The 121896-nt window shown below is 38.3% G+C and overlaps 1 protein-coding gene and 1 long non-coding RNA gene across 6 annotated transcripts; one reads left to right on the top strand and one right to left on the bottom strand.

Annotated features, from left to right (window-relative positions):
* Positions 1-681: 681 nt before the first annotated feature.
* On the bottom strand, positions 682-13853 carry LOC133254130 (uncharacterized). 2 transcript variants are annotated; one of them, XR_009738579.1, is made up of 3 exons: positions 12708-13853; positions 9108-9281; positions 682-782 (listed from the first exon to the last, which is right to left on the bottom strand). It is a non-coding gene; the product is annotated as an uncharacterized LOC133254130 (long non-coding RNA). The 2 variants fall into 2 exon arrangements; XR_009738580.1 differs by having other exon boundaries at positions 13702-13853.
* Positions 13854-13933: 80 nt separating this feature from the next.
* SHPRH (SNF2 histone linker PHD RING helicase) lies at positions 13934-105288 on the top strand. 4 transcript variants are annotated; one of them, XM_061428233.1, is made up of 31 exons: positions 13934-14196; positions 21971-22637; positions 25398-25527; positions 27366-27584; positions 30353-30431; positions 31083-31233; positions 33685-33793; positions 34236-34492; positions 36502-37161; positions 38385-38636; positions 39410-39488; positions 44243-44406; positions 44521-44777; positions 46258-46379; positions 50225-50313; positions 51983-52075; positions 57800-57907; positions 60527-60669; positions 68593-68766; positions 69091-69153; positions 70163-70388; positions 72517-72660; positions 74037-74138; positions 77442-77513; positions 79205-79393; positions 92598-92690; positions 93599-93685; positions 94456-94634; positions 101587-101667; positions 103060-103157; positions 103395-105288. In XM_061428233.1, exons 2-30 carry the CDS (start codon positions 21999-22001, stop codon positions 103154-103156), a joined length of 5058 nt encoding a protein of 1685 aa, XP_061284217.1. In that variant the 5' UTR covers positions 13934-14196; positions 21971-21998; the 3' UTR covers position 103157; positions 103395-105288. The 4 variants fall into 4 exon arrangements, with proteins under 4 accessions (XP_061284217.1, XP_061284215.1, XP_061284216.1 ...); XM_061428231.1 differs by having other exon boundaries at positions 103060-105288; XM_061428232.1 differs by lacking the exon at positions 13934-14196 and adding an exon at positions 14222-14603 and having other exon boundaries at positions 103060-105288.
* Positions 105289-121896: the final 16608 nt, after the last annotated feature.

Genomic DNA, 121896 nt, shown 5'->3' with positions numbered 1-121896 from the left:
AATATATATGTACACTGTGACACGATTACTACAATCAAGTTAATCAGCATATCCATAACCACACATTGCTATCACAGTTTTTGTAGTGAGAACACTCAAGATCAACTCTTGCAGCAAATTGCAGGTATACCATACAATATTATTAAGTATAGTCACAGAGAACTGTTGTAGCTCAATCATAAAGAGTCTGTCAGTGGTATAGGAGACCTAGATTCAATCCCTGGGTTGGGAAGATCCCCTGGAGAAGGAAACAGCAACCCACTCCAGTATTCTTCCTGGAAAATTCCATGAACAGAGGCACCTGGTGGGCTACAGTCCATGAGGTCGCAAGAGTCAGACATGACTTAGTGACTAAACCACCACTGTCACACGCTGTTCATTAAATCTCCAGAAGTGATTCATCCTGCATAACTGAATGTGTATACTCTTTGAACAACATCTCCCCGTTTCTCCCATCCCCAAGTCCCTGGAAAACACCTTTTTATTTTCTGCTTTTATGAGTTCAAATGCTTTAGAATCCATATATAAATTACATCATGTAGTAATTTGTTTTTCTGTGTCTGGCTTATTTCACTTGTCCTCCAGGTTTGTCCATTGATGCTTTCGAATTGTGGTGCTGGCAAAGACTCTTGAGAGTCTCTTGGACAGCCAGGAGATCAAACCAGTCAATCCTAAACAAAATCAAGTCTTAACATTTATTGGAAGTATTGATGCTGAAGTTGAAGCTCCAATATTTTGGCCACCTGATGTGAAGAGCTGGCTCATTGGAAAAGATCTTGATGCTGGAAAAGATTGAAGGCAAAAGGAGAAGGGGAAAACAGAGGATGGTTAAATAGCATCACCAACTCAATGGACATGAGTTTGAGCAAACCCCAGGAGATAGTGAAAGACAGGGAAGCCTGGCAGGCTTCAGTCCATGGAGTCGCATAGTGTCAAACATGACTTAGTGACTGAACAACAATAACATATATGTACTCACATCGTCTTTATCCATTAATCCATTGATGAACACTTTAGATTGTTTCTATATATTGAATATTGTGCATAGTGCTTCAGTGAACACAGGGGTACGGATTTCTTCAAGATATTGATTTTATTTCCTTTGGTTACCTACCTAGATATGAGATTGCTAAATCATATGGCAGCTGTATTTTTCATTTTTTGAGGAAAACCTATGCCGTTTTCCATAATGGTTGTACTAGTTTACATTCTCATCAACAGTGTACCGGAGTTTATTTTTCCCTATAGCCTTGTCAGCATCTCTTTTGCCTTTTTGTAATAGCTATTCTAACAAGTTTAAAGTAATAGCTCATTGTAGGTTTGATTTCCACTTCTCTGATGATTAGGGATGTTGTGCACCCTTACCTTCATATACCTGTTGGCCATTTGAATGTGCTCTTTTGACAAGTGTGTATTCAGGCCCTTAGTCCATTTTTTAATCAGGTTTGTTTTGTTTTTATTGTTTGTTTTTGCTGTTTGACTGGCCCAATTATCTATATATTTCATATTAAACCACATACCAATTATATGGTTTGCAAATATTTTATCCCATTCTGTAGGTTGCTTTTCCTTGCAATCTCATTGAAAAATAGACAAAATTCATTGTCTGTTTTTGCTTTTGCTCCTGTGATTTTGGCATCATATCCAACAAATTATTGCCCAGATTAATGTCAAGAAGCTTTTCCCCTATATTTTAGTCTAGTAGTTTTACAGTTTCAGGAATTATGTTTATTCCTTTAATCTGCTTTGAGGTGATTTTTGTAGATGATGGAAGAGAAGGGTCAAATTTCATTCTTCTCCATGGGGATATCCAGTTTTCCCAATATTGAGAAGAGATTAACTTTTCCTTATTATGGGTAATTAGCATTCTTGTCAAAGATCAGTTGACTACAGTTGTGTGGATTTATTTCTGGGCTCTCTATTCTGTTACACTGGCCTATATGTCTTTTTTTGCAAGGATACTCTTTTGATATAGCTTCGTAATATAATTTGAAATCAGGAAGTATGATACCTCCAACTTTGTTTTCCTTTCTCAAGATTCTTTTGGGGTTCCATATGAATACTAGAATTGTTATACTACTTCTGTAAAGAATGTCATTGGGACTTTGATAGGGCTTACATTGAACCTATGCACTGAATCTATGCAATCTTCCATTGAATCTTTGGGTAATATGGATATTTTATGAATTCTTCCAATCCACAAACAAAAGATGTCTTTCCGTTTATCTGTGTCTCTTGATCTCTTTTACCAATGCTTTGTAATTTTCAGTGTATGTCTTTTGTGTATTATGTCAAATTACATCTAATATTTTATTCTTTTTGTTGCTACTGTGAACTAAATTGTTTCCTTAATTTCCTTTTCAGCCAGTTTCTGTATTTTGTGTTGTTTGTGTATAGAAACATGACTGATTTTTGTATGTTGATTTTGTACCCTTCAACTTTACTGAATTCATTTATTAATTCTAACAGGTTTTGTTACTTGAGTCTTTAGAGTTTTCTACATATATAATTATGTCATCTGCAAATAGAGAAAAATTTACTTCTCCCTTTCCAATTTGGATCCTTTTTATTTCTCTTTTCTTAACTCATTGCCTTGGCTAAGACTTCCAGTACCATACTGAATAGAAGTGGTAAGAGTGAGCATTACTGCCTTGCACCAGTTATTGAAGGGAATGTTTTCATTTTTTCCTCACTGAATATGATGTTAGCTGTGAGCTTTTCATAAATGTCCTTTGTTGTGAACTTTGGAAGAATGTATTCTGTTGCTTTTGGATGGAATGTTCTGTGTATATTTGTTACATAAAACATATGATCTGATGTTTCCTTAATGATATTCTGTCTAGACGATCTACCCATTGATATAAATTATTACATTTCTATTTCTCACTTTTGTCTGTTAATACATGCTTTATGTATTTAGGTGCCCCTATGTTGGGTGTATAAAAATTTACAAATGTTAGATCCCTGATGTTGGATTGACCCCTTTATGATTATAGAATGTCCGTTTTTGTCTCTTATTATAGTCTTTGTTTTAAAGTCTATTTTGTCTGATATGAGTATAGCTACCCCATCTTTCTTTTGGTTTCCATTTGCATAGAACAGCTTTTTCCATCCTTTCATTTTCAGTCTGTGCATTTCTGAAGTGAGTCTCTGGTAGAAGCGTAAAGATGAGTCTTATTTTTTACCCATTAAGCCACTCTATGTCTTTCGATTGAGGAATTTAGTACATTTACATTTAAAGTAATTATTGATATGTATTTATTTACAGCTATGTTGTTAATTATTTTCTAGTTGTTTCACAGCTCCTCTCTGTTTCTTTCTTTTCTTTCTCTCCTCCTTTGTAATTTGCTAACTTTGCTTATTGGTATTTTTTAATTCCTTTCTCTTTAACTTTTGTACATCTGCTTTTTGCTTTGCAGTTACCATTAGGCTTACATATAACAACTTATAAGAACTTAAGTTTGATAACATTCTAAGGCTCTATATTTCTGCTCTCTACCTCCACCAGGTTTTATATTTTAGAAGCTGCATCTTATATCTTTTTATCTTGTATGAAAGTATTAGTCCTTCAGTCGTGTCCAACTCTCTGTGATCTCATGGACCAAAGCCTCTGTCCATGGAATTCTCCAGGCAAGAATACTGGAGTGGGTAGCCATTCTGTTATCCACAGGATCTTCCCAGACCAGTGATTGAATGTGGGTCTCCCGCATTGCAGGCAGATTCTTTACCATCTGAGCCACCAGGGAAGTCTTATGTATCCCTTAACTAATGATTGCAGTTATAGTCCTTTATCATATGATTCTTTTGCATTATTCTCTAGTACTCTGTATCTCATCTTCTAATTCTCGTGAGATTGTCTTTGTACAGCAGATTATTTCAATTTTAAAGAACTAAATCTAATAAATTTAATAAATAATTTATTGTTTTATTGAAAAAAATTAATAAAATAATAACTGCCCAGCTTATCAGTTATTTTTCTTCACAGATTATGCTTTTGGTATACTATCTAAAAGTACCCCCATCATCACCATACCCAAAGTCTTCTAGGTTTTCTTCCATGCTATCTTTTAAGAGTTTTATACTTTTACATTTTATATTTATAGGGTTGACCAAAAAGTTTGTTCTGGTTTTTTCATAAGACGTTATTGAAAGACCCAAACAAACTTTTTGGCTAACCCAATATCTGTCATCTATTTTTGGTTAATTCTTGTGAAGGTGATTTTGGCATTTTTGAAGTACGAAAAGATTTCCAGGATTGGTACCCCAGTTTATAACATTATAGCTATGTAAAATGAGGATTTGGTTTACATGAGCTTGTTTTTTAACCATCAAAGAATCAATTAGTTTTTAAGTTGGAAATCACTTGCTCTAGTGGTTTCTAAATATCTGTGTTTACGTTGGTTTCACTAGAGTTACCTGGATGGTTGGATGGATTTGGTTTATTTTTTTTAAAGTTAATTCTTAGGATCTAATAATCAAGAAGGGACTTTAATGCATATGAACATAATTGACGATTATATGCTACTACTGTGTGTAAGTGCCCAATATGCTACTGGAGATCAGTGGAGAAGTAACTCCAGAAAGAATGAAGGGATGGAGCCAAAGCAAAAACAATACCCAGCTGTGGATGTGACTGGTGATAGAAGCAAGGTCCGATGTTGTAAAGAGCAATATTGCATAGGAACCTGGAATGTCAGGTCCATGAATCAAGGCAAATTGAAAGCAGTCAAACAGGAGATAGCAAGAGTGAATGTCGACATTCTAGGAATGAGCGAACTAAAATGGACTGGAATGGGTGAATTTAACTCAGATGACCATTATATCTACTACTGTGGGCACGAATCCCTTAGAAGAAATGGAGTAGCCATCATGGTCAACAAAAGAGCCCAAAATGCAGTACTTGGATGCAATCTCAAAAACGACAGAATGATCTCCGTTCGTTTCCAAGGAAACCATTCAATATCCTGGTAATCCAAGCCTAGGCCTCAACCAGTAATGCTGAAGAAGCTGAAGTTGAACGGTTCTATGAAGATCTATAACACCTTTTAGAACTAACACCCCCCCCATCCCCGCAAAAACAACACACAAAAAAATGTCCTTTTCGTTATAGGGGACTGGAATGCAAAAGTAGGAAGTCAAGAAACACCTGGAGTAACAGGCAAATTTGGCCTTAGAGTACGGAATGAAGCAGAGCAAAGGCTAATAGAGTTTTGCCAAGAGAACGCACTGGTCATAGCAAATACCCTCTTCCAACAACACTAGAGAGGACTCTAAACATGGACATCACCAGATGGTGAACACTGAAATCAGACTGATTATATTCTTTGCAGCCAAAGATGGAGAAGCTCTATACAGTCAGCAAAAACAAGACCGGGAGCTGACTGTGGCTCAGATAATGAACTCCTTATTGCCAAATTTAGACTGAAATTGAAGAAAGTGGGGAAAACCACTAGACCATTCAGGTATGACCTAAATCAAATCCCTTATGATTATGCAGTGGAAGTGAGAAATAGATTTAAGGGAATAGATCTTATAGAGTGCCTGATGAACTATGGACGGAGGTCCATGACATTGTACAGGAGACAGGGATCAAGACCACCCCCATGGAAAAGAAATGCAAGTAAGCAAAATGGCTGCCTGAGGAGGCCTTACAAATAACTGTGAAAAGAAGAGAAGTGAAAAGCAAAGGAGAAAAGGAAAGATATAAGCATCTGAATGTAGAGTTCCAAAGAATAGCAAGGAGAAAGTGCTGCACTCAATATGCCAGCAAATTTGGAAGACTCAGCAGTGGCCACAGGACTAGAAAAGGTCAGTTTTCATTTCAATCCCAAAGAAAGGCAATGCCAAAGAACGCTCAAACTACTGCACAATTGCACTCATCTCACATGCTAGTAAAGTAATGCTCAAAATTCTCCAAGCCAGGCTTCAGCAATATGTGAACCGTGAACTTCCTGATGTTCAAGCTGATTTTAGAAAAGGCAGAGGAACCAGAAATCAAATTGCCAACATCCACTGAATCATGGAAAAAGCAAGAGAGTTCCAGAAAAACATCTATTTCTGCTTTATTGACTGTGCCAAAGCCTTTGACTGTGTGGATCACAATAAACTGTGGAAAATTCTGAAAGAGATGGGAATACCAGACCACCTGACCTGCCTCTTGAGAAACCTATATGCAGGTCAGGAAGCAACAGTTAGAACTGGACACGGAACAACAGACTGGTTCCAAACAGGAGAAGGAGTACGTCAAGGCTGTATATCGTCACCCTGCTTATTTAACATATATGCAGAATACACCATGAGAAATGCTGGGCTGGAAGAAGCACAAGCTGGAATCAAGATTGCCGAGAGAAATATCAATAACCTCAGATATGCAGATGACACCACCCTTATGGCAGAAAGTGGAGAGGAACTCAAAAGCCTCTTGATGAAAGTGAAAGTGGAGAGTGAAAAAGTTGGCTTAAAGCTCAACATTCAGAAAATAAAGATCATGGCATCCGGTCCCATCACTTCATGGGAAATAGATGGGGAAACAGTGGAAACAGTGTCAGACTTTATTTTGGGGGGCTCCAAAATCACTGCAGATGGTTATTGCAGCCATGAAATTAAAAAACATTTACTCCTTGGAAGGAAAGTTACAACCAACCTAGATAGCATATTAGAAAGCAGAGACATTACTTTGCCAACAAAGGTCCATCTAGTGAAGGCTATGGTTTTTCCAGTGGTCATGTATGGATGTGAGAGTTGGACTGTGAAGACAGCTGAGCGCTGAGGAATTGATGCTTTTGAACTGTGGTGTTGGGAGAAGACTCTTGAGAGTCCCTTGGACTGCAAGGAGATCCAACCAGTCCATCCTAAAGGAGATCAGTCCTGGGTGTTCATTGGAAGGACTGGTGCTGAAGCTGAAACTCCAATACTTTGGCCACCTCATGCAAAGAGTTGACTCATTGGAAAAGACCCTGATGCTGGGAGGGATTTGGTGCAGGAGGAGAAGGGGACGACAGAGGATGAGATGGCTGCATGGCATCATTCACTTGATGCACATGAGTTTGGGTGAACTCCGGGAGTTGGTAATGGACAGGGAGGACTGGCGTGCTGTGATTCATGGGGTCGCAAAGAGTCGGACACAACTAAGCAACTTAACTGAACTGAATGCTACCACTGTGCAGTAGGTAAGGTATTTAAGTTTATTTAAGGAGGATGGCTCAGCTGGTAGAGAATCCACCTGCAATGTGGGATATCTGGGTTTGATCCCTGGGTTGGGAAGATCCCCTGGAGAAGGAAATTGCTTACCATTTCAGTATTCTGGCCTGGAGAATTCCTTGGACTGTATAGTCCATGGGTCACAAACGGTCAGACACAGCTGACTGAATTTCACTTCACATAGGGCCCAGAGGGCCAAAGAATGTTCAAACAACTGTACAAGTGCACTCATTTCACCTGCTGGCAAAGTAATGCTCAAAATCCTTCGAGCTAGGCTTTAGCAGAACCTAAACTAAGAACCTTCAGATTACAAGCTGGGTTTAGAAAAGGCAGAGGTCCCAGAGTACATTGTCACCCTGCTTATTTAATTTATATGCAGAATACCTCATGCAAAATACTGGGCTGGATAGATCACAAGCTAGAATCAAGATTGCTGGGAGAAATATCCGCAACCTCAGATATGCAGATGATACCACCCTAATGGCAGAAAGTGAAGAGGAACTAAAGAGACTCTTGATGACCGTGAAAGAGGAAAGGGAAAAAGCTGGCTTAAAATTCAATATTCAAAAAACTAAGGTCATAGCATCCAATCCCACCACTTCATGGAAAATAGAAAGGAAAAATGTGCAGACAGTGAAAGATTTTTATTTTCTTGGTGATTTTTTTCCAAAATCACTGCAGATGGTGACTACAGCCATGAAGTTAAAAGACATTTGCTCCTTGGAAAAGCTATGAAAAATCAAAAAAAAAAGAAAAGCTATGAAAAATCTAGACAGCATATTAAAAGGCAGAAACTTTGCTGACAAAGGTTCATATATTCAAAGCTATGGTTTTTCCAGTTGTCTTGTACAGATATGAGAGTTGGACCATAAAGAAGACTGAGTGCCAGTGAATTTATGCTTTTGAATTACAGTGCTGAAGAAGACTCTTGAGAGTTTCTTGGACTGAAGAAAATCAAAAACAGTCAATCCTAAAGGAAATCAACCCTGAATATTCATTGGAAGGACTGATGCTGAAGCTCCAATCCTTTGGCCACCTGATGCGAAGAGCTGACCCATTGGAGAAGACCCTAAAGCTTGGAAAGATTGAGGGCTGGAGGAGAAGAGGACAACAGAGGATCAGATGGTTGGATAGTATCACTGACTCAATGGAGATAAGTCTGAGGAAATTCCAGTTGATAGTGAAGGACAAAGAAGCCTGGCATGGTGGAAAAGAAGCCATAGCAGGCCACGGAGTCACAAAGGGTCGGACATGACTTAGTGACTAAACAACAACAATAAAGCAAAAGGGGAATTTAATACGATTTAAAGAAAGTGGAAACTCAAACCTAATTTTACCATTGTCACCAATATTCACCTAAACAATACACCAGTGGTCAAACCTGAGCACAGTGCTGACCTTCTAGTGGATGGAAGCTTTAGAAAGGTACTTTATCCTTTGACAAGCATCATTTTATGCTAACACTACTATGACTAAGTTTCCATGAGAATGTAGACTCTTTCTGAAAGTGCCACATCATGTGTATATTTTAAAATGACACATGATAGTGGCTCTTGAAATATTCAAAAATATTTCAGTTCTGTATTTCTCAAAATTGCATAGTAAATACTATTTAAGTCTAAGCATCAAGAGATTTATCTACAATGTCCCTATTCCTTAATGCTGAGAGGCCATATAGACAGAACCAGTTGGGGGAAACAATATGCCACTGGAAAAAGTAACAACAGGGAATGGAGGTGAGGAGTGACTGAGAAGGGTATCAAGGATACAGGTTATCTTATCTTCATTGATAAAAACTGTATATAATCTCACATCTTTCCTTACCCATAAGACCCAACTTCAGCTTTCTCCTTGAGTTTACCTAATTTACAAGCATTGCTTTATTAACATCCAAAATAAGTACTTACAAAGAAATGGTGAATTCCATTCTCCTTATGTCATAAATCCATGTCCTGTGCAGCATTTGGGGTATAGATTACACGTTTTGCTTTATAAATTATGAGAGGTACAGTTTGCAGTTTACAGGTTGAGCTTGCAGCAGTGGAGACAGAACAAACCTTGGACTTTGAAATAAATTTGACCTGCAAATTATCAAGGAAAAATTAAATTGACAGTTAACAGTTAAACCTATCCATGGTTAGCCAAACAAAATCTTTGAAGTTCTAAATAGGAAGATTTGTGTTCAAGTCACATACTCCTGTCTCCTAATGTATCAGTCATGCTACAGCAAAGCATGCCCAATCTGATACTGTTTCTTATTTGTTTGACCTGGTACACACTCATTTCAACACAGCTGATCACCTCAACCAGCACCAGTTTCCCAAAACAATGCTTCTTCCCTCCACTGTCTGTTAATAATGCTGCTAAGTCACTTCAGTTGTGTCCGACTCTGTGCGACCCCATAGATGGCAGCCCACCAGGCTCCCCTATCCCTGGGATTCTCCAGGCAAGAACACTGGAGTGGGTTGCCATTTCCTTCTCCAATGCATTAAAGTGAAAAGTGAAAGTGAAGTCGCTCAGTTGTGTCCAACTCTTAGCGACCCCATGGACTGCAGCCTACCAGGCTCCTCCATCCATGGGATTTTCCAGGCAAGAGTACTGGAGTGGGGTGCCATCACCTTCTCCCTGTTAATACTAGACACATTTTAACAATAGTTTTGGACATTGTAATTCATTCTGAAATAGTGATTTTGACCCAGATATTTTCACTTTGTCAGAAAGAGGAAAAACAGTCCTAAGGCAGATAGCTAGCCAAGAAAATGGAAACAAAGAGTCCTCTTTGCCTAGCCTTAATAACACTGAGTGGCCATTGGCTTCACTTCCACAGAGTAGGCAAATCTAAGTAGAATATGGAATAAACTTCTCAAGGAATTTTATTAATGATCTTTCTATAAAGGAGAGCTGGGTCTGAATGATCCTCACTGTTGATACACTGTGTCATCACACCTCCTGTCTTTTTTTTTTTTTTTTTGACAATCTATAAAGTTTGGTGAAAAATTATTTCTTTTTATTTGATAGGCAACACAATTAGTAATAAAGAGGAAACAGCCTAGACAGAGGAGTCAAGAGTTCTAGATCCTCTTATTCCGTTAGAGCTAACCTTGGGCACGTCACTTTTCTAAGTCTCAGGTTCCTCTTCTGTAAGATGAAAAATTAAAATATCTCATATTATCATTACAAGAATCAAAATGGGAAAATGTACATGAATGGGCTTTGCAAAAATAAGGTTCTACTCATAAAGCATCAGTTATGCTGTTTCTGCCTGCAAAGGGATTTAAATTTGCATTTACTCATTTACTCCCTCTCAATCAGTCCTCCTTGAGAAAAACTTATAACAATCTTTCTAAAACAGAAGACCAGAGTTAGGGGCAAGATTAGAATAAATCTAGTCCCCAAAAGGAATTGTAACTATAAATTTGGCCTAGTGAGACCACACAGGGAAGCAAGTAGTCTTTGACCACATTTACAGTTTCAAGAAGAGGCAGTTGAACTCTATGAACACTGAGTGATACCCTGATCGGCTGATGTCCAATCAATTGATTTCCACTTGAGAATGCTATTACATCTTTAGCATCTAGATGGGTGGATGAATTGAATTCTGCCAGGAGTGAACTGCACAAATGCACTCATCTCACACGCTAGCAAAGTAATGCTCAAAATTCGCCAAGCCAGGCTTCAATAGTACGTGAACCATGAATTTCCAGATGTTCAAGCTGGATTTAGAAAAGGCAGAGGAACCAGAGATCAAAATGCCAATATCCACTGGATCATTGTAAAAGCAAGAGAGTTCTGGAACATCATCTACTTCTGCTTTATTGACTACGCCAAAGTCTTTGTGTGGATCACAATAAACTTTGGAAAATTCTTCAAGAGATGGGAATACCAGATCACCTTACCTGCCTCTTGAGAAATCTGTACGCAGGTCAAGAAGCAACAATTCGAACTGGACATGGAACAACAGACTGGTTCTAAATCAGGAAAGGAGTACGTCAAGGCTGTATATTGTCACCCTGCTTATTTAATTTATATGCAGAGTACATCGTGCAAAATGCTGGGCTGGATGAAGCACAAGCTGGAATCAAAACTGTAGGGAGAAATATCAATAACCTCAGATATGCAGATGACACCACCCTTACGGCAGAAAGTGAAGAGGAACTAAAAAGCCTCTTGATGAAAGTGAAAGAGGAGAGTGAAAAAGTTGGCTTAAAGCTCAATATTCAGAAAACGAAGACCATGGCATCTGGTCCCATCAGTTCATGGCAAATAGATGGGGGAACAGTGGAAACAGTGTCAGACTTTATTCTGGGGGGCTCCAAAATCACTGCAGATGGTGATTGCAGCCATTAAACTAAAAGACACTTGCTCCTTGGAAGAAAAGCTATGACCAACCTAGACAGCATATTAAAAATCAGAGACATTACTTTACCAACAAAGGTCCATCTAGCCAAGGCTATGGTCGTTCCACTAGTCATCTATGGATGTGAGAGTTAGACTATAAAGAGGGCTGAGCACCAAAGAATTGATGTTTTTGAACTGTGGTGTTGGAGAAGACATTTGAGAGTCTCTTGGACTGCAAGGAGATCCAACCAGTCAATCCTAAAGGAGATGAGTCCTGAGTTTTCATTGGAAGGACTGTTGTTGAAGTTGAAACTCCAATACTTTGGCCACCTGATGTGAAGAACTGACTCATTTGAAAGGACCCCGATGCTGGGAAAGATTGAAGGCAGGAGGAGAAGGGGATGGCAGAGGATGAAATGGTTGGATGGCATCACTGACTCAATGGACATGAGTTTGGGTAAACTCCTGGAGTTGGTAATGGACAGGAAGGCCTGGTGTGCTGTAGTCCATGAGGTCGCAAAGAGTTGGACACGACTGAGGGACTAAACTGAACTGAACTGATGTGAAGAACTGACTCACTGGGAAAGATCCTGATGCTGGGAAAGATTGAAGGCAGGAGGAGAAGGGGATGAGATAGAATGAAATGGTTGGATGACATCACTGACTTGATGGACATGAGTTCGAGTTGGTCCGGGAGTTGGTGATGATGGACAGGGAAGCCTGGCATGCTACAGTCCATGCGGTAGCAAAGAGCCGGACATGACTGAGCAACTGAACTTAACTGAGGCGTGAACAGCTGCTTCACAGCTGGGAGCTTCCAGAATGCTAAGGTGCAAAAATGAGTCACGTTTTCTGAAATTAGCTCTGGTGATTCTATATTGAAAAACACGTTACTCCATAGAGAACTATTCAAAGGCTATACTTTGAAAATACAGGACTGAACATATATACCATTGTAAAAACTGTTAAAATCTTGATTGTAAGCATATGCTACTGTATTAGAATGCTCTGTATTACATAAGAGAGTTGAAATAACATCTCTAGATATATAACTGGATCCCTAGTTTACTATTTTTGTACAGGTTAACAATAATGTCTGTAGAGACTAATTACTCGATAACATTGAACAAAAATGAAATGAGGCTGGGCTTATTTTAAAATATCTCTACCTGGCACCAGCAGGACTTGGTAAAATTATGAGCTTGATTTTCTGTTCCATTGGTGAAGTGTGACATAAAACTATCAAAGACCACCTGTCGTAGCGCCATATACATTTAAGTATGGAGTTTCAAATTACACTTCCAAAAGAAAAACTCCATTATATCCTGCACTTAATAAAAGGCTTAGTTCTCCAATGAAGGGGGATTCTGCTTGCCTACTCTTCCAGCACTAGGACTACTTTTTTAGCTTGCCTCCGGAAACTCTGGATAAGGTCACTGATTTCCACTGTATTCTAAGTGGTTTTGTTTACAGAAATAGCTTCTCTTAGATTTAGAGGTTTGTCATGAAGTTCGGTACTAAGAATATCGACCACTCTGGACTGTCTCCAAAGCTAACGGATCCTCCTATAAGCAAGAACTTATTTTTGTGCTTCTGTGATCACACAGGCCAAGACGCCCTTCCGCAGCATAATTCAAAGTCCTCATTAGGTACTCAGTCATCGAGTGCCCCATGTCTGGAAGTGTTAGTCGCTTAGCCGAGTCCGACTCTTTGAGATTCCATGGACTGTAGCCCACCAGGCTCCTCCGTCCGTGGGATTCTCCAGGAAAGAATACTGGAGTGGGTTACCATTTCCTTCTCCTGGGGATCTTCCCGACCCAGGGATCGAACTGGGGTCTCCCGTATTGCAGGCAGATTCTTTACTCTCTGAGCCGTTATTTTCCATGCTCTTGGTTCTGAAGCTGCTCAGTGATTTCGGAGTTTACCTAGGCATAAGCCTACCTCCAAGAGAAAAGGCTGCCACCCAGTGAAGAAAAGGGAAAAAAAAAAAAAAAATAGCTTAAGATATTGGAAGTCCAGCTTCGTCACAATACGTGTAGTTTTTTCCTCATCTTAAAATATTTACTCACATCTCCCTGGAGAGTCTTTTAAAATAACTTCTGAGACAAACTTCAACCGTAACTAATTAGTGGCTGCTTTCTAGAAACAATTTACAAAGTGTACCTGCAGAATTCTCGTCTTTTTATTAAAGACACAGCTCTTAATATCTGTTTCTAGTAGGACCCATAACCTTCAGCCAGCAGCCCCGCCCACTTCTAAATCCGCTTAGAGTGCCACCTCCTCCTTTGACGTTCAGCCTATCACATATTCTCTACTGGCTCAGGGTAGCTATCGCGAGACTCTAACGGTATCTTTCGAGAGTCTCTAACCGTGTGGACTTGCGCAGAAGAGACTCATGAAGCTAGGGTTGGAGAAAAGGGGCGGGGCGTCCCGACGTGCGCGTTCACCTTGACCCCACGCTCCAGCGCGCGCCCGGCATCTAGGCGCTGTGGTTTCTGGGCCCCCCGGGAACCCCAACACAAACCAGCATAAAGCGCGCGTGCACACCTCAGGCCGATGTTCAGTGGATAGCGAATGCGTGCCCGGGACCTGCAGGGGCATCAGAGGGCCCTGGGCCTTGGTGCAGAGAGGCTCTAGGGGCTTGGAGAAACAGTCTAGGTAGGCGCTTGGGTGATAGAGGGTCAGGGGTCAGAGGTCGGGGGCGGAAGGCGTTTATGGACGCATACAGAGGTCTGAGAGAGGGACGACTCCGTTGTTTTGAAGCCTGGGAAACTAAGAGGCTGAGGGGGAGCCGCAGCGCGAGTCTCCCCGACCCTTCCCCATCCCAGACGTGCGGGCCTGGGGACCGCCGCGGCTTGCCCGGGACGAAGAGGAGCCGCGGAAGGGAGGCTTGCTTTCCCCCCGCGGACTGGGGCCTACGGAGTCTCGTTCGAGCGTCCTAGGGCCCTTGGTCTCGCTCCTCTGCCTCCAGGGAGCTTGTTTGCCCGGCCTGCTGGGAGCGATCGGCGCTGACAGCCTTGCTCAGACTCCTCAAACCGCTTTTGAGTCTTTGGGAAGAAAACTGAGTGGGTATCACCATTCTCCTCAGATATGCCCCTGGAGAGTGGAACTGGGCAGCTGCCTAGCTTATTGGTGTGCGGGATTGTAAATGTAGTAAAGGGGAGGCCGGGGCCTCTGAGTTAAAGTTCTCAGGTACCTCAGGAATCAGGTTAATTACATTGGCATTCAAAACCAGCCTTGCATTTTGTGCCTTTTGACTCCGTGATAGTTTCTACTTTTCTGAACCAAGATATTTTTCTGATGGTTGACGGTCACTATCAGATAAACAGGATTAGTAAACAGTGATTTTGTGCCTTTTTTCTAAGAGATTTGACCTTAGCAATGAAGTAAAAACCCTAGATGTTTGGTGTTTTCCTTTTTCCGCCTGCAATGTGGAAGACCTGGTTCGATCCCTGGGTTGGGAAGATCCTCTGGAGAAGGGAACGGCTACCCACTCCAGTATTCTGGCTTGGAGGATTCCATGGACTGTGTATATAGTCCATGCTCGCAAAGAGTCGTACATGACTGAGCGAGTTTCACTACTTTTGTTTGAATTAACTTGTGACTTTAATAAACAAAAATACTTGTATTAGAGCTATTTTCAATTATTCTTTTGGGTGATAGCAAGAAGGATGAAACTCCCATGAATCGAAATGATCCATGATACCGGTACCGTCACCAGAAAGGCTAGTTGGTTTATGATGAGAAATCATGCTGGAAGCAAGATACAAGTGAGCAGTAGTGGGATAAATGTTCTGTATTGCAAAACATGGCACTTCCTAGAGTTTACAGAATCCACTTAGCCAATTAGCTGGCAGTTGAGAATAAAATGGTTTGAAGGATGCTAGTTATATATATCCTCTTCTTGTCCGGCCTAAAGAACTGTACTTACAGGATTATTAAATCTGTTATTAAGAGTTCAGGCTAGAAAGATTTGGGGGAATAGAATCTGCTGGTGAAAAGGCCTTTTATAAGTATCTGTGACTAACTATATTTTAGAGTTCTGCAGAGGAAAATACTGTCAACCTGCTGGGGTTATCACTAAGAAAAAGGTTGTGGTAATGCTAGGTCATTGAGAACTTCTCAGTCATCAGTAATGATTGAGTTTCACTTGCATAAGACTTACCTTGCAGTGCGATATCTCAAGTGTATATACTCTCTATTTTCCTGGATAGCCTAAATCAGGACCTACCACGGGTTTGTTCTATATCATTCAGTATTGGCAATTATCTTTTAATGAAGAGATAGTAATTTGGAGGGGGGGAAATCTGAATAAGTTTAATTGATATCCATTTGTTGTATTGTCCTAGTAACTTAACATTTTATGTTTGTTTTTCCAGCAGTCTATCTTTGTTTTCTGTTAAAGACACGGATCAGTCAGTTTTCTCTGTTTCACTCTGGGCCAGAAATTGTAAGGAGTAGTTTCACACTACCTGTAGTCTGTTTGAATGTGTTTGAGTGAGATTCGTCCAAAAAGAAATTTGAGTAAAAGTACTTCTGAGTCCTTGAGAAGAGAGAGAATATTCACAGAGTTAGAGATCTTTATTTCACATTACTTTGTATATCATTTCCATTCTGGCCCTGACCCGGCATTGGGAGTACAGTGCTGAATAGGGTACTGTTCCTGCCCAGCTTTCAAGTAGTTCAGAGTCGAACAGCTGAGAACACTGCAGCAGTTGGAATCAAGAAGGAGAGGCCCTTAACTCGGCATACCTGGTCGTGGAACGTTTTGTGGGAGATTAGGATATTGATAGGCCGAAAAGCATGAAAGGGCATTTCAAGCAAAAGGTATTTAAAGGAATGAGAGTGAAAGTGTGGTTCATGTAGGAAACTGTGATATATAATCATGTTACACCCAAACACTGGTATTTAAGGAGGGGAAGAAGAAGATTCATCTGGTATGAGGAAAATAAGGAGAAGGATTTAGAATTGGAATATGATTAGAGATACATGGAATTTTACTGGGACTTGACATTAGCTGCCAGTTAACATTATGGTTTTGAGTAGCTTTGATCAAATAATTTAATCTTCTTTGGTTCAAGAATTATCCCTAGATAAAAGTCTCCTAAAAAAAAAAAAAAAAGCGTTAACCAAAACAGGGTAGTGGGGCAGAGAGAAGGCAGATCATGAATGTTGGCTCAGTAGAGAACTGACTGCAAGAAGAGCCTGCTAGAAACTGTGGTATTTATTTTTCTTGAACTTATCATTGTAATTGATAAATACTTTGATAATACTGTGACATTGGAAGAATCAAGTTGGAAGCAAACATCGAGTGAATGTGCAGATTATAGTGGTATATATAATTTAGAAGATACTGCATGAGGATGAGTGTTACCAGAGAAAAGAACAAAGAGTAAAAGGAAAGTGTTCTGGTTCAACAATATGTCTATTACAAGACTGTCGTAATAGAAAGGGCACATATTAACCTCTGTTTGCAATTGATGGCCTCAGACTGGTCGTGGGACTACTACTGATGCACCACCAGATGAGCAGACATTTCCCATCTATGCTGTACTTTGCCAGGAAAGAAATGGATTTCTGTAGGCAGCTAGCTATCCATAACAAGGTTTCTCAAACTTGGCTGGATGCTAGAATCACCAAGTGAGAGTGAAAGTGTTAGTCGCTCAGCTGTGTCCAGCTCTTTGTGACCCCTTGGACTGTAGCCTGCCAGTCTCTTCTGTCCATGGAATTCTCCAGGCAAGAATACTGGAGTGGGTGGCCATCCCCTTCTCCAGGGGATCTTCCCAGCTCAGGGATTGAACCCAGGTCCCCTGCATTGCAGGCAGACTCTACTGTCTGAGCCACCAGGGAAGAATCACCAAGGGAACCTAAAAAAATAATGGAGGTAGTGCCTGGGCCCTGCCCCAGAGATGATAATTTAATTGGCTGGGCTAGCACCAGGGCATCAGGATTTTGAAAATTTCCCCCAGGTGGTTCTAGTGTTCAGTCAAGTTTGAAACACACTGATCTATAGTTCCCCATCCTGCCACTTTAAAGTTTGGTTATTGTAAAGTGTAGTTTATAGTGTTCTCGGGGTGATGATAATAGCAACTACCACTTACTGAATATATGCTAAATTTCAGTTGCTGTGCTCTTGTACATACACAGAGAAGCTAGATAATTTCTAAGTGCCAAAGCTAGAATTAGAATTTAGGACCCCCAAACTCACATTCTCTCATATAAGCCACATTGCTTTGCCAGATGTGAGATTCTATAGTTGCTTTGGGGGCCATTAGAGTTAATGATTCCATCATCACCATGTTACTAATATGATGGTGGTTAGTGAGCTAGATTGTGTAACTGGCCCAGTTCCCTCCCCATGTCCCCATCTCTTGACTGAGTCCATCTGTGTGAACTTGCTTTGGCCCATGGAACCTTAGTGTTTTTTTTACCCTGACCAAATGCCAAAAAGTACTTGTGTGATTGGATTTGCACTCTTACTCCTCAGTCACTGTCATAATATCATTCTTGGGTTTTCTTGCTGGTACGAGGAGAAGGATGATTATACTTAGGAGAGCCAAGTGGCTTTTCCTGAGACCTAGCCTATATCAGCCAATCCTAAGCTAATCTGCAGATCTGTGAAAATAAATGATTGCTGTCCCCAGGCAGAGCTTTGGGTGATATGTTATACACCATATTTATGATGGTGGCTGACTGATAAACTGGTGTAGACTGACTCAATTCTCATATTCCAACCTGTGCTCTGAGGAGAACTGGACACAGGCAAGCACTTAGGTTATTAGGGACTTTCTATATCATTCTGATCTCTTATCCAAGGTAATAGAGGAGATAAGATGCTTGAAAAGTAGTTAACTATAGTCAGAGGTTGATTGTAGACCGCCATCTCCATATTCATAAACCAAGCACTGATTAAGGGAATGGAATTCTCGTGATTAACTTAGAACAGCAGTTTTTGATAGACATTTTGCAGTTATGAAAATGTTCGATTATTGTCAGTCCATTACGGTAGCTTCTGGTCACAGTGCTTTTGAGCACTTGAACTATGGCTAGGGAGAATGAAGAGCTGAGTTTAAATCTTTTTGTTTTTAACATAAATACTACCTCTTAAAGTTAAATGCAGCTGTCAGCATCCTTATGGGACTACACAAACAACTTCTTTGGGGCTGTTGAGGAAACCACTCTCCTTTTAAGTCACAAAGCTAACATGTTCCTCAGTAAGAGAAAGGTTCTGTCAACAGGAAATGAGGTAGATCTTAGGTAGATAAATAATACTATTTGTTTGTTTCATGGTTATTGTCCTGTTCAGATTTTTCTATTTATTGGGCCAACTTTACTCATTACAATTTGTTAGTAAATTATGTATTGTATCAATACATTTCAAGTTTATTAAAATAAAGCTATTAAGAGTTTTTAATTCCCTTCTATACGTGCTTTTTGTTTTTACCTTTTAAATCAGTTTTATTAAGATAAATTACGTACAATAAAATTCAACAACTTTATATAAACAATTTGATGAATTTTGACAAATGTATAAAAGCATGTGATCACCTGTGGAACATTTCTGTTACCCCAAAGGTTTCCTTTCTGCTTCTTTGCTGTCAGTCACACCTCTTACCACTTCCTGACCCCTGGAAACCATAATCTGCTTTCTAACGCTAGATTCTTACTTTCTTTAGAATTTCATATAAATGGAATCAGGCACTATATAGTCTTTGACATCTGGCTTCCTTCACTTAGTATAATGTGTTAAAAATTCATCCATGTTATATGTAACAATAGTTAAGTTTATTATGAGTAACATTCTGTTTGTTTATCCATTCATCAGGTGATGAACATTTGGGTTGTTTCCAGGTTTAGGCATTTATTAACAAAATTGGTATTAAATTCAAGTTTAGGTTTTTTATGATTCTGTGTTCTTTATTTCTCTTAGGTAAACACCTGGGAGTGGGATTAATAGGCTGTGCAGAAAATATATATTTAATTTGTAAGAAGTTGACAAACTTTTCCTATTGGAATGTTTGAGAATTCAGTTCTAGTTATTCTGTGTCCTCGGTCTTTAACGTTTTAACTATTCTACTAGATATGTAGTTTCTCACTGTGGTTTATGAGTTGAATTTGCAATGCCTGAATGACTGACATGGGACTTCCCTGGTGGCTCAGATGGTAAGGCATCTGCCTACAACGCAGGAGACCCAGGTTCGATCCCTGGATCAGGAAGATCCCCTGGAGAAGGAAATGGCAACCCACTCCAGTACTCTTGCCTGAAAATCCCATGGATGGAGGAGCCTGGTGGGCTATAGTCCATGGGGTTGCAAAGAGTCAGACACGACTGAGCAACTTCACTAAATGACTGACAATGGTAAGGATATTTTCATGTGTTTATTTGGCACTTAGAGATCATCTTCTGTGAAATGACAGCAATTTTGTCCATTTTTTAAATAAGGTGTTTCTTAAATACTGGTTTGCAAGAGTTATTTATATATTTCACATATAAATCTTTCATCAGATCTCTGCTATTTTCTCTTTTTATGAAGACTTGACAGTTTTAAGAATAAGAAGTTTGCAACTTTGTTTAAAGTTAATTATCTTTTAAAGGAGTGTAAAAACAAGAGAAAAAGAATATTTTTATGTGGATATTTTTCATTCATCATGCTTTTTTTCTTTGTGTAGGTCCAAATTTCCATCTAATATCATTTTCCTCTGCCTTGAGTACTTCATTTAACATTTCTTGTGCTGTGGGTCTCCACTTTAGGTTCCACTACCAGGTCCCACCACTACCAGCCCCACCACTAAACATGGCAGCCCCCTTGGTGATGCTGTCATGTCTTGTGCTAACACATTCACGCTGTCACTTAGCTTTCCATTCTGATCCCTTCTGTGTCATTCTTTACAAAGACCTAAAAGTTTCTGGACAGCTGAAATGTCCCATCATTTTATATTATCTTAGACAGGGGTAGATTCAGGGCAGAATAATTTAGAATGGGTTGTTAGCAGGGGTAGAGGAGCGTAGACTGCTCTGTGTGCTGATTTTGTCTCCACAAAACCAAACGCAGCTTGATGTTTGTACTGAATTAAATACCATGGTTTGATCTATACTACTTTTATATCCTCTCCTCAAATACAGGATGGTATTGAATACTTACTGGGGACTCATCCAGTACCTGGCTGGATTTTATTTAAAAAGTGAGATTACTGAGAATATTAAACTGCACTTGAAGCCAAATTTTATTTATACATTCCTTTCTCTTTTTTTTCAGCTACATGCTTGGAATACATTGAATTAGGCACCAACCATCATTGTGACTGTATGATTTAACTTCTCTGAGTTCTGTGTTACATATAGAAATTGGCTATTCTTTTGGGAAAAGGGAAAGGCTACCCACTCCAGTATTCTTGGCTGGAGAATTCCATGGACTGTATAGTCTATGGGGTCACAAAGAGTCGGACATAAGTGTCTTAAAAAAAAAAAAAATATATATATATATATAGTTTAGGGCCTGCCTTATATAGGCTACTTTCAACTTAATTGAAAAGCTTTCTTTTCTTTTTTCCTGTATTTTTAAATTCTTTTCTTTTATTGTCTCTGCCTTATTTCCCCTCATTACTATCTTGCACCATCTTATTTCTTGCCTACTACTACTACTATTAAGTCACTTCAGTCATGTCTGACTCTGTGCGACCCCATAGACGGCAGCCCACCAGGCTCCCCGTCCCTGGGATTCTCCAGGCAAGAACACTGGAGTGGGTTGCCATTTCCTTCTCCAATACATGAAAGTGAAAAGTGAAAGTGAAGTCGCTCAGTTGTGTCCGACTCTTAGCGACCCCATGGACTGCAGCGCACCAGGCTCCTCTGTCCATGGGATTTTCCAGGCAAGAGTACTGGAGTGGGGTGCCATTGCCTTCTCCGTCTAGCTATCCTCTTATTCTTTTTATCGGCTAATTCACGAAAAGAAATACATTTCCATATTTTCATCTTCCTCTTTTGAAAAAGAATATATGTTTAGAGAAGTGAAGTTTTGTTAACTCTTTGGAATTATAAAACAAAATTAAATCCTGTAGTGATTATATGGGTTTAAGTGTTACTAAAAGTTTTCAAATAAGCATTTCCAGAATATTTGAGAGATTTACCTATATGTATTTAAAACTCATTAAATGTATTTTTAGAATTTATTATAAACAAAAATTTGTCTATATTAAATTTCTCTAAAAAGACCGTTAAAATCATTAGGATTTGTGTCATACAAGAGATTATAGTCAATGTGTTCCATAACTGTATTTGACTTATTATAAACAATTATCCATTGCTTTATGTATCTCTTTAAAGATTTCATGTTATGTGTGGGATTATTATTCTATGTTGAATTGCTCATCTGGGACTATTTTAATACTAAAATCCTCTCTTGGAATGTCTGCTGTTGTGTTTATCTTCTAGGGTTCACATTTACCAAGAGAACTTGAGAATGAGCAGCCGACGGAAACGTGCTCCCCCAGTGAGGGTAGATGAGGAAACGCAACAGCAGCTTTGCTGGAATATGCATGAGGACAGGAGGAATGAACCTCTAACCTTAACTGATGACGAGCAATCCTACCCAGGTCTGGACCCCTCTCCTGCTCACCGCATCATCCTAGATGACAGTCTAAAGGAAGAAGTGGCTCACAGAGAAAAGAAGAGATGTTCCAAAGCCGTGAGCATCTCAAAATCAATTGATAAAGAAGAGACTGGTGGCATTTTTTCCCCTTTGTCTGTAAAGCTGAATATTGTAATTTCTCCCTATAACTTTGATAATTCCTGGAAAGCATTTCTAGGAGAATTCACTCTTCAGCTTCTTCCTGAACAGTGTTTAATTGAAAATTTTTCTGAAAAGAGTTTTACACTGATGAGTCCCAAGTTGAGCAATCAGTTCCTCATCTATGTTCATTCAGGATGTGAAAATATAGAGAAAAAAGAAAGAGGACTCAATGAGCCAGTCAGTATCTGTGACAAGGGAATTCAAGTGGAGTCGTCCTTCAGCAGTGAAATGTTAGAAGATTTGGAATGGCTGCAAAAGAAGAAAAGAATAAAACTTTACCAAAAACCAGAAGAAAATAACATTATCAAGGTATCAATTTATGTGGTGTCCTTTAAGTCTCTTCTGCATTGGATACCCCATTTTGAAATTAACTTAGAAGGAAGCCCTATAAAGCCAGCGATAAGCATTTCATTATTAAGTGTCAAAGTACACTTCACTGGGGGCATTCAATAACTATAAAAATATATATACATATATATTTTATATATCATAGCCAGTGATTTCCAGGCTGTACTTCTTTGGGATCTTCCTGATTCATCCTTTCCAGCTCTACTCTCATCGACTTGTTTGGATCTTCATTATCTCTTTCTTTTCCAGTAGCAATCCTTTAGTCACTGCCTTTTCAGTTCTTTCATTTCCTTTGTCTCTGGGCTGGTATGATACGAATGCAAATGGAATTCTAGTCTATTTATGCCTACAGAATTAACTATAATCTGGAGAAGGCAGTGGCAACCCACTCCAGTACTCTTGCCTGGAAAATCCCCTGGATGGAGGAGCCTGGTGGGCTGCAGTCCATGGGGTCGCTAACAGTCGGACACGACTGAGCGACTTCACTTACTTTTCACTTTCATGCATTGGAGAAGGAAATGGCAACCCACTCCAGTATTCTTGCCTGGAGAATCCCAGGGATGGGGGAGCCTGGTGGACTGCCATCTATGGGGTCGCACAGAGTCGGACACAACTGAAATGACTTAGCAGGCATATAAGTCTCTCCTTTGATAGGCCTTTATCTCCTCCAGCTTTATCTGTCTCCTTCTCAACTCTTTATCACTCTGCTTTTTATTCTGTCCCAGAAGCTACAAATTGATTTGTTTCCTGCATACACCCTGATGTCTTTCTGCATCTGTGCTTTCGCTCTCATACGTCCCTCTGCCTGGGTTGTTGCTTCCTCATCCCTCAGAACTCCTGGTCATTCCTCAATGTGCAGCTCAGGGTTTACTTCATCTGGGGAGATCTTTTCTTAAACTCCATGGATGGTGTTACGTGCTCTTCCCCCATAATACCTGATGCACATGCTTATTTTTGCCTTGATCGCTTGTGGTATACTTCCATTTTAGACCTTCCCCCCCGTCACTCAACTATGAAGTTTTTTTAATCTTCACAGCCCAGTAGAATACCAAATACTAAACAGATTTCTAGCAAATGGATGAATAAATTTATGATTCATTTCAGGCTCTGCTATTCACTAGCCAAGTAACTTTTTGTGACTTGTTTAAAGACTCTAATTTCAGCTTCTTTCCATATGAAATGTAAATAATACTCATTCCTTTTACCTCATACAATTGTGCTGAAAATCAGGGGAGGTAATGTAAATGTACTTCAAAAACTATAAAGCAAGTTAATATGTCTTCATGCTAATACTTGAAATATACTTGAATATACTTGATTCAATACTTGAATTCTAAAATGTTAAATTCACTTTTGTTCAGTTGAAAACATCATACATGTGTGTTATACATTTCTCACACTAAAAAGCAGTTATATCAATAGCCCTACTTATAGCTTCAGAATTGACTGAAGGAAAGGAGAAAATTTAGAAGCATTAGATTGTAATTAATTCTTCCCTGTACAGTTAAACTCTGCAACCTAGCATCCCCTCTCTGGTGATTGTGAGTGCCACAAATTGTGGCTCAAGTTAAAAATAGATTTAAGAATTTGTGGTTTGTATGCTGTGTTCTATCCACTTCTCACCCACATCAAGTCTTGATCTCTTCTGTCTTCCCTAATCCCTACTTTTATAAATATTTAAACACTTACTGCTGCAATAGCAAGGCATCTCTAAGCAAACACAGAGCAGAATATAAATAATAATGAAAAGTACTCTTTGCCACTTATTCCAGTGTAATGCTGATTGAATTTTGTTCTTTACTGAAAGAATATGAGACTCTCAGTGATCATGGATCAGGCCCAGCATAATACAGGGAAATGAAGGAAACTGTGTTTGTTGATTATCTACCATTAGGAACTTTTAAAATTATACTAGGTGGGCTATCTCATATAGTTGTCTCTCCATTTTGCAAATGACAACATTTGGGTTAAAATCAATCATTTCGTTTGTTGTTTTAGCTCTTAAATATCAATGCCAGTATTAAAATTCAAGTATTTTGACTGGAAAGCTTCATACTACATTGTTTCACCAAAGTCAAGCTGTACAACCTTAATCAGGGCCTATTTTCCTGAACATTTTAGTGTTTGATCTAGTAGTGAAGTGAAATCACTCAGTCGTGTCCGACTCTTTGCGACCCCATGGACTGTAGCCTACCAGGCTCCTCCGTCCCTGGGATTCTCCAGGCAGGAATACTAGAATGGGTTGCCGTTTCCTTCTCCAAGGGATCTTCCCATCCCAGGAATCAAACCTGGGTCTCCCGTATTGCAGGCAGATGCTTTACCATCTAGTAAAACCTATCTATGCTTAAGAATCTTCTTGGGGAATCTGTATTTTTAACCAGCGTCACTGATTATTCTGATGATCATCTAGCTGGGAAATCATTGACTTGGTAGGTAGAATTGGTGTTCTCATCACAAGCTTGCAGGTTTGGTTCCAGTAGGGAAATATTTTTTTCTAGCTACTTAAATGGTGCATCATACATAGTAAGCACTCAAATTGCAAAATAAATTTGTTATTGAAAGCGGAAATATCTGAGATTTGGTAGGTATATATTTAGAGTTTGTGGGGTAAATACTCTGAATACCTTTAAAACTGATGGTGTTAAAAATGTGTTTCTTACATGGTCATAAAAAATGGTGTAGTACAGTCAAAACTGTTTAATGTTGATTAATTATTTGTAGGTTGGAATTTATCTTTTGGAAGCTGGCCTAGCAAAACCAGATTTTCTGAGTGATGCAAGTTCAAGAATGAAAAAGTTCAATCAACTCATGAAGAGAGTGATGGAAAAACTATACAATTTTATTATTCCAGGTAATTTTTAAAGTAAACTTTAAAACTGCTGCTACTGAAGAGCTGTGGATTTCTCCCAAATCCTGTATATGACAACCAGAAAAACAGCTGATAAAACCATAATAAAATTGAACAACCAACATAAAATTGCTATATGACAAAATTATACTTATCTTAAATGCCCCCACTACTATACTTTTGGTCTTTTTTTTTTTGCTTAATAATATGCTTAGCTTATAGTGTGTACTCAAGAAATGTTGATGGCATCAATAGGCAGAATATAAAGGGATCTGAGCTGATTGGAATTTTTGCATTATTGCTGTGTTTTTTTGTTTTTTTTGTTTTTTTATTTTGTCATGGCCAGAGATTCTTGGCCGGCCTTTACTCCACCTCTCCTTTGCAGTCTGACAAATAATCTCAAGAGCCTGCTTCCCATAAAGACCAGTTAACTTTGCTACTGTTTCTTGGCAAGAAGTTGCATCCTTGGTCAGGACTGCAGTTTCAGAGTTGTCTGCCATTGGTTCCCAAGGGAGAGTGTGGATGGCTTGCTGCAGCCCATCAGCACGACTGGAAAAACGGCTCAGATTCTCCAAGTCCTGCTCATGGTGGGTCAGCCTTATTTCTGGTGCAAATCAGAACAGTTTTATACTGGGATATCTGGGAAATCAGTTTCTAAGCTTGGTTATTGAGTTGTTTTTCTGCAGTACATTCTTTGCAAAGCTTCATAATACTAATAACAGTAAATCATTTGCATGGTAAAGACATAAAAAAAGGAAAATCACTGGTTTCAGAATTGGAAGGAATGCTTTGAAGTACATCTAGAACTTTTTCAGAGTTATGATAAGAGTCCATTATTCTGCCTTTTAAAAATAATAAAATTGGAACTTTTCAAAGGAAAACTTCAAATTTAATTACTAATAATATGCACCTGCACTAACAGAAATAGCCAAGCGTGTAAAGTTTATTGTAAACTTTTGAAAATCTTAAAAGGACATAATTTTTATTGAAAAAAGTTAATTGTGTATTTTGTGGTACAGTCTCTATTTTAAGGCATGTGAGGTACGTCCTACAAATGTGTGTAGGCCTGTTTGAAACCATTCAGTAATAAATCATTGGCAGTAGGGGCCTTTTAAATTTTTCAAGAGTTTGAGGGTTTTGTTTTTTTTTTTTCACATTGTAGGCATGAATCTTTTTCCACAGGGCAATTGTGCCCAACAAATGAATCTGAAATTCTTATGAATTTGTATTGGTGGCGTAAGCCCTTGGTCTCCTAATTGGCTGCTGCTGCTGTTACCAAATACCTATCCTTTTTTAGCATAAGAAATAGAATGGGAAACTTTGTCTTATTAGATGTAGGAAAATTGTCTGCCTGTGGATTTTTTTAATGTTGTAAAAGTAAAATAAATTATTTTTTACAAATTGCAATAGATATTCACATTCAGTTCCTCAGAGGTTTAAACATCTGCGATGTGCATAGCACATGCTGGCTGCTCTGAGGAGCTATAAAAACAAAAGATAGCCTTTGCTTTCAAAGAGCATTACAGTTCAGTGGGGAAGGGATGAATGAGCACAAACGATTATACTACGAGAAAGATTGCGATGTATTGTTATATCCAATGTATAAGAGTGTTGCATAATACAGAGGAGAGTATTCTGATCAGGGAAAACAAAATGTCATGAAAAAAGTATCAATTATATTATCTTGAAGGGTGGAAGCATAGATTTTTGATCAGTCAAAAGGCACACTAAGCAAAGCCCCAAAGTCAGGAGAGTACATGGTATGTTCTGGGAATAAGAATTGCCTATAGTTATAAATGTAGATCTTGTTGTTCTGAGTACACTTGTTCTTGGATATACAGATGTGTTGGAAGAGGATGAGGAAGGTTCCGATAGTGAGCCAGAGGGACAGGACATTGATGAACTCTATCACTTTGTGAAGCAGACACATCAGCAAGAAACTCGGTCCATCCAAGTGGATGTCCAGCATCCTGCGCTGACGCCTGTGTTGAGACCATACCAAAGAGAGGCTGTCAACTGGATGCTACAACAGGAGCATTTCAAAAGCACCCCTGCTAGTGGCAAGTATAAGATACTTAAAGAAAGGCAAATTGATCAGAGGGATTAGATGAGAGAGTTAGGGTGGAGGAAATCGGTCAGTAAACAAATCATATTGAAAGCATGGGATAGAATGAGTGTGTTACTGTGAACAAAATTATTTTCTAAGACATCCTTCAAAATTGACACCTAGAGAAATTCATTTATGAGTTCCCTCATCCATAAAAGTTTGAACTGGTTTTTCCAACTAGAGTAAAGGCTGCCTTGATGGAATTTTTAAAAACCAAGAAATTTTTTTTACATGCCTTTCCAACTAAGAATTGCTTTTGTAACCTGATCAGATGGGAATTGTGCTAATATATGAAAGAAACTATACAATTTAATCATGAATGTTAGGGACAGAAAGCAAGTTTATAAAAGTGGGAGACTAATGTGTGACTAATCTCAGCTTCCTAGTTATACTTATTTTCTTTACTCCACAAAATAATAAAATGAAATGTCATCTAGTGTTTTTGTAAAAGTAATCGATTTATGAGAATCATTTGTGTCACTGCTTTATCATTGTCTTTAAAGGGATGGGCACTAGATGAGATTTTTACAGGACCCTAGGAAGTGAAGTGCTAACCATTTCTCCTTTTTCCTATATAGATTTATTTTAATTAGTGATGAATAGCTCTTCCGTATTTCTCCCACTTTTTTATCCAACAAACTTTTTTAAACTTTTTATTTTGGAAATATCAGTTCATAGCCAATATTATTTCTTACTCTTGCTTCGCCCATATTCTGAATTATTTTGAAGTAGTAACCCCTCATGGAGAAGGAAATGGCAACCTACTCCAGTATTCTTGCCTGGAAAACCCCATGGACATAGGAGCCTGGTGGGTACAGTCCATAGGGTCGCAAAGAATCGGACACAACTGAGTGACTGAACAGCAGCAATAACCCCACATATTATATCATTTCATCTGTTAATATTTCAGTTTATTTCATTAAAAGATACAGGTTCTTTTAAACAAATATATATATATATATATATATATATATAAAAGGAATTTTGAAAATTAACCTTCCAAATTTTTGAAAATTTTGGGTTAATTTTGAAAATTAACCCCAAAATTAACCTCCTTTCTGTTTCTCTCTCTTTAGTTTGTTCAAATATGAAACCAAATCACATCCATATAGTATTGGAATTACTTGGTATCTCCTAAGTTTCTTTTAGTCCATAGGTTTTATTTCCTCTCCTATTTTTTTCTTACATTTGTTGAAGAAATCTTATAGCTCTATAGAATTTCCTACGGGTTATTTTTTTCTCTAAAATAAAATAATTTTTTTTAACTAAGGAATTTGATTAAGGTGTAACATATACAGTAAATGCATAGATCTTAAGGGCACAGTTTGATAAGTTTTGATAAATCTCTGCATCTATGTAACTAGCAATTCAGTTAAGACATAGAACCAGACTTTCCCAAAAGTAGACACTGGCCCATGCCTCTTTGAGACTTGAAATGTGACTGTCCAAATTATGTGGTGTAAGTTTAAAATACACACTGATTTCCAATAGTGCAAAAAGAAAAGAATGTGAAATATCTCACTACTACTTTTTATATTGATTACATATTGAAATGATAATATTATATTTGATTAAATTAGACAAAAAGATTAAAATTAATTTTACCTGTTATATATATATTTATATATAAATATATATATATATATATTTGTATCACACAGTGCTGACATAAAATATTTCCCAGCACTTTCCATCATTGCCTAGTCAGTTTTCCTACTTCAGTCCCTTCAGGAGGCAACCACTATCATCATAAATTAGTTTTGCCTGTTTTTGAAACAGACAATGATAAAATATGTCCACTCAGGTGGAGGGAGTTGCCTTCTTTCAACATAATGTTTTTGAGGTTCATCCATGCTGCATGTATCAGTAATCCATTGTTTTTTGTCCCCAGGCTAGATTTTGTTGATTAAATCACATGCGTCATATAGTGGTTTTTCAGTTCTCTGTGGTTCCCATAAATTAAAACTTTCTATCTTTTAATTTTTTTCATTTTATAAAACCTATATGTCTGTATTCCTACTTCATCTATTAATCACTGAAGAAGGTAAAAAATGACTAACCGTTTCACTGGAAGTAGAGACATATTTACAACTTGTTGTTTACAACTAAGTTGTTCAAACAGCTTAAAATATTGAGAAGGGATAGTGGAAGATGCTGGTTGACACATACTCAGTACTTCATTGCTGTAGTTTTAGATATTTTTTTTTCCTCAGTTAACCCTTTCCTCTCCTCAGACCCATATGAAAAGTTAGATCTAAATTAATGCATTAGCCCAGTTTCATTTATCTGTGAAGTTATTTAACGATATAAGGTAACTTCTTTAAGCATGTATAAAAGACAGGCTGCTTTCATTTATTTGGTAAGCCTTGATATGTGTTGGTTTTCTTTTCCTGTTAATCCTCTATACTAGTATAATTTGTACATTTTGCTATACTTTGCATAATTAAAATACAATTAATAAGTTAAATTATAAAGTATCCAATAAAATATAATTGCAAGTACAATTTGCTTTAGTTTTTCTGTCTTATCACTTGCTTCTATGGAAAATATTTGTGTGCTAAACACGCAAAAGAATAATATCTGAAGAATGAGAGCGGGGTCCTGGCCTTTTACCCACATGTATGTGTCTTCCCAGGGTATCCTGATTGTGACTGACTTTTATTTTAATGTGATTATCTGGCAGAATGGAAAATAAACAGAAAATGGTTTATTTTTCTTTAGAAAATGCCTTACACTTTCTGTGGCGAGAAATTGTTACATCTGAGGGTTTGAAACTCTACTACAATCCATACACAGGCTGGTAAGGCAAAACTTTGCTTATGTGCTTGATATTGAAAACAAATATTATGAAAACCTGTATGAGATTGATGGCCTATATCTTCAGCCTCGGCAGTACCTCAAAAAGGCATACTAAATTAAAGTCTCATTAGACAGTTTTATAGATAGGATAGACATGGAACTAATAGCACTTGTAAATTTTTGGTAGATAAATGCAGTAGGATAGACTTAAGATGTGTAATTATTGATATTTAAAGAGATTATAATTTTAAGTAAAAATATCACCTTATTATGGGCCAGTTCATTAAATTTGTTAATTTTATTATAAAAGAGTTTTAGGAATCATTAAATATGATTAGTGAATCAGTAGTTACTGCCATTTTTATTTACAGATTCATAAAGGTCACAGAAGGTAGACATGCTTCCCTTTATTTATGGGAGAAAAACAAATGATGATAGTACCAGTTCTGTTTCTGCACGCTTAAGTTGTCAGCTCAGGCAGCTTTTTATTCTCACAGTTCTTATATTCATGATCTAGGGACTATAATTGTTGCAACTGAAAGTAGAGTTTTAAAAAGCATAAGACTTTTCTGCATTTCTCCCAGTTCTCTTTAGGAACAGTGTGATTTATATTTGCATTCCTATGATGTGTTTTTCTTGTATTTTCCTTTAGCATCATTCGTGAGTACCCAAATGCTGGACCACAGTTGCTTGGTGGGATCTTAGCAGATGAGATGGGTCTTGGAAAGACAGTGGAGGTTTTGGCTCTGATTCTGACACATACTCGACAAGATGTCAAACAAGATGCTCTCACTCTTCCTGAGGTAGGAGGAGTACTACAGGGCTTGGGAAAGCAGAGCATATGTTCTCCAGAAAGCATCGTATGTTGAACATTTGGTTGGCACTTAAGTCAACACTTTCAATTTATTCTGTGGCTTGTGATTTGTATTAGTTGTTAACTTCACATAGGCACAGAAAATGGGATATTTGTGACCTAGCGAAGTTTTTTAAAGTGATATTGGCCAACCAGGAAGGGGATAGATACGCTGTTAATTTATCAAGCTTCCTTCTAGTTGGCAGAGAAATTCTCTTAGGAAAGTTTGATTACTTCCTCAAATGTTTTGTCACTTCTTCAGATCTCCATATTAATGCTACATATTTTTGAGAGCTATTTTTCAAAAATTGTGCAAATCTCAGATACATAAATCTTGGGGTCAAATAATTAGAACTTTATTAAAGGGTAAATAGCTTAGTAAGTCGGAGAAGGCAATGGCACCCCACTCCAGTACTCTTGCCTGGGAAATCCCATGGATGGAGGAGCCTGGTAGGCTGCAGTCCATGGGATCACGAAGACTTGGACATGACTTCACTTTCACTTTTCACTTTCATGCATTGGAGAAGGAAATGGCAGCCCACTCCAGTGTTCTTGTCTGGAGAATCCCAGGGATGGCGGAGCCTGGTAGGCTGCCTTCTATGGGGTCACAGAGAGTCAGACACGACTGAAGTAACTTAGCAGCAGCAGCAGCTTAGTAAGTAGATTTCTCAATGAAATGAACAAATGAAACAAACAAAATTTCTCAATAAACAAAGTCTTTATTCTAAAATGTATGTGTGTTAGTCGCTCAGTCATGTCTAACTCTTTGCAGCCTTAGGGATTGTAGCCTCCCAGGCTTCTCTGTCCATGAGATTCTCCAGGCAAGAATAGTGGAGTGGGTAGCCATTCTCTTCTCCAGAGGATCTTCCCAACCCAGGGATTGAACCTGGGTGTCCTGCGTTGCAGGTGGATTTCTTTACCATCTGAACCCCTGGGGAAACCCTCTAAAATGTATAGTTGTGTTTAAAAATATAGAGTTTATAAGAAAAAAAAACTTCACTGAGACTCATAGCTTATAGCTTATATTTTCAGATAATGAAATTGTCAATTAGCACATTAAATCCTGCCGAAATGAGGCCACTAGTTAAAGACATTACGCTAATTACCTGGAGGGTCCATCATGCTCGAAACCTTAGTGGTTATATGATCTTTTGATAGGATAAAGTTTGCAAAATTACCCTTTCAGATTTTTTTTTTTTTTTACTGTTTCAGAAATAAATTTTAATTAACTGTGGTACAAAAATGGAGTTAAACAGATTTATGTTTATTTTATCAGAAAATGAATATAAAATATTGACCATATATTTATATCTAAAAAAGACTATTTTTCTGTGTGATTTGTGTACATGTGTATAAATACTCTTTTTGCATTTGTAAATATTTTAATATGTACACATTTTCAGCATAACATTATTTGAATTTGTCATTATTTTCCAGTGTGACTGAAAAGTCACTTTAAAAGAAAAATGCTATTGACCTTTGTTTTTCTACTTTAGATTTTTAATTTTTCCTTGCATGATATTCAGACTTCATAAGTGATAAAGTTAAAGAATTATTAGTTTCAAACTTCCTGTATTCAATGAATTTTAAATCTAAAATATCTATTACAAAAACTCAGTCTTTAACAATGCTATGTACAAACAAAATTGTAAGATTTCTAAAAAGTAACTTTACCAACTCTCAGAGTTTTCTTGCTGCTGCTGCTGCTGGTAAGTCGCTTCAGTCGTGTCCGACTCTGTGCGACCCCAGAGATGGCAGCCCACGAGGCTCCCCCGTCCCTGGGATTCTCCAGGCAAGAACACTGGAGTGGGTTGCCATTTCCTTCTCCAGTACATGAAAGGGAAAAGTGAAAGTGAAGTCGTTTAGTCATGTCCGACTCCTAGTGACCCCATGGACTGCAGCCTACCAAGCTCCTCCGTCCATGGGATTTGCCAGGCAAAAGTACTGGAGTGGGTTGCCATTGCCTTCTCCCTTTTCAGATTTGAGTACGGGATAGAGTAGGGAATGTCTGTTTCCTTTGTAGAAAAATGAGTTGGCGTGTACAGTTTTAACTATCAGTAACTTCCTTTTGAGGGTTTTCTTCTCATTAGCTGTGTTAATTTTAACTTATTTTGATTGCTATTACAAATTCAGTGGGCTAATACAATTTTAAACAAGCCTTAACATGTTAATTTCAGAAGTTTCACACTTTAATATGCATAATTTTTTAAAATGATGGCTAGCTTTTAACTCTGAAATAAAAAATAAGGTTTATATGTGTGAATAACTTACTTAGCCCTTTCTTTCATAATTTGTTACAACTCTTTTGTATCTTCTTAATAGAAGGAGGGCTAATTTTGTGAAGCAACTCAGAATACTGAAAGCAAAACACTGTGTAACTGCTAAACGTTGTTTATATCAGGGAGAAGTGGTAAATTATTTCATTCCATCACATTATTCTGGCGGAAATGTAAAAAAGACAGAAACCCAGAATATGGAATTTGAACCAAAAGAAAAAGTTCAGTGCCCCCGTAAGTATGAAATCTCTTAAAGATAACACCTTTTGCAGTGATATTTGTTCTAGTTCTTATAATCCTTAATAACAACATCTTATAATTGTTATAAATAATTGTTTTTACAGTTGTTTATACTTTGCATAAAAGTTTGGTTACAAGGCATATTATCTTAACAAAAATAAAGATTTATTCTTTGGTTTGACTTGATCCAGATAATTTGTTGCTTAATTTGTAGATTAGCAAATTAATGTAATTCTTCTTAAATAATTTTCATTGCTGTAATTTATTTCTTAATTGAGATAAGCTATTACATATTTTTCAAAATGATATACAGACAGCATGTCTTTAATAAATCTTTATTTTTTACTTAACATGGTTCTTAATGCACATTAACTGAGTTTTATTTTCTTTTCACTTTAATTGTTTTGACTGAGTTAGCATATCCTTTTGCATTTAGCTACACGTGTGATGATCCTGACAGCTGTTAAAGAAATGAATGGAAAAAAAGGAGTTTCTATTCTTTCCATCTACAAATATGTCAGTTCTATATATAGATATGATGTTCAGCGGAACAGGAGTCTTCTGAAACGGATGCTCAAATGTTTAATTTTTGAAGGCCTTGTGAAACAGATCAAAGGCCATGGTTTTTCTGGTACTTTTACACTGGGAAAGAATTACAAAGAAGAGGATATATATGATAAAACGAGAAAGCAGGTAACAGCATTTATCGAGTAGTTGTATGTGATGCTTTACAAAGTAAGTTGACAGATCCCACCTGTCTAAAGCTCTTAGAGCCAGATGATAAAAAAGAAGCATTAGGAAAAGCACTAATGGTTATGACTTCTGTCTTCTACTTTCTGAATAAAAGTTCCAGCAGAGTAGAAACTAAAAATAAGTATTAATTGAGTGGATTATACAGTTAGTTTGTAAAGCATAATATAGGTTAAAATAAGTTTTCTTCACCCTCATGCTATTGTCAGCACTCAAAAAGCATGTTCCATACTTTAAAAATGTTAATACATTACATCTGCATAACTCTTTACATACAATTTGAATCTTTTATGTAAGTTCTCATTTTCCCTCGTCATCACCTTTTAAAATATTTACATTTTGTTATAAAACTTCTTCTGGGCCAATACTACAATTTGCTTTTAAGAAAATAGTAAAAAATTTGTGAATATAAATCAAGAAAAAACTGATGACAACAATTCAAAATGTGGAGTTACTAGCTTAGCTACTGTGAAAGAAATGGCAGACCAAGAAATTCTCTTCCAAGAGTAGTGAGTCTCCAGCATTTTCTCCCCAGCCAGGTTAGAAGACTGCAATGAACTTCTGTGCTTTTAATAATCCTTCTGCTACCAAAAAAGGAAAATCTTCTTCAGTTAATGCCAATCATTCCATGTTAATATCATTCATTCCTCTGTTCGCCCTTGACTGTGACATCACTTCTAGGAAGGTGCAGCTGGCATCTGCCTCCCCAACACAGCCCTTGTCTGTTATATAACCCCCTTATGCAGTCCTGTAGCATCATTTTAAAGGGTCGTGCTCAGTTGTGTCCTACTCTTTTGCAACACCATGAATTGTAGCCCACCAGGCTTTTCTGTCCATAGGATTCCCCAGGCAAGAATACTGGAGTGGGTTGCCTTTTACTGTTCTCTCTTTTCCAACAGACTCCTTTGAGACCAGGAGCTAAATATACTTCATACTTATATCCCCAGCATCTGACATGTTGCCTGGCAACATTTATTGGCATTCAATAAATAATTGCAAGAGGGTACACCAGTAGAAGGCAATGGCACCCCACTCCAGTACTCTTGCCTGGAAAATCCCATGGATGGAGGAGCCTGGTAGGCTGCAGTCCATGGGGTCACTAAGAGTCGGACACGACTGAGCGACTTCACTTTCACTTTTCACTTTCATGCATTGGAAAAGGAAACGGCAACCCACTCCAGTGTTCTTGCCTGGAGAATCCCAGGGACGGGAGCCTGGTGGGCTGCTGTCTGTGGGGTCACACAGAGTCGGACACGACTGAAGTGAATTAGCAGCAGCACCACCACCAATAGAAAGGAGAAAGAAAGAAGGAATTTATCTGTTTATTGCAGTAACTAGTAGATTAATTTTTACTTTGGTTAAAAGCTATATTTTAATACTTGATGTTTTTATAATTGCCCCTGTTGTTGTTTAGTCAGTAAGTCATGTCCAACTCTTTTGTGACCCCATGAACTGTAGCCCATGGACAGGCCCCTGTGTCCGTGGGATTTCCCAGGCAAGAATACTGGAGTGGGTTGCCATTTCCTTCTCCAGGGTATCTTTATAGCCCTGGGATTCAACCCACATCTCCTGCACTACCGGTGGATTCTTTACCGCTGAGCCACTAGGGAAGCCCATAATTGCCCTAGTTTGTATTATAAACTACCAGTCTTTTATTGATTTAGACAGACTGTGAATTATAAGAGGTTGATAGCAAAATTAGTAGCTCCCTTTATTTCTAGATTTTGTTCCTTCCAAATATTAATTAAACAACAGTAGAGTTTTCTTTTCCTTTTGGGCCTGTGGGGGGAGGAGTTCATAGAGCAATTTGAAAACCACTGATCAGGAGTGATTCTCCTCAGGGAAAGAGTGACAAAGACTGCCTATGAGATTTTTATGTAAAGCACATGAAGTTGGGTGTTTAATTTTAGCTATGTCACTCCATTAAGATAAATAAATAATGTTTTTCATAGGCAGTGGGGAGTCCAAGGAAAACTCAGAAAGAATCCAGAAAATCAGGAAACAAGGACACAGACTCTGAATATTTGCCATCAAACACCTCTGATGATGATGATGATCCTTACTATTATTACTGCAAGCCCAGGAGAAATCGTAGTAAATGGAGGAAGAAACCTGTTCCGTCCACAAAAAGGGAAAAAAGCCAGCTGAACATCAGTCTCAACCCACAGGATCACTGTCCACCTACTGGTAACTCTGAAATTACTGATGTTACTACATCTGAAAGTACATGTGTCTTTGAAGTCAATCAAGAACATTCAGCAAAGGACCAAGCTGAATCTCTAAATCCTGTTGGTGATGACATGCCACATTCTAATATCATGGGTTCCTATAATTCTTCCAGTTATCGCTTTGAGTGCATATGTGGTGAACTTGACCAGGTAGACTGTAAGCCTCGTGTTCAGTGCCTGAAATGCCACTTGTGGCAACATGCAAAATGTGTGAATTATGAAGAGAAGAATCTGAAGATTAAACCTTTCTACTGCCCCCACTGCCTTGTTGCAATGGAGCCAGTATCCACAAGAGCAACCCTGATCATCTCCCCCAGTTCCATCTGTCATCAGTGGGTGGATGAAATCAACAGGCATGTGAGGTCATCATCTCTTCGAGTCTTGGTAAGACAGTTTGCACTCTTTAAAGGGATAGGAAAATGTAAGTGTTTGCTTATGATAATTTTTATAATCTTTGTCACCTTGTTTTTATCCTGAAAATTAACTTAATGAGATAATGATATTAAGTCAGAACTCAAAGAGGAAATTGAGAATAAGAAAAAGTACAGTAGACTGTTTATTCTTTTCTGACATCAGAAGTTAAAGCATTTTGAGTGGAAAGTTATGAAAGTTTTTGAAGAAGTCCTTAATCATATAAGGGAAAAACATCTTTGTATTCAGAAAGAAATGCAGTTCAAAGGCAGCATTGTTTAATAGTTATCTGCTTGTATGATCCTACATCTTCTAGCTCCAGAATCTTCCTCTGAAGCCTCAGTTACCCCTTCTGTAAAATAAGAATTTACTCATTCAACAAATATTTAGTGAACACCTATTGTGTGCCAGGAATTGTGCTAAGTTCTAAAAATTGTACCCCCACACACTTTTTGTGAAGATTGAATGATTTGATAAACTGCTGGCACATGGTGAGTGTTCATTTAATGTTATTGTTCACTACTGTTAGTATTTTTTACCCTTTGTGTTCTTCTTTTCTTCTTTCCACACAAATGTTACTGGAGATTTTCTGTATTTCGGCCACTATGATAGGCATGTATAATACAGTAGTTTATAAAACACCAACTTTGCCACTGAGGAGCTCTGTTCTGTAGAGGAGGCAAACCTTGGTTTGTATCTTGACTCTACTAGTTTTGAGTAAGTCCCTTCATGTTTTCTATGTGTGACATAGGAATAATAACAACTAACAGAATTGTTGTTAAAGGTGGGAGATAAAACTCTGCAGTGCTAAAACATAAAAGGCATTCAGTAAATAATAGCTCTTGTTTTACTTTCTCATACCATTGTGCTTTCGCACAAACTATTGATTCCATCTACCCACCTAGCTTTTCCCCTTTCTTGCACCCATGAAAACTCTTGAATGTACTTCAAGATCTACTGCAAATTTGAATTCCTCTCTGAATTTACCTTCTTAGCCATAAAATTGGTCTCCATTGTGATGCTTTCGCATTTACTTCTATTCCAGTGCCTTTCACATTGCTTATGTTTTTAGTCTTCCACAGTAAAATGCTTCTTTCTCTAAATAGGTCTGGGATGTATCTTATAGGATGTTTGGTTATAAACAAATAGAAAGTGCTTGGTAAGGGTATAAATGAATGTCTGTGATTATATCCTAGGTATATCAAGGAGTGAAGAAAGATGGTTTTTTACAGCCTCATTTTTTGGCAGAACAGGATATAGTCATCATTACTTACGATGTCCTCCGTTCAGAACTAAACTATGTAGACATCCCACACAGCAACAGTGAGGATGGGCGTCGCTTAAGGAACCAGAAGCGCTACATGGCTATTCCCAGTCCTCTTGTAGCTGTGGAGTGGTGGAGGATCTGCCTTGATGAAGCTCAGATGGTCGAATGTCCTGCTGTAAAAGTGAGAATTTCTGCAGAATTGCTTGAGGGCTGGGGAAGAGCTGGAGGAAACTGTTCATAGGAAATTTAATAGTTTACATGTAGTTTAACCCACAGTATTGACATTCGCCAAAAGTTTGCCTTTGGACACTTTGCATTTGCTTTCTCTTGTGCATGAGCTGTATAATCCTTAAAAATTATTTGGTACTTGGAATCATTGTTCTGTATGAAAAGTTCATGTATATTTGAACAAGATGGTAGTTTTTATGTGATGTAGATCTAAGTAAACTCTACTTAGGTACTTTAATCAGAATTTCTGCCACATGGAGTGCTCACCATACAAGCTCTGGTAACTGACAGCTTTTTATCAGAGACCAAATGGTAATGGGAAAATGCTAGAGGAAAAACTTTTATTCAGACTTCATTGTATGTCTTTATTCTGTCTTCTTTGCCCAGTCTGTGACCTGAACTGAATTAATAAGTCATGCCTGTTAGCACAGTGGTTCTCATCTGGAGGATGGGGTGGTCTAGGGAATGTATCAGTCAGCTGGGGCATTTTCATTCTACCCATACATGAATTTCCTTTCCTCTTTGAAAGGACACATTGCAGCCTCCTGCTAATAAGAGCCCCATACTAGAAGACAGCCCATTGAATATGATGTTCAGTATCTAGTGTGATAACTATTCTGTAAGGGCAAATGCATCTGACCTGAAGCCTGGGCTTGAGAGCTGTTTTCATAAGTAAACGCAATCCTGCATTTTTCTTGTGTCTCTCTTCTCATTCTCTCCCATCAGGCTGCAGAAATGGCTCAGCGCTTGAGTGGGATTAACCGCTGGTGCATCAGTGGCACTCCAGTACAGAGAGGACTGGAAGGTAATGGATGGTTTCCTCACATATCGCATTTATTTGAAAAACTTAAAATTTTTGAGCAAAAAATATTGCTTAACTTTTGCTGAAATCCTTAGGTGATTATGCATATATTAAAATATATTTATATTTGATCCTAATAGTTTCAGACATCTACCTTTTTAAAAGGAATCAAGTGCTTTTTGTTTATATATATGTGAAGACAGATATGTAGTTGAGTAGTCCTACTGTCCTGACTTGAGCAGGTGTTGTGCCTGCCTGAACACTGTAGACACAGGTCTGAATTGGACTCAAAGATCCAAAATGGTGAGTAGAAAACAGGGAGAACCTGACAAGAAAGAAAGAGGGAAACAGAGAAGAAAAAGGAATTAGTTTCACTTGGCTGTGTCTATAAAGATAAGGACTTCCCCTCACACATTTTAACTGATGCTTCTACATCAGTCTCATTCATATAACTAATTTTTTCCATAGAACATAGACAACATTTTTAAAACTTTTGTCAAAGTTGCAAATATTTGAGACTAAAAGTTTAAATAAGTAAATGTTGGTTTACATAATAAATTTCTGCAAAAACTGTCACTAAAATGTTTAATTATAAAAATATAAATATCCTTAGTCCTATGGCAGATGTTTATCTTCAAAACCTATCATTCTTGAAAAGTCAGGTTTTCGTGTATCAATTGTTCTTAGCAGGATAACTTACTATTCTGCTAAAGTAAAAATATCAACATCTATTACACTGAACTGAGAAACACTATTTTTTGATGACTATTTTTAGGGGAAAAGAGTTTTTTAGGAAGATGTTTAAGTATATATTTAAATATCTCTGTAATTTTAGTAAGTTACATTAAGCTACATATTTGTAGAATGCTGCTGCTGCCGCTGCTAAGTCACTTCAGTTGTGTCCGACCATGTGCGACCCCATAGATGGCAGCCCACCAGAATCCCCTGTCCCTGGGGTTCTCCAACAGTGGAGTGGATTGCCATTTCCTTCTCCAGTCCATGAAAGTGAAACATCAAAGTGAAGTTGATCAGTCGTCTCCGACGCTTAGTGACCCCATGGACTGCAGCCGACCAGGCTCCTCCATTCATGGGATTTTGCACACAAGAGTACTGGAGTGGGGTGCCATTCCCTTCTCCAATTTGTAGAATAATATCAGGCTAATTAAAAGGCCAAATTTAGTAGTCTGCTGTTACATTGGAAACTGTCCAATACGTTAATATTTAGGTGTTAATAACATAATCACGATGGTGTGATCACTCACTGAGAGCCAGACATCCTGGAATGCGAAGTCAAGTAGGCCTTAGAAAGCATCACTACGAACAAAGCTAGTGGAGGTGATGGAATCCCAGTTGAGCTATTTCAAATCCTAAAAGATGATGCTGTGAAAGTGCTGCACTCAATATGCCAGCAAATTTGGAAAACTCAGCATTGGCCAGAGGACTGGAAAAGGTCAGTTTTCATTTCAATCCCAAAGAAAGGCAATGCCAAAGAATGCTCAAACTACTGCACAATTGCACTCATCTCACATTATAGTAAAGTAATGCTCAAAATTCTCCAAGCCAGGCTTCAGCAATACATGAATCGTCAACTTCCAGATGTTCAAGCTGGTTTTAGAAAAGGCAGAAGAACCAGAGATCAAATTGCCAACATCCACTGGATCATGGAAAAAGCAAGAGAGTTCCAAAAAAACATCTATTTCTGCTTTATTGACTATGCCAAAGCCTTTGACTGTGTGGATCACAATCAACTGTGGAAAATTCTGAAAGAGATGGGAATACCAGACCACCTGACCTGCCTCTTGAGAAACCTGTATGCAGGTCAGGAAGCAACAGTTAGAACTGGACATGGAACAACAGACTGGTTCCAAATAGGAAAAGGAATATGTCAAGGCTGTATATTGTCACCCTGTTTACTTAACTTATATGCAGAGTACATCATGAGAAACACTGCGCTGGAGGAAGCACAAGCTGGAATCTAGATTGCTGGGAGAAATATCAATAACCTCAGATATGCAGATGACACCACTCTTAACGGCAGAAAGTGAAGAGTAACTAAAAAGCCTCTTGTTGAAAGTGAAAGAGGAGAGTCAAAAAGTTGGCTTAAAGCTCAACACTCAGAAAACGAAGATCATGGCATCTGGTCCCATCACTTCATGGGAAATAGATGGGGAAACAGTGGAAACAGTGTCAGACTTTATTTTTCGGGGCTCCAAAATCACTGCAGATGGTGATTGCAGCCATGAAATTAAAAGACGCTTACTCCTTGGAAGGAAAGTTATGACCAACCTAGATAGCATATTGAAAAGCAGAGACATTACTTTGCCAACAAAGGTCCATCTAGTCAAGGCTATGGTTTTTCCAGTAGTCATGTATGGATGTGAGAGTTGGACTGTGAAGAAAGCTGAGCGCCGAAGAATTGATGCTTTTGAACTGTGGTGTTGGAGAAGACTCTTGAGAGTCCCTTGGACTGCAAGGAGATCGAACCAGTCCATCTGGAGGAGATCAGTCCTGGGTGTTCATTGGAAGAAATGAAGCTGAAGCTGAAACTCCAGTACTTTGGCCACCTCATGTGAAGAGTTGACTCATTGGAAAAGACCCTGATGCTGGGAGGGATTGGGGGCAGGAAGAGAAGGGGACGACAGAGGATGAGACATCTGGATGGCATCATCAACTCGATGGACATGAGTTTGAGTAAACTCCGAGAGTTGGTGATGGACAGGGAGGCCTGGCGTGCTGCGATTCATGGGGTTGCAAAGAGTCGAACGTGACTGAGCAACTGAACTGAACTGAACTGAAGATCTCATTGAACTCCAGAGTTAGCTAAGAAGGTGTAGAGAAAATGCCTATCACAGTTACTTTATTCTCATTTTAATGTTAAAGGAATATGAGCAGTAATTCTGCAGTTCCCTGGGTACTTAATTTGGGATAAATAAGATGTTGGCAGGTGTTTTGAGCATCTGGCACCCTTTAACAAATTTTTGATTAATTTTTTAAACAGCTTTATTGAGGTATGAATGACATATAATGAAACTATAAATATTTAAAATACAAAATTTGTAAACTTTTGACATATATATTTACCAGGGAGTTTATTTCCACAATCAACATAATGACGCCAAAAGTTTTCTCATGTCCAAGTTACCATAAAAAATAGCATTTCCCAAATGTCTGGAAATTTAGTTTATTTTTCGTCTTTGCTTCCGTGATTCTCTGATATCTTAAATGCTATCACGCTTACAATGTATCAGGGTTTGGGGGGGAGGTTTGTGTTAATAGTAACTACGGTGGGAATGTTAGCCTGATGTGACTTCAGTTCAGTCAGTGTCACGAATCTCGGTCCATACTTCTTCAGGCACTCTGTCTATCAGATCTAGTCCCTTATACCTATTTCTCACTTCCACTGTATAATCATAAGGGATTTGATTTAGGTCATACCATTCATGGTCTAGTGGTTTTCCCCACTTTCTTCAATTTAAGTCTGAATTTGGCAATAAGGAGTTCATGATCTGAGCCACAGTCAGCTCCCGGTCTTGTTTTTGCTGACCATATAGAGCTTCTCCATCTTTGGCTGCAAAGAATATAATCAGTCTGATTTTAGTGTTGACTATCTGGTGTGTAGAGTCTTCTCTTGTGTTGTTGGAAGAGGGTGTTTGCTATTCCCCGAAAAAAGAATATGAGGGATGGCCGGATGGGCCTCCTAGGAAATGCTTATCATGCGTTGCATAAGACCCCTAAAGGCCACAGGCCTACTGCTGGGCACCGGGTGGACAGGTACCACTGGGTCAACACACACTGATATGCAGCAGCTGGGCCCTCATGGGCGAGAGCTCAGTGGAGCCACTTTTATTTTCTCTGAAATGAAAATGAGTCTAAGCTGGAGAGGCCCAGGAAACAGAAAAAATAACTGCATTAGGGACTAGGGTACATGATGGTGAATCCTCTCATGCAGATCAACTATGTTCTTAACTGTACTTTTAATTGTTTAATTTTACTTGAAATTTTATGTAACACTAATGAATGTACCCTATAAGGTAATAGAATGAAGATACTGACCTGTCATAAGAGTCAATGAATTATCAAAAGTAACAGTTTAAATAAATGTGCTGTGTTTTTAATAAAAAAAAAAAAAAAATGCTATGACCAGTGTGTTTCCTTGGCAAAACTCTGTTAGCCTTTGCCTTGCTTCATTCAGTACTCCAAGGCCAAATTTGCCTGTTATTCCAGGTGCTTTTTGACTTCCTACTTTTGCATTCCAGTCCTCTATAATGAAAAGGACATCTTTTGGGGGTGTTAGTTCTAAAAGGTCTTATAGGTCTTCATAGAACCATTCAACTTCTTCAACTAACTTAGTATGTTGTATTTGGAAGTAGAAGTCTCATTTGTTTTCTTTTTGTGTTAGACCAGGGTTTCTCTACCTTAGCCCCATTAACATTTTGAGTCAGATAATTCATTTTCATTAGGGGTGTTCTGGTTATTTTGTATATTGAGCTTTTACACTCCTTATACTGGTAGTGTTCTTGCAGTTGTGACACCCATAATTGTCTCCAGTCATTGCCAAATGTCCCCAGTGGGCAAAATCACACCCTTCCACCCCAGTTAATAGTCACTCTGCTAGAGTGATAGAGATAAATCAGGTTTGATGATTTATTAATTAATAACATTTGTTTTTGCTCCATGGTAAAGTCAAAAATTTTAAGTCAAACCATCCTAAGTCAGACTATCTGTATTCTCAACATGCTTTTTTTCTTTCTTTTCAGATCTATTCGGGTTAGTGGTATTTCTCGGTGTTGAACCTTACTGTGTCAGACACTGGTGGGTTCGACTTCTCTATCGTCCTTATTGCAAGAAGAATCCTCATTTCCTCTACAGCTTTATTGCCAAGATAATGTGGAGGTCTGCAAAGAAAGATGTGATTGACCAAGTCAGTAGCATAAGTATTTATTGATTAAGGGTATTAGGAAAAAATTTAAGAAGAAGCAGAGTTGGGGTGAAAAGTTAAATTTCCAGGTGACTTTTTTTTTTCTCCTCTGTTTAGATCCAGATACCCCCTCAGACAGAAGAAACCCACTGGCTTCACTTTTCTCCAGTGGAAAGGCATTTCTATCACCGTCAACATGAGGTGTGCTGCCAGGATGCAGTGGTAAAACTCAGGAAGATTTCTGACTGGGCTTTGAAGCTCAGCAGCCTGGACAGAAGGACCGTCACCTCCATCCTATATCCATTGCTGAGGCTCCGACAGGCCTGCTGCCACCCACAGGCTGTTCGTGGCGAGTTCTTGCCACTCCAAAAAAGGTTTTATTATCAGTTTTCTTATACTGTAAGAGATAATAGAGCAGTGATCGACAGTATTGGGGGAAGGAAATGGCAACCCACTCCTGTATTCTTGCCTAGAGAATCCCGTGGACAGAGGAGCCTGGTGGGCTGCTGTCCATAGGGTCGCACAGAGTCGGTCACAACTGAAGAGACTTAGCATGCATTCATGCATAGACAGTATTAAAGCAATTAGCTTCCTAGCCCACAGTTTCATTCAGGGTCTTAGAACTGAGTTGTCATCTGTTTTTAGCAGTGTGGTGATTTCTCTTCAATATGGAGCCCCATTTGTGAAAGAGAACCACATCAAAATTATTTTCATGGTTTTGAACATTTTTTTAGGACTGTTGAAGGGTTTTGTTGTTTTTTTGGGTTTCTGTTTGTCTTCTGCTGCACTCCAGATATGAAACGCTTTTGTTCATTTTGCGTTATATTTTTTGGTTCTGACATCAGGAAATTAGGTAAATTAGATTCCTATTAAATATTTTCTTTATAATTATACTAGCTATATTCTTTGATTATTCCTTTCAATACTCTGTTGTCCCCAAAAATTTGTTGGTTCATCAACTGTGATAGGAACTAGCCTCTTTTTTTTTTTTTTTAGCACTTGATATTAAAAAGATATCCTTTCAGGCGCTATAAGAAATATAAAGAGGAATTTGACTCTTATCCTTGCCTTTGAGCAGTTTGTAGATAACTAAAGGCAAAGACAAAGATTAGTGAAAGTGTTAGTTGCAAAGTCGAGTCTGACTCTGCAACCCCATGGACTGTAGCCTGATAGGCTCCTCTGTCCATGGGATCCTCCAGGCAAGAATACTAGAGTGGGTTGCCATTCTCTTCTCCAGGGGATCTTCCTGTCACAGGGATCAAACCCAGGTCTTCTGCACTGTAGGCAGATTCTTTACCATCCGAGCCATCAGACAAAGTTTATCGATCTCTATAATGTAAAGAAAACATTGTGTATTTCACAGGAGGTATATATGAATTGCTGTGGGGCTCCCCTGGTAGCTCAGACAGTAAAGAATTTGCCTGCAATGCAGGAGACCTGCCTTCAATCCCTGGGTTGGAAAGATAATCCTGGAGAATGGAACGAATGCCCACTCCAGTATTCTTGCCTGGAGAAGTCCATGGACAGAGGAGCCTGGCAGGCTACAGTCCTTGGGGTCGCAAGAGTCAGACATGACTGAGCGACTTAACCACCACAACCACCACTTTGCACTTTAGGAAGATTTTTCTAGGTCTGCTTTTCACTGACTGAAATGAGAAAAAGTTAAAGAATGAGAGGATCGAAAGAAAGCTTGCTAGAATAGTAAACTAATAATGATAGTGATGAAAATGGAGGAAAACAGATATCAAAGATCACAAAGACTCTATAAGAGACTGGTACTCTTGATCTTATGTAATATTATTCTCTCACTTGGAATCTTCTTTCTAGTTCTGAACAACCTGCCTTTTCTTTTAGCACCATGACAATGGAGGAACTGCTGACATCCCTGCAGAAGAAGTGTGGCACTGAATGTGAAGAGGCGCATCGGCAGCTAGTCTGTGCCCTCAATGGCTTAGCAGGCATCCACATCATTAAAGGTAGAAGGTGATGCTTTGTTATCTTTGATTCTTCTAAATACTTATAATGTAAATCAAAATTATAATTATAGTTATAATGTAAATCAAAGTCTCCCCAGAAAGACACTTTAACACAGTATTAATCATAATTTAAATAGGTCCAACTTAATGGAGAGCAGTTATACAGAACATTTCCAAGAAAAAAGTTTCAATATGCTTTCACCAAACATTTCCACTTCTAAAAGTTTTTCATGTGAACAATTGAAACAACCAAAATAGTGAACAACTGAAACAACCAAAATGCCTAGAAATAGAATGGTTAAATTGTGACACATTCAAGTGGATGTTGGTCATTGACTTACAGAGTAGTATCACTTGTAAGTTCAGTCTCCCAACAAATATTGGAGTATTTGCTATGTGCTGGTTATGATTTAGGTACTAAAAATAATGTAGTAAATAAGTGTCAATCTAGCCTCATATCTGAAAAATTCATTTTTCTATAAGCATTTTATAGTATATATAATACTATTATATATATATATATATTGTTTTATCCTCATGATTACCCAATAGTTTAGCCATTACCATCCCTATTTTATTTGAGAAAATGGGTTCAAAGGGCTTAGTTGCTTTCTCAAGATTACAGCTAGAAAGTGACAAAGAATTGCCCTGGATCTCTTGATTTCACATCAGATATTTAATTTTTTTATAATCCTGTGTCCTCTTTATCAAATAGGCATTTGTAAACCTCAGTATTATACTATATAGTAGGTTGCAACTCACCATTAAAAATTTCTGATGTTGAGTGATATGTTACTTGTAAATGATCACAATAATAAATTTCAGATTTCCCAACTTGATTATGAACTGCATTTCTCATTTTATTCTGTGTTGTTATGACTCAGAAGCTTAGACAGTAAATGAATTTCTTCACTTAGCCTTTTTTCTAGTCTCCTTGTCAGACTTGTCTCTTTTCCCCTGCTGTGAAATTATGCACAGTATGGGAATTGGGAGGGTTATTCATCTGATCATTGTCCAAACACTGTAGCACTCTAACAGGATCAGCATTTGACTGGCTCCTGTGTGGCAAAATACCATGCTATGATGTAGCAAGAGGTGCATCACTGCTCTTTTCAGGTAGTTCCCACTGCTTTCTCACTGTAGTTATTCGTCTGTGGCTGGAAACTATTGCTGATTGTTAAGAAGAATTCCTATTAGAAAGTCCGTTAATAAGTGGTATGTCTAGTCTCATTTAATTGTAATTATAAACTTAACTGTGGGGGATTAACTACTTTCAGTTTCTAGTTTAATTCATAGTAGTATATTAAATAATCTACATTTTTAAAAGTAACATTACATATTTAACTTATATAATTTAAACTCTTCTAATATTAGAGACCAGATAGTACAGATATGACTTCTAAATGAAATCTAAAATTAATATTAAACTCTAAAGGGATTCACATATTACATGCGAATATATATATATATATATATGATATACAGTGTATATTTTAAGGTCCTCACTGATTATGGTGTTAAAAACATGTTATTTCAATTTTGTGTACTATATACATGAAATATATATGTGTGTGTGTATCTACACACACATACACACACATACATATATATATATAGAAGTGTTTTAGGTTCATTTTTCTGAGAAAGAAAGCTTTTTTTCCTGATCATCACATACATTTTTCATTTCTACATGTGTTTTTTTGGAAAAAATTAGTTTGGCAGTATCGAACCAGTACAATTTGTCTAGTTGTTAATTTGTTTAGTGCCATCAAGTGGCAAAGAATGGGTATTCCATATTTGGCATATTTGCATAGCTTATTGAATATGGATATTTTATCCATATTGGTCTGGGAAAGACATAAAAATATTTTTTTTCACTATAAAAAATCTTTTTTTTTCACTAAGTAGTGAAAAGAAAACAGATATTATAATGAATAGCTCAGTTTCATCTGCTTTTATTATAGTCTAGTCATTGTACCTTCTTTAAAAGGTATAATAATTATGAAGAGAAAGTTGTTAAATGAATTGTTCTTTATAAATGATAGTATAAATATTAATGGAATCCATATGTCTTTTGAAAAGCTAAAGAGAGCTCATTGTGTGAAGATAATTGTTACTCCTACATTATAATGCAACTTTATTATTGTGAAAGTAATCTGCTTTATAAAAATGAATAGAGATTAGAGGACTTGGCAAGTACTGTGAGAATGTGTGCTTTAGAAAGCTTTATATTAAATAACTGGTAGAACTAGATATAAAACAGTGGTATAAAAGCAAGTGTTTTGTGCAACAATAGGAATGTACTTAATGCTGTTGGACTACACTCTTAAAAATGGTTGAAATCGTAAATTTTATTTTATGTATACTTTACCACAATAAAATATACATATATGGAATCAGCTTTAACAGAGAGAAAGTGTGTGTGTTAGTCACTCAGTCATGTCCGACTCTGCAACCCCGTGGACTGTTCTTCTGTCCATGGAATTCTCCAGGCAAGAATACTAGAGTGGGTTGCCATTCCCTTCTCCAGGGGATCTTCCTGACTCAGGGATTGAACCCGGGTATTCCGCATTGCGGGCAGATTCTTTACTGTCTGAACCACCAGGCGCATATATATATATATAGAATATTCATTATGGCTGTGAGCAAAATTCTAAATCCATGATATTAATGAAACTGGTTTACAGTTTAAAATAAGCAAGTGTATGCAACGATCAGGATAAAAGCTTTTTCCTCAGCAAACTGAAATTAGAACATCTCTTTATCTTTTTCTCCCTTGTGTTTCATGATTTTGCCACTGTTAGATTTTCATTTTATTGTATGTATAAATTACTGGTTTCGAGTTTTTCCCCAGGCAGAAAAAAAGATAGGTTGCATTAGTCAGAGCCATTAAAAATGTTTCACCTCTTCTTCACTGAAGTCTAATGAAACTTTCTGAAAGAATCAGGTAGTAAATATTTTAGGCTTTGTGAGCCATAAGATTTGTGACAACTATTCAGCTGTTGTAATACAAAAGCAGCCACAGATAGTACGTAAAGTCCTCATGACTGGGTTCCACTAAAACTTTATTCATGGACCCTGAGATTTAATATCATGTAATTTTCACATGTCGCAAAATAGTTTTATCTTAGTTTTTATTTCAACTATTAAAATTTAAAAATAAATTCTTAGTGTGTAGACCCTACAAAAATACAGTCAGATAAGACCCATGGGCCGTAGTTTATCAGCTTGTGCTTTTGTACTTTTTTATGACTTTATTTGTATGAGCTACTTTTTAGGTATAACAAAAAAAAAGCGTAAATCTCTTAGACTAACTGTGAATTATATAACCAGAAATAGAAAGAATTCTAAATTTTTGAAATGTAGTTATAAACTAAATCTTTCTGGCCTAATAACAACAGAAACAATACCTGTCAAGAAGAGTGCATTATTTTTCTGAAAAGTACGTGTACATTGGTCATAGTGTTTTGAATATTTGTTTATAAACACATGTAAGTACCCTAAATTTGTCCTTAATTTCAAACATCCTAATAACTACTGCTTGGAAGTCATTAACTTGAAAAAGAAGAAAAAAACATTGTTTGTTTTTTAGCATACTTTTAAAACATTAAATTATTTTATTGGTGTTCTAGTTCTGTGGAATTTTAACCCCCAAGAAAGGGTGCCATCATCAACTTTTTTTACTGGGGCAGTCATATTAATACCAACTCAAATTCCTTTTCGTAAAAAATAAATAAATTAGGGAGTTCTAATCAATGCTGTATTTTTACAGTAGGTGTTTTTAGATGACTTTGAGAGCTAAATACGTGATTTTCTTATTCTTTAAACATATTTTGATTATCCAGGCGAGTATGCTTTGGCAGCAGAACTATATAGAGAAGTGTTGCGTTCATCTGAGGAACACAAGGAAAAACTCAAAACAGATTCACTGCAAGTAAGTAAAACTAAACAGTTTCAAACTGTTTGATCTTTGTAAAATAAATTTTCTGAATATTTAAGAGGACGAAAGGTAACAAGTGGAGTGAGTCACAGTCCCTGGGGATAAAACTTAAAATCCATGTTCTCTTAACAAGCACCCAAGATGTCTTTTTGTATAGACCCAAAAGTTTGAGAAACACTAATATTCTGTCTACTCAGGCCAGTATTGGCCACAAGGCTGACTAGATAAGCCTAACCTACATTAGAAAAGTAGCTCAAAACATTCGTATTTCAAAGAATGGCATCAGTTTTATCACTTTTGCATATTTATATCAGCGTATTTATTTACATGATATTCAACAAAAAAAGAAATTGAGTTTCACTCAGCAGTGGAACTAAGTAACAATAATACTTATCCAATGGTCTTCTAATTTAGTTTTTGTAGGTCTCTTAGGGAGATTTGGATATTTGAATTGTAACACTTAAATGTGAAATTTCTTCTTGCTTCTATCAGTGGATCATATAGACAAGACTCTAGCTAAATGGTAAATAAGATCCGTTTTATGAATCCTGGTAAGTTTAGGCTTGAGTCCCAAGTGAGGCTTCTTTTTTACTATTCAGAACCTAGGCCTTGGAACCTCATGTTCACCTGTGTCTGAGCAGGTGTTAGGAGGAGTGTATGGGGGAGGGGGAAGAGGAGAGAAAATTAAATACTGGTATCCTTATATTATGTATGCATGGATGAGGATTACAGAAGGCTTTGGACCTTAAGCAAATGTGTTTACCTTATGAGAGAAGGAGCAAGTTGGAAGATACTGTGCTCCTGAATAAAGGAAACAGAAGTGGGCAGGTGAGTCCAGTGCGCCTGAGCTCCAGTGAAGAGTAAACCATCAGGCAGCCTGGTTCTTGCTTTGAGTCACAGCAGCTTAGCCTGCTGACCAGGCATAACGCAAGGAATATCTAACTCTGTCCAGTCAAATTAGCCACTCTGCTCTGTTGGGATAAAGGTGTAAACGAACAGAGAGAGAGGTGTTCCTCCCAGTCCATTCCACCAGTTTGTGCAGAATGCAACAAAGCCTCAGTACAGTCACAGACCCAATATCACAGTGAGATGTCTGGCTTATATTAATATTTAATACAGAGATTTAAGATGGAGTTTTCTCCTTTATTCTACACCATCTGCACCTCCAGCCCCTCCTCTTTTCAGCCCTTAAATTCAACAGATCCAGGTCACAGCCCTGTTTTCTTATGTATTTCATTATCTTTGGTTTTATAATGTCATAAATTGCTAGGCTCATCCAGACTTATTTTCCAGAAGAGGAATAAGTCTATCTAGTCAACCTTTCTGCTTTACTGGACTTACTGGACATATTCATATTTCCCCATATAGACAAGTGCATGTATAAGAGAAGAAGTTACCTATTTAACATACTTTGTTAAATACATAGACATGTTTCATAAGACCATATATTTTAACTGAAAATTTACATCATTATGAATTAAGATAATTACAGTAAAACTGACTCTGAAGAAAGTTGGTATCTAAGTTATTTTTAAAGGAAAAGAATCCGATGATTTGGTCTTAAATGCATTATTAGTGTTCTGTATGCCTTAGTGATAGTAGATTCTCCCCTTAGAGTCCACTGCATTGGCTGTCATAATTGCTGCCTTTTGTGTGTTTGTAGAGACTTCATGCTACCCATAACTTGATGGAATTGTTGACAGCCAAGCACCCAGGGATACCTCCTACCCTGAGAGATGGCAGACTTGAGGAAGAGGTAATTTTTTTTTTTTTTTCATTCTGCCTATAAAAGAATTTTTTCTCAGAGTTCATGTTCCGGCTAATTGATACATCCTAGGAAATCAAAAGGTAATCATGTTTCTTTGCTGCTTTGATGTTCCAAACTTTGCTTTGATGATTTTGGGTGGCATAGAATAGCAACTTTCCATATTATTTTGTTTCTTTGATAATCTTGCAGCTGTGTGGCAACTGCTTGTTGTAGACATGGCTGCTGGTAGCCAACAGCACAGGATGTAAATAAACAACAAATTAAAGGAAATCCTGTTGATTTGATGACAGACCTGCCAAAGGTTTAGTTTAGTAAAAATAAAGTTTTCTACCTTTTCCACCCTTCAGTGTATTCTTTGAAGCAATAAATAAACTCAAATTTTCACTATAACTTATGTCCTCAAAGAAATTCCTTCTGCAATGAATATTGCCTCTCGTTAGAAACAATGACGTAAAATAGTTTTAATACACTTATGCCAATTCCCCAGTGAATTTTTGCCTCATTAAAGATCAGAAAGATGGCAAACCTAAAAGCAAAAGAGTAGTAGATGTGTTTGAAAACTACTGAACCTCTAAATGGAACCTTTATGTAAATTAAGAGGATAAAAAAATCAGATTTTGTAAGTATGTACTTGTAAGTAAGTATGTAGGTATTTTTTAAGTATGAATCTAGCTAGATGCTAGATAGTAATCTAGCATCAAGTGTATGAAATTTTCAAGTGAAAAAGTATATGAAAACTTGCAAGTGAAATTTTATTCCCAGTGCAGGTGTCTAATCTTTATATGTAATCAGGCACTCTGTTAAATGCTTTCAGTGACAGGAAGCTCTCTGGGAGACAGTCCTATCTATTAGTAGACAGCTCTAATGACCAGCTAATTACAACCAAGGAATTGTAATGGATATTAATTGGAAGGTTGTGACAGGAAGAGGAAAATTGCATCATGAGGTGGAGGGTTCATACTATGTAGATGTATTTCCAAGGAAATCACTTTATCACTTTGGCCTAACTCTTACATGATATGAAGCCTTGGTATTTTAAAGCTGGACAAAATTCTAGAAATCATTTCCACCACCTCTTTTTGTAGATGAAGTAACTAAAGCCTAGGAAAATGAATGACTTCATGAAATTGCTGTTGTTGTAAGTCAGGAGTGGTCTACTGTTGGCAATTTCTTATGGCTCGTCCCACTACTGAGTGGAGTATTGGGATTTTCAGTTCAGTAGTCTTTCCAGTTTTTCTCCCACTGTCCACATAGCCTCTGATCATCCCCTTTCTTCATTCATAAAATAGTTTCCAGAGTCAGTTAAGTATTTCAATTAAATGGACAAAAGTGAATTTCCCTAAGTTTCCTAGTGGAAACTTACAGGAATAAAGTTTTTCAGTGTTTCTGTTGCTTTGCAAATAACATGATCCTTTTTGTTTTGAGAAGTTGAAAGGGCCCCAATTTTTTAATCCTTTTTGTATTAATCTTCTAGGACTGCCATAACAAAATACAGACTAGGTGACTTAATAGAAGTTTCATTTCTCACACTCATGGACTGGAAGAATTACTGTTGTTAAAATGTTTATGCAGCCCAAGCCAGTATACACTTTCAGTTTAATTCCTATTAAAATTCCAATGGTATTTTTCACAGAAATAGAATAAACAATCCAAAAATCTGTGTGGAACTCGAAAAGATCCTGAATAACCAAAGTCATCTTGAAAAAGAAGAACAAAGCTGTAGGCATTATGCACCCTGATTTTAAGCTATATTATAAAACTATAGTATTTAAAAGAGTATGATGTTGATATAAAAGCAGATACATAGATCAACGGGAAAGAACAGAAAGAAACCCACCCACATATGGTCAGTTAATTTATAAAAAAGAACCAAGATTCAGTTCAGTTCAGTCACTCAGTTGTGTCCAACTCTTTGCAACCCCATGGACTGCAGCACACCAGGCCTCCCTGTCCATCATCAACTCCCGGAGTTTACTCAAACTCGTGTCCATAGAGTCGGTGATGCCATCCAATCATCTCATCTTCTGTCGTCCCTTCTCCTCCTGCCTTCAAGCTTTCCCAGCATTAGGGTCTTTTCCATTGAGTCAGTTCTTCACATCAGGTGGCCAAAGCTGGAGTTTCAGCTTCAGCATCAGTCCTTCCAGTGAATACTGGGGACTGATTTCCTTTAGGATGGACTGGTTGGATCTCCTTGCTGTCCAAGGGACTCTCAAGAGTCCAACACCACAGTTCAAAAGGATCAATTCTTCGGCACTCAGCTTTCTTTATAGTCCAACTTCCACACCCATACATGACTACTGGAAAAACTGTAGCTTTGACTAGATGGACCTTTGTTGGCAAAGTAATGTCTCTGCTTTTTAATATGCTGTCTTGCTTGGTCTTAACTTTTCTTCCAAGGAGCAAACGTCTTTTAATGTCATGGCTGCAGTCAGCATCTGCAGCGGTTTTGGAGCCCAGAAAAATAAAATCTGTCACTGTTTCCCCTATTTACCCATCTGTTTGCCATGAAGTGATGGGACCAGATGCCATGATCCTAGTTTTCTGAATGTTTAGTTTTAAACCAACTTTTTCACTCTCCTCTTTCACTTTCATCAAGAGGCTCTTTAGTTCTTCACTTTCTGCCATAAGGGTGGTGTCATCTGTGTATCTGAGGTTATTGATATTTCTCCTGGCAATCTTGATTCCAGCTTGTGCTTCTTCCAGCCCAGCGTTTCTCATGATGTACTCTGCATATAAATTAAATGAACATAGTGACAAAATACAGCCTTGACGTACTCCTTTCCCACTTTGGGACCAGTCTGTTGTTCCATGTCCAGTTCTAACTGTTGCTTCTTGACCTGCATACACATTTCTCAGGAGGCAGGTTTGGTTGTCTGGTATTTCCATCTCTTTCAGAATTTTTCACAGTTTGTTGTGATCCACACAGTCAAAGGCTTTGGTATAGTCAATAAAACAGATATTTTTCTGGAATTCTCTTGCTTTTTCAGTGATCCAGTGGACGTTGGCAATTTGATCTCTGGTTCCTCTGCCTTTTCTAAAACCAGCTTGAACATCTGGAATTTTGCAGTTCACATATTGCTGAAGCTTGGCTTAGAGAATTTTGAGCATTATTTTAATAGCATGTGAGATGAGTGCCATTGTGCAGTAGTTTGAGTATTCTTTGGCATTGCCTTTCTTTGGGGTTGGAATGAAAACTGACCTTTTCCAGTCCTGTGGCCACTGCTGAGTTTTCCAAATTTGCTGGCTTATTGAGTGCAGCAATCATCTTTTAGGATTTGAGATAGCTCAACTGGAATTCCATCACCTCCACTATCTTTGTACATAGGAATGCTTCCTGAGGCCCACTTAACTTCACATTCCAGGGTGTCTGACTCGAGGTGAGTGATCACACCATCGTGATTATCTGGGTCGTGAAGATCTTTTTTATATAGTTCTTATTCAGTAGGGAAAGGACAATCTCTCCTTTTTTTTAATTGAAGTATGGTTGATTTGATATGGGGCTTCCTTGATGGCTCAGATGGTAATGAATATGCCTGCAGTGCAGGAGATCCAGATTCAGTCCCTGGGTCGGGAAGATCCCCTGGAGAAGGGAATGGCTACCCACTCCAGTATTCTTGCCTGAAGAATTCCGTGGGCAGAGGAACCTGGGAAGCTACAGTCCATGGGGCTGTGAAGAGTTGGACACAACTGAACAAACTAACACTACTACTACTACTATAGTTAGTTTATGAGACAGTATACAGCATAGTGATTCAGTATTTTTATAGATTATACTTCATTATAAGCTATTGCAAGATAATGGCTATAATTCCCTGTACTATACAATATATGCTTATTGCTCTTCTGTTCTATATGTCGTGGTAGTTTGTATCTCATCCCCAGATTTGTCCTGTCCCCTTTCATCTCCCCAGTGGCAACCAGTAGTAGTTTGTTTTCTATATCTATGAGCCTATTTTTGTTTTACATATATATTCATTTTATTTTTTAGATTCCAAGTGTAAGTAATATGATAAAATATTTGTGTTTCTCTTTCTGCCTTGTTCACTGAGCATGATATTCTCTGCGTCCATCCATGTTTCTGCAAATGGCAGAATTTCTTTCTTTGATTATAGCTGAATAATATTCCACTATAAATATTTACAGCAGCTTCTTTATCCATTCATCTCTGTTGATGGGCACTTGGGTTTTATCGTGTTAATTGTAAATAGTGCTGCTCTGAACATCAGAGTATATGTATCTTTTTGAACTAGTGTTTTCATTGTTTTTCCATCTATATACTCAGGAGTGGAATTGCTGAGTCATATGGTACAATATATAGTTTTTTTGAGGAATGTCCATACTGTTTTCCTTAGTAGCTATACCAGTTTACATTCCCACCAACAGTATGCAAGGGTTCTTTTCTCTCCATGTTATCCCCAACACTTGTTATTTGTAAACTTTTTGATATAGTCATTCTGACATGTGCGAGGTGATACCTCATTGCTGTTGTAATTCATATTTCTCTAATAATTAGTGGTTTTGAGCATCTTTTCGTGTGCCTTATTAGCCATCTCTGTGTCTTCTTTGAGAAAATGTCTGTTCAGGTCTTCTGCCCATTTTTTAATTAGGTTTTTTTTTGATATTGAGTTTTATGTGTTGTCTATATACTTTAGATGCTGACCTCTTATCAGGGATTTAGATATTAACCCCTTATCAGGCAGTTAAAAAATAGGCACAGGATAGGAATAGATATTATTTCAAAGAAGACATACATATGGCCAACATGCACATGAAAAGATGCTCAACACCATTAATCATCAGGGAAGGCTAGAAGTCTAATACCAAGGTATCATCAGGGTTGGTTGCTCCTAAAGATTCTCTCCTTGGCTGGTAGACGGCTGCCTTCTAACTGTGTCCTCATATGGCCTTTTCTCTGTGCACTTGCATCCCTGGTGTGTCTTCCTTTTCTTTTAAGGACACTAGTCATTTTGGATTAGGGCTCCACCCTTATCATCTCATGTATGTGCATTTACTCAATCACTTTCTTAAAGACCCTGTATGTAAATATAGTCACATTGGGGGTTCAAGCTTCATCATACAGATTTTGAGGGAACACAGTTCAGTTCACAAAACCTGTGTTAGTGTATATTCTCAAGTGTTCTAAACTAAAGTAATTCCAAGGAATTATGATAACTGAATGAGACAAGAAATTCTAAAATGTATTCCTGCTTTGCCTTATAGTTTAAAATGTTACTGTTCTTCCTCCTCCTATTTTTTTTTTTAATTAAAAAATTAGAATTTGGAGAGCAAATCCTTGGGATTTTTTATATTATATGACTTACAGGTAAATGTAAGTCAAGGTGGCCTCCAGATAAATTCTCTTCAACATACATATTAGGAACTTCTAGCATGGGTTTTTTTAAATTTTTTTAATTTCATGGCATCACTGACTCGATGGACATGAGTCTGAGTGAACTCCGGAAGTTGGTGATGGACAGGGAGGCCTGGCGTGCTGCGGTTCATGGGGTTGCAAAGAGGTTGGACACAACTGAGCAACTGAACTGAACTGAACTGAGCATGGGTTTTACATTCTCTACAGTATACTTGAGTTTAATGCTTAAGTTAAATTAAACAGATTTAAATAAATAAAATAAGCACACTGTTCTTGAATCATACTAGATTATTTTCTTGACCTGGAGCGAAAGTTTATACTTGTTTCATGTTTCAACACAGGCCAAACAGCTACGAGAGCATTATATGAGCAAGTGTAACACAGAGGTTGCAGAAGCCCAGCAGGCTTTGTTGCCTGTGCAGCAGACTATCCGTGATCTTCAGAGAAAGGTATGTATATAATTTTCCTTACTTAAATTTTTCTCCACATAACGTGTGAAGACCTTCTGGAGTGCAAAGTCAATTGGGCCTTAAAAAGCACTACTGTTAATAAAGTTAGTGGATGCAATGAAATTCTAGCAGAACTATTCAAATCCCTAAAAGATGATGCCATCAAGGATTTGCATTCATTATGCCAGAAAATCTGGAAGACCCAGCAGTGGCCACAGGACTGGAAAAGGTCAGTCCTCATCCCAGTTCCCAAGAAGGGTACCACCAAAGAATGTGCTAACCATCAAACAGTTGCAGTCATCTCTCAAGCTAGTATGGTCTTACTTAAAATCTTGCACACTAGGCTTCAGCATTATGCGAACCAAGAACTTCCAGATGTCTAGCTGGGTTTCAAAAAGGAAGAGGAACTAGAGATCACATTGCCAACATTCAGTGAATTATAGAGAAAGCAAGGGAATTTCAGAAAAACATCTCTCTCTGTTCATCAACTATGCTAAAGCCTTTAACTGTGTGGATCATGACAAACTGTGGAAAGCTCTTACCTGTCTCCTGAGAAACCTGTGTGCAGGTCAAGAAGCAACAGTTAGAACCCTGTATGGAACAACTGTTTAGTTCAAGATTAAGAAAGGAGTACGACAGGGCTATCTGCTCTCACCCTGTTTCTTTCATCTGTATGCTAAGCACATCATGAGAAATGCCAGACTGACGAGTTACAGGCTGGAATCAAGATAGGCAGGAAAAACAACAACCTCAGATATGCAGATGATACCACTCTAATGGCAGAAAGCAAAGAAGAACTAAAGAGCACCTTGATGAGGGTGAAGGAGGAGAGTGAAAGAGCCAGCATAAAACTAAATATTAAAAAACTAAGGTCATAGCATCCGGCCCCATTACTTCATGGCAAATAGAGGGGGAGAAGGTGGAAGTAGGGACAGATTTTCTCTTCTTGGGCTTCAAAATCACAGTGGATGGTGACTGCAGCCATGAAATCAAAGACGAATGCCTCTTGGCAGGAAAGGGATGACAAATATAGACTGTGTTGAAAAGCAGAGACATTACCCTGTCAACAAAGGCCCACATAGTCAAGGCTATGGTCTTCCCTGTGGTCACGTATGGTTATGAAAGCTGGACTGTAAAGAAGGCAGAACACCAAAGAATTGAGGCCTTCCAACTGTGGTCCTGGAGAAGACTCCTGAAAGTCCCTTGGACAGCAAGGAGATCAAACCAGTCAGTCTTAAGAGAGATCAACCCTGAATATTCACTGGAAGGACTGATGCTGAAGCTGAAGCTCCAGTATTTTGGTCATCTGATGCGAACAGACAACTCATTGGAAAAGTCCCTGATGCTGGGAAAGATTGACGGCAGAAGGAGAAGAGGGCGTTAGAGGATGAGATGGCTGGACAGCATCACCGATGCAATAAGCATGGACTTAGGCAAACTCCAGGAGATGGTGAGGGACAGGGAGGCCTGGCCTGCTGCAGTCCATGTAGTCTCAAAGAGTCGGACACGACTGGGACACTGAACAACAACAACATTTTGGTTTATGTTCTGATCTGGGGAGAAACTTGAGCTTTCTTATTATCTTGGAATTCTTAGCACCTAGTATAGTGAAGTGAAAGTCGCTCAGTCGTGCCTGACTCTTTGCAACGCCATGGACGATACAGTCCATGAAATTCTCCAGGCCAGAATACTGGAGTGGGTAGCCTTTCCCTTCTGCAGGGGATCTTCCCAACCCAGGGATCGAACCCAGGTCTCCCGCATCGCAGGCGCTTCTTTACAGCTGAGCCACAAGGGAAGCCCATATAGTACCTGGGCCACAATAAAGGTTTATTTGCTGTTAACAGTGTTTATTGATTAAATGAACAGATACAGAGATAAATCACCTATTTTGAGGTTATTCTCTTTGATTTCTTAAGGTATAGTGGGGTTTCCTCTACCCTTGGTATGTAACAAGTTGTCTTTTGAAGAAATTAGACGTCCACAACCTTCTTTTGATCTTAGATGTGCGTGTTTCCAAAATCTTTCAAGGTTTGGAATATTAGAACTATAAGTATTTTTCTTATGAAATATGTGCCATTTGTCATTTCTAAAATTTCTCTTTCATGAAGTCAATCGCAAAGTTTAAAGAGGAGGCTACACAAATACACTTTTAGTCTTTGATTTCAATCAGTTACACCACGTGTTATTCTTCCTAATTCATTAATTAATTAGTATTCAGGCATATAATTTTATTAATTACCATTGATTATTCATTGAGTAGAATCTTGTTCAATTAGTTGAGGATAAGCATGAAGTCTTTATTATGCTGAGAAAGAAACCTGTTACCTTTTCAGATATATAGAGTGAATACTGAATTTTAAAGTATTTTTTTTTAGCACAGCTTTGTTATACATGTATGTACAATAAATTCTCACTCATTTAGAGTAATCATGAAATAGGTGTTCTATTTAATTATATATGCAGATGTTGTATTCATTCATTGTATAGCCAACATGTCTATTTGTCTCCCTACTACTATTGTGATTTTCCTGAGAGTGGCATTTATTGTTCCTTTTAGAACCCTTTTCAGTGATAGAAATATAGTGAGTACTGAAAAGATATTAATTATCTTGTTTACAGATTCATTCTAATTCTCCTTGGTGGCTGAATGTGATACAAAGAGCAATAGAATTTGGTATTGAAGAGGAACTTGCTCAAAGAGTGAGAAATGAAATAACCAGCAACTACAAGCAACAAACTGGCAAGCTTTCTATGTCGGAGAAGTAAGAGAGTAGCACAAAACAGGATAATTATATTAGTAGTCATCCCAAATATTCAGATCATTTGGTATTAAGAGTTCCAGTTAAAGATCATAACATACTGCGGTTATGAACATCTGAATTTTATATTTTGTTAAGTGTATATTTCAAACCAAAATATGAGGTATAAATCTAAAAGATAAACCTTTTTTCCTTTATATTAGTCATTTTTAAATGTTTTCTTTTTTAGTGTGCTTTTTTTTCTATTTTTTTAATCTGCTTGAAGTATTTTTTTGTATCTTTGTTGGATAAAGTTGCTTAAAACCAAGTTGAAGCAGAGTTTTGAAATAGGTTCTGTCTTGGAGATTTTTGCCCTTGGGGTAAGCCATTCCCATTTCCCTATGTCATTCATTCCCTGAGAGCTAAGCTCATAGTGCCACAGTGAGCAGTTTTATATTTTAGAGTCTTTGTCTTCCCGTCTTTCTTCTTATCAACACTTAAAATTCTTTAAGATAGATATATTGGATTATTGCTCTTGATGTATGAATGGCGAATAATTCTTTCCAAAGAACAGATATACTCTGTCAAAAGTACCTTCAGTGGTTTAACCGGAAGGGATGTCAGCCTAGTGTGGGGAACTTAGGTGTTGTGGCAGAACTGGATTCTGGGTGGAAGGATGTCCGCCTCTCAGATCACATCCCAGTCAGAGGTCAGCCTTGGCATTAAAGCTGGTTTTCAGTGAAAAATTCAGTAAGAATGTCTGTTAAATATTTAAAGCATTTTCCTTTGCTCTTCTAAAAACTTTTCCAAATGTCTATTACCACCCTAAAAAGATATGCTCCATTTTCCATTTGTCACTATTAACTTGGATGTACCTTAGTATAATCATTTTTTTCATCATATAGAATCTGATATACTTCTCATTTCTAAAGTATATGCAGTATTCAGTTCAGTTCATTCACTCAGTCGTGTCTAACTCTGCAATCCCATGGAATGCAGCACACCAGGCCTCCTTGTCAATCACCAACTCCCGGAGTTTACCCAAACTCATGACCCTTGAGTCAGTGGTGCCATCCAACCATCTCATCCTCTGTCACCCACTTCTCCCACCTTCAATCTTTCCCAGCATCAGGGTCTTTTCAAATGAGTCAGCTCTTTGTATCAGGTGGCCAAAGTATTGGAGTTTCACCTTCAACATCAGTCCATCCAATGAACACCCAGGACTGATGTCCTTTAGGATGGACTGGTTGGATCTCCTTGGAGTCAAGGGACTCTTAAGAGTCTTCTCCAACACCACAGTTCAAAAGCATCAATTCTTTACAGTCCAACTCTCACGTCCATACATGACCACTGGAAAAACAATAGCCTTGACTAGACGGACCACTGTTGGCAAAGTAATGTCTCTGCTTTTCAATATGCTATCTAGGTTGGTCATAGCTTTTCTTCCAAGGAGCAAGCATCTTTTAATTTCATGGCTGCAGTCACCATCTGCTGTGATTTTGGAGCCCCCAAAAATAGTCTGCCACTGTTCCCCCATCTATTTCCCATGAAGTTTGGGACCAGATGCCATGATCTTCGTTTTCTGAATGTTGAGTTTTAAGCCAACCTTTTCACTCTCCTCTTTGATTTTCATCAAAAGGCTCTTTAGTTCTTCACTTCCTGCCACAAGGGTGGTGTCCTCAGCATATCTGACATTATTAATATAATTTCTCCCAGCACCCTTGATTCCAGCCTGTGCTTCCTCCAGTCCAGCATTTCTCATGATGTACTCTGCATGTAAGTTAAATAAGCAGGGTGACAATGTACAGCCTTGACATAATCCTTTTCCTATTTGGAACCAGTCTGTTGTTCCATGTCCAGTTCTAACTGTTGCTTCCTGACCTGCATACAGGTTTCTCAAGAGGCAGGTCAGGTGGTCTGGTATTCCCATCTCTTTCAGAATTTTCCACAGTTTATTGTGATCCATATAGTCAAAGGCTTTGGCATAGTCAATAAAGCGGAAATACATGTTTTTTTCTGGAAGTCTCTTGCTTTTTCGAGGGTGCAGCGGATGTTGGCAATTTGATCTCTGGTTCCTCTGCCTTTTCTAAATCCAACTTGAACATTGGGAAGTTCATAGTTCACATACTACTGAAGCCTGGCTTGGAGAATTTTGAGCATTACTTGACTAGCATGTGCTACTGCTGCTAAGTTGCTTCAGTCGTGTCCGACTCTGTGCGACCCCATAGACAGCAGCCCATCAGGCTCCACCGTCCCTGGGATTCTCCAGGCAAGAACACTGGAGCAGGTTGCCATTTTCTTCTCCAGTGCATGAAAGTGAAAAGTGAAAGTGAAATCGCTCAGTCATGTCCAACTCTTAACAACCCCATGGACCACAGCCTACCAGGACTTCCGTCCATGGGATTTTCCAGGCAAGAGTACTGGAGTGGGGTGCCATTGCCTTCTGTGGACTAGCGCGTGAGATGAGTGCAATTGTGCGGTAGTTTGAACATTCTTTGACACTACCTTTCTTTGGGATTGGAATGAAAACTGACCTTTTCCAGTCCTGTGGCCACGGCTGAGTTTTCCAAATTTGCTGGCATATTGCATGCAGCACTTTCACAGCATCATCTTTTAGGATTTGAAATAGCTCAATTGGAATTCCATCACCTCCACTAGCTTTGTTTGTAGTAATGCTTCCTAAGACCCACTGGACTTCACATCCCAGGATGTCTGACTCGAGGTGAGTGATCACACCATCGTGATTACCTGGGTCATGAAGATTTGTTTTGTGCAGTTCTGTGTATTCTTGCCACCTCTTCTTAATATCTTCTGCTTCTGTTAGGTCCATACTATTTCTGTCCGTTATTGAGCCCATGTTTACCTGAAATGTTCCCTTGGTATCTCTAATTTGCTTGAAGAGATCTCTAGTCTTTACCATTCTGTTGTGTTCCTCTATTTCATTGCATTGATCACTGAGGAAAGCTTTCTTATTTCTCCTTGGAACTCTGCATTCAAATGGTATATCTCTCCTTTTCTCCTTTGCTTTTGGCTTCTCTTCTTTTCTCAGCTATTTGTAAGGCCTCCTCAGACAGCCATTTTGCTTTTTTTGCATTTATTTTCCATGGGGATGGTCTTGATCCCTGTCTCCTGTACAGTGTCATGAATCTCCATCCATAGTTCATCAGGCACTCTATCAGATCTAATCCCTTAAATCTATTTCTCACTTCCACTGTTTAATCATAAGGGATTTGATTTAGGTTATACCTGAATGATCTAGTGGTTTTCCCTACTTTCTTGAATTTAAGTCTGAATTTGGCAATAAGGAGTTTATGATCTGAGCCACAGTCAGCTCCCCATTTTGTTTTTGCTGACTATGTAGAGCTTCTCCATCTTTGGCTACAAAGAATATAGTCAATCTGATTTTGGTGTTGACCATCTGGTAGTGATCATGTCTACAGTTTTCTCTTGTGTTGTTGGAAAAGGATGTTTGCTATGACCAGTGCATTCTCTTGGCAAATATTAACTGCTTTTGAGTGCAGTCCCTTTTTCCTGTTAAGCCCAAGAATCACCATCCCCGGACAAGTTATTTACGTCACAATGTTTTACCTCGTGTTAGAGCTATGTCCTAAAGTGTTCTGCCGGCATTGTGGAATCAGCCGATAAAGAAAAGATATTTTTATATGTGTTGAATTTGTTTTTCTTAAATCACACAGAAACTACTTTTAGAAGTTGTAAATCTCCATATTAGAATATATCCCCTATTAAATATTTTGAGGTCTCATGGCTATAAAAGGACCAATCAGTTCAGTTCAGTCGTTCAGTTGTGTCCGACTCTTTGCGACCCCATGAATTGCAGCACGCCAGGCCTCCCTGTCCATCACCAGCTCCCGGAGTTCACTCAGACTCACGTCCATCGAGTCAGTGATGCCATCCAGCCATCTCATCCTCTGTCATCCCCTTCTCCTCTTGCCCCCAATCCCTCCCAGCATCAGAGTCTTTTCCAATGAGTCAACTCTTCACATGAGGTGGCCAAAGTACTGGAGTTTCAGCTTCAGCATCATTCCCTCCAAAGAAATCCCAGGGCTGATCTTCAGAATGGACTGGTTGGATCTCTTTGCAGTCCAAAGGACTCTCAAGAGTCTTCTCCAACATCACAGTTCAAAAGCATCAATTCTTCGGTGCTCAGCCTTCTTCACAGTCCAACTCTGACATCCATACATGACCACAGGAAAAACCATAGCCTTGACTAGACGGACCTTTGTTGGCAAAGTAATGTCTCTGCTTTTCAATATGCTATCTAGGTTGATCATAACTTTCCTTCCAAGGAGGAAGCGTCTTTTAATTTCATGGCTGCAGTCACCATCTGCAGTGATTTTCGAGCCCCCCAAAATAAAGTCTGACACTGTTTCCACTGTTTCCCCATCTATTTCCCATGGAGTGATGGGACCAAGTGCCATGATCTTCGTTTTCTGAATGTTGAGCTTTAAGCCAACGTTTTCACTCTCCACTTTCACTTTCATCAAGATACTTTTAGTTCCTCTTCACTTTCTGCCATAAGGGTGGTGTCATCTGCCTATCTGAGGTTATTGATATTTCTCCCGGCAATTCCGATTCCAGCTTGTGCTTCTTCCCGCCCAACGTTTCTCATGATGTACTCTGCATATAAGTTAAATAAGCAGGGTGACAATATACAGCCTTGACGTACTCCTTTTCCTATTTGGAACCAGTCTGTTGTTCCATGTCCAGTTCTAACTGTTGCTTCCTGACCTGCATATAGGAAACATTAAATGTATAATTCATTACACAAACATGAATTTTAAAAGCACTAGATGTAAATAAAAAGTAAGAAAATACATTTTTGAAGTTAATATTGTTTTAGATTATATGTATTCAGACATCATCTTAACACAGCTGCTCTGGTTTTTAATGAAATTTTTATCTCAGAAACCAAAGTACTCCTGTTTACTTGTTAGTGATTCTTAAGGAATGCTGTTTAGCTTGGTAATTAAGAGTGCAAGTAGGTTCTTGAGTCAAACTGCCTATGTTCATACCTCAGTTCCACCCCTTATTATCTCTGTGTTCTTAGAAGAGTTATATAAGCTCTCTCTGCCTTGGTTTCTTCATCTATAAACCCACAAAGCATTGTTGTTAAGATTAGAAAAAAGTGCTTACTTACAATACTACCTACCATTAGTATGGTGTTTAAGAGTTACCATCTATTATTATCTTTTTTTCTTCATTTAAGACCTGCAAGAGAGAGCATCACTAAGACTTGTAAATGCTAATTTGTAAGGATATTTTTCAGTCCTTACTTACGTGCTCAGATCTGAGTCAGTAAAGAGAATTTTTCCAAACCCACTTCTTCCTGTTGGTTCAAAAGTTAGTTTTTGAAGAGCAATTTAAATTTTTAATGTTACAAATAAAAAACTGTGTTTTCTTTTTGTGAATAGTATTGATAACTAACCTAATTTTAAGTATCTCTATGTAATTTTTTTTTAGCAATACTGAGAAGCTATTCTATTATACATGTTTTTTAAAAGGAGATATAACCTAATTCTTACCTTCTAACCATTAGTTTAATGAGAAGACAAGAGTTAGAAGTAATTTGAGAAATATGAGCATGCATAAACGAAGTACTGGGACTTCCCAGGTGGCTCAGACTGTAAAGAATCTGCCTGCAACGCAGGAGACCTGGGTTCGATCCCTGGGTTGGGAAGTTCCCCTGGAGGAGAGCATGACAGCTCACTCCAGTATTCTTGCCTGGAGAATCCCCATGGACAGAGGGGTCTGGTGGGCTATAGTTCATGGGGTCACAAAGAGTCAGACACAACTGAGCAACTAAGAATAGCATACCAGTACAGGAGATCTGGATTTGATCCCTGGATCAGGAAGATCTGCTGAGGAGGAAATAGCAGCCCACTCCAGTATTCTTGACTGGGAAATCCCATGGACAGAGGAGCCTAGTGGCTACAGTCCATGGGGTCACAGAAGAGTCAAACATGACTTAGCAACTAACACAGCAACAAAGTACAAAAATGAATAATGTTGTAATAAACTCCATGAACAGAAAGAAACAGACTAATGTGAAATATTGGGAAAGCCTTTTAGGAACAAGAGTAGTCTCTTATGAACAATTTGGAGAATGGTACATGGATTTTAGGAAGAAGGGTATCAGTTAGTTCAGTCGCTCAGTCGTTTCCAACTCTTTGCAACCCCGTGAACCGCAGCATGCCAGGCTTCCCTGTCTATCACCAACTTCTAGAGTTCACCTAAATCAATGTCCATTGAGTCAGTGATGCCATCCAACCATCTCATCCTCTGTCGTCCCCTTCTCTTCCTGCTCTCAATCTTTCCCAGCATCAGGGTCTTTTCAAATGAGTCAGTTCTTTACATCAGGTGGCCAAACTATTGGAGTTTCACCTTCAACATCAGTCCTTCCAATGAACACCCAGGATTGGTGGAAAAAGGAGTTTAGGATGGACTGGTTGGATCTCCTTGCAGTCCAAGGGACCCTCAAGAGTCTTCTCCAATACCACAGTTCAAAAGCATCAATTCTTCGGCGCTCAGCTTTCTTCACAGTCCAACTCTCACATCCATACATGACCACTGGAAAAACCATAGCCTTGAGTAGATGGACCTTTGTGGGCAAAGTAATGTCTCTGCTTTTGAATATGCTGTCTAGGTTGTTCATAACTTCCTTCCAAGGAGTAAGCGTCTTTTAATTTCATGGCTGCAGTCACCATCTGCTGTGATTTTGGAGCCCCAAAAAATAGTCTGCCACTGTTTCCCCATCTATTTCCCATGAAGTTTGGGACCAGATGTCGTGATCTTAGTTTTCTGAATGTTGAGCTTTAAGCCAACTTTTTCACTCTCTTTCACTTTCATCAAGAGGCTCTTTAGTTCTTCACTTTCTGCCATAAGAGTGGTGTCATTTGCATATCTGAGGTTATTGATATTTCTCCCAGCAATCTTGATTCCAGCTTGTGCTTCTTCCAGCCCAGCGTTTCTCATGATGTTCTCTGTATATAAGTTAAATAAGCAGGGTGACAATATACAGCCTTGACGTACTCCTTTTCCTATTTGGAACCAGTCTGTTGTTCCATGTCCAGTTCTAACTGTTGCTTCCTGACCTGCATACAGGTTTCTCAAGAGGCAGGTCAGGTATAGTCTTAACCTAAAAATCAAACAAATCCCATTTATATTTTTTTTACTTTTTAATTTCTTATTATTCTAGGCTTTGTTTTTCCTTTCAGAAATGCATACACACACAACCACAAATTTTTTGTCTTAACCTGGTTCATTTACAGTTTATCAGATTGGTTAACAGCTTTTGAATTTAACTCTTAGTTCTGCCACGTAGCTTTCTAACTTTAAATTGCTTTGATTCATTAAGCTTTATCTACATCGTGGGGACTGTGATGTCTTTTGAGGTTAACAGGAGAAGTGCTTGGCAAAGTGGCTGGCATTTAGTAAATGGTTAATTAAAATACATGTGGATATGTACAAGTTCCTGGTAATATGGAAAATAACTGTTGGCCATTTTTCTTCTTTCTTCTCACTTTTCTGTCTTTACTTTTCATCCTGCAGTCACCACCTCTCCACAAAGAGCATCGATGTCAGGTAGCATCAGTCAGAGTTAAAAAGAAAAAAATGTGACAATTCTGATCTTTCACAGACATCAGAGGCAGATGTCTGCCTCTGAGGCAGAACATAGGTTTTGCTTACTGTTTTTTGGTTCTGAGGCCAGCAACTATCAGATGTTTTTGTTATCTTTTATAGTGGACTACCCAATGTTATTATTCTTTGTTTACCAGCTGCATACATGCCTAAGTTAAACTCACCCAGGTGTGACTTGGTAAAACGTTGCAATTTTCTTTAACACGTTGCCAACCACTTTTTGAATTTTAAAGAAATTGACCTACTACTCTTTTCTTTGTCGTGTGTGGTGCTGGTGATGGGAATCAGATTCCATGACTGCCGAGGACTTCAGTTCTTACTGACAACACATATGGAAGAGCTCAGTAAGTTCCAGAAGCAAGTGAGAGAGGCTGTAAAAAACCTGGAGGGACCTCCATCTCGGCATGTTATTGAGTCTGCAACAATCTGCCATCTCCGACCAGTCAGACTTCCTCTCAACTGGTGGGTAATAGCAGAAATCACCTGGTGGACAGTGTCATTCCTTTGAGCTAGCTTTCTTCTGAGAGAAGAAACAGTGGCTCACATAAAACTTGTTTTCATTTGAATTCAGATAGAAATAGATATGTGTTGTTAATCTAACTTAAAAAATAAAAACCTCTCTAAGACCACATACCAGAGGACTATGTACTTTTTTTTTTTTTTCTCTAAAATGGCATATTTTTTTGTAACGAAAATGTGAAGTATAAAATACTCAGCCTCTTTTAGAGATTACCTGATTGCCAGATATGTCTGTGACTCTTTCTCTCATAATTTTTTCTTTTCCAGCTGTGTCTTTTGTAAGGCTGATGAATTGTTCACAGAGTATGAGTCAAAACTATTTTCTCACACGTAAGTTCTCTGATAGAGTAAAATGAACATTTTACAAGAGTTGGCATATTTTGTGGGGTTTTTTTAATATTTATTTTTATTTATTTACTTACTTGGCTGCCCTGGGTCTTAGTTGTAACAGACAGGATCTTTTTAGTTGTGGCATGTGGGACCTAGTTCCCTGACAGGAATCGAGCCTGAGCCCTCTGCGTTGGGAGCTCAGTCTTAGCCACTGCACCACTAGGGATGCCCTAAGACTTGGTACTTTAATGTATAGGATTCATATTTTCCTCAAAGTAATATTTTTTTCTCTCTCTTTTTCGATCAATTTATAAACGTTAGCATTTGACCATGTAACATGCTCAGTTTCCCCTTTGCTGAAGTTTACCCTGTAAATGTTCATGTCTTGTGTTAATAGTAGTATGTGTTAACTTAAAGGGAGGACACAGACTGTCCAGACAACAGATTTGAACTCAGATCCCTGCTCACTAATGCACGTAGTGGACTTCTCTCAGCCTCAAGAGAGAGGCTTTTTTTGTAAACTCATTTGTAAACTGAAGATATGTATAACCATGACATTAGCAAAATTATCCTGATTTTACAAACATGGAAATTGAGAAAAGGCTAAGTTCTGGTTGCCTCAAAAAAAAAAAAAAAAGAAAGTAATTAGAAAATAGTGTACTTTCAGGTCATCTTGTGGCCTTTTCTGTTTGTATGGTTGATAAGTGGTAATTTGTGTTTTGTATTTTAATTCTCAGAGTAAAATTTTAGCCTGGAATTTATAGCCAATTTTTACTGTGCCAGATTGCTCTTAAAAGAACACTGGTCAAATGTGTGATGCCTCAAGGCTCTGTGGTTTTTCCAAAGGCTTGCTAGCGTGATCTTGTAGACATGACATTGAAAGTTGTCAATATTGTTGATGAAATAATTGTTTTTGACCTTGCTTTTCTGTTGATTCTGCCAATCATTTTTACGGTACTTGCTACCCACTGACAGTAGTTATTGTGGTTTTCTTCTCAAACATCTTCAGAGTCAAAGGCCAGACTGCAATATTTGAGGAGATGATAGAAGATGAAGAGGGACTGGTAGATGATCGAATAACTACCACCAACCGTGGCCTGTGGGCAATAAGTGAGACAGAGCGATCTATGAAAGCACTACTGTCATTTGCAAAATCTCACAGATTTGATGTTGAATTCATTGATGAGGGAAGTAATTCAATGGATCTCTTTGAAGCTTGGAAGAAGGAATATAAGGTAACAGTTATTTAAATCTTCCTTCCACCTCTACATTAATTTTAATTGCTACTTTCCTTTTTCTCTCTTCAATTTTTAAAAATCTGCTTCAGAAAGTTGAGGTGTCATAATTTATCTTTCCATGAAATGTAATGATTGTACTAATTAATAATAAATATACTAAAGAAATAAGCAATTTCTATTTATTAAATTGCTAAAAATAATAACTAAAATGAAATTTAAATGAAACCTTCTATTTAGCCTTGAAAGTATGTTATTCTTGTTTTAGCTTGACCTTACACTGCTATTCTTTGAAATCAGAGTATTACTTTGTTTCCTTTTTTGTTTTGTTTTGCTTTTGTTCTGTAAATAACAACCAAACATCAGCAACCTTGAAGACTGAACTTAGCAAATAGTTCTCAACATACAAGACTAGAAACCATTGCAATTAATAATGCATAAAGGGACCCTTCATATTCATACTTTAATAACTTCATGAAATTCTGTACTTGAGATTCTAGAATTTATTAATTTTGAATTTTCCTTTATATCAATTCAGTTCATGTCCGACTTTGTAACCCTATGGACTGCCCTACACCAGGCTTCCGTGTCCATCACCAACTCCCACAGCTTGCTCATACTCATGTCCATTGAGTCGGTGACGCCATCCAACTCTCTCATCCACTGTTGTCCCCTTCTCCTGCCTTCGATCTTTCCTGGCATCAGGGTCTTTTCTAATGAGTCAATTCTTTGCATCAGGTGGCCAAAGTATTGGAGTTTCAGCTTCAGTGTCAGTCCTTCCAATGAATATTCAGGACTGATTTCCTTTAGGATTGACTGGTTGGATCTCCTTGCAGTCCAGTGGACTCTCAAGAGTCTTCTCCAACACCATAGTTCAAAAGCATTGATGCTTCAGCTCTCAGCTTTCTTTATCTTGATGATCCAAGTCTCAAATTCATACGTGACTACTGGAATTCTTTTTATGTAGATTTGTTAATCCCTTGTCCTATTTTGCAAGTGAGATGGGGAAGGAAATAAATAGGTTTTTGTTTAATTTATGCCATTATAATTCCATTTGATATCTTTTATTCATTTAAAGTTCTTCCTTTTAAAGCAGAATAAAAATTTCTCTCAAGAAAGAGAAGCTGTCTATCAGTTCATGTGTTTAATTGTTTAGGGAATGATACTTCTATAGAGTCCAAAGTGTTGGTTTGTAGTAATTTTTTTCTCTTCACATTACTCTTCTAAATGCAAAAGCATATTAACACCACTAATCACAGCAGGTCATGGAAGAAGACAGTACTGTATACAGTTTTCACTTGCCCCTGCAGTCTTCCTTTGAGCTCACATTAGCCACATATTCTGTGTCAGAGGAATGCTTATCACGCATTCACCCGGATCTTCGTACATTTTTTTCTCTGTGACATTGCAGAGTAAACCCTTTTAGACTGTGTAAATGAATGAGATACTGTTTCACACATCAGGATCTAACTTAGAGCATAATGTTATTGAAGACAGCATATCAAAAAATTTTATAATGACTGATACCATTTTTACAAATTTCAGAAACTTATATAACCAGATTGTTAAGTATGTGTAGATTAATATAACTCCAGTGAAAAGTACAGAATAATAAGTCCAGCTCAGAATAGTGGTTACCTCATCATTGGGGGTTGAAGGAACAATGTGTGAGGCAAGAGATCAAGGCAGTTGAGAAGGAACACAGAGGCTTTCTAAGGAGCTGACATTCTCTTTCCTGATTTGGATGATGCAGACTCAGTTGTGTATTTTAATATTTTCATTATCCTATATACATATTAAAATTGAGAATGTGAAATATTTTATAATAAAAAGTATTTCTTTAGAAAATAAAGCAGAGATTCCACCAGTCTAGTATTGAGCTCTAAAAATCTTTGATCCTACCAAGAAATCTTGGGATGTGCTGTTCCTTAGATTCTGAAGAAGCAATATACTCTAGTGTCCTGTGAAGATTATCCAGTCACACTTCATCCCCCTAATGGCCCAAGATTGCTTGCACCTTAGACCCTAATGAAAAAACTATTTATGTCTTAAGACCTCACTGAAGATTCTAAGTGATATTAACCAGTTTTAATTATGTGCTCTACCACTGTCTTTTCTGTTCCTTCAGTTGCTTCATGAATACTGGATGGCTCTGAGGAATCGTGTGTCTGCTGTTGATGAACTTGCAATGGCTACAGAACGACTGAGAGTCCGTGATCCTCGGGAGCCAAAGCCCAACCCACCAGTTCTTCATATCATTGAACCACATGAGGTAATCTACAAGTGAATCACAGAAAAGAGCACAGCAAATAGATAGTCACAAAAATCTGAGACACATAGAAGAGATCAGGACAGTGATGTTTTCAATAAATGTTCCCTGACTTCTCTTAGTTTGAGCCCTATGATGTTTCTGTTTTTGTAGGTCAAAGATGAGCAATTTCACATCTATTGTGTGCTTAGCATCACTGATTTGGTACATTTGCACGTTTATGTGTTTCTCTTTCATATTGCATATTCATCTATTCTTGAGCATTTTCTGTGTGCAAAAACCTGAAGATATTCTTGGTCAGTTTTTAGACATGTGTCCTGTTACCCCAGCATTTTCAGAACTGGAAAAGTCTTCCCCAAAGAGTGGCCAAGAACCTACCTTGCCCTGTTTTCCTTTGCTAAATGATGAACAGATATAGACAGGTTCAGTTCAGTTCAGTTGTGTCCAACTCTTGGCGACCCCATGAACCGCAGCACACCAGGCCTCCCTGTCTATCACCAGCTCCCAGAGTTTACCCAAACCCATGTCTATCGAGGCGATGATGCCATTCAACCATCTCATCCTCTGTCATCGCCTTCTCCTCCTGCCCTCAATCTTTCCCAGCATCAGGGTCTTTTCAAGTGAGTCAGCTCTTCACATCAGGTGGCCAAAGTATTGGAGTTTCAGCTTCAACATCAGTCTTTCCAATGAACACCCAGGATTCATCTCCTTTAGGAAGAACTAGTTGGATTTCCTTATAATCCAAGGGACTCTCAAGAGTCTTCTCCAACACCATAGTTCAAAAGCATCAATTCTTTGGCACTCAGCTTTCTTTATAGTCCAACTCTCACATCCATACATGACCATAGCCTTGACTAGACGAACCTTTGTTGGCAAAGTAAGATCTCTGCTTTTTAATATGCTGTCTAGGTTTGTCATAACTTTCCTTCCAAGGAGTAAGCGTCTTTTAATTTCATAGCTGCAGTCACCATCCGCAGTGATTTTGGAGCCCAGAAAACTTGACAGGTTACTATCTGTAAAATCCCTCTTTATATCTCAGAATTTAAAAAATAACTTCACCAAACTTTCCTCTTCCTATTAAAAATATAATTTTCTTTATTACTTGTTTTTGTTCCTTATATTTTTAAATCTTGTTTCTGTAAAGCTTGGAGACTGTAACTTAGAAAAACTTAGAAATGTTCATTATATACTATTTCTTCTATACAGCAAAATATATGTATTTTTTAAAATATATTCTCTAGTATCCATTTTGCACATTTGAGTTTTCACACTTAAATATGCTTCTTAAATGTTGAAAGGATGAATTAAAATAGAAGAATTGTGTGTGTTTAGTATAATGTTACCATCTTAGAATAAAGATGTTTTATTTTACTTTTTAGGTAGAACAGAATCGTATAAAACTACTAAATGATAAAGCTGTTGCTACATCCCAGCTGCAGAAAAAGCTTGGGCAGCTTCTTTACCTAACTAACTTGGAAAAGGTATTGTTTTTAAAAGATGTTACTTTTTCCCATATTACACTATCAATAAACCACTTTATTGACTCATTTTATTTAATCTGTTTGTCCCATAATTAATGCTAAAGGTGTTTTTTTAATAATTTTTTGTTTGTGTTAGTTACATGTCAGAACACTAGCTATGTCTGCAGTACCTGTGCAGATCAGAAAAGAAGATGACGTCTATAGAAAATATGTTATACAGATAATGTAAAGGGTATGAGTATATAGCATGGCACAATGTAAACAGACTAGTTCAAAACCTTGAACAGCGATAGATAGTATTACAGCATACCTCTGGTGAAGATTGCACTGTGTAATACATACACCTGCCTCCATTAATGCATTACAGCATACCTCTGGTGAAGATTGCACTGTGTAATACATACACCTGCCTCCATTAATGCATTACAGCATACCTCTGGTGAAGATTGCACTGTGTAATACATACACCTGCCTCCATTAATGCATTACAGCATACCTCTGGTGAAGATTGCACTGTGTAATACATACACCTGCCTCCATTAATGCATTACAGCATACCTCTGGTGAAGATTGCACTGTATAATACATACACCTGCCTCCATTAATGCATTTCAGCATACCTCTGGTGAAGATTGCACTGTGTAATACATACACCTGCCTCCATTAATGCATTACAGCATACCTCTGGTGAAGATTGCACTGTATAATACATACACCTGCCTCCATTAATGCATGCACAGATTTTTTTAATTTGTTATCTGAAATTGTGCAGTGTGTTTGGAAACCTACTAAATAAGAGGACATGGCAATGAAGTATTTAATGTAATTCACAGCATATTTTCTGAGTAGTAAGCAAAGTACTCTATCAGACATGGATGAATGTAATTCAGCTTTCTGGCAAGCATAAATGTGACAGTTAACAAAATAACTTATCAGAGAAGTTACTTATCAGAGAACTTATCAGAGTAGAAGATTTTTGGATAGGAAAAATGAAGCAAAGAGTAGACTACAATTGGTCCTGAAAAACTGGTGCAAAATAACATTTGAGTGAATGTCATTAAATCTCAGTGATGACAAAATGAAAAACATTCATTATCAGTAAAATAGCATGTCATTCAGAAGGTAGACTCTTGACCTAGACAGTGCAAGCTGGATCATGAAGCCACTATTTTCTAAATATAGGACTTTTTTCAAGTTATTTTCTTCTCTTTGTCCCTTCTGTAAAATAAGAATAGTAATACTCTTGTCAGACTCCTTGTAAGATTAAATGAATTAATATATGTAAATGTTTAAAGTGTTTCCTGGCTTATTAAACCATTTCTAGGTATTTGCTATTAATATTTTTATATTACAATACTATGATTGCTATTTTGGCAGGGGAAAAACAAAAGAGAAAAATTTGAGGTCAGTCTCATGCAAAAATCCAGATGACATAAGATTTCTGTACTTTAAATATGAGGGTCAAAATTAAGAGACAGTTGATCGTTTTTTTTAGTTATAGAATAAGTTGATATCCTCTATATGTTGAATTATTTTTTAAAAGGTTAAAATCCCAAAGATATAATCTATATGGGAAAACCCATTTGACTAAAAATAGAAAAAAATAGTTTATAAATGAAGGAAAATAGGAATCCATAAACTACTACACATAGGACAAATCCAACCCATCACCAGTTTTTTTTAATTTTAAAGATTTATTGAAACACAGCTATTGTCATTCATTAAGTATTGTCTGCAGCTGCTTTTGTGCTATGTAATAGCAGAGTTGAGTTGTTGCAACAGAGATCATATGGCCCACAAAGCCTAAAATATTTACTACCAGGCCCTTTATGGAAAAAATGCTAATTCTTATGTTAAGCAAATTAGAAGAGAAAACAAATAGTAGACTGTTTATAAAATAACATAGTAATGCCTTCTCTTCTGTGCATGCTCTTAGTTACTCTGCTCCCACACTGACTCTGGGCTTAGCCAGATGATTTGCTTTTGGCCTTGTGTCATAGCAGAGATTTGAAAAGTCTACGCACTTTGGGGACTTCCCAGGTAGCTCAGTGGTAAAGGATCCTCCTACCAATGCTGGCCACACAGGTTCATTCCCTGGGTCCGGAAGATCCCCTGGAAAAGGAAATGGCAACCCACTCCAAATCCCATGGACAGAGGAGCCTGGCAGGCTACAGCCCATGGTGTTGGGAAAGAAACACAGCTTAGGGACTAAACAACAGTAATGCACTTTGGCATTCTCCCAGTTGTGTTGTTTTTTTGGACTCTCAGACTAAGTGAAGAAGCCCAGGTTCCATTCTTGAGGAGCAAATACCTCAACTTAGCCCTCTCCCCAGACCAGCTCTTACCAACTGCTAGACATAAGTGTGGGGCCAGCCCAAGGCAAATCAGCCCATCCCAGAATTACCCAGGTGACCGGTAGAATCAGAAGAAATAAATGTTTTTTTTAGCCACTAAGGTTTGAGGTGGTTTGTTACATATTACCTGAAATAAATCATTAATTAAAAAGGGAAAGGATAATTCAGTTCAACTTTTTTAAATGCTTGCATACTTACATTATAGTTAATGGAGTTGTTTTAACCATTAGAACTGCTGAATCCATGCACAATTTACTTTTTTTTTCCTGCTTATAAAAGTCAAAGGGTAATCAAGAACAGTTTAGTAATTCTATGAGTCTAATTTATTTTCCTTTATCTTGTTGTCCTCAGTTTTAAAACTTGTTCATTTTGATGAGTTTGTTTTGGAAGTCTTCCAGTTTTTAAGGAGATTTTGAAAAGCTATTTTGACATGATTTCCAGGCGTAGATAGCTCTCAAATTAATAGTATTTCTGCTTAGTGAAATTAGAGAAAGGGTCCCGAGAAGAAATCAGTATTAATAAGGAATTATGTGAATAAATGCTGCCTCTTCCCATGTCTGTGATCCTGTGCCAACTGGATATGCAGAATACCTATTTCTTTATCAAAAAAAAAATCTAGCATGAAAGTAAAATTTGAGAATTTAGCTAAATTATATCAATATTTTGCTTTTTATTTTGCCTTCTATAATCACAAAAAATCATAAATATAGTACTATGACAACTTTCACAAGTGTATTAAAAATTGTGTCCATGTTTTTGTTCACTCCTTAAATAAATGTTATTTGTACATCTCAGGATTGATAATATTAGGTAATATATGAATTATTAGGTCATCTCAATTATTATTTTAATTCAATTGCCAATATTTACCTTTATAAATGAGTTGTAAAACATGTATGAGCTTTTAAAATGTAACTAATACATGTTTTATTTCTTCTTTTTTGGACAGTCTCAGGACAAAACATCAGGAGGTATTAATCCAGAACCTTGTCCAATCTGTGCTCGGCAACTGGGAAAACAGGTGAAATTATAATAAATACTGCATACATTTATAAAATACTGTACAGTTTTCAAAGGCTTCTACATACAAATTCCCCTGCTCCACCCTCAAACCTTGCATGCAAGGCGAATATTATCTCTGTCTTAAAGATAGGGCCAGAGGTTAACTAACATGCTTAATGTCAAATATGTTTGAACAGTGTTTTTTCTCTTAAGTGATGGATCAAACATGTTTCTAGAATAACCCCATCTTTTTCATTAAAGATGAATAATTTTAAGCATTGTTTTCAGTCATTTGACTGTCAGTTTATCATGGATATTTGGGAATTGTACAGAAATACAATACAACATACACAGATTTATATATGGTATTACAAATTTATAGTAACATAGTTCTTACTTAATATTATTAATATCTAATAGTACCAGAATTTAAAGCACAAATAACAGTAATCCTAAAGGAATTCATGTGTTTGAATATTAGTGTACAAATGTCTAAAATAAATGGTACTGTATTAGTTCTCCTCAAAAAGATTATTTTTATTTTATAAAATGTGATTTATGATACTCTAAGTTCCTACTTTGTGTGATAAATAAATATGTAATAGCGGAGAAGGCAATGGCACCCCACTCCAATACTCTTGCCTGGAAAATACCATGGATGGAGGAGCCTGGTAGGCTGCAGTCCATGGCGTCGCTAAGAGTCGGACACGACTGAGCGACTTCACTTTCACTTTTCACTTTCATGCATTGGAGAAGGAAATGGCAACCCACTCCAGTGTTCTTGCCTGGAGAATCCCAGGGACGGCGGAACCTGGTGGGCTGCTGTCTATGGGGTCGCACAGAGTCGGACACGACTGAAGCGACTTAGCAGCAGCAGTAGCATGTAATAGAATATTCTTTTTTTTTTTTAATATGAAAAAGTTTTTTCTTTTTTTTAAAATGAGTAAGTGTCTCTGGCATTTTTTTTCCTATGAACTAAGAGTAAAAGTTTAAATATATGAATTCTGCACTCTGACCATCAGTAATCAGAAAGCACATACCTGTTAGTCTCCATGATTTATGGAGAATATTTAAAGGATATTTTATTGATAATAAATCTTAAAAGGATAGATTAGAAACTGAGCAAAAGAATATTAATCAAGGTAATACTGGAGATTACTGATAAAAAATAAGTGATAAAAACATTTTGACAAAAATTACTATAATAATGGAAAGGATCATAGTGTAAGTAGTTTCTTTTAGTTTTGATGAGATTCATGCAACTAGTTTGAGAAATGTTATCGTCTTTATCATTTGCATCTCATTTTCTGTATAATAAATGCTTTAATATATAAAAATTAAATCTGTTTAATAAGTTGTATAGAATGTATTGAATATGATATCTCAGTTAATATTGTAGTCAATCTATTACTCTATTAGAGTAATTTGCATTTTTCGTAAATACTGAAATGAGAACACCAACATCTTATGAAATATTGATGACTATTAGTCCTCCTATTAGTGTGAGCAGAACTAAAAACTATGGTTCACTAAAAAATAGTTTAAAAGTATAATTTAGTTTTTATGACTTAAAGGTTTTTTATTATATATCATGAAATATTTAGGAAATGAAATGATGGCACTCTTCCTCTCCTTTTAATAGATTTATAGATTGGAAGGCATCTTTGATAGCATCTTGCTGAGGCATATTCTGTGTGTTTTCTTCTTTAGTGGGCAGTACTGACCTGCGGGCACTGTTTCTGTAATGAGTGCATTTCAATTATTATCGAACAGTACAGCGTGGGGTCTCACAGGAGCTCCATCAGGTGTGCCATCTGCCGCCAGACCACATCTCACAAAGAAATCTCCTATGTTTTCACCTCAGAGAAAGCCAGCCAGGAAGAGGACATCCCTGTGAAGGTAAAGTCGGTTAAGAACATGCGTAGTCTGAGCAGTGTAATAGAAGTTAGTATCTGGCAGTGAGAGCATCAGAATCAGAGCAAGGCTGGCTCAGTGACTATGAAGCAACTACTGTTGACGGTAGATACACTGCCTGAAAGCCTCAGTACATCTACTCATTCCTCATGGTAGGAACACAGGAATGCTTTTTCAAACACAGTAATAATTATGCCCACTACAGCAAAAAAGTGACATCTTAGAATTCCAGTCCTTTTTTTTTAAATAGTGTTTCTGAGCACTACAGCTATTAGATAGAGCTCTGATTCACATCCAGGTTTCTTTTCTTCATTCTTCCATTCAGCCCAGTGTATCAGGAAAAAGAAGATATGCCCCACCAAATTGAGGGATAAAATAAATTGATTCCTGAAGTTATTAGTGAAGACTGTCACAAGGAGATAGTGCATTTTTAGATGGCATGGATTGATATTTCAGACTAGCCAAAACTTTGCTTTGTTTTCCTAATTTTTTTTCCCATGCTTCATTCAGAACTTTAAGAAGACTATAATTTAAAATGCAAATAAAATAAATTCCAGATTTGTTGTTTAGTTGCTAAGTTGTGTCCAACTCTTTTGTGACCCCCATGGACTGTGGCCCACCAGGCTCCTCTGTCCATAGAATTTCTCAGGCAAGAATACTGGAGTGGGTTGCCATTTTCTTCTCCAGAAGCTCTTCCCAACCCAGGGATCAAACCCACGTCTCCTACATTTACCACTGAGCCACCAGGGAAGCCCAAAATCCAAGTAGGATCTGTAACTGGACTTTCTGCCTGAGGGGGTATTTATTTAATGAAAAGCCTTTACTAGGTTTTTTGTTCTTTGTTTTATATAAACGTGCTTTTTCTGTTTGTTTTCCTAACCAAACTTAGAGGACAATTCAACAACTGAGTATGGTAGAGAATGCAGGCCAGAAGAAGCAGTTGGAAGACTGATGGAGCTGGCTCATAAGCTAGAAGTAGTAGAATATGTTTCATTAATTCCTTCTCCTTCTGGGTCCCTGCTGCTCTCTGCTCACTTATTGTCCAAGGTTATATTTTGTGAGTAAACTTAACCACAGGTCCTTATCAGAGAATAGGAGACCTTTTTATTATTATTACTATTACTGAAATATAGTTGATTTACAGTATTAGTTTCAAGTGTACAACAAAGTAAATCAGTTAAACATATGCATGTGTCCACTTTTATTTTTTTAAGATTCTTTTCCCATGTGTGTCATTAAGAGTATTGAGTAGAGTTCCCTGTGCTATGCAGTAGGTCCTTATTAGTTCTCTGTTTCATATAGAGTAGTGTATATATGTCAATACCAGTGTCCCAATTTATCACTCCCCCTGGCAACCATAAGTTTGTTTCCTACTATTGTGACTTGTTTCTGTTTTATAGATTCCACATATGAGCAATATCTTGTGATATTTGTATTAGTTCTTTTCAAAGAAGTTAGGTATTCAGTACTCCAGATGTGACTGTAGAAATGGGTAACTCAGGTGAGGTGGTAGAAGCTGAAGCAATGAAATTTGAATGTTGAGTAAGTGGTCCAAGTGGAAGGTATATAATATCTGGAGCTGATTATACTTTAGCCTGTTGACCACGCAGTGAACTGCTTTCTTTTTCAGTTCACCCCCCTCCTCTCCTCCTACTCTTAAAGTTTTTTCCTTCCTTTCCTTTGCATAAAGTCTTTTTTCTTTCCCTGTCTCTTCTCCTCTGGCCTCAGGCATCCCATCAGCCACAGATGGCATGCGTGGCTAAGAAGGGCTGCTGACCCTTCAGTGAACACATTCATGACAGTACAGGGAACAAGCATAAGAAGGAACTGCTGTGTCAGACTTCATGCAGTAAGGTTTAGGAAGTGATTGCCCTGGCTACCAGTAAACAGCACCATCTCTCTGAAACTGAGGGCATCAAACCCAAACACCTGTTCATTTTATGGCAACTCTCCTAGACACCTAGGAGAAAGATCAGGACAGTTACATATGCTGTCCTATTGGGACAGGAATATCAGTGTACAAATACTGTATATTATGCTCTGACTTTTTCCTGTCTTTCGTGGATATTGATGAACACATGAATTAATTGAAGGATCTACCAAAAAAAAAAAATTTATAGCATTGAAACATGTTTACATTACCATATATAAAATAGATAACCAGTGTAAGTTCTGGGGATAGAGTGGAGAGGGAAGTGGGAGAGGGGTTCAGAATGGGGGGGGACACATGTATACCTGTGGCTAATTCATGTTGATGTATGACAAAAACCATCACAATATTGTAAAGTAAATATCCTCCAATTAAATAATTTTTTCCAAAAAGAATACAGAATTTATCAAATTTAAATTATCTTATATGTACATACACTTACGTTTGCTTTTTATTAAATACATGACTGAGTATTATACTTACTATGCAAGCAAGTTTTATCACTTTTCTGCATTCTCACATTGCTTCTCTCTGCATTTACTTTTTGTTTTCTGTCACCATTTCTGTCTGCCACTTCCACCTTCTGCTGCCTGTGTCCTTTTCTGACTGTCACATTTCTGCCACCTTCTTGAAGCATCTGCTTGTTTTCTCAGACTCGCACTGCACTCTGACCGTCTGAGATTGTCCCATTTAATTGATCACGTCATCTGTCTTAGAGTTGAGGGATATAAAGATGGCTCTATGTAAATACCGAAGGCATTGTATTGAAATTTATTTCATTAAAGTTTTTATCTGAAATGTTCACTTCACTCTAAGCATTCATGTCCAGACACTCGGACACAGCAAACAATGTAATTTCATACGTGGTGCTTAATCATCTAGCTGATCTCTGGTAAAGGATATTTGGAGAACATAAAAATAGAATTAAATAATATAAGACTTTTTTTTTCCTACTGGTATTTCCCAGTGTAAGGAATCCTATTGATTGACCACGGAAATAAAATGAATGAAGTATTCATTAGTGAATTAGGGTATGCATTTAAGTTAAAGACTGTCACTACCCTAACAGCAGTGTCACAGTATTCCTAAATGACCCTTGGAACCTCCTGGGCATTTCGCAAAGTAAACAAAATTCCCCCTGCGAGTTCTGACAACTGCCAGGCATTTTAGAGGGTGAAGTAGGCCTCCTGGCAGAACATAGGCCCCATGTGACCTGTTCCCTGTGTCCTCAGTTTGGCTCTCTTTCATACAAAGCATTTTTGTCATTGGAAACCCTGACCCTGTAATGAACAAGATTCTTATGTCATAAGAAGTTTCTATCCAAAAGAGAATACATGGATATAGCCACAGCACAACAGCACCCGCTACACACACAGCACTTCAGCTTCTCAAACTTTTGAGTGCCTAGTGATCAAGTGCTCTTGTTTTTTAAATTAAAGTATATTTTCAGGCTGCATTCCCGTAACTTTTAACTTGTAAGATCTTGGATCTGGTCCAGAAATCTGCATTTTTAACAAGCAGATCTGCTGGTGAAGATGTTTTATACAACCTTTTTGTAGAGGAAAAAAAAAATACTGTATTTCTACATTAAAACTCAGAGAAACCTAGCAATACCATTTGTAAAACTATACTATGTGTAGGATCATGTTGTTTCTTTTCCTTTTTTTTTTTTTCCAGTTTTTATTCAGTTTACTTGAAGGTGACTTGTAAAGTCTGTCTTGTACTTTCTAACTATAATTAAAATATCTAGGTGGGATAAAACTGACTGTAAAATTCTGACTGAGTTTAAAGTTGACATAAAATAATTTGGTAAATATAATCCACAAGTGGCTATATTTAAATATGCTCCTCTAAGTATTCTTATATAAGATATTTGATATTATCTTGTTGTTGTTGGTCATTCGCTCAGTCATGTCTGGCTCTTTGTGACCCCATGGACTTCAGCACCCCAGGCTTCTCTTGAGCTTGCTCAAATTCGTGTACATTGAGTCGGTGATGCCATTCACCCATCTCATCCTCTGTTGTCCCCTTCTGCTCCTGCCTTCAATCTTTCCTGGCATCAGGGTCTTTTCCAGTGAGTCAGCTCTTTGTTTTAGGTGGCCAAAATATTGGAGCTTCAGCTTCAGCATCAGTCCTTCCAGTGAATATTCAGGACTGATTTCCTTTACAATTGACTGGTTGGATCTCCTTGCAGTCCAAGGGACTCTCAAAGAGTCTTCTCCATCACCACAGTTCAAAAGCATCAATTCTTCGGCACTCAGCTTTCTTTATAGTCCAACTCTCACATCCTGCATGACTACTGGAAAAACCATAGCTTTGACTAGATGGATCTTTGTTGGCAAAGTAATGTCTCTTCATTTTAATATGCTGTGTAGGTTTGTCATAGCTTTTTTTCCAAAAAACAAGCAACTTTTAATTTCATGGCTGCAGTCACCACCTGCAGTGATTTTGGAAGCCAAGAATATAAAGTCTGTCTGTTTCCATTGTTTTCCCCATCTATTCCCCATCTATTATATTTACATATAATATCCCCCATAACCTTTGGGTCCAAATAAAATTTTTAACTTTTTTGCAATTGCTACGTTTTTATCTCTTTGAAATAATTATTCAAAATACTTTAAAGAACAGGATATTTTTGTAGCTAAGTGCACTTGTAAAATTTCCCACCTAGGCTGCCTGGGTGGAGTTTCCACTGGACTTTATTGAAGAAACATGTGGAAAGCCCAACCATTCTCCCAGGCAAGAACTTGAAAAATATTCCTGATTTGTGAGATCAATCATATATAAACTGTGTAACTGCACTAAATTGTATCTGTCACTATCAACTTGGGTTTTTAGCATGGTGAACAGGTGCAGACAGAAATAAAATAATGTTAACTGATCTTACTCAGCTAGAACTACTATGGACAGCACAGGCAAATTGAAGAGTCGGCTCTACTTTAAAAGGAGCCCAGCATAAAAGTAATGAAAGAAAGTCCCAAGACAGGAAATTACTTCCTCCGTACTGTTTTCCTAAAAATAGGAAACATTCAGGTTATTTGGAAGTTACAAACCAGTAAGAAAACCTAAAGAAAAATCTGTGACCTATTACCAAATTATAGCCCTAGTTATAACTGATGAACGATTATAGTTCTTTTGGGGGCATGAGGGAGCTAAATTGTATAAATTTGTCTTTTTAAAAGTAATGTTCTTCAGTTAAATGAATTTTCAAAAAAAGCTCTTATCTCAGGATTTTTGAGTCTTATAGTAAGTTTAAAAGACTGCAAAAAATCTATCCAAGTAATAGCTGGAAAATGTAAATACTATCTCTGCTCTGTTTCAGCTGTGATTGTCCCATTTCTAACAAGGCTGACACTCCTTTCCTGTTGCAGCTAACAGAGGCAAGGCACCCATTTGACCCTAGAGCAGTGAGAGGTGCTGTAGGTACAGTATTACACAGCACTAGAGTAATGACGTAATTCAGAAGACCAGTTCATTTATAATAAAATGCGTGTTAGTTGCTCAGTCATGTCTGACTCTTTGCAACCCCATTGACTGTAGTCTCCTCTGTCCATGGAATTCACCAGGTGAAAATATTGGAGTAAGTAGCCATTCCCTTCTCTAGGGGATCTTCCCAACCCAGGGATCCAACCTGGATATCCTGCATTACAGGCAGATCCTTTACCATCTTAGCCACCAGGGACGTGTTTATCACTTATGATAAACACAATCCCAATTGTATCACTGATACAATAAGTTTTTAAAGTTTCCAGAATTACAAGTTTCCCACACATTCCCTTAAAACCCTTATTCATCTGTCAAAAATCAGTATAATGTTATTTTTTAGTTGAAGTAATTTATACAAAAGATTAAAATAAATGAGAATGAAATGAATGGCGCAGAGTGAAAACTAACATTCTCCTTCATCCATCCTACTTTGCCATGCCACTGTGAACAATTTCTATTTTTAGTTACAAAGATCACCTCTATGATTCTCAGTAATATACATCAATTTTGTTTCTTAAAGTACTAGCTTTAGACAGTATCTGCTGGCTCCTCATTTTAAAATAGGAGAAAATTAATGCATCTATTCCTCCTTTCTATTTTTGTGATAGTATCATTTTTATATTATAATATTTATACATCCACATTTTGTTATATAAATACTTTTCATTACGGAACCAAGCAGAGTGATTGAAGTCATGCAGAAAGGAGCAGAATCCTGATCCTATATCGTTTAAATTTCACTTTTCAGTGAAGAATCCTAGTCTAATAGAAGTTCTCATTTTTTTAGCTAACTTCCTGCACTTCTGTGTCAGCCTTATCTGATATCATTATTCATGTAGCCCTCATTCTTTGATTCTTTTTTTCACTGTGCTATAACTGCATCAAGAAATTTTAACATGATGAGCATGTGAATGGCAAATCAGTTTTTGCACTTCTGAAAATGACTTTATTCAGCCTTCGCTTTAGAGTCATAAGTGATTGGCCTCATTACTATGAGACATTATTTGACATGTCTTGTATATCTTAGTTTGTGTGTATTTCACATGTATAGAATATATATACTAATATGGTGGCTCAGACAGTAAAGAATCCACCTGCCATGCAGGAGACCTGGGTTCAATCCCTGGGTTGGGAGGATTCTCTGGAGAAGGAAATGGCAATGCACTCCAGTATTCTTGCCTGGGAAATCTCATGGACAGAGGATCCTGGTGGGCTACAGTCTGTGGGATTGCGAAGAGTCTGACATAACTGAGCAACTAAGCACACGTAAGCACACAATGTAGTATGAAGATATGTTAAAGATAATATACTAATACACAATCTCTATAGAATCTCTAAGGATATGGTCTGCCTGTAGAATCTATTGACATGAATATTTCCTCTGATGTTTGATGAAAACTGAATACATTCATCATCTTCATTGTGTTGACTTTTTTCTGATGCTCTTCAGAACACAGCAGACACTGTAGCCTTTAATTCTGCCAGTGGAGCTGAGCCTGACCATGAGAATCCATAGATACTACGAAGGAAAAGGTGTGGGAGAGGCAGATGGACAGATTTAACAGAGGAAATAAAAGAAGCCAAAGGAAGGAGGAAGGACTAAGACCAGTGAAGAAGGGTTATAATAGGCAACGAACTATTGGTTCAGTCGTGGATTGTCAAGCCCTGCTTCAGAATCCACAGTTTCCACTTTTATTGTATAAGTCACTGAAGAAAAAATACAAAGCAGTACTAACTTTCTAGTCATGCTGCTGCCGCTGCTAAGTCGCTTCAGTCGTGTCCGACTCTGTGCGACCCCACAGACGGCAGCCCACCAGGCTCCCCGTCCCTAGGATTCTCCAGGCAAGAACACTGGAGTGGGTTGCCATTTCCTTCTCCAGTGCATGAAAGTGAAAAGTGAAAGTGAAGTCGCTTAGTCGTGTCCGACCCTCAGTGACCCCATGGACTGCAGCCCACCAGGCTCCTCCGTCCATGGGATTCTCCAGGCAGGAGTACTGGAGTAGGGTGCCATTAGAGCACTGTTTTTCTTTTGTTTATATGTAGCAAGTACAAGTAGCATTTTGCTGCTCCATTTGGAACATACCATGTCTGTTCTCCCTTCTCCAAGTCAAGGGTCTCAACAGATAGGACATAGATGTGGAGGGAATAGTGTGAAGCCAACTGCAATCTGTCTTCTCTACCATACTCATGGATTTTTCTAAGGTGCACCCTCTTTCCCCAGTAGTAAGATCTCAGGGAATAAAAAGCAGTACCTCTCACTAAGTTGGAATTGGTAAAATATTTAGACCCATTCTGGAGGAGAGGGGTTGATCAAAGTCTAAATAAATTAAATATTACTTGATTGCTTTATTGTTAGAATTCTTTTAGTCTCCTACATATATGATAGAAACAAAACTGAGTTTTCTATCCTTCTAACACATTTAACAGCTTTTAACGCAGAGTCTATGATTTCAGAATTTTACAAGAGCCTGAGAGTATAGAACTGCACACTCCAATCAAATTTAACTCTGATTTTAAAAAATGTTAATTATACCTGCTTACAAGCAGAGACATTACTTTGCCAACAAAGGTCCATCTAGTCAAGGCTATGGTTTTTCCTGTGGTCATGTATGGATGTGAGAGTTGAACTGTGAAGAAGGCTGAGCACCGAAGAATTGATGCTTTTGAACTGTGGTGTTGGAGAAGACTCTTGCGAGTCCCTTGGACTGCAAGGAGATCCAACCAGTCCATTCTGAATGAGATCAGCCCTGGGATTTCTTTGGAAGGAATGATGCTAAAGCTGAAACTCCAATACTTTGGCCACCTCATGTGAAGAGTTGAGTCATTGGAAGAGACTCAGATGCTGGGAGGGATTGGGGGCAGGAGGAGAAGGGGACAACAAGAGGTTGAGATGGCTGGATGGCATCACTGACTCAATGGACGTGAGTCTGAGTGAACTCCGGGAGTTGGTGATGGACAGGGAGGCCTGGCGTGCTGCGATTCATGGGGTCAAAAGAGTCGGACACGATTGAGCTACTGAACTGAACTCAACAATAGATAAGAAGCTACATGACCTTTCTGATTTTAGTTATGCTAGTAGACAGCCTCTAGGCCAGATTTCATGAGAAATTTTTTGTTAACCTTTATTGGTAATGGAGCCCTACTTTTTTTCATTGCCTTGACCCAGTGATCTGGAGCTTTTAACTTTGTATTTAATTTTCCGAAAAGTGAAAGACCTGTGTATGTAGCTTCGAGATCTAGTCTGGTTTTGCTCATTAAATTATAATCAGGTGAGCAAAAATCTTCATAAAGAATATTTTATAAGATCCTTCTGTTGTAAAGAAGGAAAATTCCAAATTCTTTTTCTTCAGTATTAACTATTATAATGCTCTTGGCTGCTTACCACATGAGAGGAAAACCAGGAGAGGCACTGGCTTGGTCTGCATGGTTGCACTTCATATGTCTCTTTTCATAGTTCCTCGTTGACCTCAGAGAGAACTTGTGTCTCAGAGAGAATGGCCACAAAGATCCAGTGTAGAGAGGCAGAGGACAAATGAAGGGTCTCTATTCCAGAGCTCGGGCTTGGTCACTGATGTTTCAGAAACAAAAACTGAGCATTAATCATAGAGTCAGGGTTGGCAGATATGTATCTGGAAAAACTAGACTATCAAGAAAGGATAGGAATGAGGAAAGGGACAAAACAATAGAAAAGGACAGAGGTGCTATAATTAAATGCAACTTTATCAATCTCATATATTAAGGAATAATCTAGCAGTAGTGGGGGGGGGAGGTTCTATTCCTATGCACCCTCCTAATTCCAGCCTAACTTTTCATCTGTGTGTTGACTGACATGGCTAAAACATAAGCTGGGTTGGATTAAGGCTACCAGTTTACATGTCTTGAGAATATTTATACTCTCTTAACACCTTGCACAGGGATAGATTGACATCCCTTTTTCCTCTCCCATATCTTTTTTGCCTTTTCTGTGATCGCCTCCTATACAGATATAACCTGTATATAATCCATCACCTTCTTCCTGTTTCAGTCTGTTCAACAAAGTGAATGTTTCTTTTCTGTAGCAGTGACCACATTGTGTAGTCTCTTCAGAAACTGGCAGATTTGAGCCAAAGTTCATTTATGTATATGAGATAAAAAGAAACATTAAGAAGAACAGTAGAATGTGGATAATGTTTATTAAGCTGGTATAATAAAGCGTTCACTTAAGTCACTTCCAAGCCAGCCCAGCAGTATAAGATTTTCCTTTGCTTCTCTCCATATTCTGTAACATACGTTAGACTGTATGCATTTGGAAATAAGGGAGTATCTTCATCTTTGTACATCCAGTGCCTACTGTAGTTCTTGTCACTTAGGTGCACAGAAAATTTTTGTTGAATGATATAAATAATCAAACGTGAACTTACCTGAAATGTTGGAGGGATTGAATGATAGAAGGATGACACAGAAGAAAGTCTGCCTATCTCTTTGATTACTGTTATTGACTCTGCTCTTAGACCAACCATGGTCTTTTCAGTATTATTTTGGGACTTTTGCTTTTCACTTGGAAGGGAAAAAAAGGCACAAGCAGAAAAGAGAAAAGAAAGTTAAGAATAAGGATCTCTGATCGTAAGGATTTGAACTAAAAGTCCACAGGGTTTGCTGACTTTATTAACCTCTCCTATCACTGCTGATAGGTAAGTGAAAAAAAATGAGTTGATAAACCTGAATGAAATGGTACCACCTTCCAATCAGTGACTTCTTTTAAGACCAGTTCCCTAGATTTCATTACATATTACTAACCCAAAATCCTCCTCAAGCTTGCTTTGTGTTAGATTAAATTTGCCTGTCTTTCATGACTGTTCTTACCTGAGTCTGTCTGGGACAGTGATAGAGATCAATCACAAGATTTGATTTGGCTATTGTTGATCATTCTGAATGAATAAAAAAATATGTTGAGAGTTTTAAATTATATTCTAACCTCTTGTATTTTCATTTTATCTGTATTGTTTTACTCAGGTTTGTTTGGGATTGAGAACTTTAAAAATACATATTAAATTTTCTTTTACATTAAGTAAATTGATTGAGTGTATACTATTTATGGAAGACCATGCACAGCTCTAAGAGATATAAAAGTAAATGCCATTTAGTCCTTGTTTTCAAGCAGTATATCAACTGATAAATGACAGAAGTATTCTATACTCAGGTTTGATATCGTATCAAATGATACCACATAGAACCATCACAGGGCAATTAATTAAGGAAAAAGCTGTTCCTTTCCAAATAAAACCTCTCATCTTTCCCTTATGAAAGACAAATTTAAATGTCAAACACAGAAAAGCCTAAAAGTCAAAAAACATCTAGTTTATAAATCCACATACCATTCATCAAGCATTTGTGAGTTACTGAAACTAATATAATGTGTTAATACAGCACTTTTGCTAACATTATTGCATTTAATACAATTAAATGTGAACTACATATAGAAAGGTAGGAAAATATTTACAACATGAATTTAACATGTGCAGTATTTGAGTGGTCCTACAAACCGGTTTATTTTTATTGACAAGGAATATGAACAGACAGTTCACAGAAGAGAAATTCTGAATGGCCAGCAAGTGATATTCAAGCTTATTCTCAGGAAAATGCAGATAAATGAAAATTTGGTTCCTCATTTTACCTATTCTATTGGCAAAAAATTGAATTTTAACAAGTGTACTAAGAAGCAGGCACATCTAAACTCTTGATAGTTTAAAGTTCTAGCATTTCTAGGGTCAGTGTGATAGGGAATCTACTGCAATCCAAATAATCTAAGAACTTTTTTTTTAACCTTTGACCAACAGTTCCACTTAGATGTGCCTATCCAACAAAAACTCTGTGCACACATACCCAATCCTCTAAGTATAGTCACTAAAGTACTGTTTGTAAGAACAAAAAAGAATGAAATTAATGTAAATGTATATTAATAAGCAAATGTGAGAGTTGGACTATAAAGAAAGCTGAGCACCAAAGAATTGATGCTTTTGAACTGTGGTGTTGGAGAAGACTCTTGAGAGTCCCTTGGACTGCAAGGAGATCCAGTTAGTTCATCCTAAAGGAAGTCAGTCCTGAATATTCATTGGAAGGACTGATGGTGAAGCTGAAATTCCAGTATTTTGGCCACCTGATGCGAAGAACTGACTCATTTGAAAAGACCCTGATGCTGGGAAAGATTGACGGTGGGAGGAGAAGGGGACAACAGAGGATGAGATGGTTGGATGTCATCACCGACTCTATGGACGTGAGTTTGAGTAAGCTCCGGGAGTTGGTGATGGACAGGGAGGCCTGGTGTGCTGCAGTCCATGGGGTCGCAAAGAGTCGGACATGACTGAGCGACTGAACTGAACTGAACTCTAGTCTTTTCCTTCACAGAGTTACCACTCCAGGTTGGAATTTTGCTTATAAAAGGTTATTCTGTTTTCTTTTGAAATTTTTGTTAAGAAGCAGCTTAATTTTAGAAGAGTTCATAGTTATCCTGGTGTTTCACCTGAAAATATCTTTGAAAATGAGACCTTTCAAGGAACATGGAAGTTTCTTACTTTATGCTAATTTCTTGTTTTATTTGAGATGGTTTTGCTCTTATTTAAGATAATTTTTAGATTGAAATAGGTCCCTTATACTTTTTAACCTTTCAAGTATAATTGAAAGTCTACATATCCAGAAAAACAAATGTAGATATAGGACTTTAATATGAGAATTTAAAAATCTTGCTTAATTCTTTGTTGGTGACTGTAAACTTAATAAAGTTTTCTTCCTTATTTGTTTCTATTTTTACCTTTAAGTATCTCTGTGTAAAAGTAGTAAGGGGGCCTGATGTGAGGGCAATAGTAATATGGGAATATTTTTACTTTTTGGTAACATCTACCCCTCTTGTAGGGTGATACTATGTCTCTGAAAGGTTACCAAGTGTCTACTATTTGGAGTACTGGGCTAAACGCTTTGTACACATTTTCTCCTTTAACCATCACAGCAACCTTTGGAAATAGATATAATGATCATCCCTGCTTGACAAACTAAGGTTTAGAAAGGTTAGAATCTTTATAACTAAGGAGCTGCAGAACTGGCAATTAAATTTCAATTTATCTCACTCAAAATCTCATGCCCTTAAGCTCCATGTCATACCATCCTCCCACAGCATTCTAGGAGGAAAACTTTCTCAATGAAGGCTTCAAAAACACTTGTGTTATTTCTTCATTTTCTTATTCCTTTATCTTAGAAATGGTTATGCAGAGTACAAAAAGCAGTTTTTAAGTGTTTATCTAGCTTTGTATAAATCTGCCTCTGTCCAAGTGGACATCATTGGTACCTCTGTCATTGTCCTTTGTAATGCTCCTTTTAAAAGAAAGGATTTTTTGTGGGTTAGGTTCTTTACTATTTGCTTACATTAGAGTTTTGATTCATTATATTCTGAACAATTTCAGTGCTGTACTACCTAAAGTGATGAATGTTTTTTAATATATGTTCTAATTATCTAAAATAACAAAGTTTTGTAATTGCAAAATATAGCCACTTAACTAAAAAAGCTTACCTTAGGGTCTTATGAATTTCTGGAGTGCTTTTATATATTTGATTTTCTTGGGGTATAAATCTGTAACTTCTGCAGTTTGAGGCTGAAGAAAATTTCCAGCAAATACGAAATGAAAAAGAATAAACATATATGTACCTATCATACAGTTTTGATGGTGTTTTACCCTGACTGTCCATTCCCTTGTTAATTGGATTTTATTTGATAATAATGGGTTTTCTCCTTTGTGTTCAAAGGGCAGCCATTCTACAAAAGTGGAAGCTGTGGTCAGAACTCTGATGAGAATCCAGCTTAGAGACCCAGGGGCGAAGGCACTTGTCTTCTCAACGGTACAGTCAGCATCCTCGGTGTTAACTCGGACTGGCTCTCTGTTTCCAGTCAGTTTATATCTGAGAATGAACTGTTAATGTTCTGATGTAACTGAGATTTAGAATTACTGATCGACTTTTCCTTGTTAAATTTTTTTTCCTATATCCATTGGATAGAATTGTTTTTAGAGAAATTTGATGATGCTTCACAAAGCAATTCCCATAGCTGTATTTTTATATTAATTTTACTTAGGGATTTTCTTATTACTATTTTAAAATTGAAATCTATAAACTTGAAAGTCATTTCACAAATGTACTTGGTTAAGGAAAAGAAAATTAACCTGTTGAATAAAAGGTATTGAGTAGAACATGGACAGAGGAGCCTGGTAGTCTGCAGTCCATGGGGTTGCTAAGAGTCGGACACGACTGAGCGACTTCACTTTCACTTTTCACTTTCATGCATTGGAGAAGGAAATGGCAACCCACTCCAGTGTTCTTGCCTGGAGAATCCCAGGGACGGGGGAGCTTTGTGGGCTGCCATCTCTGCGGTCGCACAGAGTTGGACACGACTGAAGCGACTTAGCAGCAGCAGCAGCAGCAGAACTTCTAGTTTTCATTTTTGAAAGATAAATAGCCACATCTATTTATATATTCCATAATTTATTTTCTATTAATTATGTTTATTTTAATTCATTTATTAAAGATGCTCATTTTTTTACCCTGTCTTTAACCAGCATTTGATTTAAAATATCTTTCAGGATAGAAAATAATACTAATGGTATTACGCTTGAAGTTTTTGTTTTTGTTTACTTAATTCTGAGGTATGAAGCTGGTTTTGGTTAAGCTTACTTTGGTTTAGTCCCTTTTCAAATCCTTTTTACATGAAAGCTATGTGTAAATATTTGGTTTTCTGTTTTCTCTGTTCTTAGTGGCAAGATGTATTAGACATTATTTCAAAAGCTCTCACTGACAACAACATGGAATTTGCACAGATCAGTCGTGTTAAGACATTTCAGGTATGTCAAGAAGACTTTACTCATGTTTTTTGGAGTGAATTCAGTTACAAACTGAAACTGCTCTTAACTAGCTTACTTGCATTTATTGTCGTGTGTCATATAAACCACAAAAACAGTTTGAGTTCTTGATTGACTATAAGATTAACATTTAAAGGCAAAGTAAACAAACTGCATTTACTTTACATCTATTCAGTTATACCCATGGCAAACCATATTTAAAGATCTTATGACTTGAGGTCCGTTTCTTTAACATAGGAAAAGATGGCCTATAGTATACCTTTTGAATGGACAGAGGCCTCATGCCCCTAAAATTAAGTTCTAAAAACACTGCATTAGGCAAAACTGCATATGGTCAAATTGTGCTTACCTCACCCTCAGCACAATGACAGATACAAACCTAAGAGAAAAACATCAAAAAAAGACCAAGTGAAAATTTAGCAGATTCATGTCTCTTATACTCACTCTAGCACTTTCTCTCACTCCTTCTTTCCTCTAAGCTCATACAGTTTCATTTGCATACATCACATACATGTATCTTGTGATTCTTCTACGTATTATACAGAACACAAGAGGTTGTGTGATGCTTTTTTTTTCTTAAAGTCAAGCCACATGATTTTGTTTTCTAAAAGTTGTCATCTTACATTTAATTTTCTTAATTATTGCCTTTCACAGTGACCTGGATACTGTTAGGCATTTTAGCATGAGCTATAGTATCCTGCTTTTATTTTTAACTATCCAGCTAAAATTTAAATGTACCTTTCTTTTTTTAGGAGAACCTGTCCGCATTTAAATATGATCCCCAAATCAATATTTTGCTGCTGCCCCTGCACACAGGTTCTAACGGGTTAACTATCATTGAAGCAACTCATGTTCTCTTGGTGGAGCCCATATTGAACCCTGCCCATGAGCTTCAGGCCATCGGAAGGGTGCACCGGATCGGACAGACAAAGTAAGGACTAAAGTTAACCTCAGGCACTTTTGCTCTTGTTTCTAAGATACAGATCAGCATTTAAACTCTTCATTTATGTTCATCTTAACCTATTCATTTTTAGTGACTTACTTATATATTAAATTTTCAATTCTTAATATATGACCAGAAGATATTTTGAGATTTCCAGTGACTCTCCTCCAAACAGCAAATCCCCAAATTCTCCCAGATTTTTGTCTTTCCTTCTTCAGAAGCTACCCTGGTCACTTCATCAAGATAGTTTCTTAAAATACCTAAGACAGCTATTAAGCTGAAGGCATCTGTCATTAACTTTGAGAAGAACTGATTGTTGATTGGCTAAAGTAGCCAGTATTTAAAAGAAGCCATATCTCATGCATAACTGAAAACAAATAGCTCTTTTATAAATGCTTCCCTTTAGGAAAGTACAACCTTCCCGATCTAATATAAGAGATAATTATTTAAAGTAAACCTAATAGTAAATATTATGTAGTATGTACTACTTTTATTCAAATCTCAGAATGGATAATTATCCTTTATACAGCCTCTCAGATGCACTACCTCCTGGATGTTAGATGCTTTCAATTTGTTCTAATGCATGCATACTCACAAATCAGTCCTTTAGTCGTGTCCAACTCTTTGCAGCCGCATGGACTACAGCATGCCAGGCTTCCCTGTCCATCACCAACTGCTAGAGCTTGCTCAGACTCACGTCCATCAAGTTGGTGATGCCATCCAACCATCTCATCCTCTGTCGTCCCCTTCTCCTCCTGCCTTCAATCTTTCCCAGCATCAGAGTCTTTTCCAGTGTTCACATCAGGTGGCCAAAGTATCGGAGCTTCAGCATCAGTCCTTCCAGTGAATATTCAGGACTGATTTCCTTTGCAATTGACTGGTTGGATCTCCTTGAAGTCCAAGGGACTCTCAAGTGTGTTCTCCAGCACCACAGTTTAGAAGTATCAGTTCTTCAGCACTCAGCTTTCTTTATGGTCCAACTCTCACGTGCATACATGACCACTGGAAAAACCATAGCTTTGACTGGACAGATCTTTGTTGGCAAAGTAATGTCTCTGCTTTTTAATATGCTCTCTAGGTTTGTCATAGCTTTTCTCCCAAGGAGCAGGCATCTTTTAATTTCATGGCTACAGTCACCATCTGCAGTGATTTTGGAACCCAAGAAAATAAAATCTGTTACTGTTTCCATTCTTTCCTCATCTATTTGAAGTGATGGGACCGGATGCCATGATCTTCATTTTTTGAATGTTGAATTTTAAGCCAGCTTTTTAACTCTCCTCTTTCACTTTCATTAAGAGGCTCTTTAGTTCTCTTTACTTCCTGCCAAAGGGGTGGTGGCACCCATACTAAGCACTTGTTAAATAAATATTGATTGAACACTTGCTGTATGTCAGATATTATTCTAGACACTGGAGGCTACCCTGGTGGGCTCACCAATAAAGAATCTGCCTGAAATACAAGAGATGTGGGTTCAATCCCTGGGTCCAGAAGATCCCCTGGAGGAGGAAATGGCAACCCACTCCAGTATTCTTGCCTGGGAAATCCAATGGACAGAAGAGCCTGGCAGACTAGAGTCTATGGAGTCACAAGAGTCCACCATGACTCAGTGACTAAACAATGATGACAAATATGCTGTACCCTGAAGATTCAAATTGAATAAGATATAATCTTGTTTCCCCAAGGAGATCACTATGTAATACAGGAAACAGATGATTTAACATATTATAGTAGAATGTGCAAAAACAGGAATACTGTGGTAACAAATAAGAGCGTGCACTCTTGTGCCCTAGAGATCAGGAGAGGCTTCATTAGACTGAGTCTTGAAGGAATAATTACTCCAGAGTTGGCCTAGAGAAGGGTGCTCACACAGCAGAGAGTTGCTTGTGCAGAAACACAGAGGAGAAAATCAACATGATGTTTCTCAGGACCTTCAGGAGTTTGAAGTTGCTGTGGTATAAAGTATGTGCAGAGGAGTGGCAGGAGGTAAGGTCTTGTATGCCACACTCAGAAACAGCCTGCTCTGTAAGCAGTGGCTGAGAGAGCAAATGATGACTTTAATTTTAAGCAGGAAAGAGACATTCATCAAGCAAAATATGAAAAAGTAATATAATTGTAATAAATACAAGATTGTTCTAAAGTACTACCAAGTAACATTTAAATTGTCAGTTCAGATCAGTTCAGTTCAGTCGCTCAGTCGTGTCTGACTCTTTGCGACCCCATGAATCGCAGCATGCCAGGCCTCCCTGTCCATCACCAACTCCCGGAGTTCACCCAGACTCACGTCCATCGAGTCAGTGATGCCATCCAGCCATCTCATCCTCTGTCGTCCCCTTCTCCTCCTGCCCCCAATCCCTCCCAGCATCAGAGTCTTTTCCAGTGAGTCAGCTCTTCGCATGAGGTGGCCAAAGTACTGGAGTTTCAGCTGTAGCATCATTCCTTCCAAAGAAATCCCAGGGCTGATCTCCTTCAGAATGGACTGGTTGGATCTCCTTGCAGTCCAAGGGACTCTCAAGAGTCTTCTCCAATACCACAGTTCAAAAGCCTCAATTCTTCGGCGCTCAGCCTTCACAGTCCAACTCTCACATCCATACATGACCATAGGAAAAACCATAGCCTTGACTAGACGAACCTTCATTGGCAAATAATGTCTCTGCTTTTGAATATGCTATCTAGGTTGGTCATAACTTTCCTTCCAAGGAGTAAGCGTCTTTTAATTTCATGGCTGCAGTCGCTATCTACAGTGATTTTGGAGCCCAAAAAAATAAAGTCTGACACTGTTTTCCCATCTATTTCCCATGAAGTGATGGGACCAGATGCCATGATCTTCGTTTTCTGAATGTTGAGCTTTAAGCCAACTTTTTCACTCTCCGCTTTCATTCTCATCAAGAGGCTTTTTAGTTCCTCTTCACTTTCTGCCATAAGGGTGGTGTCATCTGCATATCTGAGGTTATTGATATTTCTCTTGGCAATCTTGATTCCAGCTTGTGCTTCTTCCAGCCCAGCATTTCTCATGATGTACTCTGCATATAAGTTAAATAAGCAGGGTGACAATATACTGCCTTGAGGTACTCCTTTTCCTATTTGGAACCAGTCTGTTGTTCCATGTCCAGTTCTAACTGTTGCTTCCTGACCTGCATACAGATTTCTCAAGAGGCAGGTCAGGTGGTCTGGTATTTCCATCTCTTTCAGAATTTTCCACAGTTTATTGTGATCCACACAGTCAAAGGCTTTGGCATAGTCAATAAAGCAGAAATAGATGTTTTTCTGGAACTCTTGCTTTTTCCATGATCCAGCGGATGTTGGCAATTTGATCTCTGGTTCCTCTGCCTTTTCTAAAACCAGCTTGAACATCAGGAAGTTCACGGTTCACATATTGCTGAAGCCTAGCTTGGAGAATTGTGACATTACTTTACTAGCATGTGAGATGAGTGCAATTGTGCGGTAGTTTGAGCATTCTTTGGCATTGCCTTTCTTTGGGATTGGAATGAAAACTGACCTTTTCCAGTCCTGTGGCCACTGCTGAGTTTTCCAAATTTGCTGGCATATTGAGTGCAGCACTTTCACAGCATCATCTTTCAGGATTTGAAATAGCTCAACTGGAATTCCATCACCTCCACTAGCTTTGTTCATAGTGATGCTTTCTAAAGCCCACTTGACTTCACATTCCAGGATGTCTGGCTCTAGGTCAGTGATCACACCATCGTGATTATCTGGGTCGTGAAGATCTTTTTTGTACAGTTCTTCTGTGTATTCTTGCCACCTCTTCTTAATATCTTCTGTTTCTGTTAGGTCCATACCATTTCTGTCCTTTATCAAGCCCATCTTTGCATGAAATGTCCCCTTGATATCTCTAATTTTCTTGAAGAGATCTCTAGTCTTTCGCATTCTGTTGTTTTCCTCTATTTCTTTGCATTGATCGCTGAGGAAGGCTTTCTTATCTCTTCTTGCTATTCTTTGGAACTCTGCATTCAGATGCTTATGTCTTTCCTTTTCTCCTTTGCTTTTCACTTCTCTTCTTTTCACAGCTGTTTGAAAGGCCTCCCCAGACAGCCATTTTGCTTTTTTGCGTTTCTTTTCCATGGGGATGGTCTTGATCCCTGTCTCCTGTGCAATGTCACGAACCTCATTCCATAGTTCATCAGGCACTCTATCATATCCAGGCCCTTAAATCTATTTCTCACTTCCACTGTATAATCATAAGGGATTTGATTTAGGTCATACCTGAATGGTCTAGTGGTTTTCCCTACTTTCTTCAATTTAAGTCTGGATTTGGCAATAAGGAGTTCATTATCTGAGCCACAGTCAGCTCCCAGTCTTGTTTTTGCTGACTGTATAGAGCTTCTCCATCTTTGGCTGCAAAGGATATAATCAATCTGATTTCGGTGTTGACCATCTGGTGATGTCCATGAATAGAGTCTTCTCTTGTGTTGTTGGAAGAGGGTGTTTGTTATGACCAGTGCATTTTCTTGGCAAAACTCTATTAGTCTTTGCCCTGCTTCATTCCGTACTCCAAGGCCAAATTTGCCTGTTACTCCAGGTGTTTCTTGACTTCCTCCTTTTGCATTCCAGTCCCCTATAATGAAACGGACATCTTTTTTGGGTGTTAGTTCTAAAAGATCTTGTAGGTCTTCATAGAACCGTTCAACTTCAGCTTCTTCAGCATTACTGGTTGGGGCATAGACTTGGATTACTGTGATATTGAATGGTTTGCCTTGGAAACGAACAGAGATCATTCTGTCGTTTTTGAGATTGCATCCAAGTACTGCATTTTGGACTCTTTTGTTGACCATGATGGCCACTCCATTTCTTCTGAGGGATTCCTGCCCACAGTAGTAGGTATAATGGTCATCTGAGTTAAATTCACCCATTCCAGTCCATTTTAGTTCACTGATTCCTAGAATGTCGACATTCACTCTCGCCATCTCTTGTTTGACCACTTCCAATTTGCCTTGATTCATGGACCTGACCTTCCAGGTTCCTATGCAATATTGCTCTTTACAGCATCGGAACTTGCTTCTATCACCAGTCACATCCACAGCTGGGTATTCTTTTTGCTTTGGCTCCATCCCTTCATTCTTTCTGGAGTTATTTCTGCACTGATCTCCAGTAGCATATTGGGCACCTGCTGACCTGGGGAATTCCTCTTTCAGTATCCTATCATTTTGCCTTTTCATACTGTTCATGGGGTTCTCAAGGCAAGATTACTGAAGTGGTTTGCCATTCCCTTCTCCAGTAGACCACATTCTGTCAAATCTCTCCACCATGACCCGCCCATCTTGGGTTGTCCCACGGGCATGGCTTAGTTTCTTTGAGTTAGACAAGGCTGTGGTCCTAGTGTGATTAGACTGACTAGTTTTCTGTGAGTATGGTTTCAGTGTGTCTGCTCTCTGATGCCCTCTTGCAACACCTACCATCTTACTTAGGCTTCTCTTACCTTGGGCGTGGGGTATCTCTTCACGGCTGCTCCAGCAAAGTGCAGCCATTGCTCCTTACTTTGGACGAGGGGTATCTCGTCACCGCCACCTTTCCTGACCTTCAACATGGGATAGCTCCTCTAGGCCCTCCTGAGCCCGGCAGCCACGGCTCCTTGGACATGCGGTTGGTCCTCCCGGCCAACGCCCCGGCATCAGGCTTGGGGGCGTGGGGTTGGTCCTCCCGGCCGCCGCCCCTGGGCTCGAGCTTTGGGGCCTGGGGTAGCTCCTCTCGGTCACCGCCCCTGACCTTGGACATGGGGTAGCTCCTCTCGGCTGCGCTTAGTGTGCCGGTCGCAGCCGCCTGCGCTTAGTGCGCCGGTGTAATTATGTCTTACTGGGTTTTTTCTTTGTTTGATTTGGGCTTTTGTTGGGAACGGGGGTGGTTTTGTTTGATTTGGGGCCATACCACACTGCATGTTGTCTTAGTACCCTGACCGGGGAGCAAACCCATGCCCCCTGATATGAAAATGCAGCGTCTTAACCACTGGACCACCAGGGAGGTCCCTGTTTGTTTTCGCCTTGTCTTATATTTTTAAACACTGACTTGTTACCTAATTGTTTTCTAAAGCATACAGTTGGCTTATCTCAGATGTAAGATCACAAGTCTGTAAAGGCCACTCAACACTGCTTAACAATCCTACTTTGCTTCCCTAGTATATAGATTTTTCTGCTTTCTAAGGAGAGGATCTGCGGTCTCTCTGTTCCTCCTCCTTGTTGAGGGAGAAAAAGGAAAACAGCTACAGAGTAGAAGTAACTCATCTTTCCATCACCAACTTGAACTGTCTACTTCCAACAGTATCCACATTGTTCATTCAGTAAATTTTTATTGAGCTCCTTCTGTATGCCAAGCACTGTTCTAAGTACTTGAGACGCCCTTACCTAGCTTAAATACTAGTTGTAGTGGATCGGTAGAGACAGATGGTAAACAATAAACATAATAAATAAATACATATACTATGTTAGGGGCAGGGTAAGGAGGATTAAGCCACCCTGCAGGTGGCTGGGCAGGAAGGGAATCCAACCTCCGTCCCCCTCGCTGTATGCTTCGTCCCTGCTAGCCTTATTTCTGCCTCTCAGACTTTTAAATCTTGTGCTCGGACTTGGCACTGATTTACTGCTGCTTCTGTCAGCTTGCTCCTGCCTCTCCTCCTCTGCTTATAGGCACCTATTCTCAACAGTCATGTTTCCGGTCATATGTCAGCCTCCTCATGACCTTGTCTGTACCTGCAAATGTCTTACATAGTGTGTTTTTACTCCGTCTTCCCTCAGTAGATACTGTAGATATCGATTCATTGAGATTAGTTTGTTGTATTCACTGTTGACCAAACCCCCTCACCCCAGCACCTGGCTTAGTACCTGCCACAGCAGATACTGACTGATAAATATAGCATGTAATATATGAAGTTTATTCATTCTAAACTGTTCTACAGGTGTTTTTAAACTTATCACTGTTATGTACCTTCTAGACCCACTATTGTACACAGATTCTTAATAAAAGCGACAATAGAAGAAAGAATGCAAGCAATGCTGAAAACTGCTGAAAGGAGGTAGGTAACAGTTCACTTCAAGTGGATGGCAGAAGTTTTCCTGTTCATATAAGGTTGTAAGTGTGTAGAACTTCTTCACCTAGATGATCACTTAGTCAACCAAAAGATGTAAGTGCAAATACTTTTTATAGAGCAAGGTATGACATTTTACCTATCCAAAATTTCCCAGCTAATACTCCATGCATTCTATATTTGACTTAATTTATTAATAGGGATTATAAGTTTGAGCAAACTCTGGGAGATAGTGAAGGACAGGGAAGCCTGGAGTGCTGCAGTCCATGGGGTCCCAAAGAGTTAGACACGACTTAGAGACTGAAGAACAACAGCCAATACATAAAAAAATATTTAAGTGATTTTACTATTAAAGAAACTTTATTTCAGAGCTATTATACTTTGAAAGTATAATATATATTTTGCCAGCAGAGGGCTTTGGGAGAACTATCCTACATTTCCTTGCCACGCTGGATTACTTTTTAAATGAAATGTCTCTTTATGCCCAACCTAAAAGCCTTGGTCTGAAATCTGTAACATGAAACTTACAGCACACTTGCTGGTTAATGCAAGTTAACAGGTGTGGACTTAAAACTAGGCTGGTAATTGTATTATCACTCTTACAGGCAGAGCAGAAGCAGGAAGACTAAAACAGCCTTAATTTTAAAAACTTAATTTTGGAATCATAAAACTTCCTAATATTTACTTCCTAATATATTTTTTTTCAATATATGTTTTCTTTAAACATAAACTAATGCGTAACTGAATTCTGGTGAGAGAGGTGTGATTGGAAGATAAACTCAGAAGAGATGATTGCCTTGGAAGGGATGGTTTCTGCAGAGGTATTAGTACTTTGCACAGTAAAGCAGCCATTGGAAACCAGAAATTCTTTTTCACTGGTGGTCTGTGGAAAAGAGGCTGCCACAAAAGCTTTTTGCCTCAAACATGAAGGCTTTTTCTTGGTGGTATTTCCAAATATAACAGAATTCAGTGATTATATTTAAGCTGCCTCAATAAAAATAGTAGCTTGAATTTTTCTTGAAATAAATGAACTTTGGATACTGAGAAGGCAGGTTGTAAGGTGAAAGCCTTAGTAGTAGTTGGCAAGGAGTTTTGTTTATTACATCTGCAGAGGAAAACATTTTATGGCAAAGTTTGAAAATGCTATATAGAAATCTTTCCTAATTTTAACAAGTTGTAATAATGATCCCATCATCTTCTAGGAGTTTCTTATAACTCAATTACAAAAACTTAGGAACATACTCTTATATTAAAAATATAATATTAATATTTTTTTATGTCTTACATTATTATGAGACCAGAACAGTATATAAAGACAAACATAATAATTTATTTCTTGGGGTTTCTTTCTGATTTTGCTCACTTGGAAAAATCCTGCAGTCACACGAACCCTTCCGCAAAGCATTCCGAGGCCTCCGTCTTGACCGTGGCTGACCTGGCAGACCTGTTTACCAAAGACACCGAAGACCTTGAATGAAGTACACTTGATTCAGTCCAGACTTTAGTGTATTTTAAATTTTTCATAGTTTATAGAATAAAGTTATAAGTAAAACAATCCAGTAGATGTCAGTAAACACTGTTCTTAGTTGAATGAATTTATCGCTTTTTTGGTTGTACAGTCCAGTAGTTTTTGAGTCCTTTTCAATATACTATTTCCATAATAGCTATCAAGATCTTTAATTTTACACTGCTAATAAAATGTTTGGGCTCCCCAGGTGGCACAGTGATGAAGAATCCACCTGCCAATGCAGGAAACATGGGTTTGATCCCTGGGCGAGGAAGATCCCTTGGAGGAGGAAATGGCAACCCACTCCAGTATTCTTGCCTGGAGAATCCCATGGACAGAGGAGCCTGGCTGGCTATAGTCCACAGTGGTCACAAAAGAGTTGGATACCACTGAGCAACTGCACACGTGCACACACAAAAAAAAATACTTATTTTTATTCCAAAGAATATCTCTATCTGAGAGAATTAAGAGAGGTATTGTGTACTTTTCTTTTGATAAGATCAGTCTTAAAAAGAAGTTAGAATAAGAGACTAACTCAACTATTCTAGTTTTATATGACTCGGTATACTCAACCAACATAGATCTCATTTTTGGAAGAGCCTTCAGTATCTTTAGCACAGGATTCACCAATATCTTATTAGTAATATTTTTAAAAGATGGTGAATTATATTAGCTCCCAGTTCTTTGAGTAGTTATAGACTGTAACTCCATAAATAGTAACTTCAGAGTAATGTAGCTCCAACAGTAAGTTAATATTAGACAATTACTTCTTTTCTCTGTATCTTGCTACTAAAAATTGAAATACTGAACACTTTAAGTATTTCTATTATATGTTAAGTATTATCAGTGTAAATGTAGTTTTATTAAGTGTATTAATGTTTAATTAAAATTATCTGTTTTCTCTACTTTTAATTTGTGTTACTAAATGTTTACGTTTTAAGACTGATCTGTAAATATTGCAGTGTCTATAATTTCAGTTCTTATGATTATAACAATATGGCAGGGTTTTTTTGTGTGTGTTTTTTTTTAACCATTATTACATACTAATGTCTTAGATTCTTTTTCTTTCCTATGTTCTTGTGTAACTAGACTTTTTAGCCACTAATATCTAAATTTATGATAGGGTTTGTTATTTCATTCCACTAGTACTTCCCTCAAGGATTAGCATTTGATCTTTGTAACAAGAGAATGTCATATTCACAGAAGCAAATAATTGCAAGTGATAATAACCCAGTGTTTCTTCTGTGAAGAATTAATGGACTTTGAAATTGTTAAATAAGGAGTAGCTTGTTGTATCCTAGCCATTTGATGTAATACAAATGTTCTTGATTTATTTTCTTTGAGCCTTCAGAGTTTCAAATGACCCTCAGGACTCATTAACTCCTACTTAGTTGTCCAGAAAACTAGCAGGAATTTACCCTGGATCTCATTTGTCCAAGAGGCTTTGGTGCTTAGTTAAGGTGCATTTTCTTATTCTGGTTTATAGAGTGACATATCCAACTGAAGAAAACACACACACACTTCTGGTGCTTATTCTTCAGTTGAAGGAAGATATGCATTGATTCTTTTATATGAAATTAGACAAAACTATTATTTTTGTAGCTCTTTACGTGTTATAAAGAGCTTTCCTATACATTTATGTGTTTAATTTGCCCACCAGTCCTGTGAAGTTGATGAAATTTATAACATTCCTGTTTTAAAAGTGGAGAAGTGAGATTCAGAAATACTGAGAAATATGCCTATGACACATAGCAAGTAAACAGTGGAGCCCAGGTCCTTGGCTCCAAATCTCATGTTCTTTCTCTAAATCATAACTTGCTGCAATTCAGAAGGCCCTTGGTTCTAATTTAATGATGAACATGTTTCAGTATTTCTTTCTGTTTCCTAGTATTCTTTTTTGCGCTACAGTTTTAGGGAAAGTAATTTGATAATGCTTCAATTTTGTATAAAGAGAAATATAAAAATATAAATAGATAAATATACCTATCTGTATTAGAGAAAAACTGCTCTTATTTATTTCTGTAAAATGTCATCAATTAAATAAATATTTTAGTGTAAATTGAAATTCGGGCATTTATTAAATTTCTGATCCATAGAACATACTGCTGGGTTTTCATTTTTTGTTTGTTTTGGTCTTTCAACAAAAGGTGTCAAAATTGTTTAAACCACAGAACCCTATATTTTATAGACATTCTTTCTTCAAAATAGTTCTGACAGTTCAGTCATTCAGTCATGTCTGACTCTTTGCAACCCCATGGACTGCAGCACTCCAGGCCTCCCTGTCCATCACCAACTCCCAGAGCTTACTCAAACTCATGTCCGTTGAGTTGGTGATGCCATCCAACCATCTCATCCTCTGTCATCCCCTTTTCCTCCTGCCTTCAGTCTTTCCCAGCATCAGGGTCTTTTCAAATGAGTCAGTTCTTCGCATCAGGTGGCCAAAGTATTGAAATTTCAGCTTCAGCACCAGTCCTTGCAATGAATTCAGGACTGATTTCCTTTAGGATGGACTGGTTGGATCTCCTTGCAGTCCAACGGACTCTCAAGAGTCTTCTCCAACACCACAGTTCAAAAGCATCAGTTCTTCAGCACTCAGCTTTCTTTATAGTCCAACTCTCACATCCATATGTGACTACTGGAAATACCATAGCTTTGACTAGATGGACCTTTTTTGGCAAAGTAATGTCTCTACTTTTTAATAAGCTGTCTAGATTGGTCATAGCTTTCTTCCAAGGAGGAAGCATCTTTTAATTTCATGGCTGCAGTCACCATCTGCAGTGATTTTGGAGCCCAGAAAAAAAGTCTCTCACTGTTTCCCCATCTATTTGCCATGAAGTGATGGGACCAAATGCCATGATCTTAGTTTTCTGAATGTTGAGTTTTAAGCTAACTTTTTCACTTTCCTCAAGAGACTCTTTAGTTCTTCACTTTCTGCCATAAGGGTGGTGTCATCTGCATATCTGAGGTTATTGATATTTCTCCCGGCAATCTTGATTCTAGCTTGTGCTTCATCCAGTCCAGCATTTCTTATAGTTGTGACGGTTCTCCCAAATAATTGTTCAAAATAAATTCCAATCTAGTCTCCACATCTTGGCTGCAAACAAAGGGCTTTTTTTTCCCTCCTGTCTTTTTATATTTTCTGAAATATCACCGTACTTAAAAATAGTTGTTCTTAAATGAGTACTTTATTAATGAACCATAAAGAGAAAATAATAAGGTAATTCAAGTCCTTAGTGAGCTGAAGTGTTACTGGGACTGTATGTCTCTCTTTTTTTTTTTTAATTTATTTATTTCTGGTTGTGCTGGATCTTTGTTGCTACATGGCTTTTTCTCTGGCTGCGGTGAGCTGGGGGCTACTCTTGGTTGCGGTGCACAAGCTTATCGCAGTGGCTGCTCTTGTTGTGGAGCACGGGCTCTAGGGCATTCCAGCTTCAGTAGCTGCGGCACATAGGCTCGCCCTGTGCTGTAGAGCACAGGCTCGATACTTGTGGTTCACAGGCTTAGTTGCTTCACAGCATGTGGGATCTTCCCAGGTCAGGATCAAACCCGAGTCTCCTGCATTGGCAGGCGGATTCTTTACCCAGTGAGCCACCAGGAAAGCCCTGCATCTCTCTTAAATGAATCCAAGTAACCTTACTAGGACTGAAAAGACTTATATATATAAAATGAAGCCCTATAATGTAAAATACACCTAATTCCTTAGTCTCTTACTTCAAACTTGGGTACCTTTACCATATTTATTGCAGCTTCAGCTTTTCTCTTTGTGATCTCAGCAGAATGGCCCATGTTTTAGAGATAGCTTGTTAGGGATTGGTCCCTTTTATACTGTATTAATAAACTTAAAACTCTCTACATGATAATTCAACATACAACCACAAATTCTTTACAAATAGTTATCAAACTTGACAGAATTTGTCAAAATATTTAGGATTTGAATTTAACAATGCAAGATTAATCATCAACCCAAGTTACCCTGTTAAGTAGACAAACAAATGATGTCTTTTAAATCTTGTGCTCTCCTTTACAAGTTCTCCCAATATTTAGTTGTGCTTGAGTTTTTTTATGTTTATTAAACTATAGGATAATCTTTGAGAAATGCAAAAATCACCTGTGCTAAAAGAGCTCAGGCCTTTTTAAGCTGAATAAAAAGTATCTTCCAATTTTTCTAGAATTTAAACAAAATCCCACAATTATATGCTATTTCTTAATTTCTTACTGGCATAGCAATATAAAAATGACATGCTACTAAAATGAAACAGTACAAGCAATATGTTTTAAACCTGTCTACTCTGGTAAAGAAAACTTAATCTTCCATAATGCTTCTTCAAAGTGGGATCAGTCAGCTCTACATTTTGTATAATGTACAAGAATTTCTGTGTACCTTCACTGCGTTGTGAATTTCACATAAATGCTGTCACACATAAGGGTTGAATATGAACCACCTGGGAGGCTTCCTTTAAAGGAAGGAGTAATGGATAAACCACAAAGGGAACTCGGTTCTCACAGTGGGTATGTGGTGTTGCCTCTGAGTTAACAGACTACCATATACAGAAAACAGCAGGAGAAGTTGGCCAGGACCAAAGCTGACATCTCCAACTTGCCTTTGCCTTCCATCAGCCTTTCAGAGCCCTGCATACTTTATCTTTGAAGGTCCTGTACCATCTGTTGAACCCTATTCCATTATTTAATATCAATGACTCTCAAGACTGATTTTGTTCATTAAAACTGTTACATTGGAACCAAATCTTTCGTACTACAGCTTATGGTTTTTCCTTGCAAAACAGAAATAAAATTTAAGCTCCATTACCTGTGTAACAATTCTTTGTACAGATGACTAAATTATTCAGTAACTTTTTCTTTCTGCCATTCAAATATTCCATCCCTTCAGCCTTAAAGAGCTTAATCTCCAAACCCCTGTGGTATCTTTGTCTCCTAGTAAACCTGCTCTTATGTTCCAAACCCTCAATAGAGCCTATTCAAAACACAATTTTGAGCAAGAACCTATTTTCAGCACATGGGATCTTTCCACATCTGTGATTTGTATGCCTCACATTTCTGATGACTGATCCTTCCAGTGCCTTGGGGAGCAGACATTTGTCCCCAGATTTCCTTAGAAAGAGGAAGAGTTTCCCCAGATGAGCTTCAGAGGGGAAGTCCCCCTGTGTACAGTCTTCAGGTTCCTGGAGGGAGTTTTGTAGCAGACCAAACCAGCTTCCCAGGTGGCTCAGGTAGTAAGGAATCCGCCTGCCAGTGCAGGAGCCATAGGAGACTAGGATTCTATGCCTGGGTTAGGAAGATCCCCTGGAGGAGGAACCCACTCCAGGATTCTTCCCAGGATAATCCCATGAACAGAGAAGCCTGGTGGGCTACAGTCCATGGAGTCGCAGAGTCAGACATGACTGAGCAGGCAAGCAAAGCAAAGCAAACTGACAAGTATAACCCATATAAACAAAAGCCCTTCAGAGTCCTCAATAGTTTTGATGCACCTACAGATCCTGAGACCAAAAATTTTGAAAACTGTAATAGCCTATTTTTAAATTAACTCCAGTGTCTCCTCAGCAGGAGCAAGGCAGGAAATGGGCAAATTTTTCTGGCCACATTGTAAGTTGCTGTATACACAATTTTGTTGATCATGGCCAAAGGCCTATTGTAGGAAGAAGTCTGTCCACACAGAGGCAGCAGTGTTTGCAAGTCTAGTAGACTATAAAACAAAGAGTTCCATTTAATTTTATATCTTATACTTTGTTAAAAAAAAAAAAGAAATGATTGAGGTTGCATGTAACAGCTTTTGAAAGTTGTGTCCACATGAATGTAAACAAGTGATATTCTGTGACTGCCCCATGAGCACAGAAATTATTGTCACCTGTGATGGTCATATTTATGAGTCATTTTGTCCAGGCTGCAGTCTCGACTGATCAGATACTGTGTGGCTATGAAATGTTTTCGTAGATAGGTAGTGTCCATAATCGGCTGGCTTTAAAGTAAGTTATTCTAGATGAGCTGGGAAGGCTTAATTTAATCAGTTGAGAGTCTTTCCAAGCAGACATGAGACTTCCCAGGAGAAATTCTACCCATGGACAGCAACTTCAGCTCATGCCTCATGTCCTTCCTGATGGCCTTCCCTCTGGACTTCAGACTTACCTAGCCAGCCTCCACAATCACATCAGCCAGTGCCTTCTAATAAATCCTTGAATATGTATCTCCAATAGGTTTTGTTTCTCTGGTTGAACTCTTGATCCAGACTATCCTTGGAGAAACAAATGGGTGATACGGTTTATGCTACCACTTTTGAATACCATTGTAATGTTTCTAAAATATATATATACTCAAAACTGTTTAACTGTGACTTAAACATTTAAAGAATAAAGATTGCACCCCAAAGAAAGGATAGTTCATGAGTATCGTTGGCTCAGTAAGTGGACTCCAATGGACACATTCCAGGGATCGGCAAGGAGGTCCATTAAGGTGTGGAAAGAAGATATTGGAACTCATTCAGAGTGGAGGGTTTTTTATAAAAGATGAATTAAGTTTCCTCTTATTTAATATGCAGACCAACACCTTTATTCCCATCCATTTATATGGCAGTCACATGTCACCTATGTAAGTGAACATGAGAGCTACTCATGTTAAAAGGTAAAATAGTTGCGGTGAAGAATTTCATCCTTATATTATAAGACACCGGCAGGGAGGAGCTGGTTTACTGAAGTCAGAGAAAAGGCCTGAAGCATCCGTTACGACATTGATTCTCCATGGAGAAAGGAAATTTTGAACACAACATGAGTTCTCAAAAGGAGTTAGTGAAATTCTGAAAGTTTTTAAGTACAAGTGAACTTTAAGGCTCTTTTAAATCCGGTAGTTAAATCACCATGGCATTTTCCATTTTAGATTTTCTTTCTGCCAAAATATTCAGTGCTAAGTTCCAGAATCTCTTTAGCCAAATGAATAATAAATACCAAAAAGGGGAGGCTGCTATTTCCTTTTCTAAAAAGTGAGTAAACATAGAATGCATCTATTTCTTTCTAAAAACATCAAGCAACTCAATGAATTCAGTAGAAAAGGCATTAAATGTTTGTTGTTGGGTGTGCAGTAAACTTTTGCTGTTGTTTTTTAGTTGCTCAGCCATGTCTAACTCTCTGTAGCCCCATGGACTGTAGCACGACAGGCCTCCCTGTCCATCCCTATCTCCCAGAGTTTGCCCAAACTCATGTCCATTGAGTCGATGATGCCATCCAACCATCTCATCTTCTGTTGCCCCCTCCTCCTGCCCTCAGTCTTTCCCAACACCAGGGTTTTTCCAATGGTACAGTTAACAGTTGCGGAATGTAATTGGTTGGAATAACTGATAAACACTCTTCACCCTAGAGGAGAGTTGTGTGGGTTACCAAAGTCGGCAAACATCCTGTCTGATAAAGAGAACAAGCTGATGAACATGAAAATCATTTCACGCTTTTCCTCTAGCTGTGCTTTTCCTGTGTGTTTCGTATTTAATAGTAAGATGTGCTGTTTGATTCTATTCTCTGATTGTGATATCAGAAACTGTTACACTATTACATAAGATTTATTGAAAATTGCCAAAAGCTATTTGTTTCTTCTGGACTCCTATGAGTCCAGCTGCCAAGAAAAGTGCCTCTGCCCTGAAATCACAAGTCAACTACTTTGACAGTCAGTGGATCCCAGACATGAAGGAACAGTGAAACCTGCTCAGAAGACCACCATTCAGGATAACACACTATAGTGTTTCTCTCATACTAGATGAAATAATGGGTTATTTTCCTTTTCAGTTAGAGGCAAACTGGACCTTTAAAAAGCACTGATATTAAAAAAATAAAAAAGCACTGATATTCAGTAATAAGACAATCCAATTTTTAAATAGGCAAAGGAATTTTTAATAGACATGTTTTATTTCAAAATGAAGATACCAAAACCTTAATAAATCTAAAAGTTCTATAAAATTACTTTTAAAAATATGTATATTTCATATTGGCACAATATTATATCACTAACGGGGCTTCCCAGCTGATGCTAGGGGTAAGGAACCCACCTGTGAACACAGGCAGATGTAGAGACACGGAACTACAGCCATCATACTGTACATACTTATAACTGACAGTTTGTACAACTTGACCTGTATCTCCCCTCTGAGAAAAGTGGCCATAAGCACATGGAAAGATGATGAATGACATTAGTCACTAGGAAAATATAAAAACCATCAAAACCCTAATGAAGAGGTTGGGGGAGGGGAGAGGAATGAGTAAGCAGAGCACAGAGGACTTTGAGAGCGGTGAAACAATTCCATAGGACAACTACCACAGTGGATGCGTGTTATTTTACATCGTCTACACCACCAAGAGTGAAACCGAATATAAACTATGGACCCTGGGTGATAATGATGTGACAAAATAGGTTTCATCAATTGTAATAAATTGCAAGGTTACCACTCTGACATGTGATATTGATAAGTGGGAGAGTTGAGGTGGGGTAGACATGGATGGGAGTTTCCTGGGAACACTACTTTCTGCTCAACGTTGCTATGAACCTAAAAGGGCTCAAAAAATAAATAAGTAAATCCTATGGGGGGAAAAAAGACTCACACAAATAAATAAACCCTGTGGGGAAAAAAAAGAAACACATAATGAAGTACCATTTCACACCCACTGGGATGACTATAATCAAAACACAATGACAAGTTTGGGCACGGAAATGGAAAGCTGGAACTTGGACACACTGCTGGTGGGAATGTGAAGTGGCACAGTCTCTTTGGAAAACCGTTTGTCCATTTCTTAAAAAGTTAAACAATACTTTCAGCTCTGCCACTCCTGTGTGTTTACTAAAAACAAAACACATTCATATGAAGACCTGCTTGTGGATAATTTGGCAGTTCTGCACATTGTTAAACATAGAGTTACCACATGACCCAGCAATTCCACTCCTAAGCATATTAGTCATCTAGGGCTTCCATAACAAAATACCACAGACTGGTTGCCTTAAAACACATACATTTATTTCTCACCGTTCTGGAGGCTAGAAGTTGGAAGATCAGGGTATCCTCCCACGGTCTCTCCTCTGTGTACATACACCCTGTGTGTGTGCATGTCATTCAGTCAGTCATGTCCGCCTCTTTGCAACCCCAAAGATTGTAGCCCACTAGGTTCTTCTGTCCATGGGATTCTCCAGGCAAAAATACTGGAGTGGGTTTTTATTTCCTTCTCCAGGGGATCTTCCCCACCCAGGGATTGAACCCGCATCTCCCACAGCTCCTGAATTTGTAGGCAGATTCTTTACCATTGAGCCAACTGGGAAACCCACTCATATACCCTTGGTGTCTCTCTTTATAAGGACACAAGTCATGTCGAATCATGGTCCCACCCTAAAACTTGTTCATGTCAGCATCATTTACAATACAGAAGTAGAAACAATACAAATACCTATCGAATGACAAATAGATAAACAAAATATTGTAAATATACAATGGAACATTATTTAGACTCAAGAAAAAAATCCCTGATACATACTATTAAAGGATGAATCTTGAAAACATTCTGAGTGAAAGAAACCAGTAGTAAAATACTATGTGCTTCTATTTATATGAAATGTCTGCTGCTGCTAAGTTACTTCAGTCGTGTCCGACTCTGTGTGACCCCATAGACAGCAGCCCACCAGGCTCCCCCATCCCTGGGATTCTCCAGGCAAGAACACTGGAGTGGGTTGCCATTTCCTTCTCCAATGCATGAAAGTGAAAAGTGAAAGTGAAGTCGCTCAGTCGTGTCCAACCCTCAGCGACCCCAAGGACTGCAGCGTTCCAGGCTCTTCCTTCCATGGGATTTTCCAGGCAAGGGTACTGGAGTGAGGTGCCATTGTCTAGAATAGCCCAAATATAGAGTTAAAAAATTCATTACTGGTTGCCTAGGTCTGAGGGTGCTGGGGTATGTGGAGAGATTGCTAATAGTTATGAGGTTTCTTTATGGGAGGATGAAGATTCTAAGTTTTAAACTTAGATTGTAGTGATAGTTGCACAATTCTGTGAGTGTACTTTAAAAATTGAATAGTACACTTTAAATGGCTGGGTTTTATGGTGTGTGAATTTTACCTCAATAAAAATATTTTAAAACATTTTTTAACACAGCACAAGATTTTTTAAAAAGTCATTTGGCATGCAAAACCTTTGGCAGAGTGTATTCTCGATTAAAATGAGACAGATGGTCTTCAAAATATCAGGCACACATCGTCAAGAATATTGTACCAGGGGCCTGTGAATCTCATTGATATCTGGCAGCCACAGTTAAAATCGTGTGTGTGTGTGTATGTGTGTGTGTAGCATCTCAAATTGTTAGCTGTACTTGACACTCAAGTGAAGAGATAGCCTTGGGACTAGAATGGCTAACAAAGGCACAGATAAAGTTCTTAGAAGTGAAATAAAGGTGGCTATTATCTTGCAAAATCTCTTTAACCCTCATGATAGTCTTATGTCGTTGTTTTAGTCCCTACATCATGTCCTACTCTTTTTGTGACCCCATGGAATATAGTCCGTCAGGCTCCCCTGTCCATGGGATTTCCCAGGCAAGAATACTGGAGTGGGTTGCCATTTCCTTCTCCAGGGGATCCTCCCAACCCAAGAATCAAACTCACATCTTGTCTCCTGTATTGCAGGCAGATTCTTTACCACTGAACCTGGGAAGCCCCATGATTTTCTTGGTAAAGCCCTAATCTGGTACACTTGCCAGTTTCTAATGAAAAATCAAATGGTCTTTCAACTCAGCTAATGACTATAAACCATGTAACCTCAAAGTAGTGTGTTCTTCCCATCTAAGAAATGCGACATAGTGCCAATGGCACTTGGCAGACATAGTGCCAAATGTTGAGCTGAACAATAGAAATGTAAGGCTCAGCTAAAGGACTGCAATTGTGTTGTGAGCTATGGAATGAGCTATGAGCAACGGCATAAGCCAGGGATTCTCAACCTCAGCATTACTGACATTTTGGACTGAATGATTCTTTCCTGGGCTGTCTCTCCTGTGCACAATAAGCTGTTTAGTCATATCCCTAGTCTCTACTCACTAGATGCTATTAGCCCACCCCACCCCCAAAATGGTGACAACCAAAAATGTTTCCAGACATAACCAAGTATCTCCTGGGGGTGCAAAATTTAGAACCACTGGCAAGTCTAGAAAGACTTATCATTTTCTATGGTAATAACATAGACCATATATTAAAAGGGAAATTCCATATATTGGACTTTTACTTCACTAGTATAAGCTCAGGTGGTTTGAAATATTCAGAATATTGTGTATGTAAGTGACCATATTCTTTGCCAAGTTTATTTGGAAGATGGTCATAGTTTGCTCTAAAATCTGAATCTGATGCTGAAATGCCAACAGGGAGCCACAGGAAAAAAATTTATATTTGTATTATAGTAAAAGACTGCCCTTGGACACCTTTGGACACTTATAAATGGAAACATTTGAGAGCAATTGAAATGTAATTGTATAATCTACTTTGCTGTGTAGTAAAAGATTTGCTGTCCACTGGCAGAGAATTTGAAAATACACTCGATGTCTTTATCATTATGGGCACCAACTTGGCATAGAAGAAATCACCTTCATTGTCCTTCTAGCCTGTCAATAAGTCATCTAAGAAAAAAGGATATAATCATGTAAGTTCTGATACATTGTACTTCAAGAGATTTAAATGTGAATTTACTATGTTCTGAAACTATAGTATGGATGACATCTGCTCACACATTTAAATATGTCATATCAATGTACTATCACTGTGATGTTAGTTTTCCCACTAAAAAGTCTTCACCTACCTCAAGATCATACATATACCTGATGTCTCTAGGGTTAAATGCTTCCTTTCTTTCCTTCCTCCTTTTCTTCTCCCTTCCTTCCCTCCTTCCTTCCTGCTTTCCTTCTTTCCTCCCTCTCTCCTTCCTTTTATGAGCATCACTGAGCCACTAAAGCTAACATCCTCACCCACTCTTCCAATTATTCTACAGGAAACCGTGGACAAACTAGCCTCTCTTATAAGTAGAATGCAAGGCTTTACCAGGAACCTTCCCCAGAGTTCAAGTCCAAATTATTGGCTACAAATGTTCCCAAGTGGCTCAGTGATAAAAACTCTGCCTGCCAATGTAAGAGATGCAGGAGACCAGGGTTTGACCCCCGGGTCAGGAAGATCCACCAGAGCAGGAAATGACAACCCACTCCAGTATTCTTGCCTGGAAAATCCCATGGACAAAGGAGCCTGGCAGGCTACAGCCCCAGCATCACAAAAAAGTCGGACCCAACTGAGTGACTGAGCATGCAAAGGAATACAAACTTACAGAAGGAAAGTGTTTTCCCCAAACTTTCAAAAAAACTACACGAAGTTGTTAATGGGAACTTTTGTTAACTAATGATATAAAATAAAGCTACTGGCTATTTTCTGTATCTCAGTAAATGGCACTCCATCTTTCCCTTACTCAAGCCAAAATCTCAGAGTCATCCTAATCCCTTTCTCTGCTCTCACCCTTCACATCTAATCCATCAGTCCACCTTCATCCTACATCTGGACTCCAACCACTTTTCAACGCCTCCAAAGCTGCCACCAGCCCCACCGTACTTGCTCTTCACTGAGTTATTGACAGGTTCTTAGAACCTTTTCCCAACATTGCCACCAATGTGATCCTTTGAAGATAAATGACAGATAATGTCCCAGCTCCGTGCAAAATTCTCTTGGTTATTCAAGTCACTCATAAGGAAGCCTAATCATCATGAAGGCTGGCAGGCCCCATCCGACCTGTCCCCGCCGCCTCCCTGTTCTCGTCTCCCACACACCCTGTGAGTCTGTTTCATCCTCAGAGTGCTTTCTGTACCTGGAACATGCCAAGTGTGCTTTCTCGGGGCCTTTGAAATGGCTGTTCCCTCTGTCTGTGATGCTTCTCCTCCAGGTACTCGCATGGCCCTAGCTTCCCTGGTAGCTCAGACAGTAAAGAATCCACCTACAGTGTGGGAGAACTGGGGTTCGATCTCTGGGTTAGGAAGATCCATTTGGAGGAGGGCATGGCAACCCACTCCAGTATTCTTGCCTGGTGAATCCCATGGACAGAGGAGCCTGGTGGGCTACAGTCCATGGAGTAGCAAAAGAGTTGGACACGACTGAAGCAACTTAGCACAGCACTCACATGGCCAACGGTCTCACTCCGAGAACTGCTGCTCAGTGTGTTCCATGCCTACAGAAACCCCTCAATGGTGTGTCTCCTTTTTAATTATAAAGACCTTAGGTTGGTCAGAATTATGATGTGGCAACTTTTCAGTGTTCTATGATGTTATATGATAAATTGAAATAGAAGAAAAGCTGCATTTGTCTGCCATCCACTTAAAAGGATCAATACATCACCATTGAATGAAACAAGTACCACTTCAAAGTGTCTGCGGAACCAACTTTAAATACAGTGTAAGAAGTAAAATAAGGATCTGTCACATGCCTCAGGGCAAATACATTTACCATTTAAATGCATGTTTCCCTGGAGAAACCCTGAGTGAATGTTAGTCTAGTTGTGTCAAAAAGCCATAATACAAGTGCCTTCAAAGCCCAGTAAAAAGAAAAAGGATGGCATTGAATCTTCAAACATACTTGCAAATTAGCTGTGCTGTAGTAATTTGTATAAAGCTTTCTCTTAAGATCAGCAGCTAAATAACACACACTACAGTAGATTATGTTTTGACCTGCAACATTGTTTTATGCAGAAATCAATGAAATCATCACCGCTTCCAAAGATTTGATTCAGGTGGCAATTCCAAGATGTTTTTGTTGTTGTTGTTTTTACAAAGGATTTCCAGCTTTATTAATACGGATTTATTTGAAATACATAAAAGTGGGGAGGAAGGTTCCTCCTTATATAGATATCCTGGACTGAAAGGGCAGGATATGCCCCATTCTCTCCTCAGTGGTAGAGGCTACCACTTTAACAGGTGGAACCACGGCCCTCTGCAGAAGTCCGATCATTTTATGGCCAACCAAGGACACACACTATGCATTGTTAAACTTCCTCCAAGTCAGTTAATGACTCGGAAAACAGGGAACAGATACATTTATTGTCTACATAAAAATATACTAAAGTCAATGTTAGTTTGATTGATTGAAAGTTAGAATTAACCTGTAAAAAATAAAGTGAGGGGAACAAATAAATATTCTTTTTTAATATCTGTTGGGACATTTCAAGCACCTTTCAGGTGCTGTTATTACCGAGAAGACCTCTTTTCAACAAGCAGCATAGTAAATTCGGTTCTCTGGGTAGGAATTCACATTCTTTTGAAAAAGCCTGATCATTTAGTGATCTCAGTAGCATCTCAGAAATATCAGATGACAACTAATATTAACAAACTGCTTTCCAAACACTGCCTGGAGGAAAATATCTATTTCTAGCTGCTCCATAATGCTTAGCATAAAATAATCATGCAAATAATTTAAAACACAAAGCTATTACCTGATGGTTCAGCAATAAAAGTATCTGTCCTCAATGCAGGAGACATAGGTGATGAGGGTTCGATCCCTGGGTTGGGAAGAACCCCTGGAGAAGGGAATGGCAATCCACTCCAGTATTCTTGCCTGGAGAATTCCGTGGGCAGAGGAGCCTGGCGGGCTACAGGCCATGAGGTCACAGAGTCGGACACAAATGAGCACAGCACTCACTTTGCAAAGTAGGTACTAAGCAGATACTTAAACTGAATTAGTGTTGCAAGCAACATGTTAGTTGTCTAATGGTGAATAACAAATTCACTTTAAGATTTAATGACTTTAAAAATTATAATTAACTTATAGCTCTCATGATTTCTGTGGATCATGAGTTTGGAAACCGCTCTCATGAGGTTGTGTTCTACGGGCTGTGGATACAGTCACTTTAAGGCACAGCTGATATGTACCCTGGACTTAATCTGTGGGATGGAATTGTTTGCTTTATTCCACTAAACTGTAGGTTTCATTCAGGATTTTTCTGTGGGGTGTTTTTTGTACTTTATTCCCAATATTTATAAAAATATTTGGCAGAACATCTTCAAACAATATTTGTTCGATGAATGATGTTATGTTTGGAAATTCTTCCCCGTTAACAAACAACATTTTTAGAACTTGATCAAATTTTTTGTTAAGAAAAAGGATGGTGTCTCATGAAACACACATCAGAGGCATTATTATTGAAGATGAATGAAAACAAACTATTATGATGCAAGATTTCTAACTTTCTCCTAAAGATAACTTTGATAATTCTTTGTAGATCCCTGTTTGTTTCCAAAGTGATATTTCAAGAAATCAGCTGTAAGGGTAATTGTTTTATAGTAGACTTAAATATATATATAATTATATATACTTATATATTTATAGTAATATTTGTTATATATATATTTTATATGTATATATATCTAGGCTATATGTTCTTCTTCAGCTTCAGACTGAACTTACTGAACCAGACACTAGAGCGGTGAGATGTAAAAACAAGACTCTTCTAAGACAACTACATTATCTCCCTTTGAATCTTTACTTTTGTTGTTGTTGTTTTTAAGAACTGAGTAATGGATTCAGAGCAAGAAATCCAAGCTCCTGAATTCCTCAGCTGTGTGATATTAAACAAAGTTCTGGACTTTAACATTTCCTGAAAAATAGAAATAAAGATAGTGATGTTACTTGATTTTATGCTCAGAATTGTGTCCGCATCAAAATTCATATGTTGAGAGTCCTAACCCCCAGTATCTCAGAATGTGACCGTATTTGCAGACAGGATCCTTAGAGAGGTAATTTCGGTATAATGTTGCAAATAGACATGACTGAGCGACTGAACTGAAACTGAACTGAACTGAGGTCATATGTGTTGGTCATAATTCGATATGCTCAGCATCCTTAAAAGAAGAGGGATTGGGACACAGACACAAGCTTGCACAGAAGGAAAGCGAGGGAAGACATGGGGGAGACGTATCTGTAAGCTAAAGAGAAAGGCCTCAGAAGAAGTCAGCCTCGCTGACATGTTTATCTTGAACTTCTAGTCTCCAAAACAGTGAGAAAATAAAATCACATTGTTTAATTTACCAGTCTGATCACAAATTCAGAGGCTTAAAATGATAGAAACAGGTTCTTTCCAGGCCTGGAAGCCAGAAGTTTGAAATCTGTCTCACTGGAGTAGAATCAAGATGGTGGTGGGGCTGCACCCCCTCGGGAAGCTCTTTGGGGATGTCCCTTCCTTGTCTCTCCCAGCTTCTGGGGCTCTGACATTCCTTGGCTTATGGCTGCCTCTCTCCAAGCTCTGCCTCCATGATCATGTCCTTTTACCTCTTTCTTCTGTCTGTGTCTTCCCTCTGCCTCTCATTTACATTGACACTTGTGATTGCATTCAGGGCCCACCAGGTTAATCCAGATAATCTTCCTCGTTGAGACCCTTCAGTTCAGTTCAGTTCATTTCAGTCGCTCAGTCGTGTCCGACTCTCACTCAACTCAAGTTCACTCAAACTCAAGTCCATCGAGTCGGTGATGCTATCCAGCCATCTCATCCTCTGTCGTCCCCTTCTCCTCTTGCCCCCAATCCCTCCCAGCATCAGAGTCTTTTCCAGTGAGTCAACTCTTCACATGAGGTGGCCAAAGTACTGGAGTTTCAGCTTCAGCATCATTCCTTCCAAAGAAATCCCAGGGCTGATCTCCTTCAGAATGGACTGGTTGGATCTCCTTGCAGTCCAAGGGACTCTCAAGAGTCTTCTCCAACACCACAGTTCAAAAGCATCAATTCTTCGGCGCTCAGCCTTCTTCACAGTCCAACTCTCACATCCATACATGACCACAGGAAAAACCACAGCCTTGACTAGACAGACCTTTGTTGGCAAAGTAACGTCTCTGCTTTTGAATATGCTATCTAGATTGGTCATAACTTTTCTTTCAAAGAGTAAGCATCTTTTAATTTCATGGCTGCAGTCACCATCTGCAGTGATTTTGGAGCCCAAAAAGATAAAGTCTGACCCTGTTTCCACTGTTTCCCCACCTATTTCCCATGAAGTGATGGGACCAGATGCCATGATCTTCGTTTTCTGAATGTTGAGCTTTAAGCCAACTTCTTCACTCTTCTCTTTCACTTTCATTAAGAGGCTTTTTAGTTCCTCTTCACTTTCTGCCATAAGGGTGGTGTCATCTGCATATCTGAGGTTATTGATATTTGTCCCGGCAATCTTGATTCCAGCTTGTGCTTCTTCCAGCCCACTTAGTCACTTTTATAAAGACCCTTTCCATATAAGCTACCAGTTACGGGTTCCAGGGATTAGCACCAGACATTGTTGGAAGCTGTGATTCAGCATGATTGGGGGATGCATTCAGATCCACACTGAGAGAACACAAGCTGCCTTCCTGTGATGCTGGCGTTAACAATGCTGAATGAACAAGACGTTCAGTGTACCTGCTCATGTTGAGATCAGGGAGAGAAGAGGAGTGAAAAAGACAAGACTGAGACTGAAAATCCATCACAGAACATTTCTATAGGGACTTCCATTTTGAGCTTTAGCATCCTATTTTAAAGTTTTAGGGTTTACATTCTGGAGCGGAAATAAGCAATTTGGATGTAAAAGAAGGATATGGATCCAGCCAGTAAGTGTTGGCAGTCTTTAAGTGTTGTGCCCAATTTTGCCATTCACTGTAGAACTTCACGTGCCAGAATCCTGCTTTCTGCCCTCTGTCCATCCCTCCACCCGACAGAAATGACGGGTGACTGTGTAGCTGATGTTTGTGTGGGACAAGCACTTCTGACTTCTGAATCCCTGGTGGCCAAGGGCTCAGATAAGAAATGGCAACTCAGAGTCTCCTTTAACCCTTTTATGCCACTGGCGGCCTCTTCCTTTCATGGAAAATAAGAGGTGCATCTGTGTCCCCATTTTCCCAGCACATGAGCACTGCACCTTTGGCTCCTCGAATGCTACCTAAGATGAACCCTCTGCCACTTTCAAAATGAGGTCAAAAGTTGCTTACTCCTGGGGATGCTGCCAATAACGTCTGATAATAACAATGCCTCCTGGCTTCCCTGGTTGGCTCAGTGGTAAAGAATCGCCTGCTAATGCAGAAGACACAGGAGATAAAGGTTCAATCCCTGGGTCAGGAAGATCCCTGGAGAAGGGAATGGTAATCGCCTCCAGTATGCTTGCCTGGAGAACCCCATGGACAGAGGAGTCTGGCGGGCTACAGTCCATGGGGCCACAAAGAGTCAGACATGACAGTACACAGGGTTTCCCAAATGGGGCCTGCAGGTGAGTCTTAAACTCCCTGGAACCAAATTTAGAGAGCCCCCTGCTCTATACAGACCTCCCTGGTGGCTCAGACGGTAAAGCGTCTGTCTACAATGCGGGAGACCCAGGTTTGATCCCTGGGTCAGGAAGATCCCCTGGAGAAGGAAATGGCAATCCACTCCAGGACTATTGCCTGGAAAATCCCATGGACAGAGGAGCCTGGTGGGCTGCAGTCCATGGGGTCGCAAAGAGTCGGACACGACTGAGTGACTTCACTTTCACTTTCTGCTCTATACAATCGCTCCTACTTTGTCCTGAAAAGCTCGCTGAAGCAGATGAAGCAAGATGCAGCTGAACCCAACTCTTGGAGAGACTGCCCAGACTCTTCAACTTCAGGACGCAGCTCCCTGAGAGAAGCTGGTTCTGGAATTTACTCTGACACCCATCACTTCTCACTGTGATTGGGATGGCAGCTTGAACTGG

Source organism: Bos javanicus, chromosome 9 (assembly GCF_032452875.1).
Source record: "Bos javanicus breed banteng chromosome 9, ARS-OSU_banteng_1.0, whole genome shotgun sequence".
Lineage (NCBI taxonomy): Eukaryota > Metazoa > Chordata > Mammalia > Artiodactyla > Bovidae > Bos > Bos javanicus.
Note: the sequence above shows the minus strand (reverse complement) of the source record. Positions and strands in the feature narration are given on the sequence as shown.

What these genes read in the sequence shown, in the direction of transcription:
- SHPRH (XM_061428233.1), top strand. Translation starts at nt 21,999, where the DNA reads ATGAGCAGCCGACGGAAACGTGCTCCCCCAGTGAGGGTAGATGAGGAA. An exon ending in AGGCATCCACATCATTAAAG is followed by an intron (nt 46,380 to 50,224) that starts GTAGAAGGTGAT and finishes TTGATTATCCAG; the next exon opens with GCGAGTATGCTTTGGCAGCA. An exon ending in CTTGGAAGAAGGAATATAAG is followed by an intron (nt 70,389 to 72,516) that starts GTAACAGTTATT and finishes CTGTTCCTTCAG; the next exon opens with TTGCTTCATGAATACTGGAT.